Source organism: Dreissena polymorpha, chromosome 7, assembly GCF_020536995.1.
Source record: "Dreissena polymorpha isolate Duluth1 chromosome 7, UMN_Dpol_1.0, whole genome shotgun sequence".
NCBI lineage: Eukaryota > Metazoa > Mollusca > Bivalvia > Myida > Dreissenidae > Dreissena > Dreissena polymorpha.
The window spans coordinates 1,122,009-1,266,187 of NC_068361.1; the positions used below are offsets into that span (position 1 = coordinate 1,122,009).

At 33.9% G+C, this 144,179-nt stretch overlaps 8 protein-coding genes across 10 annotated transcripts in view; 6 read left to right on the forward strand and 2 right to left on the reverse strand.

The window, feature by feature from the left end:
• Positions 1-6,711: 6,711 nt before the first annotated feature.
• On the forward strand, positions 6,712-11,044 carry LOC127840167 (putative nuclease HARBI1). Its single transcript, XM_052368664.1, has 6 exons — positions 6,712-7,382; positions 9,464-9,565; positions 9,818-9,895; positions 10,043-10,149; positions 10,282-10,472; positions 10,770-11,044. The coding sequence occupies exons 1-6, from the start codon at positions 6,848-6,850 to the stop codon at positions 10,771-10,773; spliced, it is 1,017 nt and encodes a 338-aa protein (XP_052224624.1). The 5' UTR covers positions 6,712-6,847; the 3' UTR covers positions 10,774-11,044.
• A 77-nt stretch (positions 11,045-11,121) lies between these two features.
• On the reverse strand, positions 11,122-13,908 carry LOC127840173 (uncharacterized). Its single transcript, XM_052368669.1, has 6 exons — positions 13,740-13,908; positions 13,436-13,483; positions 12,890-12,946; positions 12,176-12,205; positions 11,933-12,002; positions 11,122-11,673 (listed from the first exon to the last, which is right to left on the reverse strand). Exons 1-6 carry the CDS (start codon positions 13,882-13,884, stop codon positions 11,526-11,528), a joined length of 498 nt encoding a protein of 165 aa, XP_052224629.1. The 5' UTR covers positions 13,885-13,908; the 3' UTR covers positions 11,122-11,525.
• Positions 13,909-26,878: 12,970 nt separating this feature from the next.
• Positions 26,879-30,635, forward strand: LOC127840170 (uncharacterized). Of its 2 annotated transcripts, none has more exons than XM_052368666.1 (2): positions 26,879-27,622; positions 28,162-30,635. In XM_052368666.1, exons 1-2 carry the CDS (start codon positions 27,133-27,135, stop codon positions 28,449-28,451), a joined length of 780 nt encoding a protein of 259 aa, XP_052224626.1. In that variant the 5' UTR covers positions 26,879-27,132; the 3' UTR covers positions 28,452-30,635. The 2 variants fall into 2 exon arrangements, with proteins under 2 accessions (XP_052224626.1, XP_052224627.1); XM_052368667.1 differs by having other exon boundaries at positions 28,165-30,635.
• A 7,314-nt stretch (positions 30,636-37,949) lies between these two features.
• On the forward strand, positions 37,950-39,405 carry LOC127840171 (ryncolin-1-like). Its single transcript, XM_052368668.1, has one exon. It carries the CDS (start codon positions 37,971-37,973, stop codon positions 38,523-38,525), a length of 555 nt encoding a protein of 184 aa, XP_052224628.1. The 5' UTR covers positions 37,950-37,970; the 3' UTR covers positions 38,526-39,405.
• A 28,816-nt stretch (positions 39,406-68,221) lies between these two features.
• LOC127840174 (SNARE-associated protein Snapin-like) lies at positions 68,222-72,747 on the forward strand. Its single transcript, XM_052368670.1, has 4 exons — positions 68,222-68,400; positions 69,232-69,278; positions 69,773-69,891; positions 70,944-72,747. The coding sequence occupies exons 1-4, from the start codon at positions 68,267-68,269 to the stop codon at positions 71,025-71,027; spliced, it is 384 nt and encodes a 127-aa protein (XP_052224630.1). The 5' UTR covers positions 68,222-68,266; the 3' UTR covers positions 71,028-72,747.
• Positions 72,748-73,708: 961 nt separating this feature from the next.
• Positions 73,709-89,098, reverse strand: LOC127840165 (queuine tRNA-ribosyltransferase accessory subunit 2-like). Its single transcript, XM_052368662.1, has 11 exons — positions 88,936-89,098; positions 88,529-88,663; positions 84,288-84,369; positions 83,729-83,897; positions 82,305-82,475; positions 81,504-81,603; positions 77,455-77,543; positions 77,035-77,135; positions 75,709-75,834; positions 74,630-74,755; positions 73,709-74,034 (listed from the first exon to the last, which is right to left on the reverse strand). Exons 2-11 carry the CDS (start codon positions 88,647-88,649, stop codon positions 73,923-73,925), a joined length of 1,197 nt encoding a protein of 398 aa, XP_052224622.1. The 5' UTR covers positions 88,650-88,663; positions 88,936-89,098; the 3' UTR covers positions 73,709-73,922.
• Positions 89,099-89,147: 49 nt separating this feature from the next.
• On the forward strand, positions 89,148-106,912 carry LOC127840168 (negative elongation factor E-like). 2 transcript variants are annotated; one of them, XR_008030446.1, is made up of 11 exons: positions 89,148-89,301; positions 91,166-91,238; positions 94,951-95,006; positions 96,130-96,282; positions 96,845-96,929; positions 98,532-98,597; positions 99,471-99,576; positions 101,322-101,376; positions 102,447-102,558; positions 104,910-105,057; positions 105,465-106,912. XR_008030446.1 is itself a non-coding variant. In XM_052368665.1 (10 exons), the coding sequence occupies exons 1-10, from the start codon at positions 89,221-89,223 to the stop codon at positions 104,990-104,992; spliced, it is 870 nt and encodes a 289-aa protein (XP_052224625.1). In that variant the 5' UTR covers positions 89,148-89,220; the 3' UTR covers positions 104,993-106,912. The 2 variants fall into 2 exon arrangements, 1 of the variants encoding a protein (XP_052224625.1); XM_052368665.1 differs by having other exon boundaries at positions 104,910-106,912.
• Positions 106,913-123,770: 16,858 nt separating this feature from the next.
• LOC127836819 (transient receptor potential cation channel subfamily M member 8-like) overlaps positions 123,771-144,179 on the forward strand; it is a 209,662-nt gene continuing 189,253 nt past the window's right edge. Inside the window, exon 1 of the mRNA XM_052363421.1 lies at positions 123,771-124,235. Coding sequence (XP_052219381.1) covers positions 124,150-124,235 — 86 coding nt within the window. The 5' untranslated portion in view covers positions 123,771-124,149. The remainder of the gene's footprint in view (positions 124,236-144,179) is intronic.

A 144,179-nucleotide genomic window follows, 5' to 3' on the forward strand; every position in this document is an offset into this window, starting at 1 on the left:
TTAATAAAAATAAAGTCTATCCACCTGATTAACCAAATATATCAGCCGCGCTCCGAGAAAACGGGACTTAATGCATGTGCTCAAAGTGTCGTCCCAGATTAGCCTGTGCAGTTTACGAAGGCTTATCTGGAAAGACACTTTCCGCGTTTAAGTTTACTGAAATTTAACTCAGAAGAACTTCCTTTTAATGCAAAAATTCCATAAACGCGGAAAGAGTCGTCTATGATTAGCCTGTACGGGACGGCACAGCCAAATCTAAAACGACCCTTTACGTACTTGCATTACTTCCTGTTTTCCAAGAACGAGGTCCAAGTAATGAAAGTGCAATTAATTTAACTTATCCACCATACACACAGACGTGAAAGCGGCTAGATTGCACTTTACCGGTACGCCGTTGTTTACCACTATCGACAAAGCGGGGGTTTGAGGCGGTAGTCCCCAATACTAAGGACATATATACAGGATAAAAATGATTATAAGGTGATGCGTAAGGTGTTAGGTGTTAGGTGTTAGCTGTTAGGTGTATGGTGTTGCGTACCAGTAAAGTGCAATTGCCCCATGAAAGCTTTGTTCATACCTCGAAACGCGGGCACTGCACGACGTACAGTTTTCCAAGATCCCCGCACATCAGAAACTTGGTAGCGTCGAACGGATGTACGAACTTCGTGATGTTGCGGGCTATGTTTGCCTCCGTGCAGGGATTTGCGAAGTTCCATTGCTCTGGTGGAGAACAACACATTTTATAAATTCCCAACACAATTCTAATTTGTATTAAAAAATAAGGAGAAAGTACATATATAACATCGGATTTACGAACATGATAAATGCTAGCCTGTGTGCATGGGTAAGCGACAACCCCTTGCTTTGGCAAAAGAACAATAACAGAAGCGTCTCGTTATTATCCGCAATTCGGAATATTTTGTATACAAATTTAAAAATACGGCGTCGGATGTACGAAGGTTTTAATTGTAAGACATTTATTTTTAAAGATATGGTAGCCTACGTTACCAATGCTGAATGAGTCCCATAAAACAAGTGTATATGAAAATGCTAATTTTGATACTTAGTACTTATATTATTCACTATAAAACTGAGACATTTACATGTGAATTCTGAATAGAGTACGGGGCCGATGTTTCTATTGGTTTCTCACATCTACATTTTAGGCCGATGTTTCTATTGGCTACCCCCCCCCCCCTCTGGTCCTATTGGTTACTTACCTCTACACTGGTCAGGGTACTCCGCCGCGCATGACAGACCGTTTGTTGGGTCGTTCACACAGCGGATATTTACGGCTGAAAAAAGGGAAATGCATGAGTGCATAATGTATAGATGAAAGGCGGTAACGACAATACAAATAATACATGCAAATCTAAAGCAGTGTATTTTTCACCATTTTGAGAATGGTGCCGGGTCCCTTTGAATTGTTTTTTGAGCATTTTGACTTAAAGTGGGAAATTAGTGTTGTTGTTCTGCTAAAAAATGCTTTTAAATTGAGAATACACGTGTTTTTAGTATTATATTTACTAAGGTTGGATTTATGTGGATGGGAGTTGAAGAAAATATTGAGATCTTAAAAAAAATTAAACCTTTTATCGGGAATTTGTAGTTCATATTTGGAATACCGTATATATATTTTTCCATTGGTAATGGGGCCGATTACCGGACACGATTTTGAATAAAAAACAAACACTTAAAATGGTTTCTTTGAAAAAAGTGGTATCGCGAAACATTCCTATATATGACATTTAAGTGTCTTCTTATTTTGTTATATAAGACTGTTAGTATGTAAGGACATCAGTCACATGCCATAAATACAGGGATCCTTGCTATAATAAGGTGTCTGTTGGTATGGCGCTGCTGAAGTTTCACTACGGTTGAGTCGTGTTCTGAGAAAACTGGGCATAATGCATGTGCGTTAAGTGTCGTCCCAGATTAGCCTGTGCGGACTGCTAATCAGGGACGACACTTTCCGCCTTCATTGAATGTTTGCTAAGAAGAGACTTCATTTAAACAAAAAATGTCATATAAAAGCGAAAAGTGTCGTCCCAGATTAGCCTGTGCGGACTGCACACGCTAATCAGGGACGAATTTTTCCAATAAGCCCCGTTTTCAAATAGCAACGCTCATTTCATTAATAGTGATAGTATAAAATGTTATTTTAGAGTGTTCAAGCGAATGTAACACAATATGTTTCTATGTAATGCACAGAGGAAGTATGGACAAGGACTAAATAAGCTTACATTAGCTGCTTATAATATGCTTATCAAATAATATAACGAGGGATAAAACCAGTTGCTAAAAAATTTCATTGGAACCAATGCAACTGGATTGATTCCACCAGGTCTTAAACCCCCATTTTGATGTTATTATGTATTTTTATCATGTCGTCGTACGTTATTTTTGTATTTATACCGGTTTTGAGCTCTAAATCCCACACTTGGCCCATAATTATTTAAATCACAATTAAACGTACATACAATTTTACATAATTGCATCACGATTCAAATTCAATAGCAATAAAAGAGAGTGCTTTTCAAAATAATTGCCATTTGACTTCTCAATGTAATTGTAGATAATTAAGCTACTTTGGTTATCCAAGTCACTGATAACTAAGATAATGATACGAAAATATGACAATTATTGCTTTGTTTGATGAGTATTCCTGAAAGATAATACATTAATAAACGAGTGGCGCAATCGATACATTTATCGTTACTTAATAAAAATCGCCACATACACATAGTATAAAACTATAATTGAACTTACGGACGAGGGCAGTATAGGTGTCCTGTGTGGAGGTGGCTTGATTAGGCGTTTGTGAAGCCACTTGGCCGACGCCAGCGACGGCCAGTAATACCACAGATCGAATCACAATTTTCCAAACCACCGCCTTATCGTCCATATTCGATATCTAAGTTTCCCCCTATTCAGACTAACTGTTGCGTTCTCGGTCAGCGAACAAAGAAATTTCTCATTTTAATTTCAGCTACGTGGTATTTTATATAAGATGCCTGCATTAATTAGAAATGATCAATGATAAATAAACGTCTGGTGTTTTGATTTTACACGTCAAATTTAACATCTCGTCCATCATTTTATTAATTTTATTAATTTCGAAGACGCCTGAACCATTTGATCATCGTTAGATGATTTATTGTTTACAAGTTTCAAACATAATGAAAGTACTAACGACGCTAAAACTTTATTGATGATTCCTCAGACTATAAGTGATTACGCTCCAACGAATGCTGTGTGGGCGTTAAAGGGCGCACGTTTGCGATGTGGGCGTTTCAGTACGCGTGTGATGCCCTGTCGCAAATGAGTAAATGGCGCCCGCCAGCTTCTGTTATAAAGAAAGATGGGCTAAACCGGTCGTAGTCAGCCTGTTCGCGGCTATATTTGGGTTGCTGCAGCTGAACATATAACCCAGCGGTGGGTGCGAGTATTGATTTAATTAAAAGATTAAAACATTTTGGGTGTCGGAAAAATCAAAAACACGTCGGTCGTTGACCCCCAGATTTCCTTACATCTATCGGTTGCGCTTTGCGGGTAATGCGAATACCGATGAAAGTTAAAGGTTACCGGTAAACTATTTTATTTCGATTCCATCCAAAGCCTAAGGCTTATCGCAAACGTTCTCGATTCCGTTTTCAGTCCTGGTATGTGTGTGTGTGTGGGGGGGGGGGAGTAAGGGTGGATCTAAAGAACGCTTTGAAAGAGGGGATCGAGACAGTGACCTCTAGGCCGCTAGGTGGACACCATATCCCCTACCTCACTGCGATGTACAGTTAACCTTCGGACAGCCACTGAAAGTGGGAAGGACATGTACATGAACCCAGCCATGTGATAATACGCAATTGTTTCAACTTCTGACGGTTCACTTATGACCATTTTACTGCATACGAGGACTGTCTGAAAGGTTCATTCAGATATTTTATCAAAATATAATACCTTTGAAACGCTGTATTGTGAGGAAAAGTAGATACAATTACCATAGCAAAAGAGGGTCGTCGTGAATTGAACACTCTGAGTTTTTGAAATATAAACAAACCATATACAGTACAGTTATATGATTTAGTTTGCGGGAAACTTAAACAAACTGATGCAATGCAAACAGAGGATACTCGTGGAATTAATATCCAAGTTTCAAACGTTGTGATGAAATCGTCTGCTTTTTACAATTAATGAGATAAAGTTTGTCTTCTATACAACCCTGAGGGGAGACTAGTTCACGGAGCAGATTTTATACTTTTGTTATTATGTGAACCGTAAAACGACTAAAAAACTTTAATTTTAGAAAAGACCATGTACATTCATGCTTGTGGTCCTGTGACTCCAATAAGTAAATAATTCTTTTAACGCAAGAATAATCAACACACGATTGATGGCACTCGATTGAAATTTACAACAATATTTAGCCATAGAAAAATGACAAAATAAACAAGCAAAAGTGGTACATCTAAACGAGCGATTAATTTGCTTTATTACAAAGCAGTTGTTCGTGTTTGTCGACTGGCTGAATTGCATTTTTTCTTTTCCAAATACATAGTCACCTTTTCACATTCGATTAATTTAATTGTGCCATTTGTTAAAGCAAGATGTACGATATGAATCAGACAAGTACAATGGGGTCATTGTGGTCTGACCTTTTTTTTTATTGGCGAGAGTAAATGACTAGAATAATCGAAGCGCTTAAATTGCGTAGAAAGACTAGTGGCGCGGGAAAACGTATGACTAGTTTATGGTCATATAGAAAGAACCTACTTAATTGTTTTAAAGAAGTTTGATAACGAGTCTTTATCTGAAACAACAACAACAAACAAACGTGGGAGAGTGCATGTCTCTAGTATTTATTCGCCCGTCTAACAATTGCAAACAACATTTAATTTGTTTAAAAAGTTGTATTTTTCAAAGGAAATGATTTTATTTAGTAAAAACTACATATTTTTATCTGTCTATGCGATTAATAAAAATCTATTACAAATCTTAAAATGCACATTCTTTTGTAATCATTATTGATTCATCATATTATAATGATTACCTTTGTCATAAATTACATTTTATCTCTCAAGTATTTCGTGGTATTTTCTCCTTTCGTCATCTTGAATGTTTAATATTGTGACGGTATTGATTGAAAATGTGCTTTAATAGTAATATGATGTATTTCATTGAATCTTGCGTATGACGTTATCTTATTACCGGTATAAATAGGGTCGAACTTTCGTTTGGCTTCAGTACCTTTTGTGGCACTCGTTGCTAAAAGATCAGAGTAGAGATGGATAATCAGAGTAGATAACTAGAGATTTTATTACTAGCGATAAGACAACGAATAGTGACGGACAAGAACATAGATGATATATGATATCCAACACCTCACACTAAGTTAAAAGCTATTCACTTAAATGGCACATTAATTTTACAAAATAAAAACGGAATACACGTACATTATACGGCATCATCACGGAAAATAAATAACTCTTGGGTTACGGAACCGTCAATTAAAGTAAAGCTATTTGTTTAAGCAAGATTTACGATATGAATCAAACAAGTACAATGGGATATTGTGGTCTGACTTTTTTTTATTTGCAAGAGCAAAGGACTAGAATAATCGAAGCGCTTATATTGCGTAAAGAGAATGGCGGCGCGAGAGTGAATGAAAACCATTTAAATTACGAGAATACGTATGAATAGTTTTATGGTCATATAGAAAGTACCTAATTAATTGTGTTAAAGAAGTTTGATTTCGAAATTTCGGCTGAAAAAACAACAACACAACAACATGAGAGAGAGCATGTATCTAGTATTTATTCGCCTATCCAACAGGTAAAAAACAGCAATCAACATGTGTGAGAGTGTCTAAATTTGTATTTATTCCAAGAAAAAAATATTTTCAGTAAAAACCATATATTTTGAGCTATCAATACTATTATTTAAAATGTATTACAAGCTTTAAAATGCACTTTCTTTCCATTATTAAAATGAACATTTTTGTCGGCAGATTCGTGTATCTCTTTCGCTAATGTGTGTTTCATAAATCAGAGCTTATAAAAAGTTAAAGCCTCTATAACGCTCAAAATCAACTAAAATTTCGTATAGTATTTCGTACAATAAAGTTAACACCTAAACAATCAGTGTTTCTTATAGCAATAGCCACAATTTCAACGCTAGATGTGGTATGATTACATAGATTTGTGTAGATACAAAATGCTCGTTTTTATTTATTTGTGACAACAATAAATTCCATGTTAATTTCCTGCGAATATATCTATTGATACGTCACACGAACACTAAAATGGTACCATGTTAAAACCATAATAAAACGAGCATTTTGTATCCACAAACATCTATTTTACTAGACCACATCTGGCGTTGACATTTCGACAATGGCCTTAAGGAACAATGATTTTTAACTGTTTAGCTTTATTTTACGAAATATTGTACGAAATGTTTGTTGATTTTGAGTAGTAATGTTACTTTAACATAAGTAGAAGTATGCCTTCCTCTTCGTAGTTTTCACATACGTCTGGAAGCAGGATGTCGATCGACAGATACGTCATTGCGCTCATCAATCTCTTCAATATTCAAAATATTGTTTCATATGACTATAATGGCCACTAAAAACGTGAGTTTTTGGTGGTTTGCAGCCAATTGTATAAATATGGATAACTCTTATCCAGCGGATAACTTTTGGTTATCTTCAATTTTAGGATATCTTTTTTGGTTAGCGATTGTATAAAAAAATAGTTATCCAAAACGGTTCACGTTCTGGTTAAGTTTTGGATAAGATTTAGCCAAGATATTTGACGTCGGTTATCTTTATCCAAATGAAGAACGCGCTAACAAAATGGCTGACTTTGACATACCGAACGCTAGACGACCAAGACAATTTCGACGAATAGACAGATTTACGGAAACTGACGACCCTGAAGAAATACGACGACGATTTAGATTTACACCTGACAGCATTGACCGCATAGAACGACTGATCGGACATAGACTTGAGAGACCAACTGGACGGAATCAACCCTTGACACCGAGGCAGCAAATATTGATAACACTGAGATTTTTTGCTTCTGGAAATTTTTTGCAATTAATAGGGGATACTTTTGGGGTGGACATTGCCACGGTTTCAAGGGTAGTGACCAGAGTAACTGACGAACTGTGTGACCTGAAAGACCAAACAATTAAATTCCCGACGACGGACAGACATAAATCAATTATTAAACAGAATTTTTTCAAAATCGCTGGATTTCCGTCTGTAATTGCGGCGATCGACGGAACGCACGTTCGCATCATTGCTCCCAATGAACACGAGGAGCAATATGTGAACAGAAAGCACTATCACAGTGTCAATGTACAGGCAACGTGCGACCATCGAGGTATTTATCAATTTGTACACAAAAATTCAAAACATAATTTTAGTTCTTACCTTCAAGTTTGAGTATCCCTTCATTTTATAAATCCATTTATTTATATTTATATGCATCCTGCTGTTTTACACACCAGATCAAAGATTCCGTAACACTTACTTATGATCTGGTACGATTTTTTATTATTCAGTTTTTCTTTTAACACACGTCCTTTAAGTCCAAATTTCCACAGTGTAATGCATATTTTGCGCCCAAAAACTCACATGTACTCAGTTCAAATGACGTAACGATTCTAAATAAAGATAGGTAAAGTCTGTTTCATGATTAAAATATAGTCTGATCCTTTGTATTAAAGAGGCACAAGACAGGGAATTCTAATAGCCTTCTTTCCTCTCTATTCATCCAACCCTATAAATTCATCCACCCCCTTATTTTGGTAATTATGACATTTTTCTGAAAAAACTTAAGTAAGTAATGCTTATTTAAAAAACATACAACATAGATGTTCTATTTTGGTTAAAAACATGTGAATTTTAGATTTTGTTAGAGAAAAAACAATAATTTTGAAAATATTCACTTTTACAAAATACAAAATATTCACAAAATATATCTATTGATACGTCACACGAACACTAAAATGGTACCATGTTAAAACCATAATAAAACGAGCATTTTGTATCCACAAACATCTATTTTACTAGACCACATCTGGCGTTGACATTTCGACAATGGCCTTAAGGAACACTGATTTTTAACTGTTTAGCTTTATTTTACGAAATATTGTACGAAATGTTTGTTGATTTTGAGTAGTAATGTTACTTTAACATAAGTAGAAGTATGCCTTCCTCTTCGTAGTTTTCACATACGTCTGGAAGCAGGATGTCGATCGACAGATACGTCATTGCGCTCATCAATCTCTTCAATATTCAAAATATTGTTTCATATGACTATAATGGCCACTAAAAACGTGAGTTTTTGGTGGTTTGCAGCCAATTGTATAAATATGGATAACTCTTATCCAGCGGATAACTTTTGGTTATCTTCAATTTTAGGATATCTTTTTTGGTTAGCGATTGTATAAAAAAATAGTTATCCAAAACGGTTCACGTTCTGGTTAAGTTTTGGATAAGATTTAGCCAAGATATTTGACGTCGGTTATCTTTATCCAAATGAAGAACGCGCTAACAAAATGGCTGACTTTGACATACCGCAGCCAATTGTATAAATATGGATAACTCTTATCCAGCGGATAACTTTTGGTTATCTTCAATTTTAGGATATCTTTTTTGGTTAGCGATTGTATAAAAAAATAGTTATCCAAAACGGTTCACGTTCTGGTTAAGTTTTGGATAAGATTTAGCCAAGATATTTGACGTCGGTTATCTTTATCCAAATGAAGAACGCGCTAACAAAATGGCTGACTTTGACATACCGAACGCTAGACGACCAAGACAATTTCGACGAATAGACAGATTTACGGAAACTGACGACCCTGAAGAAATACGACGACGATTTAGATTTACACCTGACAGCATTATGACATTTTTCTGGAAAAAACTTAAGTAAGTAATGCTTATTTAAAAAACATACAACATAGATGTTCTATTTTGGTTAAAAACATGTGAATTTTAGATTTTGTTAGAGAAAAAACAATAATTTTGAAAATATTCACTTTTAAACAGTGTTTTTGTGTTTATTAGTCTATAAGATATATTTTTTAATGATTATATCAAAATTACTTCAAAAGATTTATGTTTTCCTATAAAAATGTTGATTGAGCAGATTGATAGGAAAGATACAGACAAATTAGTGGTTGCTAGGGTGTGCGTTGTAAATTATTTTGCCATACTTTTGTTGGAAAGATATAATATGTCTAATTAAATGTCTCACTTGTGGTGAAATTCTTTTCATTCAGTAGAAAAAGTCAATTTCACTCTTAAGTGCATGAATATACAGTAAAAGAGGCTACAAAGAATTATTTTCTTGCTACATTTTAATAATAAGATGTATCATACTATTTGAATAATTTACTGCAACGGAATGTCTAAAGTTAAATTGCATACATTATATTCTATGTAATCATATTTCAGGTGTATTCACCAGCATAAATGCCACATGGCCTGGAAGTACTCATGATGCTCATGTTTTCAGAACCTCAGTACTATCTGATTATTTGGAAGCCCATCATCATGGTAAGCGCATATTCTAAAATGGATTGATTTTTTTTAATGCTATTACATTTATTGTTCTGCATGTTCCTGTTTCTCATTTATAAATGTATACTTATAAAAGGTTATTCGCCGTGGCGTAATGGATGTCCGCCTAGCGAACTGGATGTCATGGGTTCGAACCCCACTGGGAACGTTCCTTTGAAATCCCCCAAAAATTATATACATTTAGAAGAGGATCATTCTGTAATTGTTGTTTAATTGTTCTGTTCAAAGGTTTGGAGGATGGAATTGTGTTAGGGGACAGTGCCTATCCATGCAGGAAGTTTCTCATGACACCTTACCTGCATCCTGGTGAGTGCTTCTCTGTTGAACACCTTATCCATTTACCGGTCTTTACAAAATACATTGTACTGAATCTTTTCTTATAACACATGTCTAAGTTCATTTTGATGTTATATGTTTGAAATTAATAGTGTAACTATAGCATATTTACACCAGGATCCCCACAGCAACAGATGTTCAATGACGCACATGCAAAGACAAGAAATGTTATCGAAAGAGCATTCGGTGTACTGAAGCGGAGGTTTCATGTCCTTCATGGAGAGGTATTAATTAAGTATTAATGTGTTAATAAGCACTAAAACATTTATGTTTAATATTATGAAATATCTAAAAATATGCACTAAATTAACTTATTTTAATTTAAAAATGTTTAATAATGTTCTTTAAACATTAAGGTACGAATGAAGCCGGGCAAGGTAACAAAAATAATTCTGGCATGTGTAGTATTGCACAATCTCGCTAAGGCATGGGGTGAGAGGGAGGCATTCCCAGAGGAAGAAGACCCTCAACCTCCACCACTTGTCCAGCTTGAGGGTAACCCTGACGGGCAGGCTATCAGGGATGCAATAACTGCAAACTATTTCAGGTTTGAAAATAATTCATTCAATGCTAAGAATACATGAAACAAATGTTATGACTATGTGCAATAAATTTGTTAAAAATATTTTACTTAACTTAGCAACTAAAAGGCTGTTTAAATCTAGCTTAAAAATGAACAAAAGCATTACATTAATAAGCAATGCACAATAATTATAATATTAATAATAATATTGAATATTAAAAAACCATTTATAACATAAATAAATAATAATATTTATAACAATATTAATAACAATAATAATGAGTAATAAAACTAATCATCAATAAATAACATAAATTGCAGATGAAGACGGACGGACATTACAAGGCACCATGGGTGACTTGATCTATGTATGGCGTAATAGTATTCAGACTGATGTACGGACATAGACAAAACAAGTCTTAAAAATGTGTGTTCATTTACATCTGATAAAGACAAAACAAGTCTATAAAATGTGTGTTCATTTACATCTGATAAAGACAAAACAAGTCTATAAAATGTGTGTTCATTTACATCTGATAAAGACAAAACAAGTCTTTAAAATGTGTGTTCATAAATATATAGTTTAATAATTTTGATTATTTTCCCTGTGCATATTTATAGAGATCCATTATGTTTACATTTAACTGACAACTAGGTCAGCCATCAGCTGATTGAACAGATGTATTTAAATATAGGTCAGGAATTTTCTCATGCACCTTGTAAACACTGTCTACAACTGAGTGTCTACTCTCTAACTTACTTTATTTACATTTTTGAGTTTATTGTGAGATTATTTCATGTTCATCCATATAATTTTAAATAGTAACTAAATGTTAAGTCACTTTTATGTAAAACCTTGCAAGAGGTAGATGTTGTAGTTGGCTATTTTCAATTGCCACTTTCTACACTAAGTCTTGGTCACTGACCATCATTCACATATATTAAAAACTTGGAACTTAAAACCCATTGGGTTGTTTACACAAACCCCGGCTACAAATGGAATTTGTATCATTTATTATCATTTTTAGAAATTTTTTTTTTTCAAAATGATAAAAAATGTTGTTTTATGACATTCTTTTACAGTTTGTCTTTGGCAAATGCCATCATGAGCTTTCCCTCCTCAAAAAACTCTCTCTGGGATTTCATAAGTAGCAACTTTTCCTGTTGAACTGCAATGGATCCAGCATAATATGCCATCTGCAGTTCCCTCAGGGTCTGCTCTTTCCTGATTTATAGGAAAGTGCTTTGTAGCATTTTTTACCATAAACATTTATAAATAATAAGTTATTATAACTTAATAACAAAATCTTATTTATTATGTCATACATCTGCAGTGTTTATGTTGATTTTTAAATCTAAGTAAGGTCTAAGATTTTTCCCATTTAAATTTGATTGCCTTAATGGTATTATTAAATTTATTGAATAAATGAAATTATTACACAAAGTTTGAATATGTAACAAATGAGAAAAAAATTAGGATATACCTTTTACCAATAGCTGGATTCCTGCTTGGTTTAATTTCCTTATTATTCACATGAACAGGCACACTAAGAACTGAAATGCAGATATTTATTTTACATCTTGTTAAATACTTATTTACAATGTTAAGTTTCAATATTTTCTATGGAATAAAACACTTTAATTTAATGCATTTAACTTATCTTATTAACTTCATAAGTGTGGTCAATAGGCGTTTCTTGATTGTATAAGCCAATTATGATATTTACCTTGATCTGCACTGCTGTCTTTTGATGTTTCTGGAAAAAAAAATGAAATCATTTATTAATAATTTAGAAAACAATATTAACTTATTATAATTTCCTGTGATTTTTTTAAACATATATAGTCAATATGATTAAGAGCAACAGTATATCAATTATTTATAACTGCATCAGGGATGGAAATTAGTGGTTGACCATGAGCCCGGGGCAAGTAGATTTTGGCCTGGGCAACTCAATTTCAAAAGTTGGTAGTCAAGCTGTGCAACTTGTTTTTTTAAAAGCTTGAAACAAATCAGTGCAATAAAAAATTGTGACTGTGGATCAACAATTGGAAAAAAAGTTACTTTTTGCTGTTAAGAAACAACCTTTTTTTTAACTTTTTGCATTTGGGAAACATTTTGTAAGAGGCTGTAATTTTGGGCAAACAAAATCACTGATTTCAAAATGTTAAATTTTGTTTTGTATAAATGTGTAAGTAAATTATTACTATTGTTAAAGCCATGTTTTGATGCATGTACAACAATAAATAAATAATACTTGATTTATTGAGTGATAAATTGTTATGTAATGTCATTTGTGTGTTTTTCTTAATGCTCCATATTAATTGCTTATCATTGTTGGATGAAAGTGAACATTAATGACAAGCTATCTAACTTTCCTTGACATGTTGCTATTACAAAGTCATGTATTTAAAAAAGTAAAAGTAACAATATAACTTACCATTTACTGTTTCATCATCGTCGAATGGACGAATATCGTCAGCAAAGTTGAGGAAGTCTAAAATGTAAATACATGAACATCATTGAAATATATATAAAAAATGATTTATAAATATATTTAAATATTATTAAAAGTAACAATATTATGTATTCCCCTTAAGTAGCCTCATTTGCCTTGGCAAACTGACCTACGCCAATGTCGGACTCGTGGAGATGTCACATACAAGAGCATGTAACACTTTTATAAACAAACGCATGATTTCTCAGATTATAAGCATACTTGCAAGAAAGAATATTAATAGTACGATTATAATGCCAATTTCTCGCTAATCATTAAAGGCATTTGCGTACATAGTATTGATTATTTTAGTATCAATTAACCTACGAAAAAAATGAACTCTTCCAAAAGACTACACAATCTAGAAAATTCTATGCATAGAAGCGTGTAATGTTTATCAGTGACAGTGTGATTTTTAAGCGACATGGAGGCACATGGAATGTGTTTTGTTTCTTGCAAAGGAAATTAAAATAAATTGGATTTAATTACCATCCAGTTGGAGCAGCTCAACAAATCCTGTTGCGCTGCGCACTGCACCTAACGAGAATAAAAATATGTATGGATTAAAATGGAATTATGTGAATATATTGAATGAAAGGTAAGAATAGTTAGATACATGTATGTAGCTGGCACAGAAAAATTACGCACTCGACAGTGTAATTCTTTTCAGTGGTTTATGATTTAGGTATAATCTAAGTGTGTTGTATTTATAAATTAGGTACAATTGCAGTGGAGCTTTCATAATCAATATAGTTATTTTTTTAAATAATTAAGTACGCGGGTGGTCACATACCGATGGTGGTTTCGGATTGAGAAGCACCCGGAATCCCACTGAAGGACGGCGTTTCCTTCATTGTTTCAATGATTGACATCGTTACCGTGTCTGCGGCTTTCATCGGTTGTCCGCCACCCGTTTGCCGGGCGTTTTTTCGCTCCATCGCAAGCGACTCTCTGGCCTTCGAGACCATTTTCCGATATTTTTCTAAATAAATAACACACAATAAAATTACTGATTACATAATTGTGTCTTATTCTATCTCGGCAACATATTACAATCAGTCACTCGCGCAATTTGAAACTTGTCAGATATTTACGGAAAATGCTAATTGTTCATTTCTGAAATTGAAGGAATGACAATAAGCTCTATAAATTTTTGTAATTATGCATAATCTCTATATAATAGTCTCTAGAAATTGTATACGGATTCATATTGCGTTTCAAACGGCGCTATGATTACATGCGCACGGACGTTGTTCTTCGACTTCGGCATGTGGAATACTAACACCTAAATACATCAGTTAAGTATTAATAAATACATATATTTACATATCTCATATTAACGAATGGCCGAAAAATATCAATGTTGGCGTTCGCATACCTTTCACGTCGTCAATCGTGCGACACGCACGACCGACGGAATTCACTTTTTCCGTTATTTCGGCCCACGCCCCATCTTGAATTTTCTTGGTGACTGGTGTTGAACCGCTTGAAAATTTCTTTGTCAAAACTTTGTCAAATTTCATAACACCTTCACGGATTAGAGCAGTTTCCTCATGGGAAAAGTTAACTGAACGTTTTTTACGAAGCGAAAGCGTTTCAGCCATTTTGTTGTCGTCTGAAATGACACTTTCCGCGAAACCGTCTTGACCGGAACCAGATTAAATATGCATTGTGGGTTTTTTATGTTTGGCTAACTTTAACCAAATCGGATAAAGATATCCAATGCGACTTGCATTTTTATACAATAGGATAACCACGTTGGATAACATATCCAAAAACGGATAAAGTTAACCAAAGGTTATCTTTTGGATTGGCTAAAGTTATCCATATTTATACAATTGGCTGTTGACTTTTATGGTTTTGTGATCACGCACAAACAAACTATAAAAAAGAAGTTCATTATTCCGAAACTAAATTAACACTAGTGCTATGACCTAAATCAAAGCTTATTATTACTCTTTATTTGTTCAATTATTATTAAGTACGAATGTCAATCTCATGAATAAATCATTGTTAATTTTATTATTATTACATGGCATATTATAATTATCAATAGATTATAATATTGATGAGTTTTATGCGTGGTATTTATTGATTCATCAATTACAATGATAACCTTTGTCATAAATTACATTTTATCTCTCAAGTATTTTCTCCTTTCGTTATCTTCAATGTTTATTATTACATTACGTTATTGATTGAAAATGTACTTTATTAATAATATGATGTATTCCACTGAATCTTGCATATGACGTCATGACGTTATCTTACTACGGGTATAAATAGGGCCGAACTGTCGTTTGGCTTCAGTACCTTTTGTGGCACTCGCAGATAAAGTATCCGATTAGAGATGGATAATCAGGTAGATAACTAGAGATTTTATTACTTGCGATAAGATAACGAATAGTGACGGACAAGAACATAAAGTATACGTGATACCCAACACCTCACACTAAGCCAAAAGCTATTCACTTAAATGGCACATTTACAAAATAAAAACGGAATACACGTACATCACGGAAAGTACTAGTAAATAACTTTAGGGTCACGGAACCGTCAATTAAAATAAAAAAATAAAGTAATTCAAACAAGCAAATTCATTGAATTGATATCCCCCGCCAAATAAATTTTATTTATGGATGGGTGTATAACTAAAATAAAAAGGTATAAGTGAAGAGTTGTGCTGTCGAGTCCGATCCCGTTAGGATGGATCTAAACAACGCTCTCAAAGTGGGGATCGAGACCACGACTTCCCGGCCGCTAGGTGGAAACCATATTCCCTACCACACGGCGATGTTAAGTTATAGTCCGGACAGCAACTTAAAGTGGGAAGGACATGTACATATACCCAGCCATGTGTTTATTGGCAAGTGTGTTTAGTTGGTCGCGTTATTACAGACAACCCAGTAGTCCAACAATATTATTGTTTTATAGAGCTTCACTAGTAGTTCTACCCTTCTTTGATTGTATGATAAAACGTCTACCTTCTACACGACATTGTTTGTGTTCATGTGTTTCCAATAATTAAATGGTTCTTTCAACACAAGAATAACCAACATACGATTTAGGGTGGGGCCGTTTCATCAAAGATCGTACGACAATCTTAATTTACGACCAAATTTTGGAGACTGAAGATACAAAACCTGTTCATCAATATGCATTCAAAATATAACCATATGTGAGAAAATAATGATATGAATAGATATACGGTTCAATAATAGTATTATTATTTGGTGTTACGTTAAAATGCTTCTTTGAAATATGTCTCGTATTCCAATTTTGTCGTAAGATCGATGATGAAACGGACCCGGTTTGGAATTTACAACACTATTTATCCATATTAAAATGACAAAATAAAAACAGCATTAGCGGTACACCTAAACGAGCAAATAATTTGCCAAAGTACAATTTTTTTATTTCTGCTCCGCTTTTTTATAATGTATGTATATGTATGCAGGTGTTCCTGTTTGTCGACTCGCTGACTTGTATAATTTCTTTTGCAAATACATACAGTCACATTTTCACAGTCGAATAATTTTATTGTGCCATTTGTTTCAGCAAGATTTACTATATGAATCAGACAAGTACAATGAGGTGGTTGTGGTCTGACCTTTTTTATTGGCATGAGTAAAGGCCTAGGATAATCGGAGCGCTTAAATAGCGAAAAGAGAATGGCGTCGCGAGAGTGAATGAAAAACCATTTATAATACGAGAAAACGTATGAATAGTTGCATGGCCATATAGAAAGTACCTACTTAATTGTTTAAAAGAAGTTTGATAGCGAGTTTTCAGCTGAAAACCAACAACATCAACACACAAAAATAGGAGAGTGTATGTCTCTAGTATTTATTCCCCTATATAACAGTTGCGAACAGTAATCAACATGTGTGACAGTGTCTAAAGTTGTATTTATTCCAAGAAAAAAAATATATTCAGTAAAATTTATATATTTTGAGCTGTTTAGGCAAATATATAAATCCATTACAAGCATGTTATACACATTCTTTTAATTATTACATTCAACATGTGTTGTCGTCAAATTCGTGAATCTCTTTCGCTAATGTGTGTTTTCTCAATGATAGCTGGATAAAAAATCAACATAAGTAGAAGTCTGCGTTCATCTTCGTCCTTTTCCTATTCGTTTAGAAGCAGGAAGTCAATCGACAGATACGTCACTGTGTTCATCAATCTCTTCGATGTACAAAATGTAGTTTTATTCGACTGTTATGACAACTTAACAAGTCAGTTTATTTGGTGGTTTGACTTTTATGATTGTGTTATTGTCAGTAATTAGCGCATCGCAAAAACAAAATATAAAAAAGAAGTAAAATATTCCGAGACTAAATTTACACTTCAGTGCTCTGACCTATGCGTATTATTACTCTTAATTTGTTAGAATTTGAATAGAATCTACATTGAGTACGAATTACAATCTCGTGAATAATAATTGTTCAGTTTATCATCATTACATGTCATATTATAACAATCAATAACAGATTCTATAGAGCAGACTGTAATCTAGTGTAGGTTACGCATGCGCAATTAATTTCCTTCTATATTACATATTAAATAGTTGAAGTTCGATATCAAGTTTTACCATGATTAAGCGCATACCTACCATATCATCATGCATCATTGGAAAGATAAATGCATAATCTTTTGAAATTAATGCATGTAATTAAATTCTATACGTGCCAACTAAAAATATTTACCTTAGAATAGGCAAACCGGTTTTGACAGCTGTGCAGACAACCATTTTGGGCTCAAATAGTATGACCTACTTTCAAAGCCGGGAACCATCAACACAAAAAGTAGAGCACAAAAATGGCTTATTTTCTTATGGCTTACAAATATACCTTCAAGTTGATACCAAAACTAGCCATTTGCAATGTATTTTACAAATCCTAGGCAGCATGCACTCAACAATGTGTGCTAGGTATCAAACTGACTGCATGTAACCCTAAAAACAGGAGTCCCGGTTTGGGGTTATGTGAACTGTATATCCCAGTGTGTATTTGTCATCAGAAATTGAGTACGTTCAGCTTTTTGGCATGCGTATTCACCGGAACAGATTAAGATGCCGACTAAACTATTGACTAAACTCTTAATTGTATGATGTTTATTTAATAAACACCATTCGCCTGCTAACTGTATAAAAAAAATCATTTTATAAACTATATTCATCTTCTTCCGTACAATATTGTTGTTTTTAAATTGCGATTGAGAACTAATGAAGCCCTATAAATCTGCATCCAGTTGACATTGACATATGCATACGATAATGTGCATTATAGAAAATATTATATAACTAATGAAGCCCTATCGATCTGCGTGGCGTGAACACATAGATAGTGATTATAAGGACTGTTTTGAATTAAATGCGATATGAACACCTAATCATCTACGTCTAAACACTCTTACAAGGTTCTTAAATGGGGTTAATTTTGACAAAAAAAATAATGTAGCCTTATCAATCTGCATGTGTTCCGACACCCTTGACAGTTTTATATTTGTTTTATTCCGCAGCTTAGATTTACATGTGCTTATCAGCTCTTAATTGCATGAATTAAGTAATGTTACCCTTATCAGTCTTAGTCGAGTCAACACCTAGAGGGTGCGTATTCGATCTGTATTGTATTGGATACGTACAGTTTGTAGTAAACGCTCATCGTCTGCGTCCAAAAAGTATGATCAGATTCTCGCACGCGTTTCCTTGAGAACGTATGAATCCGCTTCGAAGAAGTTGTTGTTTATGAAAACATTGAAAATCATCGAAGAAAACTGGAAAACACATGTTGCTCTATGCCAAAATATCCTTTTTTTAAATCTAAAATCTGTTTTGAATTATACATATTTTTGTTTGTAATATATTGCAATTGAAGTCAAATAACTGCTATGATACATATAATCTATCGTCATTTTGAATAAACGAAGACATTGATTAAAATACACAAGATGGTTTTTAAAATGACTGTATGCATATATTGCAGTAATGCTGTATTATTGATTGCGATTTCATTATATGCATTCTGTATCAATTATTGCGATAAATCTATGCCGATTTTGCAGATTTTGAATCATTTATTGTGAGTTAAGATAATTGATTGAGTCTTGTGTTTTGTCTGTTTTAGGCACAATGGATGAATTCCAATGCATTTACTGTGATTTTTCAACTTATTGTTATTGCTGTCCTTTGGTTGGCTGATGGGGGACATGTTTTTACTCAGGTCAAGTGGTGCTTCAGCAGAGATAGTTTTCATAGGGGTTGACGGGCAATTTACCGTAGCAAAACTACTGTCCAAGCCAAAAACTTCTATTGACTCGTCCGCCATGTTTCTGTAAAATAGCAATAATTTAGTACTAGATTAATGTTTCCTAAGAAATGCAGAGAGTTAATATAAATTACTAAAATAATCATTGCAGAGAATTAATATAAATCACCACAATAATCATTACTATCACTCACATCATGATGATGATCATCATCGTTATCATCAGTTAAGTTGGTATCATCATTAGAAACAGCAACACCACCATAAGCAGAAGCATAAACTGTTCGTAATGGAGAGATGTGTTAAATTACGTATGACCTAAGAAAGAAACAAAAAACGATATTTTCTTCAAGTTTATAATTGAAGGATAGCCTTGATTTTGGATGATTTAGAATTTGCATAATTTTTCAAAACAATAGGCACATGTATATAATGTACACTTACGTGTGCGAATTACTGAAATCCCGTTTTACCATAGGCCATGCAACAGTGGCAATATCATGAATGCATATTAATATAGACCGAAGTTTAAGCTGAAATACATTTGAAATAAATAACGGACAGAAGTACCTGGAAATTATATTCCTTAAAGCCACACACCTTGAAATGAAAAACATGTTAATCAATACATATAGATGTAATTTGAAAGTGTGCAAAATTGTCATTAAATCTTTAGTCTAGTTTGCTAGTATTTTTTTTTAAATTTTAAAACCGAAAGTAGGATTTCTATACGTATACGTCCATTTCAACAAACGCGATTATTTTTTAAGTTTTAAAGCGCAAAAAGACGGATTTCTACATTGTGACCACAAGATATATTCTGATTGGCATATATAAAATTAAATCTATAGCCTAGTTAGCAAGTAATTTATTATTTTTTTAAATTATAAAACCGAAAGTATGATTTCTAAACGAATACGTTCATTTCTACAAACACGATTATTTTTAAGATTTAAAGCGCAAAAAAGACGGATTTGTACCTTGTAACCACCATATATATTCTTATTGGCGTAGATAAAATTAAATCTATAGCCTAGTTAGCAAGTAATTTATTATTTTTCAAACGATACCGCTTTTAAAACCGAAAGTAGGATCTCTAGACGTATACATCCATTTCTACAAACGCAATTATTTTTTTCAGTTTTAAAGCGCACAAAAGACGGATTTCTACATTGTAACCACCATATATATTCTAATTGGCATATATAAAATATGTTTATTATTTATACTTAAATTTACTCTGCCAAATAAGTTGTGTGGCTTTAAACCGAAAAGAGTATTACAAAATCTCCACAGTCTCTTTACTTTTATTAACCAAAACTTGTATATGCATGTGTGTGCCAGCTATATATTTATAGATTACACATGCTAACTTTGTTTTTTACTAAGATTAACCGCCAGTTTTAACAAAGGTAATCAATGAAGTGAATGAAACTGTTCGTAGGTGTTTAAAACATTTAGGAAGACGAAATATTGATGTAATAAAATAAAATAATTAACTTCAATCACATATTGAAAATCCCAATAATTGATACATAATAATCGCTATAATCATACAAATGACTGATTCAGTTTATGCAATAATTGATACAGAAGTAGAAGCACACGTGTGTAGTTTTAAATGCATACCGGTATATCTGATGTAAGAAAGAATCCCTAAAAAATACGTTGCACTGATCGAAAGTGCACATTCTTAATGTAACATCTGATGTTTAAATAGTTCTTGTTATTTGTTAAAACGCCAGTACAACAAAGATTTCAAAACTAGATCATGACAATCTGACGAGTTGTTCGATGATCAGTAACGCATTTAATCCTTATTTAATTTATACGATGCATAACAGCATGCCCGAGAAATCTGCATTCAAATCTGAATATTAATTACTGTTTGAAGACCATCATAATGACAAAAAAATGAAAACAAAAAACCTTTCTAGCAACGCACGTATGCCAAATATTTATTTCGACATGGTAATCACATCGCAACATCCGGGTACGAATCGGTTTATACACTGTGATATTGATTTGATCGCGACGGAGAACTTATGAAGCATAATAAATGCATGCGTTTCGACAACCTTCAAAGGGCATATCGTAGCTTTTTATAAAGTGTGAATTTGCAATAGAAAAATAATAAAGCCCTATAAATTAAAAATGGTATTATTTTATTATCATATATTCCGTTCGGCCTAAGATCCAAATGATCGATAAGGTCATAAATTTATTCGTAATCGAATAACGCAATATAATTTTCTTTTATCATATACATTTGTTGTAATTAGTTATTATAAGATGAAGTTCGTGTAAATAATACGTTTTAAAAACGTCATTTGTATGTGCATCTAGGGAGACGTACGCGTCATTAGTTATGGTATGATTGATTGAATGTTCTAGCCGGTAATTAATGAGTCATCGTGATGGTAACTGTAAATAGTTGTTCAATTCACCATACGCATCGCTTTCGTACGGAATCCGGATAGTGACATCTATAATCTCGCCCTTGTTTCATCAAGGGCGACACACGACGCGATACACAATATTTTGCGCAAACACGAAGCGACACACGATATTTTGCGCGATACAAGAAACGACGCGCGAGAATGTACAACGAAATATCGCCCTTGTGAAGGTAGTCTAAAAGGCGATATATCGTGGTAAATATCGCGTGTCGCTTCGTGTATCGCGCAAACTATTGTGTGTCGCTTCGTGTATTGCGCAAAATTTCGTGTGTCGCTTCAAGTATTGCGCAAAATATCGTGTCTCGCGTTCTAAGGGCGACACACGAAACACGGAGCGACACATGATATTTTGCGCAACACACGAAGCGATAACCGATATCTTGCGCGATACTCAAAGCAACACACGATATTTTGCGCGATACATGAAGCGACACACGATATTTTGTGCGATACACGAATCGACAAGCGATATTTACCACGATGTATCGCCTTTTGGGCTACCTACACAAAGGCGATATAACGTGGTACATTCTCGCGCGTCGCTTCGTGTATCACGCAAAATACAGTGTGTCGCGCAAAATATCGTGTGTCGCTTTGAGTACGTACGTACGTTTGTATGTGTGTATGACATGATTTACATATTAGATATATTTAGTTTCATCACTGAACAATTGATATATATGCATCACGCACATTAACCCATTGAACATTTACCAATAAGGTGAACTCATTTGTATCATAATTCAGGTCATTAATAAAACGACTTTATAATAATATGATGAAACTGTGCATAACTTTTTTTTTCAAATAGCAAGTCATTAATTCAAACTTGTATATGCAATCTAAAATTAAGTTCCACATAAGTAATGATTTTAAATAATATATTTAATGTATGTCACATAAATAATTATCGTTTTAAAAAAAATCATTATTTATGTGTTTCTCACCCTACTGCAAATTCTTCTAATCGTATGCCTTGTAAATAAATTAGTAAATTTTAGATGTGCAGCTGCAATATTAGAAGCAATGATTTATTCCCTTTAAAACTTACCATGTTAACCAGTTCATAACACTATAGTCCAACCTCTATCTTAAACCATTACTTATAAATTGTATAATGCATATATAATGTAGGCTATGAGCTTGCATAAGGTTTATTGCTGAATAAATGTTGTTGTTGTTCTGTGCATGTGTTGTTAGTTACACTATTTGCATTATTTGAAAATTACAATGTAAGATGATCAAAGAACATAAAGTCATTGACGATAACTTTTTTGATAAACTGAACCTTTCAATTGTTGTAAACACGAGTATCGACAACGTACACCAATAATGTTATAGAAGTGTAATTTCCCCCAACGTATATTTTCTTTATCTTCAAATTTAACTTGAAACACCTGTTGCCTTAAAAAGTTGCATTATACTTTTACAGCATTCTTTTAATACTTATCATTTACTATAACGACGTGATATTTTTTACTTATTTCATTCATACGGCTGTTTTAAGGTATTCATCATACAAAATGTTAGCTTGTTCATTTAAAAGTACGACTATCCAAGTCACTGTATAGCGGCCTTTTCCATCACGTTTTGGTAAATTGACAAAATTTAAAAAAGTTGTTTCAGAAAAGCAAATTTTCGTTTTAGTTATGATATTTGTGAAGAAACAGTAACACTGAACATTTACCATGCTCTAAAATAGCCATTAAATGCATTTTTGTCGATTTAAATACCTGAAAATTATAAAGTGTTGCAACGCGAAACGATTAAATTATTAGGAGAGTTCTGTTGTTGTCGTTTTATTTTGTGAAACTACGAGGATTGCTTAGATAAAGTATAAAATACATCGTTCATTGTGTGAGGTCGGATGGCCGTGTGGCATAAATGATAAACTTTTACTCCAGGGGTGGTATTCCAGAAACATCTTAAGTCATTTCTTAAAAAATTTCACTTAAGTTAAAAATAACAATGTTTTGTATTTCTTTACTACATAAGGAAACACATGTGTTTTTGGTATTCCTAAAATAACATTGGCATAATTATGTTATTTACATGTATATCTTGATGCCAATCTATTGCAAAATGAAATGAAACACTTAAGAAAATTTCCCAATTTAAAGATAAGAATAAAATTTAACTTAAGATGCTTCTGGAATACGACCCCTGGACTCTAGGGGTCTATGGTTCGAGCCCTGCTGCGGGTTAATTTTTTTTATTTTTTTATTTTTTTTTTAATTTTTACTGGAGATTTTTATATACAATTTTTACATTTATTAATATAAAGCATTTAATGAAAAACTTCAAAACATGTCAAAATCTGTGAAAAGGCCTCTTTAAACGAATACATTACCTAAATGATAAATTTTATAAAACGACTGTATAGCTTTCGTTTGCTTGTACGTGTGCAAATATAAACATTTTACTGTCATAAAGAGCTTCTTATCGATTTCTAATCAAACAGCACATTTGTATTTAATAATAGTAATTTAATATATAAAATAAAATTCATTGCAAACGAAGATACCTCAATTAAATCGCCTACACTGTTTGCTATTTTAATTTCGTTCAAGTACATGGTACTTGACAAATCCACTAAATACTATATTATTATTATTGTTGCTGGATATTTTTTTAACGTCATAACTGTTGAGATATGATTAAAAAGGCATCGTTCCCTAATATTATTCGATGCCAGCTGTAGCTATAAGCGACGAAAATTAGCGACTCGGACAGGGTGGGCCATGGTTGCACGGTCTTTAGTGACAGCATTTATTTTACGACGAATTATACGTCTTTGCGAGAATGCTTGGCATTGCGAATGACGTCTCATACATAGCGGGTTGCTGGCCTATCTGTCTTCTTTATAAAGTTGAAATCCGTCCCCCGAGGTTTGTTGTTTTTCTTTTAAGAGAAGTAAAATTTATACAGAATTAAAGTACCTTGAGTGCATAAACATTATGTTATTAAGTGGTTGCATGTGTTGATGACTTGCATTTGTATGCACTTTGTTTTCGGCATGATGAGCGTGAGTACATTATTGTAATTAATAAACCCTGATATAACACTTTAGCTCCATTAATTTAATGGTACATTACTTCTTTAATGTAATATAGACCGTATATGCACGTTAGATTGTTAATTGGTCTCTGCTTTATAGGGAACCTTCATTTATAAAACCCGATTTATAAGCACGATATTATCGTTGTCTAGACGCATACTAATAGGGGTTCATTTGTTCCCCAGTACTATTAAATCCGTATAAGAACATGATTATATTCTATGGACACAGATAATTTGATGTTTATTAGTATGTTGATGCAATTGATACAGTATAAAGAACCTCAATAAATTCACCCGATGCAGATTGATTGGGTTACATCAGCTCATAATGCAAGTAAGACCATATAATCGCATGTGGATGTTAATTGGCCGCAGATTAATATGGATCCATCACTGATTTAACCCGATTTAAACCAAATAAGCACGATGTGGACGTTGTCCGGATGCTGTTGCTTGTTGTTGATTTTTGAGAGGGGGGGGGGCTTATTAGTTCTACATATACAGTGATAAAAAAAACGTATAAGAACACGCGGAGATTTTATGGACGTACAGAACAAGAAGTAACGTAGTTTTTTTATGCAATTAATAGCATTTAAGCACAATCAATGTGTTGACCTTACGCAAATTGATAGGGATCTATTAGCTCTATAATGCACGTGCGACCGTATGTGAATGTTAACTGGGTGCAGATAAGCTTTATACTCATCATTTAACCCGAATATATAAAGAATACTAGGTCGGTGCCGAATAAAGCGACGTTTATTTTGCGAGGCTTAGAAATCTTAACAATGAGCCTTTGTATCAAATTGTTTGTTTTGTTGAATCTTATTCGATTTTACTAAAATTATTACCTTATAGTTGATTCCGAGTAATATGACCATCCTCCACACATGACTGATATAAGAGTCCGCCGCGCGTGACAAATACAGTATACTTCAGCATTGCCGAAATAAAGGAAAATATATCCCACAGTGGTTTATTTCGAAAATGCACGTCTGATGATGGGATAAAACCGTATACGCAGGATGTGAACAACGTTGTCTGGACGCAGATTAATAGGCGCTTATTAGTTTCCAAACGATTTAACACCCGTATACGCGTAGATTGTACATAAATAGAAGTCCATGAGTTATCCCATGCATAAATAGCGTATAAGCTCACCCATTTTGATGACGCAGACTGATAGGGTTCAACCCCCGGGATAACTTCCTCTATACGGGTATATAGGGGTGTGCCGAAAACATGGGGTGTGTTTTTCGACAAAAATTATAGATATGGGTATGGTTTTGAGCATCTTAGTATAGATATGGGTATTGAAATCAGAAATTTGCTTGTACATAAATGCATATAGATTTGAATGTATCAGTATCAAAATGGGTATGATAAATTTCATTCTTGTATATGAATGGGTATAACAAGTTTTATAAAGTTGTATGATACATATATGAAATTTACAAATGAGCATATAACAGCAAATTCAATAAGTATACTGTGTTTATAATTTTATATGATAGAGATTAAAATTCTAGTATGAAATGTGTCCTGTTTATCAAACTCTTGTATTGAAATGGATCCACTTTTTCAATGGTATCGTATACAAATGAGTCTGCTTTTTCAAAACTCTTGTATCAAAATGGGTCTACTTTATCAGAGTTCCGGTATAAAAATGGGTCACATTTCGGTAGTCTCAGTGGGAAACCCCTACCCTAAAATTTGGGAAGTTACCCCCCCCCCCCCGGGATGCGACCAAATTTAACAAATCTGGATAACTCTTATCCCGCGGTTAACTTTTGGTTATCTTCAATTTTATGATAAGATAACGAAAAGTTATCCGCTGGATAAGAGTTATCCAGATTTTTACAATTGTCTACAGGTGTATAAAAGATACAAATAAAACCTCTGAAAAAACAACCGTATTTTGTTTACTCAGTTTAGTATTTTTTTATATAAAGAAACCAGATTTATGAAGCGTATTGGCGCGTAATCGAGATAAAGCTGACGTCCTCTATATTGACTTCCGGTAATACAAGTTTGTTTGGTACATGATAAGACGCTGAGTTTAAGATATTACTGAAAACAAATGATTGAAAATAATTAATTGAATAACGATTCGTCAAATATAAATAGATGAACAATAAACAAAGATCATTTGTTTGTAGAAAGTTGATAGATACCGGCTGGATATATTTGCACAGAAAGGCCAGTGTAGATATTTTCTTGCAAGTAAAATGGCGGATGAAACCGGAGACACAATCGAACGTCATTTTACGTCGGTCTCGTCGAACCACACGATATCTCAGAAACGACGTCGTAGCCTGGCATTTAACATTTGTTTGTCAAATCTATCAGACGTGTTTTCAAGAGCTCTCGAAGAAAGAAAGATATTCACGGAATTATGGAGTCAATAAACGAAACAAAGGTAAAGAATAACTTATGGAAGCGTCTGTCCCGAGGAGTAGGAACAGAACATGTGAGCGCGTTAGCGGCACGCTTTAGAAAGCTGTTTTCGGATTTAGCTGCCTGTGTCAGACCCGCTCGGTCCACGTTCCCCGACGGTGATACCAAATCGCCAACAAAAGGAGGGGAGTCCAACACAAATCCTATCTTCAGAGGGCCCCAAATCACCGTTCCTTGGACAAGTCCCGTGTTCGCATACCACACATCTGGGTACATCACAAATGCCGAGGTGAATGCTCAGGTGAAACTGCTGGAACTCAGGTTCCGAAAGCAGTCCGAGATCCTGTCGAGGCACGAGCATCGGACTTCCGTTCTGCACAAGATTTCAGCCACCCTTATTCCGTATTTCAACGATGAGAAAGTGGCCGAAATGGCCGATCTAGTTGAGAAAATCAAACTGCGCCGGTTCAGCTCGAAGTCGGGCCCAGGTGAGGCTAAATATAGGAACATGTATTCAATTGTTTTTGATTGTCAACAAGGATATTTTATGTTGTCCGTCCACCGTCTTGTTACCTTTACACCATTGGCCAATGTCAAGTTTAAGAAGTTAGAGGGGACGATTGAACTTTACCGGTATGCAACACTTCACATCAAACAGCGTACCCTAACCCAAACCCTAACCCTTAACACCTAACACATAACAACTTACGCAACACCTTATAATCCTTTTTATCCTATATATTTCCTTAGTATCGGGGGCTACCGCCCCGAAACCCCAGCTTTGTCGATAGTGGTAAACAACTGCGTACCGGTAGAGTTCAATCTAGCCAGTTAAAGTTTTGAGAGGTAAAATGCCTTCATTATAAAACATTCTTTACCAAAACACTTGTCTGATAAACATCATGCTGTACCTGCCATGTTTATATTTCACACCATACATTTATTGAAACAACCCATATACTATTAATAGATAATATAAGATAACAGACACCAAGCAAATGCATTTTTATAAGAGCTTTGTTTACAGCAGACGGTTATACCAGCTCCCCAACAATACGAGAGAAGCCCATGTCAAATCCAATCTACAAAGAGACCGAAATCACCGTTCCTTGGACTGGACCCGTGTTAGCTTACCACACATCTGGGTACATCACAAATGCCGACCTGAAGACTCAGGTGGACCTGCTGGAACTCAGGTTCCGGAAGCAGTCCGAGATACTGGCGAGGCACGGGCATCGGACCTCCGTTCTGCAGAAGATTACAAGAAATAAAAATGGGTCACATTTCGGAAGATTTAGTGGAACACCGCTACCCTAAAATTTGGGAAGTTACCGGGGGGGGGGGGGGGGATCAACTATAGGCGAATGGACGTATAAGCGCATGTCGATGTAAACTGAACCAATAACTTATAAACCCGAGTTAAACATAATGCGAACGTTGTCTGGATGCAGATTTAAAGGTGCTCAATACTTCACCAACGCTATAACACCCGTATAAAACTTGCGAAGAAACGCAGAGACGCAGGTAAATAGAAGTTACAGGATCTGCACTATAAATCTGTATTTAGAACTCCATAATATGGTGTGCATGTCTGCATATAACGCATCAAATCTGCACTATAAATCTGTATTCAGAACTCCATATGGTGTGCATGTCTGCATCTAACGCATCAAATTGTTGTCGCAGCAGAATAGAGCTTCATAATTTTCAAAATCCATTTGAATCGAGCCCCAAAATAAACACCTCGCACTGTTCATTACGTGGTACACAATCTGCATTAAAAAACTGTTTCACAAATTCAATATGTTGTGCACGTCTGCATATAACACTAACCATTTTTTTCTCTTTTCGCCATCTTGATGTTTATTATTATATGACTTCATCGATTGAAAATGTGATTTGTCATATGATGTTATTCATTGAATATTGCGTATGGAGTAGGACTTCTGTACCTTTTGTGGCACTCGCAGATAAAGGATCAGAGTAAAGATGGATAATCAATTAGATAACTAGAGATTTTACGACTAGTGATAAGATAACGAATAGTGACTGACAAGGACATATATAAATGACTGTTTTTATGTGAAAAAAATTAATATGTAAATAATTCAATGTTTTAGTGTATTTAGCTTAAGAATTAATTGTTGTGTTGGCACCGTCTGTCGGCTACCAGACGGACCGGCATTTCAAATTGTTATAGTCATAGGCGCTCGATGTCAATGACAATGTGTTTATTTTATTTATTGATTTATTTATTTTTAGTTACATGTTGTTTATTATAATGCATACACATACTAAATTAATAAAAATCTTCGGACAAAACGTCTTTTTAAAAAAGATAGTTCGACTATGTACATAGATATTGACAAGGTAAATCACTCGCCATTTTCTAAAACAACGGAAGTGCATAATTAAATCGCTGTCACCCCGCTCGCTTATTGAAATGCGCGCGCAGGCCGGGAACCTCGCTCTTTCTCTATCTACTTTCAGTTTCAACAGAAACATCCACAGACGATGTAATAAATCCTTGTCACTTTTGTTTCACTCAATTAATTGGGCAATCAACAAAAGATATTGTAAATTGCAAACACATGAATCATTCCTAACCAATTGTTTAACTTGATTTCGTCTGCCATGGTGATTTCCGGAAAAAAATTAGCATGTCAAAAATCAAATCTGGCGCCCATAGTGTTAAGTGGCTGTTATTTTGTATAAATAGCGAGGTTCCCGGCCTGTAGGAAACCGTGCTAAATTTTAATAAGCTTAATGCTATTTAATTTTGAATTGTTTATAGCAATTGCTTATTTAGTGTTATATAAAATGGTGATGTGCAGAGTTATTGAATCATTTGTATTTAGATATTCATTTAGATTTTCAAATTGGCAATTAAGATAACTAAGAATAAAATGTCCGAACCTCCCTCTAAGCGAAGGCGCGTGGAATAGTCTCTAGAAGACAAAATCAAACTGATCAAAGAGTCTTAGATGTTGCCTAAGCCTAGGCACAAGATGCTGTCAGAGAAATATAAAGTAGAAAAGTCGACGATAGGAGATATCGTGTGAAAAAAGTCTGTGTACATGTCTGATTTGGAAAACAACTCTTCGCTTAACAAACGTCGGTTCAACAATGAGATGAAATTTGAAGTGATCAATACAATTGTATGGGACTGGTTGTGTATTGTAAGGCCTACTAAGTTATTACCGATCTCTGATCCGATCATACAGAATAAGGCACCGGGCTTTTCTAAGAAACTAAGAATAAGTGACTTAAAAGCGTCGAATGGGTGGCTGTGTCGTTGGAAGATACGGTATGACATTAAAGCATTCAAAGTGTGCGGAGAGAGTGCCAGTGTGGATTAATTTGGTGTGAACAGTTTTAAGGACATAATAAGTAACTTTATTGTAGATGTAATATATAAATAAACTATTAAAATTTGCTGAAAGTGTGTGCTTTGTTCACATTATGCTATGCAATTGACCTTCTAAAAGTAAAATAGTCAATTGCCCCTATAAACCGGAATCCTCTCTAAAACGAAAATAATCTCGGTCCCGGGGGTGTCCGGTTTCGAGGGGTTCCACTGTATTTGATTATGCATCCAAGTTTGTTGTACCCTTGTAGCTTGGGTTTGAATGAATAAACATGCAGCCACATACGCTTTGCGTTACATGATGTACATCGGCTTAACTACAAAATAATGTCCTAAGTGAAAAAACAAATGGAAATGATATTTTAATACATTCATAAATCTCTAGGATTTTTATAAGTTGTGCTACTGTGACAATCTGCTCATTTTAAAAAAGATGGAAAGTGGACACAATTTAGACCAAACATCGGAGATGGACTGGGACGATACGGACACCACGCATTTCAATTGTTAAGTTACACTGTGATTTCATGTTCAAATGTCCGCTAAAAATAAAAGACGAAGAAACCTAATTTAGTTATTTAAAGGACGTTCATGAGTACATGAGCACTAACTATTGACCTGGCCCCGTGTTCACAAAACGATTTTGCAATTGAAAATTGATTTTAATTGATTTTCATTTTTGCCTATCAACTACAATGGCAATCCATTTTCAATGACAAGTAAAATCGATTTTCGATTGCAAAAAATGTTTTGTGAACACGGGGCCAGTACTTGAAACATCATTGTGATCATTTTGAACAATATTGCAAACCCAAGTCTAACATAATTTACTCCAGATATGTTTTCAAGACAAGAATACTAAAGGATTAGTAAACATTACAACAATTTGCTTTATATGTGCGATTATAAAAGTCACATAAAATACTAAAAACAACGAATATTTCGTTAAATATTTCGTAAAATAAAGCAAACCCATAAAAAATCAGTGTTCCTTATAATGATAGCCAAAATTTAAACGCTAGATGTGGTCTGGTAACAGAGATTTAACGATATTCATCATGCTCGTTTATTAATTATTTTTTGTGTGACAATGTAATTTAACGCGACGACATCCGAACATTTACGAGCGAACGCGAGATGGGCTTCGGGTAGCTCATGAGAACTACGTCGTGCTTCCGATGCTACCCGAAGCCAATCACGCGTTTGCTCGTAAATGTTCGGATATCGTCGCGGCAAATTCACATGAACTATATTAGTTTGATTATGATTTTACTTTAAAAATGTTGTTCTCTTACCTGAACAGGTTTATTAACTTATACAAATTGTGATTACAACAGTACTGTTCAGTGTTTGTTTACGTCCTTGCAAATTTTAAGGAATTTAATATTGATTCAAATATATATTTTGTGACAAATATTTGTTTTTATTAACAAAATACAAACACATTTAAAACTCATTTAACAGCTAATATTCCAAATCTGACATTTAAACTAACCCAATAGTTATTGTCAGTTCCAGAAAAATCTTAAAGCTTACCTCTTCCTCTTTTCTTATTCTTGTATGGTATCTTGATTTCGATGGATTTACATTACACATCATTTGATCAATCTGTTGATAAGCGCAACTATTTATAATATTAAGATTTACTTTATTTCGTTTAAACTGCCACTTCACGTGTTTTAATAGCAATGATTTGTTACTGTATTTTTAAACACTAAGTATAAGACACAATCAGTGTTTGAGTTTGACAAACGAGAGTATTCTGTCAAATATTACACCCAAAACTCCACTTCTTCCGTTCCGTTTGAATAATATGTATTAGCCATTCACTGCGCAAATTTTAAGATGTGTACTAAAACATGAGATGGAAGGCCTTGACGTTTAGCCCTTTCCTGATACCATCGCGTCAAATAGTTCAAGATTGTACCCAATTGCGGATGGCACTCTCGAATGTGAGGAAACGCTACGCGCTCATTGTGTCTCGAAATCCTAACGGATAAAGACAACATGTCGTGCGCTAGCATAGTAAAAATGTCTGATTTATCCGTAAATAACATTCAATCAACGACCGGAAAACAGTAATTTCATTCGGTCATTCTCCCATAAAAAACGTACACGTATATTAAAAACATATTTTGACCAATCGAAACAGAAAAAGAACTTTATACTGATTGAATTAGGGTTGAATTTCGGTCTGGTGGACAAAGTCATAAATCAATAACTGACAATTTAAACTAGAGGATAATACAATTCAGATGTGGTTGTATTGTTTTGATGATCATGTGCGTGTCTTGTCAATATGCACAAAAAGTGTATCAAAACGTCTACATAAAACAATAATTTGCAAATTTGCAAAAACGGCATATATCAGTTAACCCTCTCTTGTCAGCAACTGTCTACTTTCGTCCAAACGCCTAATTAACTTACCATTTATTCCCAGTATAACACCTTCCTCAAAAATACACGAAATAAGTATCAAGCCCAACACTGGGCACTTTCTAGTCTGGACGATTCTCTACCCAGCAGTTATTAAAATCGAGGGTAGCCGATTGTTGCCCTGCCAAAAGCACCGGCATAAAGAATACGAAACGAGAGTAAATATGTTCGCCAGTAAAGATGTCTCAGAAGTCGGAGCTGGTTAATAAACACAAACTTAACTTACTGCACATAATTATCTGTAACTTTTACACAACAATTATAATTGTTTTCAGACTAACGTTTTCATATGTAAAACTCACACTATACCACTATGCGGATATTACTATTAGACTATAACTTTAATTGTTAATACCGTAATATAATTAAAGTAATTAAATATGTTTCTATAATCAGGAGCATGTTATAAACTAAATAAATCTTACAAGTTTTAAGTGTTGTATATATAACCTTTCATATAAATTGTGTTTAATGTCTAATTGCACAGTGCCTACCTGTCCAGTAAATCTGTTCAAATGTTCGGATAAAACAGACACATAAACAAGCTAAGATATAAAAGGTGTAGTCTCGTTGGTAGCGGGAGTGAAGTTTGAAACATCTTTGTATGCACACATCGAAAAAGCTTGACTCTAATTCTAATCGTATCCGTAGCAATACATGCAATTATTTCAACGACATAATCCGATATAACATGTTTAATATATGCTAATACAACATTTCCGAAAAGTTGTCATTTAAAATTTATCAATATATATTTCGAGTGTGAGGTTTCTGACAATAAACATCTTTGGCCAAGTTTGCTCTTTTAATAATCTATCGTTTCATTCCTTAATATGTATAAACAATCTGCACATTGTTTAAGTGTCCATCTGAGATAATGTCAATTAAACTTTCACTAATTAACATGAGCATCATCTATAACTAATTATCCGCGATTACAACAAGCAACGTTTAACAATAGCAAAACGGTTTAGTGTTTCACATACATATACTATCATTTATGGTTTGAATACTGCCCATAGGTTGTTGTTGGAGATTGCTATGGATGAGAATGGTCAGTGTTACTTGTCCAGGACTAGACACAATTTGTTTTGCTGAAACCAAATTATGAATGCCCTTGCGAATAAAGTAATTTGTCTTTCACACCAACACCTCCTAATTATCTTAAAGGTCAACGTTCATTTATTGGAATATGTTATTTAAAGTCGTAAAACCCTTGTTTGTTGTGATATTAATAAAACATAGTTGGTAGAGACGTAAGCTTGTAAAATTTCTAGAAGTCAGATTGTTTTAAAGTGTTTTAAAGCTGCACTTTCCATTAACCGTTAACAAATAAGTTTTCGATTGAACGGTACATTTAAAAGAAGTTTCTTTTTTAGCGAATAATTGAGTTAACTTAGACAGTTTCCTTTACCAAGACTATAACACATGTTAAGAGCAAAACAGGATCAAAGATCCAAATGCGTATGTATAAATATCTATGCAAACCGTATAAAGTTAGAAAATTCATATATGTAACAATTAGATTAAAATGTTCTTTGGAGTAAAACACTGTTAAAACTTTTTCTTTGTTAACTGCAAGAAACAAATATAGAATGCCTTTTGAAAACGTCCAGTGGTATAAATGTATTCAAATCGACAGATTATTACCCATGCAGAACACGGTGTGAAACAGTCTTTACTTTCCTGCACTTGTTAAAATGCGCCACGGACCATTGTTTTAAATAATGATGTTTTTCAAAACTTTGTGTTAGACAGTCTTTATAGTTTACACTTTGGTTCACATCGGATCTTCAAACTTCTTATTGCAGATGCTCTAGTCGACTTCACATCGATACGCTACTTTAAACATGTTCAAAGTTTACCTGTATGCAGCAGAACATGCGCATCGCCGAAATTCTTAGAAATTGAAGCATATGATTCTATTCGTTAATAGATTACTCAAATTCCGTTTCATCAACATTATGTTGCTATGCAACAGATTGTGCAATACAAAGATAACAACACATGTATGAGCTGAGCGTCTTGGTTTTTCATTGCAAATATTTGCTAGGTAGTAGAGTGTTGAATATATTCAAACCGTGCGCTTCGTGTGCTTGGCAGAATTATTATCCGTATCAATACTGCGTTTTATACGTGCGGGTCATACACATAATATGTTGCCTCTGAGAAACAAAATGTTGTTGTACATGCTTCTTTTAGTTTGTATTGAAACTGTTTCTTCAAATATTGTGAGTGAATCATCGACATCGAGAATTCTGCGAAGATTGGATAAACTTGAAGACGATGTGTTTATGATTCGAAATGATCTTATTGAAGACTTGAGAGATGAACTGCGTAATTTACGAAAAGATCTAAAAGAAGAAACAGAATTAAGAAGGGAGGACATTTCAACGCTTTCTAACATAATAACGGAATCTTCGGGACAGGTTGTTCTACACAAAAATATGGAAGATTCGAAAAGTCAACATGGGTCATATGATTGTGGAGCTATTTTGAGTAAATATGACAGTGTAATTAATGCGTTAAAGAGCGAAAAATCCGAAAACATATTGCTGCGAAAGGCATTTAACGAAATGAGAAAACAACACGACGACTTTAATTCTAGATTAAATAATGCGGAGGGAAATTTACGTTCAGAAATAGACACTATCAAGAATGAAACAATTGCGGGAATTAGCGCTACACAGAAACGTGTTAACGATATTCAAAAAGACATGAATGCTCTCTACGGGCTAATTCATTCAGATGAATCATTGACAAACCGTTCATTGAATGCTTTACAGAACATATCTGATATTAAATCAAATACTGCAAATCTTTCAACGTCGAATGAAATCTTGAAGAACGTAAGTGATGATATCATTCGACGTCAAAGTAAAAACATAAATTCTTGTGACGGTGTGGCGGTGAGTGGTGAATACGTAATTTATCCCATTTTCACAGCGACATTGACGGTATAACACGTTGTGGGATATACTTGCTTGTATTCAACACTGTGGAATATACCTGTCGCGTGCACGGACTACTTTTTAAATGACGTCATGCGATATGCGCTAAAATTAGGTCGATATTGTTTGGTTCATTGATCGAATTTTAAGGTCACCCATTAGAAGAAAATGTGCACATTTTGCAGAAAAACATATATCTGACATATTCACCAAAAGAAATGTTGAAATAAAATATGAAATTACACGATTTTTGTTTTGTTATTTTTTTATTTATAACAAAGTCGACAAAACTTAAGCTTCAAAATTATACGACCTTCAACCTTTAAAACTAGTCATATGACATAATTTTTCGCCATCCGTATAATGAATCAGCTGATTGATGGCGTCATAAAATGGCATACTTGTTGCGTCATTTTCCTCATTTTTTTGACTATTTATTATAAACGCGACTTATTTCACATTTTTTCTACATGTACTGTATGTCGACATATCTGAATTGTCAATTGATCACATTTTCCTTATTTCGTGTAATGTGCATTGCTTATAACCAAAGCATATACTTTTGACATTTAACTTAAATATTAAGAATGTACAACAAGCCATACACATATCGCACAGTTCATGAATAATCTGCTATGTTTGCTTTCCTATTTAATTCACGTTAGGCATAGAGCTGTGTAAAGTATAAGATGGTAAAAATAGCACCACACTGGAATTGGGAACGTCCCATTTTGTACACGGGTATTTTCTACTTATTTATCTGTTGTGTACTGGAATGTTTTCCATTCTTTGTGTATTTATATATTAAATTATTTTCTCGTACAATAAGGGCATTTACCATAGATAAATAAAACATTGTGCAAGTTTAAACATAATTATGTTTGTATGCAGAAATCTGCAAATGCAACCGAGTTTACCAACGGCTATTATTAGATAAACTGCTCCGGTTCATTTGAACAGCAGTAATGTAGAGTACATGACGTAGCGTGTGACGAAGAAGAAAGTTTATCGCGTTCATAAACTCATTTGAATAAAGTGATAGAATGGCATAAGGGTCTTTATTTAACTATGCTAAAATAATTATTAAAGACCCTAGATGCAAAATCGTCAATTATTGAGTTAAATGGATTATTAGATGGATTTTAAAGGATAATTAAAGGTAAGATACTAGTTCTTACGTGTTTTGATTTTTGTTTGTACTTTTGTCGTTCCCTGTTCTCGGGGAAATGATTTTAACATGGGCGCCATTGATGCATCGGATCACACACGGCATACCCATAACATTTTATAAAAAACACGTTCTGCGCGTCCTTAAATTCGTCCGAAGTCGGAAAACGTATTGCCCTATATATTTTGTCAAATAAAGTGTCAGTCGCTGCAATTGTCTGTTTACTCGTCAAAATTGTCAAGGTCTTCGATAGCTAAAGAAACTTCAGCGTACAGTTTATTTAGTATTGAAAGACCTGTACAAAGTCGCGCCAGTCAAAAATCATAAAAAGCGACATAAAGTTATGGTAGCCAGAACTAGGTCGTCGATGGTGTACATGTATGTTGACATCGACAGCATTTTGTCAGGAGCAATCGCCGCCATATTGGATTTGATCATTTTCTTTCGAAAATAAAATGAATTATAGTAAAGTAAAATCTTCTTTTCGCGGTCGTAATGTGTTAAAATTCGCATACTGCGTAAAATTGAATGTAGGCATATGGTGATATTTTTTACTTGTTTTACAGTTTGTGTGTGAATTTTTTAAAGACTATTTTGCGTACCAGAACAAATACATGTATATCACTACGCATGGTTACATTTGTTAGATTTTAAGCGCTTTTATGACTGAATTAAAATTATTGTTAAGGTTATTAGATCTATTTATGTTAAATGTCACGTTGAAAAAATCAAATGGGATAAATAGAATACTAGGATTAGCGTTGAATACAGAGAAGTTTATGTTGCTCGGCTCGAACACCGAAAGCGCTCGCCAAGGCTCGCGCTTCCGGCGTTCTAAGCCTCGCAACATAAACTTCTCTGTATTCAACGCTAACCTAGTATTCTCTATAAATCACACTTCCTACCCGTATGGTATGAAGGTTTATTGTGATGTGGACTCAAAGAACAAGGGTTGGATGGTTATTCAGAGGAGAATGGACGGGTCTGTGGATTTCAATCGCAGTTGGACCGATTACAAAGCTGGCTTCGGTTACTTGAGAGGCGAATTCTGGTTGGGAAATGAGCATATCTACCAGCTGATTAAGGAAAAATCGAGAGAGCTGAGGATCGATATGGAGAAGTTCGATGGAACAAAGCGGTATGCGTTGTATTCTGCCTTCAGTGTTTTATCTGAGTCTGAGAAGTATAAGCTCCATGTGGCCGGATACTCTGGAGACGCAGAAGACAGTTTAGAACGTGGTCATAATAATCAATCGTTTTCAACTTTCGATGTCGATAATGACCGATCGTCACGATGCTGTGCTTGCAAGTACGGAGGAGGTTGGTGGTATTACTCATGTTTCTACGTACATCTAAACGGAAAATACGTTACAGAAAAGGAGACGGTTCCTTACTTGGGAGGAATTCATTGGTATCACCTCACTTTGTACTATACATCTTTGAAATATGTGCAAATGAGCATACACTAAAAGTGCACTTTTATTTTTTATATACCATTTTACAAGGTATCGGAGCCAACATTAAAATGTACATATATCATTCGTTTATCGCCTTCGCAAACGATGTTACTAAATTTTAAAAATAAAATGTATTTACAAAATTCAACTTAAAATATATATGTGCTGTTACACAATCTTTATTAGTTTCTAATAAATTGTTTTACAAACATGTACAGAATATATAACCTAGACATTAGTCATATGATAAAAAAGGTCGAGCACAATCGTTATTTTGCCATTTATACGTAATTCATGCTTCTTCAAGTATTTATTCAGTGCTTCTGAGTTATCATATGATCACTATTTAAGTTCGCGCAGACAGACAAATGAAAAACAACCGTACAATTCGATAAACCAAAAAAAACCCTGATAACTTTGCACACAAAAAAGATTTATCAGAAGTGGTCAGACCACTCAATTGTTGCAATCTGTGGACAAGTTTTCTTATTTCGTGTCTTGTAAAAAAAATCTCTTAATGAAACAGCAACGGATAATTCGCATATTGCGTTTCGTATCAATTCTATAATAACCAGTCACAATTATTGTGACAGGCATAACAACGTGCAAAGTGCGAAAGAAAAAAAAATATATGCTTAAAGTGAAAATATTTAAGCGTTAGTGTTGGTGTTTTTCTTGAAAACCTCATACTAACTATGTATAGCATGTTGGCAACAAAATATCAATTTGACAAGTCTTCAACACTATAACAGTAATAATGTACTTGCTCCGTTGATCACATCAAAACTAGTTTATACCACATAAATTGAATTCGTGTCCGTAAATTTAGATGCATTTGTAATTTAAGAAACAGAACAAGAGCTGTCATCATAGGATGACATAAGCCCACGAAAAACGCTTTTTCGAAACCTAAACGCTTTTTCGAAACCAAAACGCATATTTCGAAACCTAAACGCGGAACCTTAGTTCAAGGTCAAAAAGGGTCAAAATTTGTGTGCGTATGGAAAGGCCTTGTCCATAAACACATGCATACCAAATATGAAGCTTACATCTGAAGCGACATAGAAGTTATGAGCATTTTTCGAAACCTAAACACAAAGTGTGACGGACAGACAAACAGACGGACGGAAATGCGATCACTATACGCCCACCTTCGCTTCGAGGGCATAATTAAGTTAATTATTAGTATGTATGCATATCAGTATACCAACATTTAAAAATAAGAACGTGTTAGATTATTATACACCTTTTGTGTGTACAATTGATGAAATACGCACGGAATTTGGTAGACGCTTTAAAAGACTATCTGTAAACCAACTATTCAGTGTAACAACATTGTAGAATTGATGATTATTATTGCAGCCGAATGCGCCTTTTTCTTGCAAAAAACTGTTAAGAAGATGAAATCAATTGAATATATAGTTTTTAACACGTATCATATTCAGGATGAGACCAATTACAAACTGACTGAATACATACTGGTTAATAGAAACTTCAATCATCCGCAGATGAAAGCCACGAGTCCAGTGATGTGAATACTTTGAATGTTAAACTGAACAGAAAAAACACCAATCACATGAATGCTGTCTCGTTTAAGTATATGCACATGTTTATAGCATTAACCATGGTTGATGCGTATGTGCCATGATTTGTTTAGTGTTCAAAATACATTGTATATAATACATAAATTGCATTAAATTTTGTTTTTCCAGGTTTTATGATGTAATTAGTTTTTCTGTATGTTCTTATTATTCATGTTTATGTATGGAGTAAATTAAATACATGTATTCGTAACTTATGATTTGTAGAACGAACATTTTATATGTATATGTAGACAATTAAAAATTCAGTTCTTGATATACTACTTTTATATAGTGTTCTTTGATGCGAAGAATAAGACATACTTTTAAAATATAGTTGCTATGTGTTGACGCAATCGCTCCTAACAATTTTCTTGAACGTTTCTTTCTCGCAACAACGAATAATATAAACATTCAATTACAATTTGTTTTTCTTTTTCGATACTAATTACATTTCATTTAAGACAAAATGGGAACATCAGGCCAGTCAAACATTTGTCATCAAAACAGTCCGTTTGCAAACAATATGTTTAATGGACATATTATACGAATGATAAAGCAAACACTTGAGATTTTGCATCAAATATAAAAATGGTAAAGTACATTTCGTGTACATGAACTAGATTTTAGTGCATTTGATGACATTAACTTCCTTTACAACTAGTTTTAAATATTTAATAATGCTCAATGGTGTGTGGCGTTATGCGTCAGGACGCAATGTATGCGCATTTTTTGTCATTGAATGATGCATCAACCGGTTCAGTATCATTGTATACCGCTTTACCTAATAACGTAAAATTATCGTGATGATAATCGAAGACACGTTTCAAAGAAATTTGAAACATATTTGCGTCTTATTTCGATAATTTCAATATGAATGTCACAAAACTTAATAAATCGACATTTTTCTCCAAAGATAAGCGATATGATGTTAGGCAGGAAAGCCTTAAATTTAAGAAGTATTTTCGTTCAAAGTTATAACAATATACATGCAACGTTTATAAATTTTGATAAATCATTTATATTGTTGATTTCGTTTCAATTCATTACATGCAGAAATTGTTAGAAAATAAATATTAATACAGGCATATACGAGTTTTAAAACAAGACCTATGAAGATTTATTTCCATTATTGTCTAAAATATCCGCAAGTCTGTTAGTGCATCATATATGTGTATTATTAAGTTCTGTTATTCGCCATAGACGTGTAGAGTCATCTTATAAGAGTATAAGTTACTCGACTGTTTCTCTGTTTCTCTCAACTGAAATGTTGCAATGGCTGCGGGGTAAACTACCACCAAAACAAATCCAATATCTTCCGATTGGGATTCTAACCAGTGGAGAACACACCAAGCCGTCTTGACAGCGGCGATCGTTGACTTATCAATAAAACTCTCCATGTTCAGCGAGGAGGTATGTTTCTAAAACTCGATACCAATAGTTTTGTACTACTTGTACGACAGGAGCATAATTTGAACACATTGTTGTTGTAGAAGTATATAACGCAATATTTTAGACCACGACTTGCAGATGTTCACTCCAGAGGCATTTTTTTGAACAATCTTATTTGAAGACTACTTAATGAGGTTACATACTAACAATTAAATAAATTAGCCTTATCTTTGTATAACATATTGTTTGCCTATTATTTCGCTACTAAAGTCTATATTCAAAATGTGACCATATAATATGGCCAGTTTTGACAACACGAACATAATTTGCATTTAGGATGACCACTATACGACGTTACGAATACAATATCAAATATCTAGGCCTTAATGCAGAGAAGGGGCGGAAAGTTGTTTTGCAATAAGTTCATATTCAACAGTTTATCCCTGGGGCGTGGTCACCTTTGACCAAATGGGCACATATAAATGAAGGGATTGATTAGGATTTTGAGACAGGACGATATTTTCTTTATAAGTCTATGTAAAACAGTTGACAACCGGGACGAGGCCAGATTACCCAATGCATAATTTGAACAAATATCGATTAGGATTCGCTTAGGACCTCTAGATAATGCTACATACTAGATCTGAAAGCATTGAGTTTCGCGGTGTCGGATAATAATATTTTAAAGGTATTCCTTATTTAAGTGCGTTTAGCTGGTGACACCGGGGCGAGGGTACTTAAATTCCAGGAAATTGATTATTTTTTTAGGAAACTTCTAGATGAGTCAAACCACCAAATATGAATGAATTGCGCTTTGCGATTTAGGACACGCAGATATTTAAATGCTTTACCTTTTAAAAGCATGCTTATCCCAGCTGGAGACATAATTGACCACAGGAGTATAGTTTGAAGACTACCACACTAATTATTTTACTGTAATATGTTACACACGAAATATGTAACCTCTTTGCCTTGCAGGTACATAGTTTGAATAGTTAGTTGTAAACCCCCTGTTTTGATCCCGTTATCGAATTAATCAATAAACCGGGACGTTATGAACACTTTACATGGAGGAGCGTCAATACAGATAGTTGTAAAGTATAGTTAAATCATTCTCAATGGTTCAATATGAGATGCCCGTTGAAGAACAAATCGACGGACACACACCCTTACAAGCACGCACACACACGTACGGACGACAAAAATCACGGTATTCTATGAGATCAGTGTGAAAACGTTAAACGGTGTGAGCTACACGTTTTAAATCGTTATCCGATTTATTTCAACATTTAAACTTCAATGATGTAAGAAAACTTACCTGTACTTTATACGAAGTGTTTTTCATCATATTATTCACGACAGTCGCGGCGACGCACGATATATTTAACACGATATATCGCCTTTTGTGCTATCTACACAAGTGCGATATATCGTGTTAAATATATATTGCGTCGCCGCGACTGTCGCGCAAAATATCGTGCGTCGCCGCGACTGTCGTGAAAAAAATCGTGCGTCGCCGCGACTGTCGCGCAGAATATCGTGTATCGCTTCGTGTGTCTAGTGTCGCCCTTGATGAAAGAAGGGCGAGATTATAGATGGCACTTTCCGCTATCCGTAGTTCATCGATAACGAACCGTAAAACGCGTCCACTTTCGACGGAAGCTCCGCTTTTTCTACTTAATTTACTATGGTCGTCAACCTATTTAGCCCAATAAATTATTGAAAGCGCGATTCTAGTTTGGTAACGATAATATTACCGTAATATGACGTTTGTCCCCGGAAGTGAAGTGTCTCGTAAATTTTCATAGGTCACATGACGTGACTTACAGGCCCTATTGACAGTAAATCAAAATTATTAATACAAAATTCATAGTTTTTATTTTAACCCAATTTATAAAACATGTTATTAGTAATAAGAGGGTCGATAAAACGGATTAACATGCTACAATTTACAAAGTTTCGAGTAAGTGAAACAAAGACCGACACTTGTAAACATGCACATAGGACCGGATGACCTACAGCTGACGCTGATACGAAATGACGTAATACGATCATGCGATTGGATTGACATCCGGTGACGTCATAATTTTAATGTTATTCACTTTAAAGCTGCATACGTATTAAACTTCAAAATCACATCTTACAAATATAATCTATTTGAAATGTGTATGCTTTTTGTGACATGTTTATAAGAATGAAATTTAGTACAAACGTAACGATCAGTTTAAAAACACAGTCAATTTTTTTAGGAATATACGACAACGTAAAAATGGTAGTCTATATTGTATTTATAACCTTAATGGCTATTTTAAACATGTATGAAATTAGCAAATTTTATACCTTTAATCATATTACTTGTACATTCATATTTAAAGAATATATGTAAATGTCAATGAAAACATATCGTTTTATTGTTCGTAAACACCAAATGCTCGTTTTTATTTTGTGGCACAAAATTATTCCATTTTAATTTCCCGCAACGATATCTATGCATACGACACACGTACGCTAACATTGTAAATGAACATGTGTTGAATAATTGTACCACCAAAAAAAAAATTGCATTTTGTATGTTGTTTAATCTATGTAACCAGACCACATCTAGCGTTGACATTTTGGCTATTGCTATAAGGACCGTTTTTCTTTCTCGAAATATTATACGAAATATTAGTTTATTTTGAGTGTTCGTGTGCTTTAAAAAAACCACAAACGACGAATGATCTACTCACTACGACACTCAGACAGTAAATTCTACTTGTTTATGACGTAATCGAATCCCGTGCTTTTTTTTAGCATACTTCGAGTTTGTGAGATGGCGATATTTATTTCAAAACAAATGAGAGTATCACTCTTGCTTCATTTTAAACTTGTTACTTTATTGTCACATCATTATCAACAGGTTTTTACTTAACAACACAATTTTAATAAAGCAACATGGTAAAAATGACTGGATAAGTATCAAATTTGTTGATACTTTACATGAAGAGGACTTGCATTTTAATGTGATATACAGGTCATATGAACAAAAATACTGGGTACTTATTTTAGAGGTAAAACAATAAAATTGATAATATTCTTTTCAATAATTTTATTTTATTTCTCATTTTGCAATTGATTGATGACTACCTTTCATTGAACGGATTCTAATGAGATCCGTATAAATGAAAAAGTGCTTGGCTGCCATGTTTATTCACCTTTTTTCTAGCTTTTCCGCCGTTCTCTTTTTATTTGCTTTTAGATTGAACATGGTTTCAATTCTTGTCCAAACCTGCTTTTTTGTTTGGCTTTTTCCTTTGTCCTACATTATGTGACTGTGCTAGTTCTAAATATATATGTGTTCCAGTTGGACATGTTATTACTGGGGACCTTAATTTCATTCAAAATAAAAACCTTAGAAATTTACTACGCAGAGTCCCTAAGTACAGACTGCCTTTTCCTGTTGATTTTGATGACTGCATTAAGAATATCGTAACATCCTTACATGGTTATTGCACTAAATGGTGCAGGAAGGAAAATGCTGAAATTACTGCACTCAATGATTGGAAAACAAAAATATTTAGTATGGCCATGAATAAAATATGTTTTTATGATACACATCCTTTGGCCCTACCACATTCACCTAAATTTAATAAACAAAATCTCTGTAAATTGCTTGAAGACTTAAAATCTAAATTCGTCTTAGTTCCTGCTAATAATGTTATAATAATATGACGAGTGTTTTATGTTCAAACTATTTCACAAGAACTTTCACAAACTGCATCATATTGTGAGTACAATAAGCAACCTAATGAAATTATTACCGACCATATTGCCCAATGCATAAAATTAAATGTAATAGTCAATATTACTGACAAGAAATTGCCATCACTTTACTGGATACCTAAATTACATATGACGCCATATAAAAGTCGTTTTATCGCTAATTCAGTGTCTTGTACCACCAAACAATTATCAGTGTATCTTACATCTGCATTGAGTGCTATTAGATATCATATAGCTAAATTTTGTAATAAGGTTTATGAAAATAGTAATATTAACCTATTTTGGTCAATAAAAACACCTTAGAAGTTATTGATAAAATTGAAAATAAAAAATATAAGGTGTCACAGGTAAGTACTTATGATTTTTCTACACTATATACAACGCTTCCTCACGCTTTAATAAAATCCAAACTTGTTTCTTTGATTGAAAAAACTTTTGCTAGAGAAAAGTGTTTGTATCTAGCTTTAAACACTAAAACAGCTTTTTTTACTAATCAGATATTAGATCATTACATCATTTGGACTGGTCTTGACTTTTGTGCAGCACTTACTTTTCTTCTGGATAACTTGTTTGTTGAATTTAATGGTAAAATATTTGAACAAATTATTGGCGTTCCTATGGGTACTAATTGTGCGCCACTTATAGCTGACCTTTTTTTATATTGTTATGAAAGCGAATTTATGTTAGAATTATCTAAAACTAAGCAAGTAGATTTGATTAATTGTTTTAACCTTACTAGTAGGTACATTGATGACATACTTAATTTAGATAATCTATTATTTGAACAATATATTCACAAAATCTACCCAAAAGAACTAGTCTTAAATAGATCGTGTATATCCAATACAGACGCTGCGTATTTAGACTTACATTTAACTATTAATAATAATTTGATCAAAACTAGTTTATACGACAAACGGGACGATTTTAACTTTGAAATTGTGAATTTTCCGGTCCTAGATGGCAACATCCCTAAAGGACCTTCCTATGGTATTTACATTTCGCAGTTGGTACGTTATGCCAGAGCATGTTCATGTATTAAAGATTTTAATGATCGTAATCTAATATTAACAAAAGAATTGCTAAAACAGGGCTTTTTGTATCATAACCTTAGAAGTAAATTTTTACTCTAAGTATGGTGATTTAATTTCAAAATATAATGTTTCTTTAAAATGGCATTTAAATAATGAAATCTCCCATCCATTATTTTACGGAGATGTTGTGAAGCGTGTCCGCAAATTAAAATATGTTAAACCAAATGTTCATATTAAACTTTTCAATTTAATTAATTTGTTTTTATCAAAAGGATACGATGCTTATGTACTACTTAAAAACACGTGTTTGATGGTTTTCGATTCACTATATCTTTCTTCTCTTAAAATTTGGAATCATTAGTGATATTATAGGCATTTTTCACTGTTGAACAAAATTGTGTCTTTGTGTCGTATGAACAAATTTGCATGAAAACTACATTTGGACTCAAATCGTACATCAAATCATTTCTGTCGTCAGTTGTCAAAACACCTATATACTGTTTGATTCCAATAATGTCGCTTTAATGGAATTACTATTTTTATATATTTGATTCTTAACATTTAATCAACTAAACAGGTTTTATTAGGGCATTTTTCACTGTTGAACAAAATTGTGTCTTTGTGCCGTATGAACAAATCTGCATGAAAACTACTTTTGGACTCAAATCGTGCATCAAATCATTTCTGTCGTCAGTTGTCAAAACACCTATATACTGTTTGATTCCAATAATGTCGCTTTAATGGAATTACTATTTTTATATATTTGATTCTTAAAATGTCATCAACTAAACTTGTTTTATTAGTAGTACAATTTTGCTGTAGCCCCCCATTTATAGTTTTATCATTACTTTACAATATCGCCCCTGGATTTTTTTCACGTCATTGTGTCTTTGCCTGATAATTCAATTACGTCATAACTCTTTCTCTGTTCCTGGGAACATGTGAGCTACATGCAAAGGTCATTGGGTTTATAACGTTCAATTTTATTTATATTTTCTCTCTGATAGGCGTTTCTTTTTTGATTTAATTATTATTAATTTAATTTTTAGCAGTCACATAAACAACCAAGCAATGTAATATGGAATTTTTACACCCATTATTGCTGCTTCTTCCTGTATTTGCGCGATGATTATCTGAAATATTAACTTAATGACGCTATATTTTTAAATCTTTTTCTATAAAGAAGGAATGTAGTTGACACTTGTTTGTAGTTTCATTTTATCGTTCGTCATTAAGTTGTAACTCTGTTGCTTTGGTATCTTCAATTCCATTGAGTAATTAAATTGTAATGAAATTGAATGCGTTTTAATTCCCTTTTATTATTGTTTGATTTGAGTTACAATGCTATGACGTTAAATTTAATTTACACTTAAATGTATTATGAATATTGTTGGGCCAAGTGTGAGGTTGAGCGCGCTATAACCGGTTTAAACCCCCAATGCTTTGCATTGACCGTTCCAAGGCGGTGACCCCAGCTTTATTCATATTTTGTGTTTATGTTGGTTTGTATTGTGCTGTATTGTGCTGTTTTGTACTGTTTGGGCAATCGGTCACTTGCCTTAAATAAAGGACCAACTACTTGTTTTTAATGAAAATTCAATACTGATCCAGCAGCTGGAGTTTCACTTCTTTATATTGTTATTCCTGTTATTAAATACATAATAAAATTACATTTATTTTATTCATTAAACCAGCACATACCATGTACACAGATTCGACTGCTTTATATTGCCTTTACCGATGCATGTTACATTGTAGCAAATAAAGCCAATAAATTGGTATATGTAGCCAATAAGGCAAATATATTTCGATAGTTATTTATTATTATTATTATCATTCACACAGAAATTTATTATGAGATTATTATGCATGTTTAACAGTTGTGTACATACATAATATGTGGTTAAAAGAAGGCTGACACGTAACAAATTATTTTTAAATTAAGAACCATATTAGTCGTTATTATTGAAAAACAACTATCATTCTACGTTAACGTTATTTGTACCTACTCATCAGACAATTTTTTTTTAAAGCTGTGTATATCCTGATAATATGCGCGTCTTTTCAGACATATGATCTGTTTAGACTTTGTTCAAATTTCCCGATTGCAAATAAAATGTATCCTATGTGTTGTAAGGCACACGTGAAACACACCATCAAACAATCAACGCTCGATACAGCCACGGAGGGGGGGGGGGATAACTTTCCAAATGTTCGGGTAGGGATGTCCCACTGAGACTTCCGAAATGTGACCCATTTTTATACCGGAACTCTGATAAAGTTGATACAAGATTATTGAATAAGCAGACCCATTTGTATACGATACCATTGAGAAAGTGGACCCTTTTCATACTAGAATTTTAATCTCTATCATATCAACACAGTATACTTATTTATTTTGCTATTATAAGTTTATTTGTAAATTTCATATATTAAATTTACTTTTTGATACCCATTTACTTACAATAATGAAATTTATCATACCCATTTTGTTACTGATACTTTCAAATCTATATGCATTCATATACAAGCAAATTTCTGATTACAATTACCGATATCTATACTTTGATGCTTAAAACCATACCCATATCTAGATCTATAATTTTAGTCGAAAAGCACGCCCCATACTTTCGGCACACCCCTATATACCCGTAAACAGGAAGTTATCCCCCCCCCCCGGGGGGGATACAGCCCACCTTGACAATACATTCATGCAGCATTCCCTAGATAACATTTCTTCCAAAATATGGTACAAGGTCAGTTTATCGATAACTTTGTGCCACTTATCAAAGTAAGTTTTACTATATAAAGCAGAGACACATACAATGCGATTATTGTAGTTTTATTTGTTTTTAATTGACATTAGTAAATGCCAAGATATACCATAACGGGAAAATATATTCATATTTGTTTGTTTTTTTCGAGCTAATAAAGGCGCTTTAGTATGAGATAGGTTGAATAAGAAATTATCAGAAGATGGCGAGTCGCTCGTAACTATTAACCAATTAAACAATTGCTTATGTACATGTATATATAACAACAAAGCAGAACGTTTTTAAGTATGCATTTCTTAAAGATTCTATATATTTTCAGATGAGCGTCTACCGGTAAGTGCATAGTTTAGTTGTAAAAAGTTATAGAGGATATTTGTTCAGGTCAGTGTAAGATCGTTTGTTATTTCACGAGTGATCATAGAAAATATATTTTCATGAATGAAATAACAAACGATCTTACACTGACATTAACACATTTTCTCTTTCTTTCATGCCACTTTTTCAAGAAAATAATTAACAGCTGTTTCCCTTTCGCTGAAAAGTTACCCTTTACCCCTGGCGTGCCTCAATACATGTCAAAACACAAAATGACGTCATTAGTTTGGCATATTGACGTCATTATACCAGCGAAATTCTCAAGTTAAACTCTCTTACCATGTAAATAAACGGTGAAAAAGCATAAAATAAAAAGAAAATTTGTTGGATTTGATGGAATGTCGATTATTATTTACTCGTGATCATAGAAAATATATTTATATATAATAATTTATGATAAACTAAAAATAGAAAAAAAGAGTTCCGAAAATGTGTTATTTTAGCCGGTGAAAATAACAATTTGTTTATTTTCACTGCTGTTATTTCACTACAAAAATGTCATATTTTATCATTTATAGGCATAAAAGAAACCATGATTATCTTTTTAAATACATGTGCTTTTTCTATTTGTAATTTTAACCTCACCAAGTATTTCTCGTAGCGTGTGTTATATTAATGAAAGCTAAAAAACAAATCAATATAAAATAAAAGATTTACACGAGTCATATAAGAATCCGTCTACATAGGCGTGTTGAGATCCGTTAGTCACTTCGTAAAAGGGTTCCCATTGATGCGCTTTTACCTTCAATAAGAATTTTTTTTAATTCAGTTTATATCATGTAACTTTACATTATCTGACAAGTAAGTTATTGAAGTAAGTTATCAATTTATTAATATCTGAATAGAACCCATTTGTGCATATTGCGTGAACAAATAGTGAGTTCTTGTGCCCACTTACTTTTTATTGGAAGGATAGTTTTCGATACTGTTTGCAAGATTCGATTGTATTTGCTAAATTAATTTATTAGATAATTACAAACATAGAATGCTCTACGAAAATGTTATAGTTTTACTGTAATTGATAATCGTCATTGAAAAGGGCAATAATTCATGTATGAAATAATGAAAGTAATGAACAAAGCATTGCCAAGCATTTAACAAAGTATAACTGAACTCAACAAAATCGCTTTACTGTTAATCGAGTAAACCGTTTACAAAAAAGAACTCATTGATAACGGAAATGAGCACACTGCGGAAACAAAATATTAAGAAAAGCATTTAACTGCGTTAAACAAATTGAAATACATAAATGTATTTTAAAATAAAATTTAACTTTCATCATGTTCCAAAACTCTTGTAAGTAAAGTTCATAAACCTCGTCGATGGAGTGTTTGTTGATCCATAGAGTGCTATAGGCTTGTGGATTGAAAGGTTGGTATTGGCCCGGGTTGATCTTGTTGAGTATGTTGCATGCATCTTAATGGTTGTAATGTTAGCCGTGTCGTTTATGTGGGTTAAATATGGATATCTGTTTGTTTAGATGGCGGGAGGTTTTATGAAGTACAAAGTTGAGGCTTCCAAGTAAATATTTGAATTTGTAAAAGTATGTGGATTGTTGGCATATGCTTTTCAGAGTTCTTAATAATTTTTGAGCAACAGGTCCAAATGTGAAACCAACAGGCCTTCTAGGGGGGTCCGGGAGGCATGCTCCCCCTGAAAATGTTAAAAGTGAGCACTTGATTTCCTGCATTAGGGGCCATTTAATGGCTATTTAAGTGGTCAACCAGGCACTTAAATTTGATCATTTTTGTGTGCATTTTATGAATTTAAGCTTTTTTTAACTAACAAAAGATAAATGGAAAAAGCTCTTTATTACTTTAATTTTTTTTAACTCAACATGCGATGTGATGAACAGAACGTCAAAATATTTTACTAAAACTGTATTATTTGAATTTGGAATAAGACATCAAACTGGGAATTTACATCATTTTGGTGATGTTCTCAAACAAAACTATTCATTTCATGATCTGAATTTATTTTTGTAATACATTATCTATACTTCAAGCTTAATGAGCAATTTTTCATGACTTGTTTCATTAACAGTGATTGTATTTTTATACGTTTTACTGTACATGTATTTTTAAACTAGGTTCATGTGCCGCATGGACACAGTTTTATTTTAAGAGGATTAAAAAAAATCAATGCAAAATCCAGTTTTGTAGTTAAATCAATTTAAATGTTGCTATTATATATGAAAGTATCTATCTTAATTATAATATGTCAAACTAAATAAATACAACATTAGAGCTGCAACGATTCGATCCGATGCATCGAAAATCGGTTTTAAATACGTCGATTCGATTACGATACCAACCCTACCAAATTCGATTTGATTCTTTAACATATAGACATAGATACGTAAAGCGCGCTGTACTCTGACTATTTGATACGGGAAGGTATAGGTTTTATCTTTACCTGTAATTACGACGCGCGCGATTGGTTACTTATTATTTTAGCCATCCAATTAATAAGCGTGTTACGGTGAACTTTCAGAAAAAGCATCAAAATGGCTAAAAAAATTGTGGCCGACAAATTGAAAATTTCAGATGCGCCTAAGAAGCTAAAATCAAAAGTGTTGCATTATTTTGGGTTTCGGGATGGTAGCCCTCCCAATAAAGCTACATGTAAACTGTGCTTCACGGACGTGACGTACCCTAAGTCCGGCTCAACCACTTATCTAATGCAGCACGTCAAACGCAAACATAACGTTGATTTAGCAGGAGGTAACACCAGTGCAACTTCTCGAGTCGCCAGCCTTATTATTATTTATTTATTATATTATTGTGTAGTCAACACAATCTTCTAGTCAGAAATTTATTGATATTAATATTGTGTTCCTAATTTGCTATGCTTTTTTATGTGTTTTATTGAAAAATTGACATAGTTTGTCAGAAAATTGGCAGTTTCATGCTAAATATTTCTTACAAATGTTAATTTAACCCACTTTCAGCAGTTTCAAAACACTGTTGAACCAACCAAACTGTATCTAACAAACACAGAAATGCGAAAGATATCTAAGTATGCAACACATTTGAACAGAAATATTTATTTTGAGGCAGAATAGTGAATATATGATAAAACTATGTTGGCAGATGAATCGAATTGAAACAATCGGTATCGGACCGTCTGAAATCGAAATCGAATCGAGCTGTTGGTGAATCGTTGCAGCTATATACAACATGTAAAACTGCATATTATTCACTGTTGAAAAAACACAATTTATTCCCAAATTGATGTATTCCATCTTCACATAATACGGTGTTTACTGCTTTTTGACCGATTCCAATATGCGCCTTTTCATTGTTGTTGTTGTAATGCGTTAAGGGAGATAATGAAGCGACGTCTTAGCTTATTAGCAAATAGGAGCCAAATTACCGAAAAGACACGCAAATTTCGAAAAGTCAATTGCCGATTTTCCAAATCTGAGCGTTTTTCAACCGGCCAAAATCTGATTTCAAACGGCCGATTTGGCCGGTGGCCGGCTCTTATTGAGAACCCTGCTTTTATTTCTGCGTTTAGTGTTTGCTGCTGGTATGTTAATTGTCAGTAACGTTGGTCAGGTGCTGGCCGGTAATTGTGTCCTTATTACATCGATTTCTCGCTGCATCTCTACCTTTTTGTAACATATTTTTTTGAATTCCTCGAGAAGTTTTGGTGAGTGTTGTGATAGTGGCGAATGTATTGTTGCAGATTGCTGTTGTCCATTTAGAAATCGCGGAACTCCGTGATATTGTCAGGCACTGGAATGCCACAGCAGTGTTTGAAAGAAAGGGTGGATGAAAGTGATTGTTATGAACGTTATAAACTGAATAAAAAGACACGAAGCAGAATGAAAAACGGAAGAAAATATAAATAAGTAGAATGGGATTTTCAGAATACGAATGAGAAGAATAAATTGAAGGATGAGAAGAATATGACAAAGTTGTAAAAGAACAACAAGAAGAAGATAGGGCAGTAAGAAGAAAAAGACGTTGTATCAGAAATATACGAAGAAGAAAAATGAAAGAAAAATACAAGCAAGGGGACGAGAAAAAGAGGAATGTGAATACTATTTAAGAAAATCTACCTGTAAAAGAAAAGAGAACACGAAAAAAATGGTATAAGAGGAATTGGTAAATGTAGATGAGAAGATTAATAACAGAAAGGAAAAGAAGAAAAATGTATACACAGAAGAAGAAGGGTTAAACAATACTGCGGATAAAAGAAATAATGGACCACTAATAGAAAGAGTAATAACAAAACAAACGCAATGAGCACTTAAATTATCGCTAATACGACATACAGTACTCTTTTAGAAGAAGCACTACCAATTTATTTAGCAGCGCTATAAAATGTAATTTTGACACATAAGTACTAGTTATACAAATGTCATAATACAATTTTTGTATGTAAAGCAGTGCTATTGCTGAGGCGCGATTAACACTTCAGTTTTTTACGCTGTTCAAATCACATGTTATGTTTACACAAGTCACATACAAAAATTAATTTGCAAATATGTTCTCTTGCATGTTAATATCTTCCATCGTGATCGATCTTGTTTGTTGACGTGTTATAAGATAATTATGTCATTCTATTAACGTCAGTAGTGTGGTTTATATAGTGTGACGTTGTACATAATGACGCGATATATAGCTTTAACATTATTTTACGCTGTCAACATATCTTCTTTAAAATTGTTGTGTTTTGTTATCCTATTCTGCCCTGAAGTTCTTTTATTTCTGTGTTTAGTGTTTGTTGCTGGTATGCTTATTGTTGGTAAAGTGGGAGCTGGTCGTTAATTGCGTCTTTAATAAAGTCGATTTCTTTTTTCATCTCTACCATATTCTAACGGACGTTTTTGAATTCCTCGAGAATGTAGTTTTGCAGGTGTTTGTTGTTATTATTCATTAGAAAATCGTGGAACTCTATTCTAACAATATTCTGGAATGCCCCTGCTGTGCCCTGTTCTGGCATCTGAAAGACGATATGAATGGAATTGATTGTTGTAAACATTTCACAAATTTAATTAAACGACACCAAGCTAAATAATAATTAGAAGAAAAACTCGGCAGAACTATAATATATCGTAGAAGTGGATTCAGAAAAGTAACAAGTTGTAAATGAAGAAAAGAAGAGAATGAAAGAATATAATACGGAGAAGGTAGCAGCACAAGAAGTAGATGAACAAGGGCAAAGAGAGAAAGAAAAAGACATAGAAGAAGAGAAAGAAGGATGCACAATTATAAAAAAGAACGTTAATTGAAAGAGTAACACTATGGCCTCTTAAAATACCGCTAATTATCGAATTCCTTACCCACCCCTTTATTGCCTATAACTCGCATTTTGTAAAATTCCCGTTGAGCACCTGTTAAAGGCACAAAGAATGCCGGCAAAATACTTGTTGTTGCAGGCCCAGTTAGGCATGGGTTTGCCACAGGGCAAGCAGTTCCATCTAGACTAGTTAGTATAAATAGCTGAGATTTTGTCACACCAAAATGTGTAATCCTCGAGTTAACACCATCCATACAAGTTAAATTAAACATGTGAATAAGTTTAAATATATAGACTTTATTTATGTAAAAATACCCTCTTCAATGAATAAAACTATTGAAAATATCAATACTAACCAATTGGTATTGCATTTAAAGTGATACTAGACGCATTTTTCACTGTTGAATTGAGCGGAAAAAAATTAACAGGTCAAAAGTGTTAGTTAAAATGTGGTAAATGACCAATTATCTGCAACTCATCTTGCTACGAGTTGTTTATAAAAAATATATTTTATATTCGATATTTTACATGACTGTCCCAGTCCTCTAAGCCGAGGGGAACTGTCTTTAATAGAATCGGAGACAGTGTTCGTGTGTCGTATGATTGATGTCGCAGGACATTAAAATGATCCGTAAAACAAAATTGTGTCTTTGTGTCGTATGAACGAATCTGCACTAAAACTAAATTTAGATTCACATCGTTCATGCATGATCAGTTGTCAAACGAAAGTACGGTTGATATTCAAATGCATTATTTTTTATCTTTCCGGGATATTGTTTTAGTATGTTGATGCTGCATTAACAAATATAAGTGTATAAGAAGTGAAAACACCAAAAAATAAACAACGGTTGCGATAGACACCTATAAACATAGCATATACTGTTAGATGCGTTTAATATCACTTTGAGTAACATGTTTTGCTGCAAAATAAATACATGACTGAACATTTGTTTGCTTTGGTTTTAGTAAAACCCAGTAATTAGTAACTTGTAATGTCGCACTGAGCTGGGTCCGTACAATTAACAAGGCAGATAGATTTTAAGTATGTACTTCGTCCAATATTCAGTATTGATTTTAAATAAATTTATTTTAAACTTATTCTATTTTGAATTATATCTTTATCAAGTCTTTCTCGTTGAGTGTTTTCTCAATGAAATCCAAAGAAACAATCAACATAAATTGAAGAGTCACACCTTCCGTCTGCGTCTGTGTCTGAAGATGGGAAGTCTACAGATTCACAAGTCTCTTCATAAAAGTGTTCACATGGATGCTCTTGGACTTTCGATGAGAATATTGTATAACTTAGCTTATATCATTTAACTTGACATTTACTTTAAGTTTCAGTTGTTGAATGCGGTACATTAGGCTATATGAAAACTGGTCATAGATGCCTATTTTTGCGAACAGACATCGCTTTAAAATGTTTTTGTTTCCATTGTTTCCATTGTTTTGCTCGTTTTCGATACGGTTTGCAAGATAGGATGGTATTCGCTTGATTTTTTTACATAATAATAAGAAACGAGTGCTGCACATAAATTAGGAAGATTTGTTTCATTGAACATCTTTATTGGATTGGGAAATATCATTCATGATAAAATGAAGTTAACGGAAAGTCGGGCCAAGACAGGCCAATCCTATTTTGATAGGGAGTGTGAGTGGGAACAGACAAGAACAGTTTGGCCTAAGCACGATATAATAATGAAAAGAAACCTACTAATGAAATGAAAATGATTGCTTAACACTTAATTGATGGTACTGATTACAATGTTCGTTGATAGCAGTAATTAGCACACTCAGAAAAAACTGTATGTAAAAATAACATCAAACCAATTCAATAAATATGAAAAGAAGTACTTGTATTTGAGAATATATGTTAGAATATGCTTACTTAATATTCTTGGAAAGTTGACTCTTCCTGTGCCTGGTTCATGGAGTATGTGTTAATTTGTGGAGTGAGATAGGATTGGGGATTGCTATGCTGGTAGTGGCGGTGGTTGTCCTCGTTAATCATATTGTTGGCCTCGGGCTGGTTACAATGGTTGTTGTTTTTATGGCGGGAGTTCTCATGAGCCACAAAGTTGAGGCTGCTGAGGGAATGTTGTAAGTTGTAAAATGCTGTGTTTTGTTGACATAAGATGTCCTGAAGTGCTTTTATTTTTGCGTTTAGTGTTTGTTGCTGATATGTTAATTGTTGATACAGTTGGTGCCGGTAGGTAAGTGTGTCTTCAATGAAGTCAAATTCTTGCTGCATCTCTACCATATTGTAACGGACAATTTTTAATTCCTCGAGAATTTGTTGGTGAGTGTTGTGATATTTGTGAATGTAGTTTTGCAGGTTATTGTTGTTGTTATTCATTAAAAATTCGTGAAACTCCATGATATTGCCAGGTACAGGAATATCCGGAATGCCCATGCTGTGTCCTGTTGAATAGAAGCGATTCAAACATTGAATAAAACGAAACCAAGCTAAATAATGATTAGAAGAAAAACATAGGAGAACTATAAGATATCAAAGAAAAAGTGGATTCAGAACAATAACAGGGAGTAAATGAAAAAAAGAAGAAAATGAAAGAAGAAGATAAGGAGAATGAGACAGAACAAGAAGAAGATGAACGAAGAGAAACGAAAGAAAGAAGATACAAAAGAAGAAAAGGAAGAAGAAGAGGAAAGAAGAAAGGTGCAGACAAAGTAAGAATGTTTGAAACAAGAAGGACGAACAATTATAAAAAGAACGCTAATTGACAGAGTGACAAAACACAATTGCAATGACCACTTAAAATACCGCTAAATATTGAATATATTACATTGTTTACCCTTAAACAAATGTTATGCGTACAATTTGTATGTCCGACGCGGTTTTACAGTCAAATACAACCATTACCTGGTAGGCTGGCGTGCTTCTCCGTCATTATTCCAACAAATTCTTTGTATAAAGAATATATAATTAGTAAATCTATTTTACAGCGCGTAAATCTCTTCCATCTTGCTTTTTGTTGTTCAAAGCGTTATGACAACGGAGTTATCAGCGCGGGCGTCATTGTCGGTGTGTCTTTAATGTAGTCAATATCTTGCTGAATCTCTACCATATTGTAATGGACGTTTTTCAATTTCCCGAGAATTTATTGGTGAGTGATGTGATATGGGAGAATGAAGCTTTGCAGATTGTTGTTGTTGATTTAGAAACATGGTGGAACTCTATGACATTTCCAGGCACAGAAACATTCTGGAATGCTCCAGCAGTGTCCCGTTCCAGTATCTAAATGAAGAGTTAAATGAAAGTGAACGTTGTAAAAATTGAATAAAACACAACAACGCATAATAAAAAGCGGAAGAAAATTAGAAGAATGAATAGAAATAATAGAAGAAAAAGAATGTTTTAACAAGAATCAAAATGAGAAGAATAAGTAGTAGGATGAGGAGAAGATGATGAAAACGTTAAAGAATAGTGAGGAGAAGATATGGCAGAAAGAATATGAATGAGAATAAGTAGAAGAAGATGAAGACAAGACGAAAAATAAAAAAGCAAAGTAGATTCTAATAAGAAGAGCAAGAACTAGCATCAAAGAGAACAAAAAAAACGCATAAGAAAAGGAACAAGTATATAAAGAATTAGAAGAAGATGAATGAGAAGAACAGTAAACAGTAAAGTTGTTGCTGGTCGGTAATTGTTTCCATTTTAACGTCGAATTCTGCTGCATCTTTACCTTTTTGGAACATACTTTTTTGAATTCATTGAGAAGTTTGTTTGAGTGTTGTGGTAATTGCGAATGTATTGTTGCAGGATGTTGTTGTTGTTTTTCATTTAGAAAATCGTGGAACTCTATGATGTTGCCAGGCACAGGAATATTTTGGAATGCCCCTGCTGTGTACTGTTCTAGCATCTGAAAGACGATACAAATGGAAGCGATTGTTGTAAACATTTCAAAAATTTAATAGAACGATACCAAGCTTAATAATAATTAGAAAAAAAAAACACACCAGAACTATAAGATATCGAAGAAGAAGTGGTTTCAAAAAAATAAACAAGGATTAAATGAAGAAAAGAAGAGAATGAAAGAAAAACATGATGAGAAGGTAGCAGCACAAGAGTAGATGAACGAAGAGCAAAGAGAGAAAGGACCATACATAGAAGAAGAAGAGGAAGAAGAAGGACGCACAGTTATAAAAAAGAACGTTAATTGAAATAGTAACACTATGGCCACTTAAAATACCGCTGATTATCGAACTCCTTACCCCTTTATTGCCTATAACTTGCATTTTGTAACATTCCTGTTGAGCACCTGTTAAAGGCACGCAGAATTTCAGCAAAATACTTGTTGTTGCAGGCCCAGTTAGGCATGGGTTTGACACAGGGCAAGCAGTTTTATCTAGAGTAGTATAAACAGCTGTGATTGTGTCACACCAAAATGTGTAATCCTCGAGTTAACACCATTTGTACAAGTTAAATTAAACATGTTGAGTAAGTTTAAACATAGAGACTTTATTTATGTAAAAATACCCTCTTCATTGAATAAAAATAGTGAACATATCTATACTAACAAATTGGTATTGCATTATCTTTCACTGTTTAATTGAAAAAAATTAACAGGTCATTAGAGTTAGTTAAAATGTGGTAACTGACCAATTATCTGCAACTCATCTTGCTGCCAGTTGTTTATAAAAAATATTTTATTATATTCGATATTTTACATGACTGCCCCAGTCCTCTAAGCCGAGTTGAACGGTCTTTTTAATAAAATCGGAGTTTGTGTTCATGTGTCTTATGATAGATATCGTTGCAGGAATTAAAATGATCCGTAAAACAAAATTGTGTCTATGTGTCGTATCAACGAATCTGCACTAAAACTAAATTTAAATTCACATCGTACATGCATGATCAGTTGTCAAACGAAAGTACGGTTGATATTCAAATGCATTATTTTTATCTTTCCGGGATATTGTTTTAGTATGTTTATGCTGCATTAACAAATATAAGTGTATATAAAGTGAAAACACCAAAAATAAACAACGGACGCGATATACATATAAACATAGCATATATTGTTAGATGCGTCTTATATCACTTTAAGTAACATGTTTTGCTGCAAAATAAATACATGAATGAACATGTGTTTGGTTTGGTTTTTTAAAAACCCAGTAATTAGTAACTTGTAATGTCGCACTAGGCTGGGCACATACAATAACAACAATGCAGATAGTTTTAAAGTATGTATTTCGTCCAATATTCTGGTTCAGTATTGATTTTAAATAAATTTACTTATGTTGTTTAGAATTATATCTTCATCAAGTCTTTCTTGTTGTGTGTTTTCTCAATGAAATCCAAAGAAACAATCAGCATTAATTGAAGAGTCACACCTTCCGTCTGCGTCTGTGTCTGGTGATTGGAAGTCTAGAGATTTGCCAGTCTCTTCATAAAAGTGTTCACATGGACGCTCTTCGAGCTTCAATGAGAATATTGTACAACTTAGCTCAAATCATGTAACTTGACATTTACTTTAAGTTTGAGTTATTGACGGTGTTACATTGTGGATATATGAATACTGGTCAAAGATGCCTGTTTTTGCGAACAGACATCGCTTAAAAAAGTTTTTGTTTCCACTGTTTGCTCGTTTTTGATACGGTTTGTAAGATTGGATGGTATTCGCTTTTTTACATAATAATAAGGAACGAGTTGTGCACATATATTTGGAAGATTTGTTTCATTAAACATCTTTATTGGATTGGAAAATAACGCATTCAAGATAAAATGAATTTAACGGAAAGTCGGGCCAAGACAAGCCCATCCTATTTTGATATGTAAGTGGAAACAGACAAGGACAGTTTGCCTTAAGCACGATATAATAATAATAAGAAACATACTAACGAAATGAAAATGATTGCTAAACACTTAATTGATGGTACTGATTAGAATGAATTATGTTCGTTGATAGCAGTAATAAGCACACTAAGAGAAAACTGTATGTAAAAAATACATCAAACCGCGTTTACAAATATGAAAAGAAGTACATGTATTTGAGAATATGTTAACAAATATGATAGAATAAACTTACATAATATTCTTGGACTGTTGACTCTCCCTGTGCCTGGTTCATGGAATATGTGTTAATTAATGGAGTGAGATAGGATTGTGGATTGAAATGTTGGTAGTGGCGGTGGTTGTTCTCGTTAATCATATTGTAGGCATCGGGCTGGTTGCAATTGTTGTCTTGGTTGTTGTTGTTTTTTAATGGTGGGATGTCTCATGAGGTACAAAGTTTGGGCTGATTGGGGAATGTTGTAAGTTGTAAAATGCTGTGTTTTTTTACATATGATGTCCTGAAGTGCTTTTTTTTCTGCGTTTAGTGTTTGTTGCTGATATGTTAATTGTTGATAAAGTTGGTGCCGGTAGGTAAGTGTGTCTTCAATGGAGTCAATTTCTTGCTGCGTCTCTACCATATTGTAACGGACATTTTTCAATTCCTCGAGAAGCTGTTGGTGAGTGTTGTGATATTTATGAATGTAGTGTTGCAGGTTATTGCTGTTGTTATTCATTAGAAAAACGTGGAACTCCATGATATTTTCAGGCACAGGAATATTCTGGAATGCCCCTGCTGTGTCCTGTTGAATGAAATCGATTGTTGTAAACATTTGAAAAATTGAATAAAACGAAAACAAGCTAAATAATGTTTAGAAAAAAAACATAGGAGAGCTATAAGATATCGTAGGAGAAGTGGATTCAGAACAATAAAATGGAGTAAATATAGAAAAGAAGAAAATGAAAGAAAAAAATAGAGAATGAAGCAGAACAAGAAGAAAATGAACGAAGAGCAACGAGAGAAAAAAGAAGAGAACAAAGAAGAAAAGGAAAGAAGAAAGAAGAAAGGTTCAAACAAAGTAAGAATTGTTGAAACAAAAAGGACGAACAATTATGAAAAGAACGCTAATAGACAGAGTAACACAAAACAATTGCAATGATCACTTAAAATACCGCAAAATATTGTAATATATTACATTGTTTACGCTGAAACAAATGTTATGCTTACAATTTGTATGTCCGACGTGGTTTTACAGTCAAATACAACCATTACCTTGTAGGCTAGCGTGATGTCCGCTTCTGCGCCATTTTTCCAACCGATTCTTTGTAAAAAGATCATATAATGAGTAAATCTATTCTCCAGCGCGTAAATCTCTTCCATCTTGCTCTTTGTTGAAGCCTTGTGAAAACGGATTCATCAGCTCGGGCGTCATTTCGTGCATTTCGGTAAGTATGTCTTTAATGAAGTCAATTTCTTGCTGAATCTCTACCATATTGTAACGGACGTTTTTGAATTTCCCGAGAATTTATTGGCGAGTGATGTGAAATGGGCGAATGTAGCGTTGCAGATTGTTGTTTTTCATTAAGAATCATGGTGGAACTCTATGACATTTCCAGGCACAGAAACATTCTGGAATGCTCCAGCAGTGTCACGTCCCAGTATTTGAAAGGAGAGTTAGACGAAAGTGGACGTTGTAAAAATTGAATAAAACGCAACAACGCAGAATAAAAAGCGGAATTAAATTAGAAGAATGAATAGAAATAAGAAGAACAATAATATGTTCATAAGAATCAAAATGAGAAGAATAAGTAGATCTAGTAGGATGAGGAGAAGATGGTGAAAACGTTAAAGAATAATCAGAAGAAGATACGGCAGAAGGAAGATGAATGAGAATAAGTAGAAGATGAAAATAAGACGAAAAATAAAAAAAGAAAGATAATAAGGACAAGAACTAGCATCAAACAGTAGAAGAAAGGAGCATAAGAGAAGGAACACGTATATGAAGAATTAGAAGATATAAAATGAGAAGAACAGTAAATGGATAAGAACAAGTGTCACTCTTTCTGATATATTTCGCCTTAATAGGCTTTTTCAAAGTTTGGTCTTACAATTGGCTACATTTTCTTTGTCACTCAAAGCAATTGAATATGGACGTTACAAAACAAATAAACTGTTGCTATATTACAAGTACGGATGACACGTTAGTATTAGACGGAGTAATAAAAATATCAACATATACTTGAAGTGTGTTCAGCACTGCTTTAGCTCCGACCCGATCAATAACTTAGTTATTGTCAAAGCTGAACCGAAAGTCATCCGAACGGCGAAGTGTTTTTTTAAGTCAAATACAACAATAACCTGGTACCATAGCGTGATTTCAACGTCTATGTCATTGTCCGAGCCAATTCTTTTGAATAAAGAATAAGTCTTGCGAAAATCTGTTTTTCAGCACGTAAATCTCTTCCATCTTGTTCAATCTTTAAGTTGTAGCATAATGACATCGGAGTTTTTACGTTTGCCTCGTGACGCCATTACGCCATATCTAATGACCTTATTATTTTGTTTATAGCGTGACGTAGTAATGACACAGTTAAAGTCACTATAACGCTCAAAATCAACGAAAATTTCGTTAAGTATTTCGTTAAATAAAGTTAACACCTTAACAATCAGTGTTCCTTATAGCAATAGCCAAAATTTCAACGCTAGATGTGGTATGATTACTTAGATTTTTGTAGATACAAAATGCTCTTTTTAAATTAATTGTGGCCACAATTAATTCCCGCGAATATATCAATTCATACGACACACGAACACCGTGTTAGTGTTCATGTGTCGTATGAATAGATATGAAAAACAATAATAAAAACGAGCATTTTGTATCTACAATCATCTATTTTATCAGACCACATCTGGCGTTGAAATTTCGACAATTGCCATAAGGAACACTGAGTTTTAATTGGTTAAGTTTATTTTACGAACAATTGTACGAAATTTTCGTTGATTTTGAATAGTAATGTTACTATATCCTCGCTATACTAGTTATCGGCGATGTAAGAAACAAAATAGCTGTGTTGTGATAACGAATGCACACAAATTGAAACCCTAAATAACTGCGTGGAAAATAAACCACTTACAATAATGTTAAATTGTATTTGTCTAGTCATTGTTTATGACGTCACATATTTTCGCCGGTTACACTCAACTGGTGTATACGGGTTGCTTTGAATGACATTAAGGAACGCTAATCAATAGAATTAAACGGTTAACAATCTATTTTTGTATTACCGTAATAACTCTATGTTTTCGGACACTCTAAGTTTTCGGACACCCCTTTTTTTAGCAAAAATAATTATTTTTCGTGACTCTTAATTTTCGGACACACGAGTTTTCGTCCATAATTAATGTCTCTAAGTTTTCGGACAGCATATTTTACAGCGCTATTTTGCCAAATTTCGGTCCTGTTTCGATATCTCATGACATCGATCATGGGGTTTTACAACCAGATTAACATCATAAAACACAGCAGGTGCATGCTGAGGGCAACGGACCATTACATTTGCGTTTTGGGTGGATAACCTTGTAAACCGGTATTAAACAATGGTTTCGCCCGATTGCATTTGAATTGATGCCGTTTTAAGGAAGCAGTATGTTTAATATTATATATCTTTGTTCCATATAATTTCAGGTAGCAAAGCTGTGTGGTTGTATTTATTAAAAAGCAGAGAACGAAGAGTACAACACAATAAATTATTGCACATGGATTTATTGCTTTTATTTCAATTTACCGGTAATATAAGACCAACAAACACAACACACCCGGTTCATACCGGTAATGACATTCATTTTCATTCATGTTGGGCATAATTATTGATGAATGACATTTATAGATAAAACAAATTCCTTATGAACATTACAACTTCTGAAAAAAGGTTGTATTGAAATAAAAACGCATGTTACGATTACCGGAACATGTAAGAACAATTCTTTTGAAGGATTGAATCAGTCTTTTCCTAAACTCAGAGCCCCGTTTCTTTTACATTTTCACAAACTTATCCATAATTAAAAGTGAACAATTATTTTGCTAAAATAACATTCGAAGTCTCAGGGTAATTTGAATGATGGAATTTATCAAACAGATTAAAGCTAATATACCGATAATGCAGATTGAACGTCGATTGGATCGTTATAATTCACCAATCAGATTAAAGAAATCAGTAATTAAACGTTAAAAGCCATAGTGGAACAACGGAATAATGTCAATTAGTGCCAATTATGATAATCTTAAACAACTTTCTTTTGAAAATAAGCGTTATGACAATTACCAGGCGTAGTGCCAATTAACAGTTCAATTATCTACCGCAATGGTACTACCCCTTCTCAGTAAAATAACTGTGATAAATATACTTAACGCTTCAAAGTGTGATGCACCCTATTACACGTTTTACGAACAATGGAAGGTGTTAGACAACAACTATCGGAAATGAACAAACAAAGAATTCATATTTTCCTTTTTTTATTGCGTAAATTACAGGTTCATACTAGCGAGTATCGGTACATCATATGCGCATCTTTGAACTCGTTGGTCAAAGTACAACCTTGTAGTAACTTTCTGTAAAATAAATTAAGCATTTAAAATAATTTAAAATGCAGTGCAAACATATATGAATGTAATTTATACAATACGGCACGTTTTTTTTACAAGCACGTGATAATATCGGTAGTCGTCGATATTTTATGACGCTATTTTCGGACACTTTAATTTTCGACTCTAAGTTTTCGGACACCGGTATTTTGTGAATATTTTTCGTATCTAAGTTTTCGGACACGAAAAAAATTAATTATTTTTATGTGTCCGAAAACATAGAGTAATTACGGTATATGTACAATTTATTAAAAGTTTATTCTCCGTTTCTTTTACATATTTCGCGCGAAATCGATCGCGCCTTCGCAATATTTTCCCAGTCGCCATACAATTTAAGAGGCATCCAACTGTTACATACATCAAATTTCGTCCATTTTACAAAGTTTGAATAATGCAGTATTTCAGTTCTGTGGGTGTGGACAGTTTACACACATAGCATTTTTGAGAGTCGTCAAGGTCATCCTCAGAAGTGTCGACTTTATAAGGAGTTTCATTCCTTACGTTTAAATGTTTGTAGACGAGGTAACACATTGCCCCCAGTAACACTTATGTGGTGATGGTATTCCGCTTTCAATACATTTTCAATAGGTGAAACAAAGGACGTCCATGAGTTGAAGTAGTTGGCTACAAATCCAATGTGGCGGTAGAACGAACAGAAATCAGACACTGGCGTAGACGTTCCAGGCGTTGATCTTTCTATTGGGAAATATAAAATATGGAGGAATATGTTGCCCTGAAGCGTTACCTTCATCAACGAATGTAGTTTTTTGGGACATACCAGCCGTCGCCGCATTTGCTGTGTAGGCCCTGTCTGTAACAAGTTTAGGGGAAGGTGATGATTACCTAGGCCATTCTTTTCAATGTTGCAAATTCAGCTTTGCTTGTCTTTTGACTGATATCATGTCAGTACACTGTTCAGTTCTTGAAAATTTGTAGTACTTCTAGTTCTTGCCATTTCGAGCGACTGTGTTTTTTTACCTTCAACTCAGAACATCTACTTAAAATCCCTACAACCGTTTTAAACATAACTTCTCCCCTTGTTGTTTTAATTCTAATGAATGGCATAATCGGAGGCTAAGTATATTGTCTCATTCCGACACAAACCAAACTTTAAACCAATTTCAGCCATCGTCATAAAATTACCATAAAGCAAAGTTTCCTGTTCAATATAACCCCGAAGGGAAGGTCAGATTTGATAGCGTATAGTAAAACTTTTCTACGAACTCGGTCCTTTAAAGTGCTTATGGGTAAACCAAACTGTTTGGCAACCCTCTCAACGGGAAGCCCTTGTTAAATACATATTTTTAATACCTTTTCCAGGTCATCGTGCGAATAAATGGCCCTGTAGCGTCCTCCTGCCGAGGTAGGAGGTAGGATCCTGAATATAAACTTTAAAATGACGTGATGAGACGTGATCTAACAAGAATGACTCATTTTCACCGGTGTTATACTGAAGCTGAAAAATACATAATTTATGGCAATGTGATGTCATTGTGTGTTTATTTACGTTACATTATTAACAAAACCACACTATTGTAGTAATAACATAGGAAGAACCAAGAGCGCATTTTTTAGCTCACCTGAGCACAGCGTGCTCATGGTGAGCTTTTGTGATCGCTTTTTGTCCGTCGTGCGTTGTCCGTCGTCCGTTGTGCGACGTCAACATTTGCCTTGTTCACTCTCTAGAGGCCACATTTATTGTCCAATCTTCATGAAACTTGGTCAGAAGATTGGTCTCAATGATATCTTGGATGAATTCGAAAATGGTTACGTTTGCTTGCAAAACATGGCTGCCAAGGGGCAGGCATTTTTCCTTATATGGTTATAAATGGCTATTTATATGGCTATAGTAAAATCTTGTTAACACTCTAGAGGCCACATTAATTTTCCGATCATCATGAAACTGGGTGAGAAAATGTGTCCCAATGATATCTTGGATGCGTTTGAAAATGGTTTTGGTTGCTTTAAAAACATGCCCACCAGGGGCGGGTCATTTTTCGTTATATGGCTATAGTAAAACCTTGTTAACACTCTAGAGGCCACATTTATGGGCCAATGTTCATGAAATTTGTTCAGAAGATTTGCCTGAATGATATCTTGTATGAGTTCGAAAATAATTATGTTTGCTTGAAAAAATGGCTTCCAAGGGGCGGTGCATTTTTTCTTATATGGCATTGTAAAATCTTGTTAACACTCTAGAGGCCACATTTACTGTCCGATCTGCATGAAACTTGGTCAGAAGATTCATCCCGATAATATCTTGGACGAGTTCAAATATGATGCCGGTTGGTTGAAAAACAGTGCTGCCAGTGGGCGGCGCATTTTTTTCTTATATGGCTAAAGTAAAACCTTGTTAACACTCTAGAGGCCACATTTATTTTCCGATCTTCATGAAACTTGGTCAGAAGATTTTTCTAAGTAATATCTTTTTATCTCAGGTGAGCGACTTTGGGCCTTTCAGGCCCTCTTGTTATGTTGATTGCTATGTGTAAATATTTTTAAACTTTGGCATTTTAGTATTTTTTATAGTGTGCGTTTAATAAAATGTTTTAAAATGTTTGCAACAATTCTGACCAAATGGAAAACTGAGCAAATAAAAAAGCACACACAACATATTCAAACAATTTGTGTTCACCTATTGCTATCATTTGTGAGTTACTCATAGAAAGTGTTCAACGTCTTATCAAAACGTACTGTTTTGTAAGGGAGACCTTTCGTTTAAAAACTTCAGTAGTCCTCGTGTTTTAATAGAACTTAAATTCCTTAATGCTCTTTGACATGAAAGCAATTTACTGTAGTTGTCAAATGAACCAGGGGCCTGTTTGTATAGGTTCCTTAATGTACTATTTGGAGATAAGGCAGGGACCTATACAATGTTTGTATAGGTCCCTGGATAAGGCTATACAAAAAATATTATATTTGAATAGACGCAAACATTGTCTATTTCCTCTTGTTTTGTAGCGTCACTGTTTCAAATCGCAATGAGAACCGAGCCGTGGCGAGTGTTGGAATCTTTGCTGTGAACAATTGTTACCATTTTTTTCGTGCACAAATTTTCCATGCAAGCGACAGCGATGAAATTTAACACTGTGCAGATTAACCTCTAAGCCGTGACTTAACCTTTACTATGCGGTAAAATTAAACATAAAATGGCCGAAACGAAAGTGGAAGACGGGGCTGTAAATGAAATTGAATATGACTGCAGAGATGCAATAACTGACGGCATAATAGATTTAATTAAACCGTCCGTAATTGAAGTAGACGATAGAGTGCGGACCGTTAGGTAGGTACATATTACAGTAAAAGGGGCGTTTTCCGAGATTATTGACAGGTCAGGACGGTCTCAGTCCATAACGGCCAATTAACTAAGAAGAAGTTAGTTTAAATGCATTTTTATACCGTTACAAAGTTGCTTTTTGTAAATATATTATATAGGTTTGATTTTTGTAAAGTGACCGATTTATTTATTATTTAATAACGGGGCCATGTTCACTGTGTACACTAAGGGAGCCAATAAAGGCAATATAAACTTTGGTCCCAACCTGCAAAGGTACACTCTATACTAAGTACTCTCGCAGGTCGGCTATTCTCTTGCTATTGCGTTTTTACCCCCTGGCTTCGGACATTGTTGTTTTATCTTCAAGAAAACATCACTTGCTGCCAATGTCAATCAAAAATGTTAATTTTACGTCAAAAAATGATGGAGAACATAATTTAAGGCCGAAAGCCCCTTGGTTAGCGAGTATTTCTTGGACAGAATATAGGGTTTTTCTTGAAATACATTCATTATTATAAGAAAAATGACATCATGCAATATTCAATGATGTATCTTGGTTTCATCATCTACAACATTGTAAACAAAACTTTTTTGATGTGCGCATGCATATGTATGAGGACAGTATATGAGGTCATTAAAGGGAAGTAATGCTTTACCGTACAGGAATATTTTCTGGACATTTATATGATTTGAGTACTTGGAAAGAAATTAACAGTTAAAGTGATACTTTTCTTAACAGAAACCTTGAAGGACGTAAATACATTTGATGGTGCAATATGTTGTCTTTTGCGTGTGACAGAGAATACTGTATGATGTCAAATGTTGAACTCATTACAGAGAAAGCCAGTTGGAGTTACGTCAGCAGATTGATTCCTTAGCAGAGGGTATGCCTTAATTGTTTATGTTCTTTGAATGGCTTTTGAAAAGGTTTCACTATGTTTAAAAGGAACTTGCTTCCTATTTTTTCAATACCTGTAAAAGAATCAGTTAGTGACAATGTCTGCCATTTAATGATATGAACTTAGAAGATAACACTTTATTAACTTTACATCTCTTTATAATGTTTGATGCAATTCATTTTGTTATATATAAATTCATGTTTAAGAACATTATCAGGTCAAAGTCACAAACAGGGAGTGTTTTCCTTGATTTTGTTTTCAATACATGAATGAAGAAAGACATATGAAGGAAGAAGTTAAACATACATAATGAAAATAATTAATTTTAAGCAATATTTAGCATGAAGTTGTAGGCATTATTGTTTAAAAGTATACTCAAGCTTTTGATAATTACTTTTCTGTTACTTCTGTAAATAAATCTTTTTAGAAATTTGTTCTGCTTGCCTACAGTATTGTAACAACACTATTTCTTTCTGCAGAGCTGCGTATTATCTCAGAGCAACAGAAGCCCACAGTGGACTTGGAGACATATGTAAAGAAATTGAACAACTCACGACGAAAGGTGATGCTCGTCAACAATATCTTACAGAATGTCCAGGTATACACGTCTGATATGTGTTGTATTAATATGAAGCCTATAGGAAACTTGCTCAGTGGAATGCAGTGAAATCTGGAACACTCTTAGCCATCACATTTTATACCATGCATTAAGTGTTTTAAACAATAATACAATCTTAAATAGTATGGTGTAGCAAAAATGTATTGGTTAAACAATTCAAGTCCTTTGTACAGCAGCCCAAAAAGAACCAACAAACAGCCTAGCCCAATATCATTACATGTTTATATCTCTGCTTTCTTTCTTTCAATTTTCATGCATGGATTTTGCATGTATTAATAATTTTACATCAGTTTCAGTAAATGCATAGTATAACTTCTGTTTATCATAAGACAGTTCAGCACTGGCAAATAATATAGTTGAAATCAATTCAGCACTTTAAGGGTTAAAAAAAGCTTTGTTAAAAACATGACTAAGATACCCCTGCACCGCTTTATCACAGGAATAGCAGTCATGCCCATGTCATATTACAAGGGCAAATAACTCAGAAATAAAATGGATCACTGGGCTCGAAAATTGTGTCTTACACATCTTCACTTCATGGTTATGAGATATTTCAAGTGTTCATTCAATGCTTTACAATGTGGAAGTTGCTGCTGCACACTAGATCATGGAATGCTTATGCCATAAAAATTGCTAAGTTCAAGGGAATATATCTCGGGAACATGGATCACTGGGTATGAAAACCAACAGCATTACTCCTTTATAAACCCTTTCGAACTGTTTATAAAATTAAAAAATCTAATTGCACTCAAATTAACCTGGGTTCAAAATGAAAGATGGAAGATGGAGTTCATATTATGGCAATCTATTTCGCATCATATTAAAAAAAAGTATATGGTATATTTTACAAAAGACCCTTGATATTGGGCTCTGTAGACGGAAAGACTTAACTGCACCAGGTAAGAAGTACAAAGGTGATATGGTATTAATTGTGGAAAAAAACCCTGACTCTTGTGTGATAAAAGTTTATAAAATTGCATGAGGAAAGGGACTTTTCAAGATATTTATACATTATATTCTGCGTGTATCAGGATAGGCTGAACAAGCTATACAACAATGTCTCCAAGGAAACAGCCCGACGCAAGGCCACGTTGGACCCTGCAAAGCCAAAGTAGCTGTGTGTCTCCCCTTGACTGTCTGAGGGTGCTTCAGTGATTCCCATGGTGGCTCTAAACGTTCATTATTGATGTCGCTCATGCCATGGATGGTTGAAAATTAAAGCCACACAACTTATTTGGCATAGTAAATTTAAGTATAAATAAGAAACATATTTTATCTATGCCAGTTAGAATATTTATGGTCGTAATAAGGTAGAAATCCGTCTTTTTTGCGCTTTAAAAATAATCGCATTTGTTGAAATGGACGTATATGTCTAGAAATCCTTCTTTCAGTTTTAAAAGCGTTACAGTTTGAAAAATAATAAATACCTTGCTAACTAGGCTATAGATTTAATTTTATCTATGCCAATTAGAATATATCTGGTGGTAACAACTTACAAGGAAGAAATCCGTCTTTTATGCGCTTTAAAACTTAAAAATAATCGCATTGGTCAAAATGGACATATACGTATAGAAATCCTACTTCCGGTTTGAAAAGCGGTACCGTTTGAAAAATAATAAATGACTTGCTAATTAGGCTATAGATTTAATGACAATTTTGCACGCTTTCAAATTGCATCTATATGTATTGATTAACATGTATTTCATTTCAAGGTGTGTGGCTTTAATGTTTAGAGACATGATACAATTTGGTCAATTTCATGCGCTGGTTTTTGAAATTTAAGGCCTGCATGAGTTCTGATATTAAATGGGAGTAACTGCATTTGTTGAACAAAGGGTTATATGGAACATGGAAAATTTGGATTTTACCATATAGTATTGTTAAAAAATGTGACGTTTTATTCATGAATGGGAAATGCATACTACCAAGTTGTTTCAAACATATGTTTGTAATGTCTTACAAATGTTAAGTACTTTCCTGACTGGAAACCAGCATATAATTATTTGAAGGTAACTCAAATATCACTACATGCACTGGTTTGTACACCAAGAAGTACTGAATGAGTCAATGTTAGGTTTTGTAAATAACAACAGAATGTTGAGGGACCATACAAGCATTCCAAAATCATTTACTTGTATAACCATGCATGCTTGCTTCAGATAGTAAAGTTCTTGTATTATAAGCCCTGTCGTTTTTGATATTGTTCTTGTTTATGAAACATGTATCAGATTTATGTGCAATATGATTTCTAAGGATAGCAAATGGCAGGTTGTTAAAAATGTCTGTGTTTTTGTACAGTTGTATATGTAATTTTACTTAGTCAACATTTCAAAATGTTGCATGCAGTTCTTTATGCATGATGGATTGCATTTTATTGGAATTTAGATGATCAGTTTAATAATTCTTTGTTTCTGATATATGTTCATAAAAACATATTTTTATAAAGACAAATATGATATTTTAATAAATGATTGTGTTTCTTTCATATGATCAGAAATTTGAATGTTAAAGATATGTAAAACAAAATTGTAGTTAGCTGTTTAATTTCCTTTAATATGTTTAACATAAATTACTTTAACACACTTTTTTCAAAAGTTTCATTGAGATTTACTGCAAATAAATACTATCTTTCCAAATTGGGAATTTTAATAAGAAATGTCATCTACTGTTTTACAATTGTTGTTAATGAGGCTACAATTATAAATAATTACATGTATTCACAAAGTGTATGCAGCTCTTCAACTCTTGAATGCTTTATGCTGTTATATAAATTAGTTGTTAAAACATTTTGTTATTGAATGAAATGCAATTATATATAAAGTGTGTAAATTGAAATATGTTGTTGATGTTTTCCAACCCAATTTTTATATTGCTCTATTCCCTTAAGTACAATTACAAAAACTTATTTGGATGAATAGTTTGAGCAATTTTCATGAAGATTTGGCAAATGATTAGACAGTGAGAGTGTAAAAAGGTTTCACTATTGCCCTTTAAGAAAAACTGCTGTGGACCCACCACAAATATTTTTAAAGAGACGCAAAAAATAGCCTATAGTGGTCATATGGTAAATGTTGACAAGGATTGCGCATCTATTGACACGCAAATGTTCATCACAAAATCTTACTCAGGTGAGCAAATAAAAAGTTACAAAACTGCACTAAAAAACGTTTTGACAAGTATGAATACTTCAGTTTTATCATATTTGTGATTCCATACATGACATTGTGTTCGTTTAAAGGGGCATATGATGTTTTGTACAATAATATATTTTTATAAAAACATAATTTTAAAAGTATGTATTAAATGGTTGATTGACATTTCATTTTTTTATGAACACTTAAATTTTCAAATTTGAGAAATATTTATATACAATGTAGCAATTAATATTTAATCTACTAAAACACTTCAAGAGGCTGCACGAAATCAATGGCTACACATTAACAAATTTGGCTCAAGAAATTTACATTTTGCTACAATTTTTTGTTCATAAAACCCCTAAAACCCCAGTTATAATGTGAAGAATTTCTGTGTTTTACAGTAAATTTGTCTAAAGAAAATTTTGAGCCAGAGGGAGCCCTGGAAAATTAGTAGTGGTAATTGATTTAATAAACATGTAAATCCAAATACTGTATGCTATTTTTGCAGCCATGAGCTTGATTTTTTTAGTATCAACTTCTTTCTCATATGTTGCTTGAAGAGGCAACAATGTTTTTAAAACATGCATACAGTTAAGGGGGATATATTCTTTACGTTCACCTTTAATATCAGTATACTAAACATGGAGTCGAAAACACTCTTTACAAGACATAATTTAATTTTAAAGAGACCCACATCAAACAATAAATGATATCACCAGGATACAAATATGTACATAGTATAATTATGTATGTTTTCACTATCAAATGCCGTGGATAGAACCGGTCTACTATGATCGCACCCAATAATAGATATTTAAGAACTCTTCATCACTTTCATAATTCTTTAACTGAGTTCACAAGTCAACATTTTAATCAAGTTGTGCCTGTCTGTTCATTCACTAGTTGTTGTAGTTGTTCAAACTTGTTCTCTGCCATTGCATGTCGTATGCTAGCGAAGAAGCCAAAGTACTGTTCGAAGTTGTGCCTGAAGTGGAATAACTTAAAATTAGTAAATATTTTCAAATGCAGTAAAATGTTCAAATAAAATAAACATAATGAACAGTACATATATGTTATCTTCTTTAAACCTCAATATCTGATGTACTATGTGAAATCCTAAAATAACACTTAAGTTAATTAGTACAATATTTTGTGTATGTATTGGATACATAAAAGATCTCCAAATTTATTATTCAAACTCTGTTTTGCCCTCAATTTATCTTAAAATGCTCTCAATAGTGTGACCTTTCATTCAAATAACATGTCAGAATTTGCTGCTACATGTACTTGTATGTATAGCCCTCATACTGAGAAAACTGTACCTAATGCATGTGCGCAAAGTATCATCCCTTATTAGCCTGCGCAAACCGTACAGGCTAATCACCTACAACACTTTCCATCTACACACTGAATTTTCATTTAGAAATGACCTACTTTAAACAAAATTTTTAAAAAGCAAGCTGAAAGTGACTTCCCTGATTAGCCTGCCTGGAATGCACAGGCTAATCTGGGATGACACTTGAAGCTTATGCATTAAGCCCCGTTTACCCAGAGCGCATCTCAAATACTGCCATCCTTACATGATGAGTAGTATACGTCCAAGCAGTTCACCAGTGTTCAAGAGATGGTTTACATAGGCTCTGGAGTAGTTCTTGCATGTATAACACGTGCATTCAGCAAGAAGTGGACTGAAGTCATCGACAAACCTGGAGCGAACAAATCATAAGGATTGTATTTCAAAGAGAAATGCTAGTTTATTGATATATACTTTTCCGTTACTCAAATGTGTATGTTAGAGAAGCCAGCATTGGGCTGAAGTTGTTAACAAACTTTCGGTAAATGGTTTACTTAGAATTGTATGTTTAACAGGAATGCTGGTGAAGTTGAACTAAGCTTTTCTGTCACTGTTACACCTATGAAATTTCTGCAGCAGCGTACTGAAGCTTATTCCAAAAAACAAAAGGGTCTGTGCAGTGGTGTAGTGGATATGTGTCTTGCAATTGGGATGTCAAGAGTTCAATACCCACTGCCGTAGCGTTCTTTAGATTTCCCCCCATGGACACCAAGTACATGTACTGGTTTAGTCCCAGGAAACAAACTTGAGAGTGTTTCAAATAAGCCTTAGGCTTTCCACGCAATCAAGCTAAAAATAGTTGGATTAAACTGAAGTTAAAGGTGAGTGTAAATCATTTAATAGTGTTACAGATTTTAATCAATATTTGCATTTGGAAGACAATACTATCTATGTACTCAAGCTAACTTTGTAGTCATAATATTTGGGTTACTCATATCAGTGAGTCTTATTACTAGTCTTATATATATATTCGCCAAACAATGTATTGTTACTGTATGACGTTGATGTCACTTCATATGTTTTTGTTTACATTGATACTACTATGGCCAAAACCTGTTTAATATCTAAACAAAATAATGAAACAAAAGTAACGTGTTTAAATGGATTATTTTGACTTTATTTAAGACCTGATTCTTCCATTATTATTTAAGAATACAAAAGTACGATAATACCAGAAAGACTTTGTTAATTTTGAAAGATATTCTACAAACTCTACATTCAGTCTTAAAAAATACGCAAATTTTCTCTAATGTTAGGGAAGATTCATAAAATGACACAAAACTACAATATAATGAAAGTATGTACCTCTTCTCATTGAGATCTATGGTGGGTCCAGTTGTTTCCCTCTGTGTAGGCCTCTCGTCCAATGGCGTGTTGTAGTTGTAGTCCAAGACTAAAGCCAGTCCCCTCTCGGTAATAATGTATGGGTAGGTTCATTTAGTTAAAGATGAGAATTTTGAACTGCTCATGTAAATATGTATATATCAACTAAATGATTGCTTTTATAGTTTCAAATAATTTTACATATTAAAGTGGGTATGCAAGATTTTGTCAAATATTTATGAATTTATATAAAATGTGTAAAAAACTTATTATACAATTATTTATGCCCCCCTTCGAAGAAGAGGGGGTATATTGCTTTGCTCATGTCGGTCGGTCTGTCAGTCGGTCCGTCCACCAGGTAGTTTCCGGATGATAACTCAAGAACGCTTGGGCCTAGGATCATGAAACTTCATAGACACATTGATCATGACTCGCAGATGACCCCTATTGATTTTGAGGTCACTAGGTCAAAGGTCAAGGTCACGGTGACCCGAAATAGTAAAATGGTTTCCGGATGATAACTCAATAACGCTTATGCCTAGGATCATGAAACTTGATAGGTAGATTTTATCATGACTCGCAGATGACACCTATTAATGTTCAGGTCACTAGGTCAAAGGTCAAGGTCACAGTGACCTGAAATAGTAAAATGGTTTCCGGATGATAACTCAAGAACGCTTATGCCTAGAATCATGAAACTTCATAGGTAGATTGATAATGACTGGCAGATGACCCCTATTGATTTTCAGGTCACTAGGTCAAAGGTCAAGGTCACGGTGACCCGAAATAGTAAAATGGTTTCCTGATGATACTACTATTTACTATTTCTAGTCACTGTGACCTTGACCTTTGACCTAGTGACCTGAAAATCAATAGGGGTCATCTGCCAGTCATGATCAATGTACCTATGAAGTTTCATGATCCTAGGCCTAAGTGTTCTTGAGTTATCATCCGGAAACCATCTGGTGGACGGACCGCCATGTGCAAAACAATATACCCCCTCTTCTTCGAAGGGGGGCATAATTACATTATACAAAATAATAGTTGAACGGGCATTCTAAATAAGCGATGTTCTGGGAAAACTGGGCATACTGCATACGTACAAAGTCTCTGCCCAGATAAACCTGTGCAGTCTGCATAGGCTATACAGGGACAAAACTTGCTGCCAACACTGGATTGTATAGAGGAGACCTTTACACGAAAAATTCCATAAAAGCAGAAAATGTAAAGGGACGTCACTTTACACACATGCATTAAGCCCAGCTTTCCCTGATAACAGCATGCAATATAAGGGATAACAAAGGATATGAGCTGTCAAAGATGTCCACTCCCAGCTGTACAGCCTGCAGGACTGCATCTGGTCTCCAGACTGCGTGCATCACCCTGGGTTTGTCTTCTGGAAGATGGCACTGAAAACACATGAAATAACATATATTAATACCTGTTTTGTAGACACTTTGTTAATGATTGTTCACAGACAATTATTAGACATTAATTACTACGAGTACATGCCGATTGTTATTGCTATAAAAGACACTATGTATGAAGATTGGACTGAAAAAGTATGGTTATGTGTGTAATGTGAGCCATTTTATACGAATGTGGCAAATGACATAAGTCCTTTTAAAATTAGCTAGACGGAAGTAGACACATTTTTGACGAATCCTGGATCCAGGATATCAAACCAATAGTAAGTTAAAAACTAAAATTAATTTTAAACAAACCTACCATGATTGACTGGATCAGGTCAGCTATTCCATGGAGATCAAACGTTTCTGTGCTAGGTCCATAGTGGTGGAATCCCTCTATGACGTAGCCTGTAATATACATTTGATATTGCAAAGACTATTGAGTCTAATTATGGGAAAACTGGGCTAAATGCATGTGGGTAAAGTGTCATCTCAAATAAGCCTGTGAAATCAGGGACAACACTTTCTGTGTACACTAAATTTTTGTTTAGAAGAGACTTCCATTAATGCCATAATGATGCCATAATGGTGTGTGGACTGCACAGGCTAATCTGGGATGATAGTTTACGCACATGCATTAAGCCAACATTTTCTATAACGAGGCTGTGCCGAGTCCATCTTGGTGGAAGCTCTCTATGACATAGCCTGTAATATACATTAGATTCATGCGTCGTAATGTAAATTTGAATTGTTTAAATATTTTTACCCCAGATGTGATAACTGAACTGGCCAAATATTATCTTGTTAAAAACAGCATGAACCTCACCATGGCTTGTGGTATAGGTTTTAAAAGCCTTGTTTAATAAACATTTGTCTTCAATGCTATCCCATATGTTATTTGCATTTCCTTTTTAAAAGCTTTCATAACAAGGGCTGTTTGTAAAACATGGATGCCCCCCATATGGGCTGTCAGTTGTAGTGGCAGCCATTTTGTGAATACTTTTTTTGTCACTGTGACCTTTACATTTGACCTAGTGACCTGAAAATCAATAGGGGTCATGTGCGAGTCATGATCAATGTACCTATGAAGTTTCATGTTCCTAGGCGTAAGTGTTGTTGAGTTATCATCCTTAAACCATTTTACTGGTTCAAGTCACCGTGACCTTTGACCTAGTGACCTGAAAATCAATAGGCGTCATCTGCCAGTCATGATCTATGTACCTATGAAGTTTCATGATCCTAGGCGTAAGCGTTCTTGAGTTATCATCCAGAAACCATTTTACTGTGTTGAGTCACTGTGACCTTGACCTTTGACCTAGTGACCTGAAAATCAATAGGGGTCATCTGCGAGTCATGATCAATGTACCTATGAAGTTTCATGATCCTAGGCCTAATTATTCTTGAGTTATCATCAGGAAACCATTTTACTGTTTCGAGTCACTGTGACCTAGACCTTTGACCTAGTGATCTGAACATTAATAGGTGTCATCTGCCAGTCATGATCAATGTACCTATGAAGTTTCATGATCCTAGGCATAAGCTTTCTTGAGTTATCATCCGGAAACCATTTTACTGTGTCGAGTAACCGTGACCTTTGACCTAGTGACCTGAAAATCAATAGGGGTCATCTGCGAGTCATGATTAATGTACCTATGAAGTTTCGTGATCCTAGGTTTAAGCGTTTTTGAGTTATGATCCGGAAACCATTTAACTGTGTCGAGTCACTGTGACCTTGACCTTTGACCTAGTGACCTGAAAATCAATAGGGGTCATCTGCGAGTCGTGATCAAAGGCGTTATCATCCTGAAACCGTTCGGAGGACAGACCGACAGACCGACCGACATATGCAAAACAATATACAGTAGACTCTCTGGGGACAGGCCTGATTGTCCGGTTTTCAGAGAGTTCCGGTTTACCAAGAGTATGCATATTGCCGAAATATACATTGTATGCATTGTGTTCAAAATCATATAAGAAAAAAACAAACCATATACATTTATGTACCATGTGATAACTGTACTCATGTAATGTTTATGTTTAAAGCATTGTTCAAAAAAGATGTGTTTGTGAAACACAATGTTCTCCCTATATGACATTTGACCTTGAAGGATGACCTTGACCTTGACCCTTCACCACTCAAAATGTGCAGCTCCATGAGATACACATGCATGCCAAATATCAAGTTGCTATATTCAATATAGCAAAAGTTATTGCAAAATGTTAAAGTTGGCACAAACAAACCAACAGACCAACAGACAGGGCAAAAACAATATGTCCCCCACTACTATAGTGGGGGACATAAAAATGTGTTTTATTCCATTAAAAGCAAAAAAACATTCCATACCGACTTGTTTTGATTAATCCCAAAGTAAGCGTGATGCTTTATACATGTACGTACGTGACATTTGTCATATAGGCGAGTGAGTCGTGTTCGAGTTAGCTATAAATAGCTCTGAATTGATTAAACCTCAAACACAATTTTGACGAATAACGACACATATACGATTGTTGTGGACACACGATTTATTATTCAAGACATAACACATTTCACAAAACATACACACACACACACACACACAAAAGAACAGCGTCATAATTATTTTCCATTTAAGCGTTACAACATGGCTATAAGATCTTTTAAACTACCCCAGCAGATCACAAGAAAGTGATCGTCGCAACGGCATGCATTAATTTTGTAATTAAATTGTTAATCATAAGCTTCATAAAACGATTGAGTCATTCACTTTTTGGTGTTACCGCGCTTCTATTATAGACATTCACAGTTTGTTTTACATTATTTAATCAGACTTCTTTAGCGCAGTAACGACTTGACACCTTTATGGTATGTTTAATCCGGTTATCAATAATTGCGCAAGAAAAATGTGTGACACTGTCCGCGCTGTGCTGACAAGGTATTGTAATTTTTACGCCTCGGGCATCTTGAGAATTTGGACCGTCTGGTGTAATTGATGTATTTTACGTTGAAAATGACCAATTTCACGGAGATATCCGTTCAGTTTCTGGTTTTCAGAGAGTTCGGTTTATTCAACATTTTTTAACAAAGAAATAGAAGGAAAAAATACGGGACTGGCCCGACCGTTTGGAATCGGTAGAGTTCCGGTATTCGGAGAGTCCGGTATTGGCAGAGTCTACTCTACCCCCTCTTCTTGGAAGGGGGTATAAAAATGTAATTGAAGTTTAATTTTGTACATGTTTTGTCTTATGTATAGCAAAATTAAGCTATGATTTGTTATATAATATAGCAAATTATGAAACTCCATAAAATATATCAGGAGATAAATTCTTTCCCTCATACTTTTATAACAGAATACCAACTATAAACATAAAATGATCAAAACTGGGATCACCACCTTTGAAGATGCAATACAAAGCATGCAGGGTATTAAAGGGGCCTTTTCACAGATTTTGGCAAGTATTGAAGTTTGCCATTAAATGCTTCATATTGATAAATGTAAACATTGGATCTAAAAGGCTCCAGTAAAAAAACAACAAGAATACAATTAAACAAGAAATGTGTTTGTCAGAAACACTATGTCCTCTTCTGTGCTGCTTTGACATTTTTTTTACCTTTGACCTTGAAGGATGACCTTGACCTTCCACCACTCAAAATGTGCAGCTCCATGAGATACACATGCATGCCAAATATGAAGTTGCTATCTTCAATATTGCAAAAATTATGGCAAATGTTAAAGTTTGACCAAACCAACAGACCTGCAGACAGGGCAAAAACAATATGTTCCCCACTAAAGTGGTGGGGGACATAAAAGTAACCCTCCACTGGACTTGTACCGCTGTCTCCTGGAGTACTGGAGTAAAAAGTCTACCGCTTTGACCACTCAGCTATCCGTACTTACACATTAAGATATGTATTTTAACCTTATATAAGCAATCCTCGTAGTATCACACAATATAACGACAACGACAAAACTCTCCAAATTATTCAATCGTTTTTGCTTTGCAACACTTTATAATTTTAAGGTTTTTAAATCATCAAAAGATGTATATAATGTATATTTTAGAGCATGGTAAATGTTCTTTATCACTGCTTCCTCACAAATATCATAACTAAAACAAATATTTGCGAATCTGAAACATCTTTTTTTAATTTTGTCAATTTACCAAAACGTGAAAGGGCCCCTATAAAAATCAGCAAGATAGGTTATTGATTCACATTTTGAAACAACAACAAGAAAACAACATTTTCTATTAACAAAACATAAACATCTCAACAAAACATAAACATCTCATCAATTTGATTAAGAACAGTACCTAACTACACATACCATAACTGTGTGTTGGACAGCATTTAAATTCCAAGAAAATGATCACATAATTTTGCAAACCTACCATCTAAATTTCTTGCCACTGTCTCCAGGGTGCATCTCTTGCGTTCGCGGGCATCAAATCCTCCCACTATACTGCCAAACATACAGCTCTTCTGAAGTTTCTGTGATAAGAATTCTTTTTACAGAGAAGATCTATCATCATATAAACTCGCTGAGGTTGACACTTCGTTATAAACCATAGGGTTCATATGTTGTATTTATTCCTTTTAATATGCAGCAAAATATTTGCCAACACTACCCTGTCAGGTCGCATGACCAAAAGCAAGATCAGTAAGCCATACATAATTGTTCCTACAAAACATATTAAATAGAAGACATTTAAGTTTCTAAGAAAATCTAAAGGCCCATGGCTGCCCAACAATGTATTTGAACTTCAGCTAATTTGTACGCCTCTATATAACAAGAAACCGTCGGAGACGGGTGATTCTCCCCAAAGTTTTTTTTTGTCACAATATTGCACTATATATTCAGATAAAAGGAAATGTCTTGAGGGCACAATAGTTGGGGGGGACAATATTTTTTTTATAGAAAATTTCAAAGGGCCATAACTCTGTGAAAAGTCATCCGACCAGAACCCGCTGATAATATGCACATTTCCTCTTGGTAGTGAAGCTTCCCATAAAGTTTAAATGAATTCCGGTCATTAGTTGCTGAGAAATAGCCGGGACAAAAATTGTGCACGGACGGACGGACAGATTGACAAACGCACACACCGACAGACAAAGCGGCGACTATATGCTTTTTTTATTTTGGGGGAGCATAAAAATGTACAAAACAAATAAACCCATTAAATTCTGCTCACCTCTGACTTTTTCCATCGGTCCAGAGTCTCGTCAAGGAAGAAGAGCGTTCTGTCAACAGCCTTCTTGCATCGCTTGCTCGTGCTAGACTGGTCTGTATCCCCGTCTGCCATGCTCTGAAACCAGTCTGGCTGGACGGCCTCTTGTAATTTCACAAACCCCTCAGGGTCCAACTAGAAAGAAAATATTTTAAAAAGTGTATCCAGTGAGGCTCAGGGGATGAAAATAAGACGACTTAAAGCATGACACAGAACAACTGATATATATACGCATGAATATGGCGACTAAATAAAATTGCTTGAACATTAAGAGTTAGTTTAAATGCTCCGAACTTCCCCAAAAATTGTCACTTTAACCTTGAACTGATCTCTTGATTCGAAAATTATTATTTAAATACAGGCCCCTGTGATTTTGATCTGATTACCTCAAACTTAATAGGCCTTTTTCTTTCCACCCAATAACCACCACACCAATCGGCATGATCGTAAGCGTTCTCAATATATTGTGTGGAAACTAACTGCCTGTTACATGCTCCTGTGACCTTGACCTTTGACGTGAAGAACAATTCCTCACAAGAGATCAGCATATTAATGACTTTGACATTTGACCTGGTGAGCTCAAAATCAAAATATGTCTCTTTTTCATCCCATAAAACAACTTTACCCAAAAGCATGTCAAAGCGTTCTCAAAATATAGTCCTGAAACAAAATTGCAGTTAAAAGCCCATGTGACCACTTTCTTAAAGACTTAAAAAAAAAAGCATCTTCCTGTTCTCATAGGTAACCACTATACGAATTTGCCTTGATGTTGGACTTAATTGATCACAGAATTTATTTAATAAATATAGGATCTGGCACGAGTTGTCATATCATACCATATTTTATTTAACAAGCTCAGGAATTTTGTTAGTAACCGAGCCTTTGGCGAGCTTACTAACGAATTTCTTGGACGAGTTTAATAAAATATGGTATGATATTACAACAAGTGTCAGATCTTTTAAATCGCATGCTTTTAAATGAGCAAATTAAATAAATATTAACGCAAACATAATGTTAAATCCAGAATGTTGTTTACATTTCGTGACGTCATTTGACGTTGCAACGTCATTTCAGCAAAATAACAAAATGCGATTGGTTAATAAACGAAAACTATATAAGCCAATGAAAACGCTTAAAAATGTTGTATATCACATGTGCAATAAAAAAAAATATGTAATGGTTGTATTACATGGGAAACGGGGTATAGCAGGTGATAAATCTAAGATTTGTATGAATATCAACAGTTTCTAGATAAAAAAGATACCATATAATGATGTTTCATTAAAATCCGTACAAGCACAAGCAAAATAAAGCCAAAAGTGCTCTGATTTGATTTTTTTTTTTTAAATGTAAATCTTATGGTACAAGACAAATGAACAAGCCTCGACCTGAACTTTCCCACCTCGACCCCAGACACCGATACTGTGCTTGTCATTCTTTCCCGACTTGGTTTCGGATGCTGGGTCATGTGACGAAGCGTAGAGCAACTGGTTGCCAAGGGCAGAGAACTTTCCCATGCCTGCCTGGAAACCCGCAATGACTTCTTGAAATTGCGCCCTGAAACAAACAACATGAAAACTGATCTGCTGCTAAAGACCTAACAGATTAAATAACACAACAATGAAATCTATTTTAGAACAGACCAACTTTTCAAGTTTTTTATCATACAAAATAATTTTTTTTTTTTAGAATTTAGGTTACTTTAAAACTTTTGGTAATGCTAAATCTGCTAACACTGGCACGCACATAAATCTATCTAAACAACTTTAAGAACAAATGAATAACACCACAAAGTCACAAATAACAAGAATATTGATCAGTTTGATAATGTATACTTCACATTATGGCAAGCACAAAAGGATCTAAAAGCAGCAGAACAATTGGAACAATGCACATTTCATACAGTTTAATTTATTCCATTCTTAATGACTACTTTTTGATACATACAACATATTAAGTGGCATGTGGACAACAGCTGGTGTTCCTTGAACTCTCTGAAGAACATCAATGCCAAGGTAAGGAGCACTGCCTGAACAGAGTAAGACTCAATATATATATATATGAGACATGCTCTGAGAAAAGGGGATTTCAGTTTTTTTTCCATTTTTTGGGAAGATAGCCCATGGCTTTGGAATTGGGAATTTTATCGGCATTTTCATGAAATTAGGAAAATAAATTCATTAGCCTTTTTATTCCAAATGAAAAGTCCACTGATTAGGGAAATACTAATTTAAAATTGATATAACTCTTTATAATCATTCAAATTAAAAGAACAAAATCATATAATACTTTGTTAGATGAAATTGAAATACAATTGAGATAAAATACGCATTAGACACTTCTTTCTAAAAAAAAAAAAAAAATTTTTTTTTTTTTGGAAATTAGGAATTTTTTGCCACATTTTGGGAAAAAAGTATACTTTTTGGGATTGGGAACATAGCCGAATTGCGGCTATAAAATCGGACCAAAAAAAACCCTGGATTTAATGCATGTTCAGAAAGTATCGTCCCAGATTAGCCTTTGCTAAAGTAAAGTATAATCAGGGACGACACTTTCCGCTTTCATTGTATTTTTTGTTTCAATAAAGTCTCCTCTTAGCTTATATCAAGTTAAGGCACAAAGTGTACGCTTATGTATAAAGCGGGGCTCATAATGAACGTTCTTTCTCTTGTTCTATATAAAAATCTACACACTTTTCAGTTCTATTAAATAACTCTTTATTTTTTGTAAAGCAAAATGCATGTAGGGCTAGTCCATTTAAACGTACTCCCATATGCACCTCTTCATAAACACAATCACAGATCTGGGCAGAGATTCCATGCACATCACTTAACAGATGTTGTTCGTTACCAATTAGGCCTAACAAAAAAATATGTTTGTTTCCACTGACATGGCCTAAAAAATTAGGGTAGGTAGGTAGGCAAATAATTTTATTTTTAAAAATATTTTTTTTTAGAAAATGTCATACATGGTGCATCTTCTTCTCATTTTTTTGTGTACAACTGTATGTACAATAAATTTGATGATGTATGTAATGCTATATGGCTTCATTTAAATGCTTTAATGAAATAAAAGCTTGCTGTTCATTAATTTTGCATTTGTTGCTTTCCTTATTTCCGAGTTTATTGTTGACTTCTGGCAACGGCTTTAATACTGTAGTCAAATGTCAAATATATGGCGTCTGTCCGTCCGAAAACTTTAACATTGGCCATAACTTTTCCAATATTGAAGATAGCAACTTGATATTTGGCATGCATGTGTATCTCATGAAGCTGCACATTTTGCGTGGATTACGTTGGTTTTTAGTGCCTCATGCCTTTGGTAATCAGTCTTAATTTGTTCAAATATGGGACATAATTGTTCGTTAGGATCTTGAATTCGTCAATTGGTCGGTAATAAATTTCGTGCTGGCGAACATAAATGATTTCACAGTAGTCCATTTTATGACCAATAAAAGGCATAACTAAAGTCGCAGTAAGCTTGACCCTCAGTGTCTATAGGGATTCAGTGTTGTTATACTTTCTGTTCCTTTGGGATCATGGAGTATATACTATATTATTTATAATTTATTATATATTAAATAGCCAAAAAGCCATGCTAGGGGGACGCGAGTGGTGTTGCATGTAACATTATCACCATTAAAAGACCCAATCAAACTGGGTGTGCTATTATATTTTTTGGATGCTGTTTATGCTTCCAAAGGACCACATTTTCAAATTATATTATGTACTGGTGTCGTGGGGTCTATCTACCAGGGCTAGCGCTCTCCCAAAATTTCTTTGAGCCAACCAGGTTTTTGTTTTTCGATGCACGAAAACTGGTTTTGAAATAATTATATATACATTTACTATCAACTTGTTTATATTTCTTTTAATGACAACAAAGGCATATCACATATCATAATGTAACATACATTTTTCAATATAGAAATAATTAGTATGGTACTTGTCAAAGTGCAAACATAAGTTATTTTATAGAGTACATTTAATAGGGGTGTCGATTGATCCAAATTTGAAATCCTGAAAATTAGGCCGGGGGTCTTGAAACCGCAGCCGCAGGAATCCAACAGGAATAAAGGGCAGATCCCCCACCCCATCCAAAGCCCTTACTAATTGTTCTTTCTTAGAGTCTTTCCAATTGTATTTTAAAATATTATAAACCACACCGTCCGTATCACCGCATATGCATTCGTCATTCTATTTCTTCTATAAAGAACTTCAAAAATAAATTATAATCGACGAAAAATAATGTATCCGAAAACGACAGTCCGAAAATTGTACGCGTTTGCCACATTAAATAAAATGTGCATATCGTTTGACTGCAGACATTGCAAAACCTAGCAAATATACAATTTGGTTGACATAGTGCTTTACAATAGCATTTTTGTGGGTAAAAAACAACTTAATTATCACCTTTTAATTTCAAACGATAATCGGCAAAAAGGTGTAACATCGTCGAAATAGAACTAATTATTTAATTATCATCCTTTAGTTCAGATCGATAGTCGGGAGAAAGGTGTTAAGTAATCAGCTTAGAAATAATTTATTTATTGGAACGCTTCTTTTGATTTGTTAATCTTTAAATACGACGTTTGTCATCGGCCGCTATATTGTTGGCAGACGACAAGATCAACTGACTGTGTATTCCAAGTGGCCACCGGAAACAAACAATTATTTTTGTTACGCCTTACGGAAAGCGATGAATAATCTTCTAAACACATTAAATTTACTTTAATGGCAGCCTACTGATGTAACACTTTGTATGCAACTTAGAAATCACAACGATGTTTCAACACACTATTCATCATGACATTTTTATTTTTGAAATTTGGAACAGTGTAATTATTTTACATCCTTATCGACTTAGGCTACATCAAATACCACGATGTGCAAAAGATTGGTTTACTGGGACCTAACCAATAGCGACACTTCTAGTTGGCAACATTATGACTAGGGCTGTCACGATACGCCGTGAGCGTACCGCGGTATATCGTGGTACAGCAACACTGTATCGCGGTACGTACCGCGATATTTTACAGAATATGTATCTGTAAAGAAAACAGTTTACAAACTTTATTAAACACAATAATCAGAAAACACGGGTATCATAGTATGACTTGAAACTGTAAAAGAAACTGTAATAAACTTGATAGAAGTAGTCATTGTTATTGTTATTGTTATTCGCGTCTTTTTCTAAAATGTCCGCCATGTTGTTTACAATAGCTGTGACTACGACCTGTGTAAATCGAACGCTTCAAGGGCATGTTTAAAATGCGGAGTCAGCAGGCCCAGTATTGAAAATCCGTAGCGTTCTGATTCTTCCTCGACTTATTCATAATCTTAAGATAACATGATTTGGAAGTGCCATGCTTTGAACGATCGATATTCTAAAGAAAGAAAATAAGAAATAGAGTAAACATCTTTTGGATAATTATGAACTTATTTGCAAAGGAAATCTAACCCAAATTCAAAAAAAGGTACGGACTCATACATTGCCGTATTTTAAACGTGAAAGTTAAACATCTACCAGTGGAAGCGCTTGCTTGACCTGGATATTAACGGATTATTTATTTAGCCCTTTTGAATCGCTTCTACAGTTTTCAAAACGATATCTATATCAAAATAATTATGTAATGTATTTATATATGTGCTAATATAATAATATTAAAAAAACCGGTGCGGCAACGCCGTACCGCGGTGCGATTTTTTTCACGACATGCACCGCGATATACCGGTATACCGGTGAATCGTGACAGCCCTAATTATGACAGTTTTCCAATATGGTGGATAGAGTGTAGGAAAGAAGAACATAGTAAATAACAAGCATTTATTTCTTGCTTTAATGGCACCATTTGCATGAGTTTGTGCTTTAGACAGATAAACATTGGTAAGTTTTTGCAGTATCAGTGTTCCTTTGCATTTTCAGTGATGATCAAATTTTGCACCTTAGGACAAAAGATAGGGCATTGCAACTCTCAGCAACCCTTTGGGCTATAAATTTGATTGTTGAACTATTAAAACTATTAAAGGGGGGTCCATATATTAGTCCATATAAATGGACTCCCAGAGCCTTTGATAAATTTTGCTATGGCACCTCTCATTGGGTTATAAAGCTGAGAGTTGAATTATTGCAACTTGTCCATATATCTGTCCCTGATCTCTTTAAAAACAAAAACTAAATTGCTGTACCTCCTCTTGTATACAGCATACACATTGGTGTTTCTAAGGTCAGGTTACTATGGCAACCTAGATCTGTCAGAGTACCAAGTCTGGCACCTTTCCCCCGAACACACTGCACAGCAAATTTCATGTTGGAAAATATTGCTGAAAACGAAACACACAATACCAGTTAATCAATAATTTTTATGATCACATGGCCATTTTGTCGATTAATTTTTTATTAAGAATATGATGACCTAAAAAGCTGCAACATTTAAAGTATTGAAAGAATAGATTGAAAAAATGTATAATTTAACCATCCACGAAAATATATGATAAAACAGAATTGCGTAAATTTTGTTGAATGATATACTTCACAGTACATTTTTAAATGATCTTAACATATGTTTGTTTATATTTTTATACTCTTTCATTACCTGTGTAAAGACAGTCATGTGAGGTTCATTTAAAAGATGGCATGACACAATTTTCTTGGTGTCGCGAAAATATGTGATCTTTGTGGAGAATCAAATGATGAAGGTTAAGCAATCCCGATTATAAACACTCAAAGACAATCATGTATTTTATTTGGCCATTGATTGTACATTAATATTGTTTCTATTTTAGAAATTGGAATTTTTTACGACCATATAGATATAACTGATCCCCACGAATAAAAACAACAACAACCACAACAACAACAATTTTTTCAAAACAAAATAATGGTGATTGTAAATTTGTCATCGGCATTAACAGAAGAAGAGGAATTGTTAAAGTTAAAATATGCGAAGTTAAGAAAAAAGGTAATTTTACATTTTAAACAATTATCTTAGTTCTGGACCTCTCCAAAGGGTTGCTGAGTATTGTCCTGTAGTGTAGGTGCAAAATTTAATGGGTACGACTAAATGCGTATATGACTCGTATCCGCGGATATTACTGAAAAGTTCGGATGTTAACAGATAATGTTTTTTTTAATACGTTCTCCTTTATGTTTTGATATGCAAATCGTTCTATGAACAAAAATGCACACTGTGCGTGTGTAATGTTAAAGTCAAATGAATTTAAAGTGTTTTTCATTGGCATTTCAATTACAGTAACCACTAACCCCCAATTCATATCCGCGAATATGAACGACCGGTCACCAATTCCGAAAGCAAAATCTATACCGAAATTTAATCGGTAAAGCCGATATTTGAACGATTATTGTATAAATTCATATGGTCTATATCTTCCGACAAGTACAGCCTTTATTTCGCAGGATTTGAATAGTGAATGTCTTCATATCCGCAATTTTCAGTCATATCCGCGGATATGAGTCATATACACATTTTAAACGGAGCGAAATTAAATCACCACTGCAATGGCTAGGGATCACTGAAACTGCAAAAACGTATCAACGTTTACCTGTCTGAAGCACAAACTCATGCAAATGTAACCATTCAAGCAAGAAATAATTGCCTTTCATTTTGTTTTCTCTATCCACCATATTGGAAGATTGTTCATATAAACATATTCCCACAGCCTTTGACAATTTTTGCTTTGGCGGCTCTGGGAGTACATATGCATCCCTTCATAAACACAATCGTGGGTCTGCGCACAGTTTTTGTACGCATCACTAAATAGACCTTATTCATTACCAAGTAAGAAAACCGATGAATAAACTTCAAAAACACATAAACTTTACCTGAATGGCAGACTACGGATGTTATCATTTGCAGGCAACCTTAAAGAACACCACGATGTTTCAGCACATTTTTCTTGCAGACATTTTCATTTTAAAATTTCAAACAGTGTAAATATTCCACATCTGTTCGACATTGTTATAGACTTTTGTTACATCAAAAATAACAAGGAGCAAAAGATTGGTGTACTGCGATCTTAGTAAGCTCTCAGAAAGCTCCAATCTGAATGGTCCCAGGTTCCCCATCATGAGGCATGTGAGTGTTTTGTGGGCTGGCCACCAGCACTACAATAAAAACACAAACAAATTAGTTGGAATAATCCAACTCCCAGCTATTGACACATGTTGTTGGAAGTTGCAAGTAGTAACAGCATTTTTCATGTAAAGTCTTACGTCTGAAACCATACTGAAATAAGTAAAATGGCATAAGTAACCACTGACAGATCATAAATATATCATGAATAAGCAAATTGAAACAACTTTCTTGATATGGTACGCTCACAGAATAATGATATTAATTCATGTTTCAAACACGTCAATGGTTTATAAAAATTTATAACGTTTTTGCAAGGGAAAACGCTGAGTACTAGTATTCGGAATTTGAAAATATGCTAATTTATACATCGACTAACCAACCTATGCAAAAGACAAAAAAATCAAACCAGACATGTCATTTTTGTTAGCTCTAAGTCTTTATGAGTTTTTTTCGTATTTTGTATTGTTATGCTTTCCAACTGAACTACAGTCAAAAGGTTTACAGTAGGAGTTTAAAAATTAATGTTCATTAATAATAATATCATTCTTTATAGCCCCATCAAAAGTGTCACAATTATGCTTAGTTTGAATTCGAATGTGATTAATAATGAACAAAGTCCTTGGAAAAAAGTAAATATAATGCATCTTATTTCAATTATAATAGAACCTAGCCAGTATCAAACATTACATGTAATACAGAATGATATTCTTACCAAATTGTTATTTTTCAGCGTAAGCAGCTGCAGGCATTAAAGACTGTCAAACCAGAGCGGGAACCAGAAAAAGTGAAACCAGTTAAGCGCCGTGAGTATTTAGACCACGCATTTCTTTAAAAACATAACTCTGTCAATACTTTTTATTGAAATTATTTATATAAATAAAGAAGGGAAGCAACAGGTTTCAACCAAATTAATCGGTTAACATTTTGCTGTAACTAGTTATTAATCGGTGAACTGTACAACATTTAATGATACTACATTAATGATACTACATTTTTTTCATAGAAAATAAGGTTAGAAATTTATGTAATTGTTGTTAAAATTATAAAACTATACGTATAACATTGTGTGATCACTGTGTATGAACCTCATCCATGTGACATTATCACGTAATATGTTCACTAAATATGCTTATTTCCTGTTGATTAAGATTAATTGTTATTTAAAATGATGTCTGTTTAATGTGTACTTCAATGCATGGTGTTATTTTAGATGAATGTTAACCACGATGAGCTTGACATGCTTAAATCAGAATTAAACTATTCTGTTCTGTTCTGTAAAAGCAAAAATGTCAAGATTTTAACAACACATGGTATTCTTGATAAAATGGTTTCTTATAAAAACCTCATCAAAGTATGCTGGTTTATGTCTCAACTGATTTTTATCGAGTTAAAAATATGTGTTACTAACATCTATACATAAAGCCCCCAGTGTGCAAGTGAAATTTATGAGATTAAAACACAACAATTGTGCCAATTATAGAAACGTACTCCCTGTTTGTAACCTCCAAGGTACTGATTGATTGCTTTATTACTGTGTTGGCACGTTATTTTTTCCCGTTGTCTGTGTCACATGCTGTTCTACCTAGATGCTAGCGTAAGTTGGCAGTATGTCGCGCGCAAAAAGTAAAATCATGGTAAGGTTTTGTACATAAATAACATAATTTAAAAAACTCAGGTTTACCTTTTCCAAAGATTGTAACAGGTGAACTTATTGTTTTGGTACAAAAATGTAGGCTAATCGGTTAACCTCTTGCATCCCCAAAATGAAGTTATGCTTTCCAGGACATTTTAGATTGCAATTGGTTATACCCAAAGGGAAACCTCCTCCCTCTGCAAGTATTTCCAAAGTACTTGAAATAAGATAAAAATAATATAATTTTACATTGCATAAGTACCAGTCATCAAAACTTAAAAGATATTTATAGGTATTTGGTATAGGTATTTGTATAAATAAAACAGAAAAAACAAAAAGATTGTGTTACAAAAGGTAGAAAATACCTTCTTGTATGCTGGACACATAAGCACCAGTCATCATTTTTAGCTCACTTGAGCACTTCGTGCTCATGGTGAGCATTTGTAATCGCTTTTTGTCCGTCGTGCGTTGTGCCTTGTGCTGCGTCAACATTTGCCTTGTTAACTCTCTAGAGGCCACATTTATCGTCCAATCTTCATGAAATTTGGTCAGTAGATTGGTCTCAATGATATCTTGGATGAGTTTGAAAATGTTTGTTTTTGTTTGCTTGAAAAACATGGCTGCCAAGGGGCAGGGCATTTTTAACCAGGTTTTTAACCAGGTTTTCCGAAGGAAAAAACTGGTTATTAGATTGGCGAATGCGGGCGGGCTGGCTGGCGGGCGGGCGGAACAAGCTTGTCCGGGCCATAACTATGTCGTTCATTGTCAGATTTTAAAATCATTTGGCACATTTGTTCACCATCATTAGACGGTGTGTCGCGCAAAATAATTACGTCGATATCTCCAAGGTCAAGGTCACACTTTGAGTTCAAAGGTCAAAAATGGCCATAAATGAGCTTGTCCTGGCCATAACTATGTCATTCATTGTGAGATTTTAAAATCATTTGGCACATTTGTTCACCATCATGGGACGGTGTGTCGCATGAAAGAATCACGTCAATATCTCCAATGTTAAGGTCGCCACGACTAAAATTAGATTAAAAAAAAAAAAAAAATTTACAAAGGGCGTTAATTTTGTTTGTTCATTTCAAAAGTTCAGTTTGAGTTTTCTTCCTTTATCAGATTTTTTTTTCACAATGAAAACCTGGTTTTGTGACAATTTTGTCCCTTGTTCCTTATATGGCTATATATGGCAATAGTAAAATCTTGTTAACACTCTAGAGGCCACATTTATTGTCTGATCTTCATGAAACTTGGTCAGAAGATTCATCCCAAATATCTTGGACGAGTTCCAAAATGATGCTGGTCGGTTGAAAAACATGGCCGCCAGGGGGCAGGGCATTTTTCCTTATATGACTTTAGTTAAACCTTGTTAAAACACTTGAGGCCACATTTATTTTCCAATCTTTATGAAAATTGATGAGAAGATTTGTCCCAATGATATCTTGGATGAGTTCAAAAATGGTAACCTTGCTTGAAAAACATGGCTGCCAAGGGGCGGGGCATTTTTCCTTATATGGCTATATATGGCTATAGTAAAATCTTATTAACACTCTAGAGGCCACATTTATTGTCCAATCTTCATGAAACTTGGTCAGAAGATTCATCAATAATATCTTGGACAAGTTTGAAAATGATGTCGGTTGGTTGCAAAACATGGCCGCCAGGGGCGGGGCATTTTTCCTTATATGGCAATAGTAAAACCTTGTTAACACTCTAGAGGCCACATTTATTGTCCAATCTTGATGAAATATGGTCAGAAGATTTGTCTTAATGATATCTTGGATGAGTTCGAAAATGTTTACGTTTGCTTGAAAAACATGGCCTCCAAAGGACGGGGCATGTTTCCTTATAGGACTATATAAGGCTGTGGTAAAATCTTGTTAACACTCTAGAGGTCACATCTGTAGTCCGATCTTCATGAAACTCATTCAGAAGATTCATCCCAATGATATCTTAGACGAGTTAAAAAATGATGCCGGTTGGTTGAAAAACATGGCCACCACAGGGGCGGGGCTATTGTCCTTATATGGCTTTAGTAAAACCTTGTTAACACTCTAGAGGTCACATTTATTTTCCGATCATCATAAAAATTGGCCAGAAGATTTCTCCTAATGATATCTTGAATGAGTTCAAAAATGGTTTTGGTTGCTTTAAAAACATGACCACCAAGAACCGGGCATTTTTCCTTATATGGCTACATTGTATATATGGCTATAGTAAAATCTTGTTAACACTCCAGAGGCCACATTTATTGTCCAATCTTCATGAAATTTGGTCAGAATATTGGTCTCAATGATATTTTAGATGAGTTAGAAAATAATTATGTTGGCTTGAAAAAATGGCTTCCAAGGGGCAGGGCATTTTTCCTTATATGGCTATAGTAAAATCTTGTTAACACTCTAGAGGCCACATTTACTGTCCGATCTTCATGAAACTTGGTCTGAAGATTCATCCTGATAATATCTTCAACGAGTTCAAAAATGATGCAGGTTGGTTGAAAAACATTACTGCCAGGGGGCGGGGCATTTTTCCTTATATGGCTATAGTAAAACCTTGTTAACACTCTAGAGGCCACATTTATTTTCCGATCTTCGTGAAATCTGGTCAAAAGATTTGTCCCAATAATATCTTGTTATCTCAGGTGAGCAACTTTGGACCTTTCAGGCCCTCTTGTTTTTTTTATATTAATATAAATAAAACATGAAAAAACAGATTGTGTTACAAAAGGTATAAAATACCTTCTTGTAAGCTGGACAGGTAAGACAGGCATTGTTTTCAAGGTTGTTTGGCTAATCAAAATTGTTCCACCAACATGATCTCAATAGAAGAATTCAGTAATAATCATTGCTTAATTAGTTTGTTTATTATTTATGTTGCAGCATCGGAATCAGCAGAAGATGCCAAAGAACAGGCCAAGAAGCTTGTCATGTCAGGGGTGAGTGATTTTCATCTTGTTTGTGGTCACAGTCCAGTGACCTTTGAATAGCTGTCCGGTTAGCGCAGTATTTTGTGCCTGAGCTTTTCACCTAGCTAGGTGATTCAATTTCAATCCCCATTCCAGCAAGCACGTGAGTTTGGTTTGTGTCACCATATTGCACAGGCTGGGTTTCCTTCCACAACTCAAGACCACAGTTGAACGGAAACAGTTGAACAATTAAACATCGAGACAGGCAAAGATAAAATATTTAATAGTTGAACTTTACACTTTGTGGAATTTCCCATGGACAGACATTTCTCAAACTAAGTCTTAAAGCATGATTGCAATGAAAGCCTATTAATGCAACAGGCACTCAGAAATATGTTTCCTGAGAAAAATCCAGTACTTCGGAAATCTCCCTTCTGGTAACTTGACAGCCCTTCCAGTCAGAGGGGAATGCCATGCTCTCTACACCATCGCCACCATCCATATTTTGATTGTATAACCCCTTTGAAGGGGCATTGGTATATATTGTTTTTCACCCGTCAGTCAGTCGTTAGGTAGGTTGGTGGGTCTGTAGGCCATTATGTTTTTGCACAATATCTTGAGAAGGCTTTGACATACAGTCATGCAAATTGGTTACATGGGACAAAAGGAAGATGCCCATTATTTTTGGCGTCAACGGGTCAAATGTCAAGGTCACAGGGATTTATAACCTGATATATTATACTAACAATGACCAGTTTGAGTAACATTACACCCATAATAACAATCTCTTTCAATGATGTTGAAACAATGTGACCTTCATTATGTAAAATTAGACCCTTAATTTAGATATTATTAATTAATATTGTGGTAAATATTGGTTTTGTAATGTTAATTTGTGTTCTTAGGAGGCCTTTCTTGCCCTTCATCATTTTAAATATGTAAATGGCCTGAATAAAGGCCGTATTTCAGTAGAAGAACACTATTTATTCTTATTCATGTTGCATGGTTAAACACATTGTACAAAAGAAGCCCACCTTTGTTCTTTTACAACTTCTTGTTCAGCTTCAAGATGTTTTCTTTGCACCCATCAGAAAGTTTAAGAGCCAAGGGCATGGGGGTTCCAGCTAATCTGAATTGTGTGCTATTGTTTCAGGCCATTAAACTGAGCGACAAAAAGGAGAAACAGGGCTTCAAGCGTTCCCGAAATCTGGAGAAGAAACTGCAGGACCCTGAGAAGACTCCCCAACCTGTTGTGGGATTCCAGCCATTTGCTGCCACCCATGCGGAAGAAGAGAGGGAAGAACGGGTAAATTAATGAGAACATTCTATTGTATTATTGTTGTATTTTAGTTCACCTGAGCACCAAGTGCTTAGGGTGAGCTATTGTCATAACCCTATATTAGAGTTCAAGAATTAAGAGTTCAGAATCTGGGTTATTTGTGTCCAAAAACTAGGTAAGAAATCAAATCGTAGAAAATACTGTTTATCATGCAAGACAAAAGATTTATGACTAAAATCTTAAAATAATTAATTTCCACTTCAGAGGTAAGATTTATGACTTAGTCCTGATGAAACTTTGTCAGACAGTTTATCTTTACAATATGCAGGCCATGTGTCAATCTAAGTCAAGTGGACTCAAAAACTTGATCATCGGGTCAATTCTTTAGCAATAGGTGTGAAATCAGATGAGGGCTAAAGGGCCACCACAGCCCTCTTTTTTGGTGATAACACATGATATCATAGTTGTAAAAGAATGAAATTTAGAATGTTCACACAAAAAACAAGTATTTGTTTTTGCATAGTTCAAAAAAGGAGTAAATTTCTCTTCTTTTAATGTCATCCTATTTTTTTAAATTGCACTTTTTTAGGGTCCTAAACCCAGCCTAGCTCGTGGGCAGAAGTACACAAACTTTGTGCGTGGTGAACGGGAGCATCCTGGTAGACCAGAGAGAGGTAAAACTTCATCGTCGGTTACCCACGACTAATTCATTCCGTTACTCTCCAGCATTAGCTGGAGAGTAACGGAATGAATTAGTCGTGGGTAACCGACGATGCTAATGCTGGAGAGTAACGGAATGAATTAGTCGTGGGTAACCGACGATGCTAATGCTGGAGAGTAACGGAATGAAGTAGTCGTGGGTAACCGACATTGCTATTGCTGGAGAGTAACGGAATGAATTAGTCGTGGGTAACCGACGATGCTAATGCTGGAGAGTAACGGAATGAATTAGTCTTGGGTAACCGACGATGCTAATGCTGGAGAGTAACGGAATGAATTAGTCGTGGGTAACCGACGATGCTAATGCTGGAGAGTAACGGAATGAATTAGTCGTGGGTAACCGACGATGCTAATGCTGGAGAGTAACGGAATGAATTAGTTGTGGGTAACCGACGATGCTAATGCTGGAGAGTAACGGAATGAATTAGTCGTGGGTAACCGACGATGGTAAAACTTATACTGTTAAAACATTTTTGTTCTTCAGCATGAAAGTTTGTAGTTTTTCAAAGTATGACTTTAACAACTAGTTAATATGCGGATTCTCACATTTTTTCTTGTTGCCTAGCATTGAAGCTTTGATAGGAATAAATATTGTCATGTTCTTTCAAATTTATGTTAATATATATGTATACATTATTGGGAAGTGCCTCCAAAAAATGAATTCTTTGCAAAATAGATAAGTGCTTAAAGCAGGTATATACGAATTTTTATATGTGTTTAATTGTAATATATTGATAGAATATGTTACAATTACACAAAATAGACAAGAACAATTATACATTAAAGCCGAATTTCATAAAATGCAGCAAAGACAAATTAGCGGCCCGAGCCGATTGTGACGTACATATTTTCCTACAATAACCAAAGCATTTGTCTTTGTATTAGGATTGGAGTTAGTGTTCGTGTGTCGTATGAATAAATATCGTTGCAGGAATTCAAATAAACCGTTGAACTAAGTTTAGATTCATATCGTACATGTATGATATACATGCTGGCGAATTCGACTGTACAGCCGTTTTCAATTTCAGAATTAAATATCTGGCTTATTTCGCATTTTTTGACACATCTTCTTCTTAACTTTTTTTTCAATTTATATTGAAATATATATATAATATGTTTTTTACACATTTTATATATCATTAATATTTGACAAAATCGTATATACCCGCTTTAAGACATATAGACAGTGGTGCACTTATTCTTTTTTTCAGGATATATTGTAGTTTCTATTCCATACATTTTTGTATAGCTTGCCAACATTTACTTGACACTTATCTTTACACATTAATATATGTAAGACAGGTAAGATGGATAGTGTTTGTATGGGGTTTGTATTATACTATAGAGTTTCATTGGTCAAAGAATATCTCATTAAATGTACTTTTATGGCATCATTAAACTAATAAAACCTGTGCATATGCAGAACCATATACAAAATAAAGAACACAATGGAGGTGGCTTACATGTATTATATTATTTTTAGTTGCAAGCTTTAAAATCTTACTCTTGTAAATTAATTTACTACATAAATACATTTTACCATATACTTCCCCCAGCTGATGACCATGAGGAATGGACTGAACGACGAGATCGACGCCCCAGGGAGCCTTTGCCAGAAAAAGGTACAGATTTTATAAATATGTGTTTCCTGTCCTTCCCTGTTCAAAGAATGGAGTGTGAATTTCATCCAATCTTCAACATACATTATATATGCATAATATCTTGTTCACTATTCTGCTTAGTCATCTTAGGAATTGTTTAGTTCATTGATTTATCTGAAAATAGTCTTTTACTGTTTTATATTTCATGTAATTGAAATAAGTAGATGTTTTCATTAACAAATAAAATGTTGTAAATAAATTACAAATAACATGTTTTTGTAATTTTGTATTTAGCTTACATAGTCCATGACTGTTTTTGTGTCAGTAAATTGATATTATATGCATATTTAACAGGTAGGAAGTATATTTGAGTCAATCTTTTGTGCAGTCTGTTGGGTTGTTCTTTAGACAGTTTTCACAAAATATAATGATACAAATTTGTAAAGCAAACTACCACCTTTCACAAGACATAAATTGAAACTTCAAATATGTCATCACCTTGAACTGTACCTGTAGATGTGAAAGATACTTTTCATCCCCAGTGATACATTCCTGAGTCATTACCCTTGAACATGGCTGACACACTGAGTCATTACCCTTGAACATGGCTGACACACTGAGTCATTACCCTTGACCATGGCTGACACACTGAGTCATTACCCTTGAACATGGCTGACACACTGAGCCATTACCCTTGAACATGGCTGACACACTGAGTCATTACCCTTGAACATGGCTGACACACTGAGTCATTACCCTTGAACATGGCTGACACACTGAGTCATTACCCTTGAACATGGCTGACAAATCCTTGCATGGGTATTTGTCACTTTTGTTGCAAAGCCTTAGTTTAAGAATATTGTGCCCCTTATAATTATTATTATCACTTTTCAGGCCACACAGTCCATGTGAAAGGTCTAGGCATAGGGGAGGAAATGCTGAGGAAGACATTCTCAAATTTTGGCAACATTGTCAACATCACCATGGAAAAAGAACGCAAGTAAGCTACATGCATTATGCTTAATTGGAATATCATAAGTGCTGTACAACTTATTTTATTTCAGTAAGTTTGTGGAAAAATAAAAATGTTTTTACTTACATTGGTTGTCAGCAAATGGCATATTTGCATCACTGCTTTATGAAGGCTGTCCCAGAATATGGTTGACAGAGTACATAGGTCTGTTACTGGGCGCATATATGTTACAAAACTTAGATGCATTTAATAAGCTTTTTTTTCGTACTTGGAGTATAAATATTGTATTTGTTAAGAAGTACTAGGGAATTAGTCAATACTGGTATGTTGGACCCGGCATGTTAACAATATTTCATAAATTGCAGTTTAGTTGAAATGATATGATGGTTAATACTGCAAGTTATTGAAACTGCCAAACATTAATATGAAATACAGTGACGTTATGTTAAGTGATGTAATTTTTAATAAGCACTTTGCTGGAAAACGAGTCGATACACATCACAAGGGTTTTGTCGTGAAACATTTTTTTTTATTAACCAGTGTAAATGGAACCTGTACAAGTGGCAATTAAAATTAACAGACTTATAGACTGACAAACAGATACTAAACTATTTAACACCAACAATTAATGGCATCATTGTGAGCATTAAGTAAGTGTAAGTGTAGTATTTAATTGGTAAATTGCTACTGCTGTGGGGCTGGGCAATTGGATGATGCATTTCTTTTGCATTTTCTGCATTTTGTAATTACTTCAGTAGAAAAAATGGCTGTCAAACCACCAGACATATATTCATCACAATGTTATTGTAAAAGTATAGTTATGAAATATGATTGTAACCTTTGAAGTGTGCAATGACATTGACATGCACTGGATGGTGTTTCATGAACTCATAAAAATTTATAACTTGTACTGTTATAATTGGAAACTTATTTTGAAATCTTGAACCCAATCTACTAATAAATTGTCTACTCATTTTATCTTTCTCGTTTCTAATATATACATGTAGACCTTAATCTGTAGCTATTGTCTTTGATATTCTGGGCCAGCCCTAGGCCCCTCGTATTTAATGATTTTGCAAGAATTTTTTTTATTTGTTGTTTTTTGTGTAGGAAATTCATACTTCATGATTTTGGATTAACATTAAAGGGGCCTTTTCACAGATTTTGGCATGTTTTGAAGTTTGTCATTAAATGCTTTATATTGATAAATGTAAACATTGGATATAAAAAGCTCCAGTAAAAAATCAAGAATAAAATTTTAAAAAATAGAAAAAAGGTAATCCACAGCAGGACTCGAACCACTGAACCCTGGAGTCCTGGAATAAAAGTCTGGGCATTAGACCACTCGGTCATTCTTCCTTACACAACGAAAGAATAATTTTATACTTCATATAAGCGATCCTCATTGTTTTACAAAATCTAATGACAACAACAGAACTCTCAACATTATTCAATTGTTTCGCGTTGCAACGCTTTATAATTTTTAGGTTTTTAAATGGTCAAAAGATACATATAAAGGCTATTTTAGAGCATGGTAAATGTTCAGTATTACTGTTTCCTCATTAATATCATAACTTAAACGAAAATTTGCGAAACTGAAACAACTTTTTTCAAATTTGTCAATTTACCAAAGCGTGAAAAGGCATCTTTAAATAGTGTTGTTGTTTTTTTATTTCTGGAAAAAAGTGTTTTAACATTAAGCGTAAGAAATATAGAGTATATTCATACGTCAAATGATGCTCATATACAATACAATTTTCTGTTTATTTCAGTACTGGTTTTATCACATTTGAAAGCATGGACTCTGCAGACGCTGCCATTCAAGAGGTAACATAAATGATTCTACAATTTTACAATTGAAATTAATGTGCTTTTTCATGCTTTTTATAAGATTGCCCATTTGTGATTGTTTTTTCCATGCAAGTTAAAATAAACATGTAACACTGACATAATATATAATGAAAACTCCTTAATGTTTTGCTTTGACATTTCCAAGTTGGTAAATCCAACTTTCATAATTATCTATGTGTTTGTTAATTATAAGTATTTACCTGTTTATTGTAAGCTTTAAGTCAATTTAAGTCTAGCAGATGGTAACAATAATTTCTCCCATGCTTGTTTCCAGAATTAAATTCCTCCAATATATTCATTATGCAGCCATTATAATGCTTTGAGTCACCTATGGTTATATATTGTCATGATGTTAATTTTTGGGGAAAGAATGAAGCGTATTGATTTTGAGGTCAACATATCAAAGGTCATGGTGAAAAGAGTGTATCAAAGTTAATTTATTTCTGCATGATAAACTGAGAAACATTGACCTAAGATCATGTAAATTGGTATAGTGGTTACTTCTGAGAAATGCAAGACATCCATTGATTTGGTTGGCACCAGGTGAAAGGTCAAGGTCAGAGGATTTTGTTGCAAGGAATTTGTTCCCGAACTATTTGTGGTCAAATGGGAGGATGAAGAGGTCGCAGATTGATGCTTTAGGATGCCAGGTCAAAGGTCAAGGTCACAACAATTTGTATCAAGATCATCATATTAATTGGTAAACTGGTTTCTTAGGAGGAAATTAAAGCCTTTTGATTTTTAGGTCAATAGTTAAAATGTGAAGGTAACACATGCATGGAACAGTTAATTAGTTTCCATGCGATATCTTCAACCTTGTTCAACCTACGATAATAGGTGTAGCGGTAAAGGTAATCAGGTAAGCGTCATAGGGGCTTGTATCATGAAATTGTTGTTCAAATGATATCTTGAGAATTCTTATGATCATATAAATTAGTATGTTGGTTAGTCTAAATGTTGGATGATTTTTAAATAAAAATATCTAGAGAAAAGGTCTTTGCTGCAAGGCGTGGGGTTATATGTCTCATAACAATCTCTTATAACAGGGTGACGGTGCCGTGGTAGAGGGTGTACAGCTGAAGGTGTCAATGGCTCGCAGGCAACCGTCCTTCGAGGTGGCCAACACCGAACAGTCCACTGGGTCTTGGTCAACCATTGGTAAATATACAATTAATTAGGCATCTATAGGCAAATATACTTACTTTTCCTTAATTCTTCCATGGATGTTGCCACATGTATTTAGGTGAGCTTAAAGTTTTGAGTTTGACTGTTTGAATATAGCTTATTATACACTTTAAGATGTTATTTCGTCCATATGCACACTTTGGATATATGTTAAAACATACAATAAACTCAATGTATTAACATATGTTTAATGTCAGATTATGTAATCATGTGGTCATGTGGTCATAGATATGTACTTATATTGTAGCTGTATATTTTACATGATTTTGCTTTTTGTCAGTTGTTCAATATGAAAATGATGTAAACTTAAGAAATTTCATTTTATATACATGTATGTATTACATAAATGCTTGCTTGTATTGTAAAGGTCCATGTTTTATCAACTCATCATTAACAACAAGCTAAATGTGAGCTTCTGTGATCACCTTTTTTGCCCATTGTGTATTGTCTGTGCATAGTGTGTCAGCAACATTTACCTTGTGAACATTCTAGAGGTCACATTTATTGCCCAATATTCTTGAAACTTTGCCAGAAAATTATCCCAATCATATCTTTTGCATGTTCAAAACTGGGTCACATGGAATCAAAAACTAGATCACAAGGTCTACTTGAAGACAAAGCTTGTGGACAATCTAGAAGACACATTGTTTGCACAATCATCATGAAACTTACTCAGAACCTTTGTCCCAATTATACTAGTGTTTTAAAGTGGTGTTGGTACATTAAAAAATGGCGGCCAATGGGCGTTGCAGTTTAGCATATATGGCTATAGTGAAACGTTAGGAACACTCAATTGGTCACATTTATTGCCCAATCTGCCTGAAACTTTCTCAGAATATATCTTCCAATTTTATCTCAGCCAAGTACAAAATTTAAAGATATGGCAAATAGGTGGCGAGTTAGTTTTCCTAATATGGCTAAAGTGAAACCATATGAACACTGTAGAAGTACTTTTTTCTGTAATTATCATAAAAAAATCTGAGATCATTTGATCTAATTATATCTCAGGTTAGTTCAAAAATAGTTATAGTTCATTGAAAAAAAAACATGGCTGCCACGTGGCAGAGCAGGTTTCCTTATATGGCTATAAAACGATGTGAATATTCTTGATGTCACATGTATTGCCCAATCCTTATTACACTCGCTTAAAAGTAAGGACATTTTTTTCAAATGATATTTTGACTGAGCTTAAAACTGGGCAACATGGGGTCAAAATCTTGGTCACTGAGTCAAATTAAGAAAAGCTTAAGCACACTTTTTTCACACAAGGTCAAATTAAAAAAAGCGTGTTACACTGAAGGCCACAGTAATTGCCAAATTTTTAGCAAACATGACCACTACATTTTAACTCATTGTAACTAAGGCAATTTCGGATCCAGGTCACGAGGGATCAAAAACCATGTCACTTGGTAAAATTGAAGAAAAAACACTTATGAAAAACTCTAGAAGGTTTCTGGAATTTTGTTCAGCCTTTTTTTCTGATATCCTGTCGTAGTTTTGAAATGGTTCTCAAAAGATCACAAAAGCTGATCAAAATATTTTAGTTCCTACGGGTCTCAGGAGTACTTTTCAGGGCTTTTGGTCCTCTGATAGGGATATAAAAGCTGGTTACAGTAGCGTCTGTAAAGAAGACTGAGTCGGAACAGTTAGAGGTGTTATACATGGAGAATAACAGGTTACTGCCTGATCTTTTTGTAATTTATCAGGCAAGGCTTAGAATTATATAACGGCAAAGCTTGCCGAGCCGTTCTTTCATTCGTGCCAAGCCTGATATATTACAAAAAGATCATGCAGTAACCTGTTTTTCTGTTTATCATACCTCTACGTCCCCGATTCTAAAGATATAATGAAAAAATCACTAAAAAGCTGCAGTTTTAGCGGGAAAGAATATGACTTTTGTCATTTGACGTGTTAATAATGACGTCTTGAGCATACACGCTTAATGTTTGTAAAAAATGTTTTATGCTGTTTGTGTTGCATTTTGTGTTAAAAATATATTACATCTTGGTATCAAATTGTTTGTTTTGTTATATCTGATTCAAATATACTAAAAATGAGTACTTTATAGTTGATTCCGAGTAATATGACCATTATCCACACGTGACTGATATAAGAACTTCCTGTTGACCTTGATATAAAAAAAAATATCAGGCAACGTTATATCAGGCAGATATCAATGCGGTGGTATGATAAAAGGATATATGGTAGTATATGATGAAAAGTAAAAGCTTGTGTGATACATGACAAGACCAAAACACAATAGCATTAATACATAATCCAATTTTGTGTTAAAATGTTTAAACATGAATGTTTTTTCTTTTCAGCTGCCAGTACTTCACAGAAAGGGACATTCAAAGACAAACGGGATGTTGTAGCTTATGATGAGGACAATATGTTCTCAGAATGACCTAACCATGGTCATTCCTGGAAGAACATGCAATTTACGAGAGTGGCGCTAAAATATACCTACTGGTATATTACATTTTCTCAAAATTGTGTGCGTTGATTCACATTGTTATAAACACAGTGCATGGCTATAGATTTGAGTTTTACTGGCTATGTGAAGTTTTGAATGATGGTGTGGAAGTGAAAAAACAATCTTAGTCTATTCTTTTCTCACACATGTTTAAGGGCCTATCCTTTATTATTTGACTCCAAAATATATATTCACATGAAATGGTCCAACTTTTGTGATAATTATATTGTTACGTTGCTGTTATTGAAACTGAGCACTATGATATTGGTCAGTCAACTTAACAAGTTATCATTAACAATGTGGAATACCCAATGCCTTCACATGCAGAGATTAAGCTTATTATTGTTGTTTAATGAACAACAAATTATGAGGCATGACTAATGAAACACATCACTTATTTCAGATCATCATTATAACGTTTCAGCATAAAAGGACAACAACTAACCACTGGATGATGGTTAAAAGGTAGATTGAGATTGTATGCGTTTGCTGCAATCAAAATATGTGTATAATATGTATATATGAAAGTGACACATAGAGAATAATAGGTTAGTGTTGATTATAGATCAGGTTTATCATGCGAGGCTTAGAAAACAAAAAGCACGAGCCTTGGCGAGTGCTTTTTCGTTTTCGTGCCGAGCATGATAAACCCGATCTATAATCAACACTAACCTATTATTCTATTTATCCCACTTTTTATTCAGTAAACTTTTTTTATTTAAACAAAATAAGTTTTCATGAGTGTTTGTCGTACTTTGATAATGACTGTAGTGTAACCAAGGTCAGTGTATTACTCCGCGTTCCAAAAATAACCGCTGATCAAATAATCATTTTTTTTAATCAGAATATCGTTCTGTAACAAAGTGTCGAGCGTTATTAATTACAATTTTAATCATATTGAATTGCAAATCTTTAAGTTTTATGATATCAATATGACATTAAGTTGTTATATACAAGGAACTACATTTGTTTACAACGTAGCCTAACACCACACACAATTCACTTTCGATATCAAACTATCGAGTCGATCACGAGGTGCACAATATTTGCTTCTTTGTTATAATATGTGGTTATTCGTGACGAAATAACAAAGATTACTTGGATTTAAGCTAATTATATACATTAACATTTTGAATGTTGAAAGTGGCACCAAAGAATTGTGAGGCAAAGTTGTTCGAACTAGAGAAAGACATTTGCTGATGAAGTGACTGGGTGGGGCGAACATCAAGATCAACTTGTTTGACGGTAGACAGTGGTTGTCTAAGCTGCATTTCGGCCATAGTTTCGGTGCATGAAGGTGAACAAGAGGAATCTGTTCGATTGTTACATTTACTGGATTGAGCAAGAGTGATCACTTTTGCTGCTGTTTAACAGATATGTTGGAATAATTGGTTATGGACTGGGCATTTTTGTGCCCTGTTATGGCCATGGTTTCAGTGGGTGGAATGTTTGCATTTCGAAGTTTTTGGACCAGTAATTTGCGAACTGAGTGGTTCGTTATTCTCTTGTGCCTGAGAAAGCCGGCGTCTTTTGCCATGGCCCATGGCCTTCAGCATCTGACCTAACTTGTTGACACCCAATTGTTGACGCAAAAATCACCGGGATGCAGTGTCATTTGTGCGTATTGCCAGGTAGAAAAGATGCTTTGAAGAAAAATCAAATGGACGCATATCCGAGTACAGCTTGTAAATGAACACAGGATTTCTTGGTCCAGACGATTGTTTTCTGCGGTCAAAGGGGAGCAACTCGAACTGACTTCTTCAAAGGGGAGCAACAACAACAGAACCTATTTGCATAGTGTTAAATTTACCTAATACTAGGTTTTAATGACAATAAATGACAAAAAAACTCGTTTTTTGCTACTTTCCTTTGTTTTAAGGTCATTAAGATTGACAAACATTTGAGATTGTTTTTATTATTGATGCACTTGGCAAATACAGGTGACGAGGTGCGTGGGAAAAAGTAGTCCCGGTTCGGCAGTTGATGACGTCATTTCGTGCCATTGATTATAGCCTTGCCGTTGATTATAGATGAAATTTAATCAACGGGGCTTTAATCAACCGATTTCGCTGTAAAAGTGGGATAAAACATGATATTGATCTACTCTACTGCAATAAAGTTTCTTCCTGTAAAAACTAAACATGTGTAGCTTACTTTAGCTCAATGTGCTCATAGTATGCTTTTGTGGTCACATTTTGTCCGTCTTGCGTCGTCAACATTAAACAGTAGAGGCCACATCTCAGCCGAGTGGAAAATGAAAAACTTGAGCACCAGTTAGGCGTGGCAGTTTTTCTTGTTTGCAGCTACAATAAAGCATATAGTATCTCTGCAAAGTTTGAAACTTCTTGCTTACTAGAGGTCAAAAACTAGGTCATTAGTTTAAATTAAAAAACAATCCGTGTGAACATTTAAGAGGCCGCATTTATTAATCAATCTCCATGAAACTTGGTAGAAAAATTAGTCCCTTGATATTTCAAACTGGTCATTGTGAACATTTAAGAGGCCACATTTATTAACCAATCTTCAGAAAGTTAGACCAATGAAATTTCTTACAAGTCTAAATTGGGTCAAGTAGGGTCAGAAACTATTGAATAATGTATGGGCCACATTTATTGCAAAACTTGGTAAGAACTTTTTTCCCAAAGAGGATTTTGCAGATTTTGAAACCAGATCATATGAAATGAAAAACTAGAACACAATGTAAAATTAAAGAAAAAGCTTGTAAAACACAAGTGGAATATTTATTGTCCAAGCTTCATTAAGTTTGTTCAGAACATGTTTCAAAAAGGTATCGGAACTAAAATTGGGTCACTTTATGTTATAAACTAAGTTACTAGCCTAGTTGGTTAAATAAAAGAAAATGCAGAAACACTCTGGATGCCACAATTAGGGTCAAATCTTGGCAGACCACTTCATCATAACATTAATCCCAAAGATAAATTGGTAATGTGGTGTCCATTACTATATAACTCAGTGAAATGAAATTAAAGGTTTGTGGACGCTCTTTATTCATAATTTGTTGCGTAATCTGCATGGAACTTGGTCTAAATATTTCAGATTTCTCCGCCGAGTGAGATATGATTCCAGTCCATTTAAAATCATGGACGCCATTGAATGGGCAGTTTTTTTTGTTTTTTGTAAAACCATTTGGTCAAATAATAAGTCACTAAGTAAAATTAACACACACACAACTTTTAAACACTATAGAGGCCACATTTATTGCCCATTCTTCATGAAACTTCTTCTCAGATAAACTGTCCCTATGATATATCTGCCTAGTTCAAAACTGGGTCACATGGGGTAAAAAACTATTTCAAAAGGTCAAATTAAACAAAGAGCTTATGCATACTGTAGAGGCCATATTGCCCAATTTCCATGAAACCTGATGAGAACATTTGTCTAAATGATAGCTGCCATTTCGAAACTTAGTCATGATGGGTTACAAACTGTGACACTATATTTAATTTGAAGACAATGCTTGTGAACACTCTAAATGCCACATTTCTCCTCCTTTCTAATCATGAACCTTGCTATGAATATTTAAAACAAATGTGCTGATTTTGAAAATCAAGGCAGTTTGTTGAAGGAAGGCTGCTTTGTTGTTCGGACAGTTTTCCTTATAAGTATAATGTTGATTAAGGGGCCTTTTCACAGATTTTGGCATGTTTTGAAGTTTGGCATTAAATGCTTTATTATGCCCCCCATTCGAAGAAGAGGGGGTATATTGTTTTGCACATGTCGGTCGGACGGACGGACGGACAGACGATTCAGTCTTATACAAAAGAACATCGTTTTCATACTTACATGTACATTATTTTCTGTCAGGTCAATAGGATAAACAACATAACATTACATTAAATAAAATAGTCATCTAGGAATACAACTACAATTAAACACAATCAATGGCAAGAACACATAGGTTCTGCCAAGGCGGTATGCATTTTATTTAACAGTATTATTAAGAATCGTATTAAGAAAAGCTTATTTGATACATGCATACATACATACATACATTATAAATTACTGTTTTGCACATGAAACTAATAATTTTTAAATTTATAAACAGATGGGTTGTTATCAAATATATGGTTAATATATCTTTTCTTAGATCAGTATAGCAGCGACATATACATATCAAATGGTATTCGTCTTCTAAATCAAGGTCATTACAACATAAACAATAACGCTCGTTTCGAGGTATGTTATTCGGAGCTTATCTGCCAGTGTAGATTCTCAACAGGTGTGAAGACACGCTTAATCTTACAAAATGATAAGCGCAGACGTCTAGGAAAAAATCTTAATATTCTTCAAATACATAAGAGGTTTTGAAAACTTTATACATATTAATACAGAACTGATATTCATTTTACCATGCCACTCCTGTTTACAGTTATCAATAAGTCTACATTTGAACTTAAAATAAAAATAAAACTTCAAACTTGCACAACGTTTGGATTTTCAAAAACAAACCAAATCCAAAATTATTTCACATGTTCTTAACATTTTAGACCCAATATGTATAACCTTTATTACAATCATTTAAAGCTTGTGTGTAAACAATTTGCATTATGATATTTTCATAGTTAATTATTTTAAACCAATATTTGATAATTGTAACGAACCTGTTTACATACTATGACTATGTACTTGATTCTCCATAAACAGCTACATTACATTTATTTATTTTCACGTGTAACAATCGTTTACAACATTTTAAATATATGCGTTCAATATCATCTGAGTTTGTGAATCCCCAAACTTATTAAGCATGATTTAATATAGAACTCACAGAAGAGTCGAACAACAGATACAATATTTTTATTTTATGTCAAAATTGTTGCATTTACACAATAGTGTATTCATTACCTTCAGGGCCTTACCAACCAAATGTTCTTGTTTAAATTAAACCGTAGAATTCAAAACCGTTCATAAAAATTTATCAACCACTTCAATATCATTACCATGGTATGCACAATTTACTTTTTCTTTTAATCCTCCCCTCTTCTGTAACACCATAATCTTTGTTTTGTCGTGTTAACATTAAGCCCACAAGAGTTGCAGTATACAAAATAATAAAATCTATCTTAATGTGACTGGACTTCATCAGGTGACTTGCCTTTAATAGCCATTTCATCAGCAAATAATAGTAAAGTCAACACACTATCATCCAGAGTTATGTTGTCTAGTAGGCAACGTTCAAGGTCCTCAACAAATAAAAGAATCAAAATCGGCGACATTACCTCCCCTTGCCTCAGCCCATTCGCATAACTAAAATAATCTGAATAAGTTGAATATGATTTAACAGGTGACTTAACATTTGCGTACATATCCCTTACTATTCTAAGCAATTTACCTTGTATACCTGACGTTAACATTTTCAAATATAGTGCAATGCGGTATCTACTTTCGAAACATTTAAATATATCGATACATATAACATACACACGTTTATTTGTATTTAAACGTTTAAACGTTTAAATTTAAATAATTTAATAGAATCAAGACATATATATGAAAAGCATAAATAGTTGAATAACCTTTCCTTATTCCGACCTGCGTTTCCGAAATAATAGTGATTTCATTGCAAAACGTTTGAATGTGTTTAAAGCGGGTATATACGATCTTGTCAAATATTTATTGATTAATATAAAATGTGTAAAAAACTTATTATACATATATTGCAATATAAACTAAAATAAAAGTTAAGAAGAACATGTGTCGAAAAATGCTAAATAAGCCAGATATTTAATTCTGAAATCGAAAAAGGCTGTACAGCCGAATTCACCAGCATGTTTATCATGCATGTACGATGTGAATCTAAATTTAGTTTAACGGTCCATTTGAAATTCCTGCAGCGATATCGATTCATACGACACATGAACACTTACTAAAAAGACGAATGCATCGGTTATTGTAGGAAAATAATTACGAATTATCTTCGTCACAATCGGCTCGGGGCGCTAATTTGTATTTGCTGTATTTTATAAAATTCGCCTTAAATGTATCATTTTTCTTGCATATTGTGTGTTATTATAACATATTTGTATCAATATTTTACAATTCAGCACATATAAAAATCGTATATACCCGCTTTAAATTCGTAGTAAATAATTTGGATAAGCAACTAACTAAAGTTATCCTTTCTAAAATTATTAACATCACTAACAGCACCTTATTATGCAACTGGATTATGACCACTTCTGTCCACTTATCGGAGAAGAATGCCGATACAAAAATACCGTTAAACACATCTCACAAACGGGTTGATGAGGCATCGCTGCTTTAAATAAAATATTCGTTCAAAATGCAAACACTTCCGGATGACTTATTTCCTTTTAAATGTTTTAGTGCACATTTAACTTCTCCGACAATTATAGGTACGTTGAGTTCTGGAAATGAAGTTAAAGTTAAATTCATTATTTAAATAGAAATATAAATCTTCTGCTTCAGTAGTACGAATATAGTAGTACTAGAAGTAAAAGTAGTAGTAGTAGTAGCAGTAGAAGTATTAGAAGTAGAAGTAGTATTAGTAGAAGTAGTAAAAGTATTAGTTGTAGTTGTCGTAGTAGTAGTAGTAGTAGTAGTAGTAATAGTAGACGTAGTAGTAGAAGTAGTAGTAATAGTAGAAGTAGCAATAATACTAGTATTGTAGTAGAAGTAGTAGTAGTAGTAGTAGTAGTAGTAGTAGAAGTGGTGGTGGTGGTGGTAGTGGTGGTGGTTCTGGTGGTAGTACTGGTGGTGGTACTTGTGGCGGTACTGGTGGTCGTACTGGTGGTGGCACTGGGGATGGTACTAGAGGTGGTACTGGTGGTGGTACTGGTTGTGGTACTGGTGGTGGTTGTGGTGGTGTTGGTAGTGGTGATGGTGGTGATGGTGGTGGTGGTGTTGGTGGTGGTGGTAGTAGTAGTAATAATAGAAGTAGTAGCAGTTGCAGGAGGTTTTTATAATATATTAAGTGTACTGACTTTTGCTACGATGCAGTCAATTACAAATAAAATATGATATTTTCTTCTTTTGGAAAAAATATAGAAGGAAGATTAAAACACAACCAATGCCTATATATATATAATAATATTTGCTTTCGGAAAGTAGATTCAGATTCCATGCGGGATCTGAACATTTTTATCATTTTAAAAACTTAAGATGGCGTGCCAAATAACCGCTTCATATGTCTTGTAACTACACTTATGCAAGCCGATGTAATAATTCGCTCAAAGAATACAATACAATGTTCCCTTCCCCGTAAATTATATTTCAATCGTGTAAAGTGCAAGCCCAGAAGAAAAGTTGTTGGCTTAAGCTTACATCCAAATGCTATTATAAAGTTTAAATAGAGGTGAACATATTGCAGTTAAGAATAATAAATTTCAAAATCTAAATACCTTCTTTTTCACTTTATTATAGTTTGGTTTTTGATTAATTAAAACTCGTATAATGTAAAATAAAACAAAATATGCGTCCAAAGGACACGGACGCCCCCAACTGTAACTTTGTAACTACATAAAAGCATGACTATGTAAATGTTTTTGAGATATACATCGCCTTTATTTTATTATAACTATTAGTTTGCTGCATAAAATGTGTGCAATATTTAAATGTTGATGTTTGTTACATATGTGACCTGCTGCAGTTTGTAGATGTTTTTTTCTGCTGTGACCCAGTTTTTGGCCAGGCCTGGCCCATGTTTGAACTTGGCCTAGAAATTATCTAGATACAACTTCTGACTAAATTTGGTGCAGATCGAATGAAAACTACTTGACATAGAGAGTGGACACCATGCTGAATGTTTAAAACGCACTTAGTGACTTCGTGACCTAGTTTTTGGCCCGCCATGACCCATGTTCGAACTTGGTCTTGAGATCATCTAGATAAAACTTGTAACCAAGTTTGGTGAAGATCGGATGAAAACTACTTGAAATAGAGAGCGGAAACCATGCTGAATGTTTAAAAAGTACTAAGTAAACCTCTGACCTAGTTTTTGTCGCCTTGACCTAGATTTTGGCCTGGCGTAGAAATTATCTAGATACAACTTCTGACCAAGTTTGGTAAAGATCGGCTGAGAACTACTTGAATTTGAGAGCGGACACGAAAAGTGGGAGCGCACGGACGGACAGACAGACAGACTGACCGACCGACGGACAGTGCGGAAACTATATGCCGCCCGTTGGGGGCATAACAAATAAAAATACATACCATGTGCGTTAACCAAAAAAGTATTTCATTAGTAAACAGTGACGTGTTAAGGTATGCATATAAACCTTAATGCTAAACGGAATAGTTTAGTTCAGTAAGCTGAAGCACAAAAGTGGCATAACTCTTTCAAGTATAACTATTTGCGTTCAATTGCATAGTCTTTTAAAACAATCTAACTTCATAGATAGAAACAACCTTGTCTTTATTTGAGGTTTTTGCAATAAATGGATTGTCACAAAGTTAATTAACTAAACTAATGTAAATTTATGCACAATAAACATTCATTGCAACGATTGTCGAAAGCACAGGTGGTTAGTGTGTGGCTATGATATTAATAAGTGAAAACATAATTTTGAATGATAATTAATCAAATTATAACGAAAAATCAACTTTTCTGGAAAACAAATTTTCACTATCAAATATATATGTGTGTATAACAAGGTATTCATCTCAAAATCACCTGAAAATAGGGTGCATCGCTTTGAACAGCAATACCTTCATCAATTGTACAGCGATTTCCTTGAACATGGTCTTATTCAACGCAGAAATGAATTGCTTTTCTGGAAATGAAAATATCTTGCAAGAGTTTTACAAATGCTGGGCAAAATTTTAAGAAATAACACGATACACAACTCGCGTGAGTCATTACAGATATTTTAGCTTTAAAGAGACCTTTAATCAATGATTTAGATTTCGCGAATTCCGTGACATAATGAGGTTCGTACTGAATACTGATACATTTGTTGACTCAAATGATGCAAACATATGGAAGTAAAGATCGTGTATACAGTACTTAAACTGTTGTGTAACAATTCATACTATTTACAATAGGGCAAGTAAAGGTTCTACATACAACACTAATACAGTTGTGATACAAATCATATAATGTAATATGGAAGGTCAAGGTAGTATGTTGAGACACAAATCATACAATAACATATGGAAAGTCAAAATACTATATTAGTACATCAGTACTAGTTCATTGTGATACACATACTACCAAGAAATATTGAAAGTCGATGCAACGGTAAGATGACCACAGGCATCGGTAAAAGGCATACAGCCTTCAGACGATAATAGTAACCTTCTAACCGAGTGTACCAATGTCCCGAATAGTTAGACTGAATACTGCAGCGACCACTCTAACTATCTGCTTTGACCAGACAGCTGTCTCTTTCAGAACGATCCCAGTCCATAAGCGGATGACGACAGTCCGTGATTACTAAAGGTGCGCAGTCTGAAGGCAGGGAAATCCCTTGGAGTAGACAAGGTCCCTTATGAGCTGATTAGGCACGGAAGAGAGGCCTAATGTGTAGATGATCTTAGGATGTATGGTGTTTTGCTAGAAGTATGATCTTTTGTTTGTTATGTCCACTATAGAATATATGTTATCAAAATGTGTGTTATGATCACCCCTTTATATATGTGTGAATCTTGCCCCAACTTTCACAGTTTTAATGACATCAATGTGATTTTGATCGTACAAAACGGAATATTAAAGGGGCCTTTTCACAGATTTTGGCATTTGTTTAACTTATTCATTAAATGCTTTATATTGATAAATGTAAACATTGGATCGTAAAAGCTCCAGTAAAAAATCAAGAAAAAAAATAGAAAAAGGAAAAAAACATTGCCCGGAGCAGGTTTCGAACCAGTGACCCCTGGAGTCCTGCCAGAGTCCTGAAGTAAAAACGCTCTAGCCTACTGAGCTATTTCGCCGAGTACACATTCTTGACGTATTTTATACCTCATATAAGCAATCTTCGTAGTTTCGCAAAATTTAACGACAAAAACAGAACTCTCCAAATTATTCAATCGTTTCGCGTTGCAACGCTTTATAATTTTTAGGTTTTAAAATCGTCAAAAGATGCATATAATGGCTATATTAGAGCATGGTTAATGTTCAGTATTACTGTTTCCTCACAAATATCATAACTAAAACGAAAACTTACGAATCTGAAACAATTTTTTTCAATTTTGTCAATTTACCAAAGCGTGAAAAGATCCCTTTAACAGTTACACATTTTGCTGAATTATGGCCCTTTTGCCTTTTGTGGAATAAAATAGTGGATTTGCTTGTGTCCAAACTTGTGCAATGCGAGCATCAGTGCACTCGACATATTTCGAGTTTCCATGTAGAATATATAATACCTATAGTCGAAAGTTTACTCAAACTTTACCAGCTGAAGAAACATCATATATAGGTGATCAAAAAGGAAGGATATTTTTGTACAATATTTTTTTGCAGCATTATGGCTGTTTGACATGTTTTCTGTCGTTGATATATAAATATTTTAATATTTTTTTGGTGATAATCTTTATTTAATATAAAATTAGTGAAATTGTCTGTGTACACACTTTTTAATGTGGGACAAGTGTCTGTGACAAATCTAGTCATGTATGATATGAACTGAAAAAAACACATAACTTAGAGTACTGTAGAATCATTTAAATGGATGCTTTTTATTTCTTTATTTCACTTTCCACATTTATTTTCTCATCTTTGCGTAGGAATTTTGGAATTTTGATGATTTCATTATGGTAAACAATATTCGTTTAACATGGAATATTGAAGATTTTTAATCTTTAACAACTTTAAGTTGAACATTAATAGGTAAGTGTTGATTATAGATCAGGTTTATCATGCGATGCTTAGAAAACAAAAGCACGAGCCTTGGCGAGTGCGTTGTCGTTTTCGTGCCGAGCATGATAAACCTGATCTATAATCAACAATAACCTATTATTCTATTTATCTCACTTTTTATTCAGTAAACCTTTTGATTTAAACAAAATTAGTTTTCATGACTGTTTGTCGTACTTTGAAAATGACTGTAGTGTAACCAAGGTCAGTGTATTACTCCGCGTTACAAAAATAACCGCTGATCAATTATTTAAATTTTTAAAATCAGAATATCGTTCTGTGGCAAAGAGTCGTGCGTTTTTAATAACAATTTTATTCATATTGAATTGAAAATCTAAAAGTTTTATGACATTTAGTTGTAATACACAAGGAACTTCTTTTGTTTACAACGTAGCCTAACACAACACACAATTCACTTTTTGAAATTCAAACTATCAACTAGATCACGAGGTTCAAAATATTGGCTTCTTTGTTATGATATGTGGTGATTTCGTGACGAAATAACAATGATAACTCGGATTTAAGCTAATTATATACATTACAATGAGGAAGTGACTGGGTGGGGCGAACATCAAGATCAAGTTGTTCAACGGTAGACAGTGGTTATCTAGGCTGCATTTCGGCCATAGTTTCAGTGCATGAAGGTGAACAAGAGGAAGCTGTTGGGTTGTTACATTTACTGTACTTCAAGAATGTTGGAACACTTTTGGTGCTGTTCAACAGATATGGTGGAATAATTGGTTATGGACTGGACATTTTTGTGCCTTGTTATGGCAATTATTTCAGTGGGTGGATTGTTTGCATTTCGAATTTTTTGGACCAGGAATTTGCGAACTGAGTGGTTCGTTATTCTCTTGTGCTCGGGAAAGCCGGCGTCTTTTTCCATGGCCTTCAGCATCTGACCAAGCTTGTTGACACCCAATTGTTGACGCAAGAACAACTGGGATGCAGTGTCCATTGTGCGTATTGCCAGGTAGAAAGGGTGCTGATCGGAAGAAAACAAAAGATGGACGCATATCCGAGTACAGCTTGTAAATTTACACGGGATTTCTTGGTCCAGAAGTGCCGAACATCTTGATAAGACATTTTTTATGTCAGTGATATTCTCTCCTGTGCGTGTTTTCATTTGGCGCGCGTTTAACTCGAGATACTCCACACCAGTTCATATGGAGGCGGATTTATCCCCACCTAACAAGATACAAGAATCTTTATTTTACGTCGGATATGAACAACACTTACAGACAGAATTTAAGTTAAAGCGGATGTACTTTGTGAAATCGGGTGCAAAATAATGAGAACAAGTGATTCATATTTTGTGTGTTTGTGTGTTAAAAAGGTTTCTTCCCACAAATTGTATATGTCTCCGTGGTTCCTCGCAAGCCGAAATGAAGGCCGTTGTTCAACAAGATTGTATTTAACAATGCCTTTGGTGACTCGGTGTCAAGGATCCCCTTCAGAGTAGATCGATGTCGGTATCACTCAGCGGATGCGCACCCCTAAGACGGTGTCCCTGACCCTAAATTGGTGATGTATATTTTGTATACTGTTTCATATAACTTTTCGAACATATTTTTTAATTCAAATTATTTTTTTTAGTATTCTATCTTTTGTAGGCTTACAGTATTACTGTTTAATGTGACTATTCGACTGGTATTTATTAATTGCAAATAAATGTCGCCAGGGTAATAGTTTCGTACATATTACAATTCGTATTTTCCCAATATTGTCATAAATGATACGTGTTCTGTTCTATTCGCTATTTTGACAATTTGTTTTAGTTATAACCGTTTATCTTAATTTTGCCTGTTTCTTAAGACTTTTTTGTTTGCATTGTAGGTGTCCCTTGTGAGTGCAAATTGGGCTCCAGTCCCTTTCATGGCTGAAAATCCATAGCGATGTCGTTTCAGGTACCTGTCAACACTAGCGATGATGCCACGGAGGGAGCTTGGTTCGAAATCTGTGCCATTTAACTTTTTAAGGGACAACAGGAAAGTGGCAAAATACACATCAAAAAGAGTTTGTTCTATGTAGTGGATTTCCTTTGTTTCAGGTTTTGACATTAGAAACCTTTTTAATTTGTTTATGTCAGACAAGGTCTTCGCTAAAGTTGTGTTTATTTTTATTTTGGACAATGAAATCACCGACATCAGTAAGGTAGACATCTAAGAACTCTTTATTGTCAGGCATGTCTGGAATATGATTTAAAGTTAGGGTAATGACATTGCTACTGGGTGGTGCATCAGAACCAAAGTTAGTTCTGGGGCTGGTTTCATTCTCAGTTGTCAATTTAATCTCATTTGTAGACATATTAGATGGATCGAACCCATATTGTTCCTGGAACTGGCTTAGTGTTAATTCCATTGTTTCAGTTGCTTGTTGCTCATTTTCATCATTTAATTCATCCCAAATTAATGAGAAACTGGCTTTGTTATATTCGTCAGACATTTTGAGGCGTTACAATTTCGCAGACGATTGTTTTCTACGGTCAAAGAGGAGCAACTCGAACTGACTCCGTCAAAGGGGAGCAAAAACAACAGAGCCTATTTGCAACAAAGTATTAAATTTACATTATACTAGAGGTTTAATGACAATAAATGACAACAAACACGTGTTTTTTCTACTTTTTTTGTTTTAAGGTCATTAAAATTGACGAACAGTTGAGATTGTTTTTATTATTGATGCACTTGTTAAATACAGGTGACAAGGTGCGTGAGAAAAAGTAGTCCCGATCCGGCAGTTGATGACGTCAAATCGTGCCGTTGATTATAGCCGAAATTAAATCAACGGGGCTTTAATCAATTCAATTCGTTGTAAAAGTGGGATTAATTGTGTTGTGGTCTCTTTAAGAAACCTCTTTTAATACTTAAGCATTCAGATTGTAAAAGGATGTTTGGCAGATATTGTTTAAGTGGTTCAATAAAGAGGCATGTCCGCACACTCCAACCATTAGTAAATAGCTACGAGTTTTCTTAACAAGGAAGATTTTAGGTTGGCTAGTCTATTCATAATGAAGAATGTTCATATGACACTTAAGTGATATCTGAAGGATACATGTACACTCAGACTAACAATTACACCATCATGGTGACTATGTACATAAAGAGGTATTTTTGTATTAAAACCCAACAAGATGCTTTTCAAAGTATTTGTTATTTACTGATATGTATATTTTAGTCATAAACAACAGTTGATTAAAGTACACCAATGTGCTTTGTTATCTCCTACGTCATATTTATAAGTAAAGTACTATCACTTTTCTGCATAGACACTTCGTTATTTTTCAATGCTTGCCATAAATCAGTATAAGCAATAATTTCCACTTCGCTTTATATAACCTTTGCTTGCAGATTCATTTTAGTCCAAATAATAGAACTTCTAGAACTGAAGTGTTCAGTATCATTTTAAACTTTGCTTTAATTAGTTTTCATTCTAACACCACACGCAGCCTGTTTTCTGCAGAGATTTAAGGAAATTAAAGATAGCTTATCCTGCGATTAATAATGTTTTATTAAACAATATATCATGCGCTATTCTGCAAAAAGAACATGGGGTTAATCTGCTATAAAAGCCAACAGATGTTTCAGTTAAGTTACGTCTAAAATAGTAGCATGGGATCGCCATTTCACAATGTTGACACAATTTCATAAATTCTAATACGTACTTAACTTAAACAGCGGTTGTAAACTGTTAAAAACCGATTTTTTTATTACAAACTTTACAAAACTGTGATTGTTTTTGTTTTAAAAATTACAAATAATTTTTATTGTTTAGTCTGATTTTGAAGATTGTGTTGTGTTTCCTACTCAGGAAACTAGCAATGCTTGTTTTAATTTATTTAAAGGGACATTTTTCACGTTTTGGTAAATTGACAAATGTAAAAAAAAAAATGTTTCAGAATCGCAAATGTTCGTTGTATTATGTTATGTTGCTCAGTTTCTGTTTCTTTTAACATGTTTATCTAAATTATGTCATTTTTATATTTGATTGAGACACCCGTTTTATTTCTCCATATATATGCAATATACACATTTCATATATAACAATAAACAATAAATAACATAAAAAAAGATTTATCAAATAGTAACTGACACATAATATAATGCAATGAGAATTTTTTCACACACATTTAAACAAATCATACACATTTACATACTCAAAACTGATATATTTCTGTGCTAAGTCGACACATCAAAACTATGGGGTACTGGATAAATGAGAAAATAAGTATATAGTAAAATCATTTAGCAAACACATGACAACATAACGGCGCAATACATTTTTAAGTGTACATGTGGGCATTTGTTTTATTATCATGTATTTTAAAGACACATAATCACATACGAGCATCACTGAAGGATGCAAGTTGCTAACTGTATACATAAACAACATGCATGCAAACAACACCACAACGGTATTCGAGAAACGCAGGCTTTTCTGCAGGTAAAAAAGTAAAAGTAAACATCAATACTGTAGTAAAATTTCAGACTACAACGTCGAGTACAACAAAATATATGTCCATAGTGCATATATACCTCCGCTAAACACCACTAGACACACAACGGAATGTTTGGTGAACAGTCATAACGTGAATTTACTATCTAAAAAATAAGTACACAAGTCTCACTTACATCCTTGTGCGTGCCAAAATAACAACCGAAACCACGAAACATGTCCCAGGTGAGTACATTTAAAAATACGTTAATTAAAAAAATTCAACGTTGCAGCACACTTTAGCGAAACTGATCACACGTTTTCTAACATCGTCCTGTTCTGTTTTGAAGCCAATTAAAAATGGTAAGATGAAACACAAAAAACTTCGAGAAACATACTGGATAAGGCGACTCAATACTCTTCAGCAACACGGAATTAATGTAAACTATACATACGTATAAACAATATTTAATATTAACAAGAGCACCGCATAACGGGTGCCAAGCTCGGCTGCGGGTGCAGTTTTGAATAGATGAAAGCTTGTCAGAATATTTTTTTTTAGGTCACAGTGACCTTGCCCTTTAACCTAGTGACCTAAAATGGGTGTGGCATGTAGAACTCATCAAGAAGCAGCTACATATGAAGTTTCAAAGTTGTAGGTTGAAGCACTTTGATTTTAGAGCCAATGTTCAAAACATTGACACAATGTTAAGGTTTTAGCACGATGCGGACGGTGGACACGACTTGACGAGCTGGCTATGACAATACCTCGGGTTTTCTCCGAAAACACCGAGCAAAAAATTAACAGTTTTTGTTTACATCGTATCGTTATATAATACACATTCCGGGCGTCAGCGTTTAACACAGTTTTAATCAGCGATAATAAATAAACACAAAAGGACACGTAAATATGAAAGAAGACTGAATGCACACAGTTTACTGCAAATTTATTATTTTATTATTATAACGATATAATACACATCACGGACGCCAGTCTATGTTAAATAGTTTTAGTATCTTTACAATCTTTACAAGCGACTCGATATCTTGAACATCGCGGGCGCCAGTCTATAGCTAATGGTTTATCAGCGGAAGGTCGTTTCCTGTGGCGACATGATTCAACAAGACAATTGTGCGATTGTGCATTTGCACTTATGAATCACTGATGAATCTTGAACTCGTATCTGTATACTCCCTAAAAAAATACGTTAAGTCGAAAGCGCTATATATAACTTAGAAAAATATATATTGATACATTATATATATATATTCAATACATATATATATTTCTAAGTTACCGCATGTGTTATGTTACTTAACCCCCGTTTATGATATGAACCTTATTTTTATAAATTTTATGGATTAAATTAGATATGAAGTTATAACCATAATGTGATATTAAAATATGATTACTATGCAAAACACTTGAACTGGACAATAAAAGACGCTGCAATAAAACCAAACATATGTTTTCATATAAAACAACTAGCATGTTCCTCACATTTGCAAAGTGTGGTCTTTTTTAAAGAACATAATTTGATGCTACCAAGCTATGAACTTTGACTTGCTATAAGACAGTGAAACAATAATATTATTGATGTTATACATTATAATAAGCAATGTCGTCTTCTAAAGGATGTAATGGAATAATGCTAGTGATTTCTATTGTTGCTCCGTCTTTAAGCAGACACGTGCACTGGAAATAAACAATAATATCACGTGCTGATAACATATTGAATTTTAATCATATAACAATAAATACCAAGGATGTAGAAACATACACAGGCGTTTGCTGAGAACTAAGTAATTTCATTCACTCATTTGGCACTACTTGTATTGTTTAAATATTGACAATACAGTCAGCTTAATGGTAGTCAAATATTTGTAATCTTTATGCATTTTTACCTTAAGGTATGCCAGTAATTGTCTGTATTAAAGCCACGCACCTTGAAATGCAATACATGTTAATCAATACATAAAGATGCAATTTGAAAGTGTGCAAAATTGTCGTTAAATTTATAGCCTTGTTAGCCAGTAATATATTACTTTTTTAAATTTTAAAACCGAAAGTAGGATTTCTATACGTATACGTCCATTTCGACAAACGCGATTATTTTTAAATTTAAAGCGCAAAAATCGGATTTCTACCTTGTAACCACCAGATATAATCTAATTGGCCTAGATACAATAAAATCTACAGCCCAGTTAGCAAGTAATTTATTACTTTTTTTTAATTTTAATACCGAAAGTAGGATTTCTATGTGTATACGTCCATTTCGTCAAACGCGATTATTTTTTTAAAAAGGCGGATTTCTACCTTGTAACCACCAGATATATTCTAATTGACATAGATAAACTTAAATATATTGCCTAGGTAACAAGTAATTTATTATTTTTCAAACGGTACCGCTTTTAAAACCGAAAGTAGGATTTCTAGACGTATACGTCCATTTCAACAAACGCGATTATTTTTAAGTTTTTAAGCGCACAAAGACGGATTTCTACCTTGTAACCACCATGCAGGTATATTCTAATTGGCATAGATAAAATATTTTTCTTATTTATACTTAAATGTACTTTCATTTCAAGGTGTGTGGCTTTCAGATAAAGTGATGTTGACTTTAAACCTTCGTGTGACCTTGATCTTGTATATTGGTCCAATTGTACTAAGCGACATACGTTAGTCATGCACAAATATTTGAAATGTTTACATCAACAATTAAATCTTAATAGAACGACTAAATAAGCAGTGTATATTTTGGAAATAATTTATTAAAATTAAGAAACAAAAGGGATTTCCATTCGCATTTTTTTGTACAATAGGGATCATTTCACAGATTTTGGCATTGAAGTTTGTTATTAAATGCTTTATATTGATTAATGTAAACATTGGTTCAAAAAGCTCCATTTAAAAAAACAAAAATATCATTAAAGAGAGAAAAAAGTAACCATAAAACTGGGCTCGAGCCACTTACCTCTGGAGTAAAAGTCTAACGCTTAGACCTCTCGGCCATCCGTGTTCATACATTGATTGATTAATTTTATACGTGTATATATAAGCAATCCTCGTAGTGTCATAAAATATAACCACATTAGAATTCTCCAAATTATTCAATCGTTTAGCGTTGCAACGCTTTATAATTTTCAAGTTTTTATATCGTCAAAAGATGCTTAAAATGGATATTTAAGAGCATCGTAAATGTTCAGTATTACTGTTTCCTCACAAATCACAACTACAACGAAAATTTGCGAATCTGAAACTTTTTATTTTTATTTTGTCAATTTACCAAAACGCGACAAAACGAACTTGCAATAATTTATAAGTACATGTGTGTTTATATGTGTGTTGTACAAGAAATAAATAAATTCCTAAACGTAACTTGATCAATAAACTATCTAATGAAAGTCACATTTAGTTTCAGGAAACATAAGGCAACTGCCAATTAAGATTGTTATCATCTCGATGTTTCACAGTAAACAATATGTGTCACGAGTGATGTTTAAATTCATCCATGACCATGATTTATTCAGTGTAACCACTTGCAGTGTTGTGCAGTAAATATTTTGCACAGTATAATAACTTGCAGAAACATAAAATCAACATTCGTCAGCCAGCCAGCCGGTGCGGCATTGAATACATGCAATTGTACTTAATAATGCCAACGCTCGGAACTTGATAGCATAAGGGGATTATATTTACAAGGCGTTTGTAAAATAAACTTCAGTTTGAAGAGAAATGTGGAGGAGCGAGTTTCAGTTATATGACTAAAGGCTTTCAGTAATATGCGTGCGCATCCATTGGAAAACAAACGGAGAAAGAGATATGGCGTCGACGAGTGATAATAGTGTAGAATTACAAGAACTTCTGCTAACCACGATTCCAGAACGAGATGATAAACAACTAAAAACGTAAGTATCATTATCGTATGTATATTTCGGCGAAATCATGGACTGATACATTTTATTGGCGTCGCACTGAAGTGCGGCGACGTGTATGCAATACGTTTTTTTTCGCTTATGGGAGGAGAAGTTATTTTACGGATCAATGTATATATTTTTGTATAGTGGTGATTTTTTTGTGTAAATTAGTGTAAATAAGTACTGCATTTGTGCCTATTACATTTACTACAACATTTATTCCCAATAATGCAAAGCTAATTATTTTAATTAATAACTGATCACAGGGACTGGGCAATAAAAAAGATCACAGGGACTGGGCAAATACGCGAACCGGTGAAACTTTCTGGTTTTGTATAAAAACAAAACATAATCAAAATATATTTATTTTGTGGTTTTTGTAACAATAGCGCAGACTTTTGCTGTTCGAGTTTTGGTTAACGCGTATTTTCTTCAATTTTACAAGACGACAGCGATTACACGGTTTATTGCTTTATTGATAACCGTTACACTACAGTCATGTAATAATATCTTAGTTAGAAGGTGATTTTTCGAGCGGTTCCGTAGTGTAGTGGTTACACGATCGCTTCACATGTGAGAGGCCCAAGGTTCGAGCCCCAGTAGAATCAAATTATTTTATTTGTGTTCTATGTTAACTTTTTGTTTTGATGTAGACATTTTAGTTTAAATAAATATGCTGTTTTATTGTAACCATTGTTTGTTTTTATTATGCCCATGAAATATATGTGTGAGAGGGTGGGGGGGGGTTCGTAAACACATTAAAACTTTAACAGTGTTTTCATATCAATGAGTACTCAACCCCTATCGTAAATGAGCAACGTAGTAAGAATAAGTTCAGAATCATCTCCCCTTGAAGTTGAGAAAAATATGAAATTACGCTTACAAGATGAAGCCGATTTTTTAAAACCTACACAGTTCTGTTCCATTAATGAAAACTGCACACGGATCCCAGTAAAAAAAGGAAACCAATGTAAATAAAATGAACTATGAAATATTTGGGGGTTACAACACAAAATCATATATAATGATTTGGGGGTTATAACATAACATCATAGATAATGGTTATTTGGGGGTTATAACACAAAATCATAGATAATTGTTATACCAGTATCTTTTTCTATTTTGTTTAAAATAATCGGCCAATATATTGATATTTACAGTAGAAAAAAATCGTTCCATGTAACTTTATTGAGTGCCTTTTACAATGAAATTCCCGACGCCCTTTGATGCTTTGCATCAATAGTTATCTTGTTTATCATAGTAACGCTACTTACATTTATGACAGTATACACATATACGTAATGAACAATACACATTCAAGTTAAGGCTTTTGTGCGTGTGTATGTGTAAGTCTATGTCATTCCATTCAGTACACACCATTCGTTATATCGAGTGATATACTGATAGTTGAGTAAGTGTAGCTTGGGTTTGCGTAGTTAACACAAGGGGTTCTAGTTTCCAAATTTTATTTTAATTATATAAATGATGATGGTCTGAAAGATAATTACATAAAGTATTTTAAGTATTATGATAAATTAATTTATAAATCAGATAATTGACAAAGACAATATAATTCAAATAATACAATTAGTACAATTATAAAAATAATACAAGTAAATACACTTAAAATAATAAAATGACTCACCAGTGACCAGATGTAAACAATACCTTAAGATAGTAGGCTTTTAAGCCAATGGAAAATGCTTGCACCTCTTCCAAGGTTTAGTAAAGAAATGAATCTAATGTTTCAGATATCTAAAATCATAAAGATGTATCTGAAATCAGCTCATACAAAATGCATGCACGTTAAGTAATATAACTCACTCATTCATCACCATTCACCCACACTGAACCTCTCTCACAGTCTTGATTGGATAAGTAGTTATTAGAGGATTAGGGTGTGTGAATACCCTGTTTTTTTTGTTTTTTTTTATTCAATATCATACATACAATGTAAACATGTATATGATCATACAACATAGTGATTGTACAAAGCAATATAGTTCAGACATGTTATACAAGATATGCTAATATATATATTTCTTTAGAGAGAAAAGAAAAGAACAACAGAGGAATAGTTATGGAAAATGATGAGTTGTATAAAGTTTGAAGAAAACATACTGGACTTGTGTGTTTTGTTGTATATTCACAATTATCTTGTCTGATTGAAAATAAGAATAAAAAAAATAAAAAATAAACAAAACTATTTTAGAGAGATAAACTAACATTAGAGTGAAATGTATATAAGTGGACAAAACATTATGAGAATTTAATCCATTCCATTTTTGTTCAAAGATTTGTAATGTGCTATTTCTTTCTCAATCTGGATTTTTAGTTTAAGACTACACTGAATACCCTGTTACATACTCCCTCTGTGGCGAAAAATGGCTCCTGACATTTAATTTCAATTGCATACATGAAACACAATTTTAAATAAAGTAATATATTCTTACTAGAATACTACACGTTTATCTATACGTGCGATTGAAATTTAATGCGTACACTTTCCACCATAGTAGACAATGTTTACAAGGACCGACGGAGGGGACTTATGGTTTGCGCTCTGTCTGTCAGTCTGTCTTTCACACTTTTCTGGATCCTGCGATAACTTTAAAAATTCTTCATATTTTTTCATGAAACTTGAAATATGGACAGATGTCAATATGGACATATTGCACGTCTTTTCATTTTGTTCCTTCTTCAAGAATTATGGTTGCTTTGGCAAAAAAATCTGAAAATGGTGGAGTTTTACCGGTAGGGTACCATATTGCTTGGCAATCTCTTGTTATCAGTCAGATGTAAACAGATGGGCTCTAGAATCATGTACAGGGAAAATGTGCACAATTATTCAACTTAGAAGGTTGAATTTAACTTCACACCATAATTGCAATAAAAATTTATAGATTTAAATAAAACAATTACTAAAAACAGCCTTTATTTACTGATCAATTTATTGATCACTATAAACTGTTACTAATGAAAGTTAATTACAAACTTCTCTGTATCAGATAGTAGATCTATTAATATTTTACACTAGTGATTAACTGGATGAAAAAATGATTCACACGAGAATAATACACAAAATAATATTCTTCAGGTTTACATGTAAATCATTTTAATATGGATAATATAAACGTGCACAAACAAACTTGAATAAAAACACACTTAATTATAAAATATGTTTAAATATTTTCATGAGAATTTAAACTGTAACAGATTTTTCAAAGGGTTTATATGTATACCTCAGTTATACATAGTTAACAATTGGCATGACCCATTCTCCATATCTATCTGGAGGTTTCCTGAGCCTTTGGGGTGGACCAACTAATTCCTGTTGTATTGCTGAATTGGTGATAACTGAGAAGTATGTTGGTATGTTGTCTGTGGTGAAGTCTGAGTGTCAACTTGAGATTGGTCAATGCTCTACAACCCTGGCCTGATTTTTTTCCAACACATTTTATTTCCAATTGCAAACAAGTACATATACAATATAAATTGTAACAAAAATGATTTGCAATAAGACACAGCAAAATAAAAACAAGCATGTAATTTAACCAACTCATATCTTAAGTTATGTTTAGTAGTAGTTAACAACAGACACAACATATACATTAGTGAAGTGTCTTGAAAACTTTACAATTACTAGTATATGCAGTTGTGTGTTGGAAAGAAAGAAACACATGTACAAAGTACATAAAGAGAAAAAAACAACATCTTCCAATTTGAAAGAACAACAAAGAATGTGTACATTGTAATAACGGATGAAAAAAGCATAGAGAAGCAATAATAGGTACACATAGTTATATTATATAACTCAAAGTACATAAAAAGGAAAAAACAACAACACCTTTCAGTGAGAAAAGACAAAAATAGAAAGTGTACATTGTAATAACATATGAGAAAGGCACAGAATAGCAAAAATAGGTGCATATAATTATAGTATATAACACATAGGTCCTACATTTTATTTGAATAACGGTACGCTTTAAATAGTATTTGTAAAAAGTGTGTGCTTAAACTACAACAATCATCAAATTTAAATTCTAAGTTGTGAGAACATAGCATTAAACTGGTCCCACTCACTGTCAAAGGAGTCTAACTTATTTTGTGAAATTGATATTTACTCAAGTTATCATATTCATACTAAGTGAATATCTTTGCTGCTGTTATGCTTGGAATGCATTTATCCATTTTACACTTGTACAAGTATAACTTTATAAACAAAATAACATTATTTAAGGCTTTAGCAGACTTACTTGAATATCCAAGTAGAAAGATGGTCATGTTAATGAAACGAAAAGATTGTTCTGGTAACATTTCAACAATATTAAATTGCTCTAGATATCTGACACTACCAGAATAAATGTTCCAAATTTTCCTCACTTTGTTTGCAAAATGATCATAATGGGTCATCAGTAATTTTCATTTTATTCAAAGGCTATTTGTTCCCAATATTCTTTGAATTAACCTATATTAGAACCACTAAACGTTTACATCACTATTTATTAAAAAGGGTAGCTCAAATAAAGATAAATGGAGATAAAGGTTCCATTTTTCAATATATCACCTATACAATGAATTCCAGCCTCAAACCATGACTTAAAGAAAAAACATATATTTCCCATCAATATGTTTGGATTATAAAAAAGTGGATAATACAACAAATCTTCTGTGTTTACTTCTAATTTATCACAATCAGGTGAGAAGCTTTTTAAAACATCTACCCAAAAAGGGTTAGAAATTCTGTTAGATATATTTAAAGCATAATGATAGCTGCAATTTAAGCATTTATATGTATCAAAATAGAGTTTTGAGATTTCTATCCACCTTCCCTTGAAGAATTGAATTTTTTGAAGCCATGTTAGTTTCAATGCTGGAATAAAAGCATCCAAATGTATCATTTTTAATCTTCATTCAATATACTCCTTTACTATTGTTAAAAACTTAATTTAACTATGCCCGTCCCAAATAAAGTTCATTATAGAAGATTTTATTTAATTTAAAATATTATGATGTGGGTTAAGCAATGATATTAAAGGGATCTTTTCACGCTTTGGTAAATTGACAAAATTGAAAAAAGTTGTTTCAGATCCGTAAGTTTTCGTTTTAGTTATGATATTTGTGAGGAAACAGTAATACTGAACATTAACCATGCTCTAATATAGCCATTATATGCAGCTTTTGACGATTTTAAAACCTAAAAATTATAAAGCGTTGCAACGCGAAACGATTGAATAATTTGGAGAGTTCTGTTTTTGTCGTTAAATTTTGTGAAACTACGAAGATTGCTTATATAAGGTATAAAATACGTCACGAAGGTGTACTCATCGGAATAGCTCAGTAGGCTAAAGCGTTTTTACTTCAGGACTCTGGCTGGACTCCAGGGGTCACTGGTTCGAAACCTGCTCCGGGCAATGTTCTTTTCCCTTTTTTAATTTTTTTCTTGATTTTTTACTGGAGCTTTTATGATCCAATGTTTACATTTATCAATATATAGCATATAATGAATAAGTTAAAAAAATGCCAAAATCTGTGAAAAGGCCCCTTTAACAAATGATTGATTAATGAAACAATAGGTGTTTATACAATTACAATCTTTCCAATTGGTGTTAATATTCTTCTTTTCCAGTTGTTCAGAATATTTTCCATTTTGACAATTTTTCCATCATAATTGATTTTAACCATTTTTGACAGGTCAACATGGAAATTTATTCCTAACATTTTAAAGCTGTGTTGCATCCAATTTAGTTTTCATTTTGTTTTTATGGTGTAACAACTATATTTGTTTTTTCCAATCCATACAACATTTGTCTTATCACAATTTACATTAAGACCTGAAATATTTGAAAAATCTATAGCAGTAAGAGTTACATTTTAGGATTGTTAAGTACCGTCTAATAAAATTGTAGTATCGTCCGCAAATTGGGACAATTTATGTTCAATTCCATGTATTGTTATACCTTTTATATTTTTGTTACCTCTTAATACAAGTGACACAACTTCAGCGCAGAGGATGAACATATAACATGAGAGAGGATCGCCTTGTCTGCAGCCCCTTTCAATAGGGAAAAAGTTAGATAAGTAACCGCACCAAGAAACAGCTGATTTAGAGTCTTTGTATACAACATGGAACCAACGCTTTATGTGTGGACCGAAATTGAAAAAAAGATTGTGTATTTTGTACAAAGGACCATGACAAAGAATCGAACGCCTTTTCAAAGTCTATTAGGAGAAGTAAACACGGGATCTCATTTTCTTCATTATAATGCATAATGACATAAATTAACCTCGTATAAACCCCTATTTATCTCATTTTTATTTAATGAAACCAGTCTGGTCATTATGAATAAACTTATCCATGAAAAGTTTAAATCTGTTAGAGGTAATTTTATAAACAGTATTTAAAAGAGTAATTGGGCGCCAATTGTGTATAAACAGCTTAGATTTATCACATTTTGGAATACATGTGATGATACATTGTGTTTGTGTAATAGATAAACTTCCACAATTAAAAGCTTCATTTAAGGATCTGACAGCAAAAGTACCAATTCTTTTCCAAAACATGTCATAAAAATCAGCATTGAAGCCAGAACTGCCAGGGCTTTTATTATTTGACGTATTTTTTAACAGTGTTGAAGCTTCTTCTAAAGTTATGATGCCTTCTATTGAAATGGACTCATTTTGGTTAATTTTTTTACAGTTTATTTGTTTTACATAGTTCTTCACTACTACAATCATTTTTTTGCTTATAAAGAAACTCATAGTAAGATGCTATTGTATCAAGAATAATCGATTGGTCGGTTATTTCACTACCTTCTTCATTTTTTAATTTATATATTGTTTTGGCTATTGCATTGTGTTTTTCTAGTCTGCAGAAATATTTAGATGGCTTTTCACCTTGTAAGGTCCAATGAAATTTGGATCTGAGCATACTTCCTTTTAAAGTTGCATTCTGAATATTATTTATTTCAGTTTTTAATAGTTCTAGTTCTTCAAAGTTTTCATCTGAAAAGTTTTCTTCCAGCTCTTTTATTCTTGTCAGTAATTTGCTTTCTGTAAGTTAACGTTCCTTTTTTCATAAGAATCATATGAAATTGATTTGCCCCTTAATTCAATGAGCAGAATTTCTAAAAAAAGTTGATCACTTATTGTAAACTGTAATTCACAGTCTGGAATGTCCTTTATATTTTGATAATTATAAATGGGTTGAGCTTATTGAAGTTTAATATCATCATTTTTTTAAATTTCCTGTACATACTCAATTTCTGACAGCAGAGAGTTACTATGTTTCCAAAGACCAAGTTTATGAACAAAATTGCTGAAAGTTAAATTTAAAGTAATGACTGAGTAATCAGATTGAAGACTTGGAAGAATTTCAGTTGATTTAAAGTGTTGCAAGAAGTTTGACGTGATTAAAAATAGATCCAGCCTGTTGTATTTGACGTGTTTTACGCAACTTAAATGTATTTTTTTACTTGTTTTGTTGTCGAAAGGGATCTACAAGATTGTAGCATTTAATTAATTCTAAGACTTTATTTCGAGCCTTAGGGTTATTAATATTTTTGTAGTTATAGAAATTTAGTACAGGATCTTGAACTAAGTTAAAATCACCACATATAATAAAAGCTTCATTTTCAAGTCTATCAAGAACTTCAAAGATATTAGTAAAAAAAGATGAGTCAGTATTTGGTCCATATGAAGGAAGCATTGTAAAGCGATATCCATTCACAGACATGTCAAGTGCAATACAATTACAGTGAGAATCAGCAACAGAGTTGTGTACTTTATAGTCTGTGCTATTAGATATGCAAAGAGCTGTTCCTCTAGTATTAGATGAAAAAAAGCTTAATTAAAAAACATGAAGATCCCCATTCTGAATAAATAGTATTATACATATCAGGGTTGAAATGTGTGCCCTTAAGAAAGTATATATAAGCATGTAATTCTTTTAAGTAATTAAAAACTTTTAGCATCTTAAATTTCCCATTTAATCCTCTGCAGTTTAAAGAGACAATTTTCAGATCACTAGTCATTTGTTAAGAGTAAGTTTAGTAATACACAATTCGCATCCCATGCCTTTAAATTATGATAACACAAACGCACATTGATTTTTCGGGAAATATATATACACATACACAAACAATGTACACAATACATTATATCTTCGTTCAAACAAACAAGAAGGCATACAAACATAGCAACTATAAAACACAATATGTGAACAAAAACACAAGCCAATGTGCTTATGCATATAAATTATGTTTATAACTATATAACACAACATGTGAACAAAAACACAAGGTTATGAATAATACTCATGTATATAACTATACAACATAACATGTGAATAAAAAACACAAGTCAATGAGCTCATGTATGCAATCAATAGGTTTTAAATAAGTATGTCACTTAGTATACAAAGAGCATAACACAATTTCTGGGAAGAATTTAAGAACACAAAGTCAGTGTAATATATATATATATTACCTCTCAATATTACAACCCAGCGATTGAGGGGAAAACACAAACACACACACACACACACACACAAATTTTCCATTTCTGTTCAAGTTCTTTGTTACCTAATTAAAAAAGAACAACCAACTACTCTATTATATATGTGTGTATGACCTTGCATCTCAGATAGTATATTGTTATGTATTTTTAGTATTAAAATTAATATCAAGATATCTTCAGTTTAAAAAAAAGTATGTTTACAAGGCATCACATAGTTTATAGATAGATAAAAACAGAAGCTTTTTATTGTATGCAGCCCTTTTTACAATACTGATCTGCTTATTAAGAGCTTCTTGAAATTACTCATGAAATCCACTCATGAAACAATTTAAAACATTTTGAAGAGTTACATGCATTTGTCAAGATTATTTAGCTGTTATCCTGTTACAATAACAATTATATAAAATATTCTTTTTTGAAGATTTGTTATGATTAGTCAGGGATACATGTACATGTATATAGTCATGAAAGTTTTAACAATAAGGCTATTGGTATTCATTTCGTATTAAATTTACCCCAAAAGGGATCACCTATTTATTAAAATTGGTGATCTATGGGGAAAAATATATATATCAGTGTTTCATTTACATAATACAGAATTGAAAAAATATATATGTTAAAGGGATCTTTTCACGCTTTGGTAAATTGACAAAATTGAAAAAAGTTGTTTCAGATTCGCAAATTTTCGTTTTAGTTATGATATTTGTGAGGAAACAGTAATACTGAACATTTACCATGGTCTAATATAGCCATTATATGCATCTTTTGACGATTTTAAAACCTAAAAATTATAAAGCGTTGCAACGCGAAACGATTGAATAATTTGGAGAGTTCTGTTTTTGTCGTTAAATTTTGTGAAACTACGAAGATTGCTTATATAAGGTATAAAATACGTTCAGTATGTGTACACGGCGGAATAGCTCAGTAGGATAAAGCGTTTTTACTTCAGGACTCTGGCAGGACTCCAGGGGTCACTGGTTCGAAACCTGGTCCGGGCAATGTTCTTTTCCTTTTTTTAATTTTATTCTTGATTTTTTACTGGAGCTTTTACGATCCAATGTTTACATTTATCGATATAAAGCATTTAATGAATAAGTTAAAAAATGCCAAAATCTGTGAAAAGGCCCCTTTAACAACAAATTGAATTTAGTCAAGAAAACAAGTACATTATTATTAAGAAACAAATATGTTCATGCACACTAATGAATGAATAAATCCATATGCGACCACCTATGCAAAAGCAAAATCCTAGATGGTCTGTAGGGATAAGATTTATAGTGTGTATCATTGTAAAATAGTAATAATCATACAATTAAAGACAAACAGTTGACAAAAGCATTTAAAAAAAGACAACAACTATTGGAGTGCTTCTGATCTTCTGTTTTTAAGTTAACAAATGTTGATAAGACTTACATGTACACTATGGTTGAGTTATAAAGTCACAAATCATGTCTTATTGACATGAGCATTTAAAGTATATATTACTAACAGTTGTGTTGAGCAATTAATGGCATAAGGGTAGCTATTAGGCAGGATACACAAGATAACATCAACATCATCCTTACAAAAGTTGATCACAGCTAGTTAACATACAGTAACAATTTAATATTCTATACCCTTGAAAGGCTACTCTCTGCATTATTACATACCCGGTAGGTCAATAGTGGAAAAACCTGTTCTATAAATAGATTGTAAACAGTGGAACATCTGATGGTTCCATGAGTTTTAAGTCAGAAGTGGTAAAATCCTGTTCTATAAATAGAATGTAAACAGTGGGGCTTTGTACAGTTTCCAAGTCACTGCGCTTGAATAACGCTTTCAAAACCTATTCAGTTTGAGTGATATACAAGTTAAAGGAGAGATTTACATTGTGTTTGGTTTGGTTAGGAAAAATAAGACATATATTGAGTTTCTTCTCTATGGGGTATACATGTATTTATCCAATGCTATTGTCCCCTTTGCATTGAAATATACTGCATGAGAAGTTGTACCTAGATGATGTCTAGGTCAAGTTTGAATTTGGGTCATGCCGGGTCAAAAACTAAGTCACGGGGTCACTTGGTGCATTTTAAACATTTAGCATGTTGTCCGCTCTCTTATTCAAGTAGTTTTCATCCGATCTTCACCAAACCTGGACAGAATTTGTATCTAGATGATGTCTAGGTCAAGTTTGACTATGGGTCATGCCGGGCCAAAAAGTAGGTCATGGGGTCACTTGGTGCATTTTAAACATTCAGCATGTTGTCCCATCTCTAATTTAATTAGTTTTCATCTGACCTTCACCAAACTTAGTCAGAAGTTTTATCTAGATGATCGTAAGGCCAAGTTTGAACATGGGCCATGCCGGGCAAAAAACTAGGTCACAGGGTCACTTTGTGCGTTTTTTTTAAATTTAGCATGGTGTCCTCTCTATAATTTCAATAGTTTTCATCCGATCTGCACCACATTTGGTCAGAAGTTGTATCTAGATGAGGTGTAGGTCCAGTTCTAACATGTGCCATGCCGGGTCAAAAACTAGATCGTGGGGTCGCTTAGTGCGTTTTAAACATCCTGTTCTATAAATAGAATGTAAACAGTGGGGCTTTGTACAGTTTCACGAGTCACTGCGTCACTGGTGTCTGCTGTTTTTTTGTGAAGACAACATGCAAAATATTCTGTGTCAATGCGGCATGTGGGGGTATTCGTCAAATCTGTGACAAAGCTCCAGTTTTGTATGTACCGTTAGTAGTGACAGGTAAAAGCTGACAGTACAATCAATTAGCCACAATACAAGTCCTTGATGCTTGAGCAAACACAGTTTATCCTCAATTATCCTCAATTATCTACCAGCTTATCCAATAATTGATCCAACATTTTTCATATTACTTACGATGAAAAGGAAAGTTTATTTTTAGCTCAGTATTCAAACAAAAGAAAATGATCTTTCTCTCTTTTTACTAGTTAATTTTTTTTCTATGAAAATAATCCATTGCATAGTTCAAATCATTCCACACCATTTCATGTTAAAGTATCCTTGTTTATCACTGCTTTGTCTGAGTATTTTGCAAAAGCACAGGAGCTCAAACTTTGTGACACATCATTTTGAAAAATCAACCGGTTTCTGAAAACCCTCGCCTGATTTACTTAAATGTTCAAAACAAAGTACAGTGTCAAACTTATGTCTAGTCTGGGACTTAAGTTTCTCAGAGTGAAGGGAAGTCCAAAATTTACATATGATCATTTCATTTCGAGCATCTGAACTCTTATTTATTGATTCTGATGAATTTGATAAAATATATTATTAACGACAAGCAAAAGCAGTCACAGTCTCCTCTGGATGCTGTGAGGCATTGAAAAATTCTTGGAGAACATTATTTTTATCAAATGTTGTTCCAAACAATGCATTCAATTCTAACAGAATACTATCTAGTGCTGCATTTTCACCTGCTGAGATCAATTTTTGGCAGGCAGACCCTCTTATTTTATGCCTTACCGACTGAAGGACATTTGATGGTCACACATTTTTTATCATTCATCAGACATTTAACTTCAAACAACCGTTCCTTTAAAGAAACCATCCTTAGGACAGGGTTCCTCACCATAAAAGAAAGGCAACTTTGAAACATTACCATAAACAGGCGGATGTTCAAAATGTAAGAAATTCTGTACACTAGCACTAGCCTGATCAGAAAGGATCGCCTGCTCAAATTTTAATGTTTTTGAAATAGCAGATGGCTTTTTGTCAACCTTATCGAAAGAAAGGGAAGTTGGGGATACATGATCAAACTTCACACTGTCTGGATTTGTTTCCGGCATCAATACCTTATAACCTGAAGCAATACATTTTGCATCATATCTTGTTGAGACATTTCAACAGCAATACAATTGGTATTGTGCTCACCTACTACACATGTACCTCTTTAGTGAATGACATTGTTCAGACTTAAATCAGTAAAATCAATTAATATTGAGACTTTCCCAAATTTGAAATTAACAAGGTATGTGCAAAATACTCTCTCACTTTGATAGTGCTATTATAGTTAGCAGTTGTTAGTATAGTTTAGCCTATATAATTTGTTAAATACTACATCTTTTACAAATGACTATTACAGAAATTTATACTTTTGCTAAGTAAATTAAAAAAAAATCAAATTGATAATTAAAGCAATGTCTACTGGTGAGCTTAATTTAGATTTTTTGACAATGTACTCTAATAAGTTATATTTCAGCTCTTAATAAAGAAAGAAATATCACAGATATGCAAATTATGTACAAGGAAACATTTAAACAAGCCACATTCTTTAAAAAAAATCAGCTATTTCTTTAAACTGATAAAATCTTTACCTACAAATTTGACTAATTTTATCTTTGTACGTACAAAAATGTGGAATATACAAAAACTAGTTACGTCAAAGGTCAATACGCTATTTAAATTCTCATTTGCAAATGTATACACAATGAGATTTATTATGACAGTGAAGTTTCATCTTTCGCTTTGGAAAGAACATTTTCAAAGTTTAAATGCTAGATCATAGGCATTCAGTCATGGCTGTACTAGACTTTTTTTATAGTGACGCTAACAAGAAGGGAATGTCCGTAAGTCCATTCATGTTGCCAAATGGCAATTACATCTTTCTAAATGACAATTGCATTTTGCTTTGTTTTATTTGTCACAAATTAACTGCGTCTTCCTTGCGTCCTTATGCTTGTTTCTATCAATTAGTGTTATATTGCTTGCATACTTCGTTTTATTTTTAACTCGATGTCTGTTTATCATGTATTCTTCTTAGTAAATGACAAATGAATTATTTCTGTTAAAATGTCCATATTGCTATCTTCTTGTTGCTGAACTATTATCATTTCAATACTTAGTAATGCTAGAAAAGGCATATTGATTGTAAGTTCTACTAAGCGAAATGAATAAGCATAAGGCAGCAGCTCACATGAAGTAAGGCGAATGCAGAATTCATTAAGACGAATGCATTTGTAATACGGAATTCCTATAAGACGGAGAACCAGAGTGGTCTGTAGTTTTCGTAACAGGTTAACATTAAGAACAGTGTTGTATTATATACCAGAAAAAAATACTCCTCCGCGTTGTTTCGTCCGTATTTTCCACTGTTCTTATTCAGGTAAAGTGTACTTGTTTATAAGGAAAATTGCATACGAGTGTAATCCCCATTTCGAGTTGAGTTGTCATTTGGTTTGTGATTAAGGTCTTTTTTTAAGTTAATGGACGTAATCTTGTTTTCATTTACACTTTAAACGTACCACTGTCAAAACGTCCCATAGTATCATTGTGACGAAGGTGAGTTACGATGATCAAAACGTCTAAAGGTTGGCTTGTTTAAATTAAACTATTAATTTCATCGCATATCTTCGTTACACTGTCTTTGTCTAATCAAATTGTACATATGTTGGCAAGATGACTTTGGATAGGTAACAGTCGACTCCAGAACAAGTTAATGCACTTAAAATAATAAATTGACTCACCATTGACCAGATGTAAACAATACCTAAAGATAAAAGGCTTTAAGAAAATGGAAAATGCTTGCACCTGTTACAAGGTTTAGTAAAGAAATGAATAAAATGTTTCAGATATATAAAATCATAAAGATGTATATGAAATCAGCTCATACAAAAAGCATGCACGTTAAGTAATATAACTCGCTCATTCATCACCATTCACCCACACTGAACCTCTCTCACAGTCTTGATTGGATAAGTAGTTATGAGAGGATAAGTGTGTGTGAATTCCCTGTTACATAAGTGTACCATAATAGCGTGGGCACTGATAAATATGATATCGCCATGTACCGACAAGATTCGGAAAGGATTGGTTCATTTCAAAACACTATAACTTATGGCCTGATATATGCGCTCTAAACAGTAAACTATTGCAAATATGATCATAACATTTAATGTTTTCGAACAGCGTTTAATGTTTTGCAAAACATAAACATTTAGACACAGTCGTTGTCGCATAATTGGTGTATTTCATGTATATTCCTTGTTCGGTGTAACTGAAACATAATATCTGTCTTCATGAAGAAATGCATAAATGGGCATCATATGTCATCGTCAAATTAGACGAGAAAAAATGCACCAAGTTATGGCCCATGGCTGGGTTCACTAATTTGTTATGTCTATTGTAAGCACATGCAACACTGTTAATTTGTGTATATTTTCATGTTAAATGACAGGTGACAGTTAAACAAACGTGGTCTCGCTTAATTATTGGCATATATATGCACAAGATATGTAAGTCACACATAAAGCCATCCCGTATCAGGTAATTCAACTCATGTTAAAGTCAATCATCCAGACAGCCGTCACCCAATTTATTTGTCCATTATTGTATAAATTGGCATCTGCGTTGTATGAAAGGAGTCTTACTTAAACGGCCGAACATACAAGTCGCATTATTGCTGGCTTTCGCGGGATGGGCCCATTGCGGGCTTCGCATGTATCTTGTATTTGACAAACATTTTGGAAACGTTGTGTTGTGTTAATAAGCAGAAATAAAACGCAAAGAAATCAGAAATGAACTTTGTTGGTTACTGTGTATTATCAACGAACAATACGTAATTGTAATTACGTTACACAGTACATTTTATGGAGCCGTGTACCATGGATACGACCGAAGTACGATCACAAGTGCGATCACGTGCCGAAAAAATGAAAACATCACAACCACAACGCGACATGAATTCAGGTCAGTTGTTTAAAAAATTATGGCAAACTTGGAGAGGGAATTTCAAAATTTATAAAGTAGAAAATTAAAGTAAAAGGCGTCATGACAACGAAATTTTTAAGAATTGTTTTTAAGAATTTAATGTAGTTAGATGTTAAAAATAATAGTGTTGATAATAAATTATGTACGAACAAATTTTACAAATATCAAAATCATGCCAATTTTGCATTTATCGGTACATTTTTATAAATAACGGTGAATTGAGAATAAAAAGAAATATTTGAGTTTTACATTATTTTTATGAGTTATAGAAATAATGAAATTAGAGGCGAACAAATCATTGAGAATATTTAAACAATTTTATATAAATTTTGTATGATTATAATAAAGATTGTATACGAACGTGCGTTTTTTGCGCACAAATCCATTTTAAATTGTTGGTATTTTTTGTAAAGTTCCATTTAATTAAAACGTACAAGGAAATAATAATTTCTTTTATAGTTTTGTTTATTATTTTAATAAAGAAACTTTGGCGGTGGTTTTATTTATTAATATAGTAGAAAAAACTCGGAGATGATACAAATATTCAAAGAATTTACCTAGTATTTTACATTGGCAGAATTAAGAATTTAGGAATTTAGATTATTTAAGACAGTTTTGTTTATTATTTTAATAAAGAAAATAAGGCGGGTTTTGTTTATAAGAATGATAAAGAAAATTAAAGAGGACGAATAGATAAAATTATTAGGAAAATTTAAAAATAGTTTTCCGAATTGTAAAAGAAAGAAAATAGGAAATAAGAAAAATAAAGTTGATTGCGAATATGAATAGGGCAGACACACAAAAAAATATTATGTAAAAATGTATATACGTCATTGTGTTGATGCAAATATATGTAGGATATCGGTAATATTGAAGGTCTTGAGTAATTTTAAGTAAGAATTTAATGCGATCTGACGCGCATAGCGCAGTGAAAATATAACGATATGTACGCATTAAATTTCTAATATAATTGTTTAAGGGTTACAATTATATTTTATGAGCACGGCTGACTGATCAGCGTTCGGACATACCGAGCCCGAGGTTGTGATAACCTTAGCGTCCTCATGAGTAAGAGAATTTATCCCTGTGCCATCGAAGCAAATTACGCTATGGACAGAAGATGCGATGTCGCATAAGAATTATTTGAGTAGTTCGATTAGGAGCAAAGACCTGAATTTTGAAGTATACCGATACGTGTTCTTATATTATGAATGCATATATATAAAAGTCTGCCTTGTCATATTTGCGCATTTTTACAAGTGCACAGGTCAAACATGTCAATAAATCTATGCCCAACGGCAAAACTATAGTGATAAAGATGAGGTTTATGAACAGGTACGTCTATCATTATCCATAAAATGATTATGCCTAAGGCGGTACACAAGTCATATTAAGTAAATGGCTTGTCAGATGTCAAACTGTCATGTACTTATCCGAAGTTTGTTTTGAGGAATTGACTAATATTTTTTCGTTGTAAATAATTTATTTTTTTGAATAAGATATCACAGTAAGTTGTCATGACGATATTTAACAATAAATAAGGGGATATTTATAAATGTTTGCCATGATTTTGAACAACTGATACTTGTTTCACCACGACGCAGATAAAAATATCGAGATTTGAAGACAACGCCGAAGAAGAGCGACTTCGCGAGAGAGCGCCTTCCACAACGAATAGAAGAAACAAACAACATAATTAGAATGGAACATCACGGCGTTTACTCTCAAAGTGAATACCTGGTTCTATCGCTAAAAGAAGACCAACGCCAGAAGATTTCGAAGGACAACAAGTGACGCAACACTGGACACAATACTTGTGACGTTAAACACTATAGAGTAGATGCAGCCGTTCAACTGTTTGACGTGCGTAGATAACGCATTTGGAATGATACTTCCGAGGCCTAAGACATCAAGGAGAACACTGCTATAGTTAATACCTCGTGAGCATTATGGCCAATAGAAGATCTTAATGTCCCAAGAGAAATGAAGACGCTGGAACCAAGAACAAAAGTACAATTAACAACAACAGAAACAACAATGCGATCACAAAGGTTTTAACAGACGTCACAATTGATTAGCAACGCAGTACGCATCAACACCATATCCAGAGACAACATCACGATGGATTCAACAACAGAAACAACGACGTGATGACGGCTGGTTCAGCGACAAAAACAACAGAAACCACGATGACATATCCAGCCTCGATGTGAACCTTGATACGCAGATGAGTGCAACCGACCACGTGCGATTTGCCTACACAGCATGGCGATAGATAGAGCTTCTTCACGACAGCAATGGTAGATAACATCACCCATGAATCAACATAGACAGAAAACAACAAACCAAGACATCTACTTGACAGCAACAGGTACATATTTAACCCGGGCAATACCTACTTCGAATGGACAGCACAGGAGGTCACTAGTCAAACAACGCCTGTAGTGTTACGTGGACAATCGATCAACGTCATTTAACATTGATACATGCTATTGTAAGACACTTGTCATTCAGGATTTGATCTTTCTAAAGATTTTAAATCATAAAATATAAAATCTTTCTTTAATGAAAATGAGGTGTGTCGCATAATTGGTGTATTTCATGTATATTCCTTGTTCGGTGTAACTGAAACATAATATCTGTCTTCATGAAGAAATGCATAAATGGGCATCATATGTCATCGTCAAATTAGACGAGAAAAAATGCACCAAGTTATGGCCCATGGCTGGGTTCACTAATTTGTTATGTCTATTGTAAGCACATGCAACACTGTTAATTTGTGTATATTTTCATGTTAAATGACAGGTGACAGTTAAACAAACGTGGTCTCGCTTAATTATTGGCATATATATGCACAAGATATGTAAGTCACACATAAAGCCATCCCGTATCAGGTAATTCAACTCATGTTAAAGTCAATCATCCAGACAGCCGTCACCCAATTTATTTGTCCATTATTGTATAAATTGGCATCTGCGTTGTATGAAAGGAGTCTTACTTAAACGGCCGAACATACAAGTCGCATTATTGCTGGCTTTCGCGGGATGGGCCCATTGCGGGCTTCGCATGTATCTTGTATTTGACAAACATTTTGGAAACGTTGTGTTGTGTTAATAAGCAGAAATAAAACGCAAAGAAATCAGAAATGAACTTTGTTGGTTACTGTGTATTATCAACGAACAATACGTAATTGTAATTACGTTACAGTCGTGAAACACGGGCGCCACCTCTTTTTGGCGATGAATAAATAAATGAGCCAATGCTACTTCCGAGGTGGCGCTAAGGACCGGATGTTTTGAAATTTCAAGGATAATTCTGCAGTGTGCTGGATATTATATGTGTTTAAACATATTTCCCATTTATATTTTTAAAATCGGGCAATGTAGTGCGATTAAGCGAAAATTAATTCATCCACAAATGTAAAGAAACATACAATTACAATCCATTTGGAATGTAGGGACCTTTATAAGTTATGCCATGGTGGAGTTTTTGAAAGCAAATTGATGTTTTTGCCTGTGTGACCAGAAAATGTCCACCAGATTGATACGCTTATGCCAGCAAACGATTGCTCTAGACATATACTAGTTGCTACATGCACAAACACATTGTCCTCTTGCGGATAAAAATCGATAATTTTCCATTTTTCCCAAAAAGATGGAGCCAATGCCAAGGAGGTGGCGCTAAGATCAGGAGTTGGCGCCAATGCACGATATATAAATCAGCACATGACTTACATTTGATAAATCATGTTCCTTATCATATGTGTCGTGTTCTGAGACTTTTGGTACTAATTCGGCAAGCGTCATAATGAGAAAACTCATTCGAAATGACGTCGCTTAACTTGCGCTGAATTTTTATACATTGCCTAAGGTTTTCTGTGATTAAACCATTTATCTTATTAAAGTCAGGGCTTTCCTTTGACCCGAGCTCCCGGGTTTTGACGCTTGAAAATTACAGAAGAACCCTTTTTGACTCTTGAGAAAATTATGTCATGCGTCACATTTGACTCGGGGGAATATACCGACTTGCGTCAATGAGATCAAAAGTTGTTAATTCTAAGCGATAATTGGCTCGGGGCGGAGTATCTCATTTAGTAGACGCTAATTGTTAAGGCCCGCTTCCAATCATCGAAGCACAAGTCCACCCAGTAGGCGGAGTTTGGTTCATTGAGAAATCTAGTATTGACCAATTAAAACACTGCTGGTTCGATGATGCGTGTATTAACTTTCCATTATTTATCATAGCGTTTGTTATCAGCTGTTTGAGGAAAAGACGTGTATTAAACCCACCTAGTTGTAATAATCCAACTCCCAGGTATTGACCCTCTGAGCTGTAAGTGTGTACTCATAAAAGCTCAGAGTATTTAAGAAGAACTATAAACCCCCCAAAACAGAAAGGACTCATCCGCGTCAGTTTTAATAATATTCAATATAAAATAATAACATCCATATCCACAGTACACTGTAAAGCATATTTTGAGATATTTCCAGAGTATGTCAGAATGTCTTTCCAAAGCTGAATGCACCCATCACTGTTTTACTTCATGTTTGCTCAATTCAAAGGCGCGCGAAAGTTATGCTGTCACATGTACTGTCTACAACGTCAAATTACACGCTTTGCATCAAAGTTGCTAAAAATAACTATAGAACCGATATAACTGACCTTGTGGCAAAGTGACAATTTTCGCATGTGCTAATTGATTA

Excerpts from the sequence above, each read along its gene's own strand:
- LOC127840168 (XM_052368665.1), top strand. The coding sequence starts at position 89,221 with ATGGTGATTGTAAATTTGTCATCGGCATTAACAGAAGAAGAGGAATTG. Across the intron at positions 96,283-96,844 it reads AAGAAGAGAGGGAAGAACGG|GGTCCTAAACCCAGCCTAGC; the intron begins GTAAATTAATGA and ends GCACTTTTTTAG. Across the intron at positions 96,930-98,531 it reads TCCTGGTAGACCAGAGAGAG|CTGATGACCATGAGGAATGG; the intron begins GTAAAACTTCAT and ends TACTTCCCCCAG.
- LOC127840171 (XM_052368668.1), top strand. The coding sequence starts at position 37,971 with ATGAAGGTTTATTGTGATGTGGACTCAAAGAACAAGGGTTGGATGGTT.
- LOC127840174 (XM_052368670.1), top strand. The coding sequence starts at position 68,267 with ATGGCCGAAACGAAAGTGGAAGACGGGGCTGTAAATGAAATTGAATAT. Across the intron at positions 68,401-69,231 it reads GATAGAGTGCGGACCGTTAG|AGAAAGCCAGTTGGAGTTAC; the intron begins GTAGGTACATAT and ends AACTCATTACAG. Across the intron at positions 69,892-70,943 it reads ATATCTTACAGAATGTCCAG|GATAGGCTGAACAAGCTATA; the intron begins GTATACACGTCT and ends TGCGTGTATCAG.
- LOC127840165 (XM_052368662.1), bottom strand. The coding sequence starts at position 88,649 with ATGAAATTTGCTGTGCAGTGTGTTCGGGGGAAAGGTGCCAGACTTGGT. Across the intron at positions 81,604-82,304 it reads ACCGATGGAAAAAGTCAGAG|AAACTTCAGAAGAGCTGTAT; the intron begins GTGAGCAGAATT and ends TTCTTATCACAG. Across the intron at positions 74,756-75,708 it reads ATAGATCTCAATGAGAAGAG|GTTTGTCGATGACTTCAGTC; the intron begins GTACATACTTTC and ends TGTTCGCTCCAG.
- LOC127840173 (XM_052368669.1), bottom strand. The coding sequence starts at position 13,884 with ATGGAGCGAAAAAACGCCCGGCAAACGGGTGGCGGACAACCGATGAAA. Across the intron at positions 13,484-13,739 it reads TCAATCCGAAACCACCATCG|GTGCAGTGCGCAGCGCAACA; the intron begins GTATGTGACCAC and ends TATTCTCGTTAG. Across the intron at positions 11,674-11,932 it reads AATCCAGCTATTGGTAAAAG|GAAAGAGCAGACCCTGAGGG; the intron begins GTATATCCTAAT and ends CCTATAAATCAG.
- LOC127840167 (XM_052368664.1), top strand. The coding sequence starts at position 6,848 with ATGGCTGACTTTGACATACCGAACGCTAGACGACCAAGACAATTTCGA. Across the intron at positions 9,566-9,817 it reads TTTGGAAGCCCATCATCATG|GTTTGGAGGATGGAATTGTG; the intron begins GTAAGCGCATAT and ends TTCTGTTCAAAG. Across the intron at positions 10,150-10,281 it reads TTCATGTCCTTCATGGAGAG|GTACGAATGAAGCCGGGCAA; the intron begins GTATTAATTAAG and ends TTAAACATTAAG.
- LOC127840170 (XM_052368666.1), top strand. The coding sequence starts at position 27,133 with ATGGAGTCAATAAACGAAACAAAGGTAAAGAATAACTTATGGAAGCGT. Across the intron at positions 27,623-28,161 it reads CAGCTCGAAGTCGGGCCCAG|CAGACGGTTATACCAGCTCC; the intron begins GTGAGGCTAAAT and ends CTTTGTTTACAG.